At 41.2% G+C, this 144,179-nt stretch overlaps 1 protein-coding gene across 2 annotated transcripts; it reads left to right on the forward strand.

The window, feature by feature from the left end:
* Nucleotides 1-23,234: 23,234 nt before the first annotated feature.
* On the forward strand, nt 23,235-106,062 carry RGS7BP (regulator of G protein signaling 7 binding protein). Of its 2 annotated transcripts, XM_037150811.2 has the most exons (6): nt 23,240-24,120; nt 25,031-25,197; nt 76,973-77,103; nt 91,246-91,393; nt 94,589-94,659; nt 105,032-106,062. In XM_037150811.2, exons 1-6 carry the CDS (start codon nt 23,956-23,958, stop codon nt 105,121-105,123), a joined length of 774 nt encoding a protein of 257 aa, XP_037006706.2. In that variant the 5' UTR covers nt 23,240-23,955; the 3' UTR covers nt 105,124-106,062. The 2 variants fall into 2 exon arrangements, with proteins under 2 accessions (XP_053513385.1, XP_037006706.2); XM_053657410.1 differs by lacking the exon at nt 105,032-106,062 and having other exon boundaries at nt 23,235-24,120; nt 94,591-94,663.
* The last annotated feature ends 38,117 nt before the right edge of the window (nt 106,063-144,179 follow it).

A 144,179-nucleotide genomic window follows, 5' to 3' on the forward strand; every position in this document is an offset into this window, starting at 1 on the left:
AATTCCCTAGTGATTTCAGTACGGGCAAATAATGCCAGACCTTTATCTTGTCACCAAAATCTCACACATTTCATGCATAGTTCAAATACCCTTTTTTTCTTTGCCTGCTAGCTGTTCGTCTTAATAAAACAGCCAAAATGTAATGAATGCTTACTAGTATATGATTCATTTTATGTATTTATCTTGTTTAGTCCTTACAAATATCTTGTGAAGTAGGTACCATTATTTTCCTTGTTTTAACTCTGATAAAACTGAAGCTTTGACAGATTAGTGCTGTTTTTCAAGATCACTTAACTGGGGGACTGTGGAACCAGGAGTCAGATTCAAGTCCAGCTAACTCAAAGTCCACAATCTTAACCACCTCTGAAAATGCTTCTCATTTCAGGCACCAATAAAAATCTTACCACACATGTCCAAACCTAGGTTTGATCAGAATTTTCCAGCTTCCTTGAACAATCCCAATTGTCAGCTCCCAAATGCTCTCTCGGTGCCTAGAAGCTGGTAAAACAGGATCGTTCACCTCCTCTGTTCAGCTCAGCTGGCGCTGTCTTCCTGGGCACTTGTTTCTCCAACCCCATCTTTCATTCTGTGCCTTAGTTTTTCTCTCAGCGTTATGTTGTTTCAGGCTTCCAAATGTTTACTCTTACAGAGGCCATCTGCTAAGAATTCCATTTATACTTCTTCCCCAACTCCTACTCTTCTACTAAAATTTAGCTAAAGGTTTTACTTCTTTTAAAGCAGTAATTCTACCATCACTCCAGGCAATGATTTGATTCCAGATTTGATGTTTCTCGGCCATGCTCACATAATATCAAAGGCATATCTGTCACCTTCCATCACCTTCCATATGTATTATAATTACATGTTGTATTAAAACACCCTCTCCCTCATCCCTCTGTGAACCCCTTAAAGTAACTTTCTTACTCATTTTTGTATCCTACTTTTTAGTATAATAACTGGCTATCGATAAAGGTTTTATGGATCAATAAATTTACTATACTCTCCAAATACCATGATCTCTGCCCTTGTCATTCTCAAATGACCCTTCCCTATGGAAAAAATGAAATAAGTAGAATTCTCCAGTTGTGTATCCATCTTGACCTCATATTTCTTATACTTCTTCCCTGAGCACCTGTCAACAACTCATCTACAGCTAACTCCTTCAACCATGAGCATGATAGGAAAAAAAATAAGAAAAAGTCGAAGATGCAAGTAATTGGAATCCCAAAAAGAAAGAAGAAGATGGATCAGAAACAAGATTTAAACAGATATGACCAATAATTTCCCAAAGATGACTAAAGATATCCACTCACATATCAAGGATCCATAAACCACAAGAAGAATAAATACACACACACACACACACACAAACTTGGCACATCATAGTCAACCTATTGAACATCAAAGATAAAGAAAAATTTAAAGAGAGGTGGGAGTAGTGTGGGAGCAGCAAACATATATGCTGGCATTGCCACACCAGTCCAAGGCTTTCCCCTTAGTAAGCCCTGCCTCTAATGCCCAGACTCCAAAACCGTTGCACTTACTAACTAGGACCTGCAGGGGGCGGCAGCAGAGGCCCAGGGGCTAGGTGGGAGAAGCTCTTAGAGTTATAACCCCCCCATCTCTGCTCAGGGACTGAAAAGTAGCAGCCCACACCTAGAGGCACCTCCTACCAGCTCCTCCAGCCTTGGGTCTACATCATAAACATCCTTGAAAGAAAGATGGTCAAGTCATAGGGCCCAATGTCTCCTGACCTGTCCCCACAGGTCCTCAGAGAGGGCTCAGTCTCCAGCTCTGGGGGCTGAGGGGGCCCCCAGGAAAGTTCCTGGTGCTATTCCCCAGGAAAGCCTCGGGGACGGGCATGGCATGTGACTCCTAGGGCCAGCCATGGGAGTTGCTTCCAGCTGGCCGGTGGTCAGGCCCCCTCCAGGTGCCCCAGGCCAGGCCGGGGCTGCAGTTCCTCAAGGATCTGATGTTAACCCTGGCGCCCCTGGTGTCTAAACTTCTTAGGGAGCAAGCAGACCTCAGACCAGCAGAGCTCATGGTTCAGGGAGTGTAGTCAAAGCTCATTGCTTTTAAATCTTGCTGGGCAAATACTTCAATTTATCCATTAATCCAAAGTTAACATCCCCCCCCCACCCCTAACCCCGCCCACCCCAGCCCCAGACACTTGAACCTGGACCTGGGGATAGAAAGAGCAGGATAACACAGCCCTGGCCCTGAGGGAGACCACAGATGCCTTCCTTTCATCCTGGTCCCGGGCTTTCTGGTCTTCACCTCAATCCCGGGGTCTTTTTTCTGCCTCCGCTGTAATTCTAAGTGTGCCTTTCCTTTTACTTTTATTTAGAATCTAGGCACTTTACTTTTTTTTCTGATTTAGCTGTAGTTCTTCACATGATTCTTCAGTTGTAGTTCGCTGTCATATCTAACATTATGACACTAGTGAAAACAAATGGAAACCTCATTAAAATGGACTGGGGAGGCCAGAAGGGGGCGCTCTCAGACAGTACCACTCCCTGTCAAGGACGGGGAAACACTGTCAATTACAAACCCCAACAAGAGTTGTCAACAGGAAAGAAGAATCATTCACTTGGGCCCCAACAGACACAGGTCCTAAAAAAGCCAACTAGCCCAGTAACTCAGCCAATGAGAAACCATCATCTCCCCGAACTCACCTAATTCCAATGGAGTTTCGCTCTAAACAACCCCTGCCAACTTCCTCCTTTTTCTCCATAAAATAACTTTTCTCTCCTTTGCTTGACTTGCCTATTACTTGCCATAGTTTGTTTCTTCCAAGTTTCAATTCTTTACTGTCCTGGAACAAACCATTTTTGCTGGAGAAATAACGGACTTTTATTTTTAAGTTCAACATGCTGAAGTGCTAAATTCTGTATGGTATGGCCTCTGATACTGCTTGTGAAGACAGAGTAAGGGAGAAACTAATACTAATATACAGTTACATTTTACACTAGTTACTGTGAATTATGGAATGCCAGTTAATCACTAAGGTATCCCATAGTACTGCAACCTCTTGGAATACATCCAATTGGTAATTTGCTCGATTGATCCCAGATTAAATAGATACATTTAAGAGAATACAAAATAACAAATTTGATAAAAGAAAAACAAAACTCAAACAAGTAAGTGAACATTAAAGAAACTGAAACAGTGGCCAAAGATTTCTCCTTCCAAAAAGCTGTAGGCCGAGAATGTTTAGCAGATAAGTTGTACAAAGCTGACCAGCAGCATATTGCATGTGGCTAGAGTGTGGAATCATGATTCCAAAACCACATGATAGCCCTGGCTGGTGTGGCTCAGTGGACTGAGTGCCCGTCTTGGTTGTGGGCCAGGTCCCTGGCTGGAGGCACAAGAGAAGCAACTGATTGATGTGTCTCTCACACATCGATGTTTCTCTCTCTCTTTTCCTCTCCCTTCTCCCTCTCTCTAAAAATAAATAAATCTTTTTTAAAAATCAGATAATAACATTAGAAAAAGAAAAACGTATATACTCATTTTACTTATGAATTTGAGTATAAAACTTTTAAAAATACCTAAATCCAATAGTACATTTCAAAATTACACTTTATAGAGTTTATCCCAAGAATGTAACTATGGTTTAGCTTTTAAAAATCTATCATCAGTTTAAGCCCTGGATGGTGTAGCTAAATGGGTTGAGCACAGGACTGTGAACCAGACGATCACAGTTTGATTCCCAGTCAATGCACATGCCTGGGTTTCAGGCCAGTTCCCAGCAGGGGACACATGAGAGGCAACCATACATTGATGTTTCTCTCCTCCTCTCCTTCCCTTCCCCTCTAAAGATAAATAAATAAAATCTTTTAAAAAATCTATCAGTTTGATTCACCCTATTAATACATTGATATATAAAACTGAGATAATTGTGGTAAATGATGCAAAAAAGTCTTTGAAAAAGATAAATAGTATTTATTTAAAATTCATAAAAGTTTAAGAAATAAAGGGAACTTACATAGCTTGGTGAACCAACAGCATAATTACACATAGGAAACTAACTTTAAATATGTTCCCTCACAAAATTAGAAATAAAGTAAGACTGACCTCTATCACTACCACTGGTTAACAGGTTATCAGAGGTACTGGCAAACTGTTTTTAAAAAGGATGGAGGGAGGAGGGAAGGATGGAAGGAAGGAAGGAAGGAAGGATGGAAGGAAGGACATTATCATGCTTTTTATTATTACCGTGCGCCAGCAATTTTAAACTATGTCATTGGTTAAATACTACTTTCCCTGTCTTGGCATGCCATTGTTGCAGCACATTTTAACTCCCCACTAATTCTCAGTTTTTCATAATAATGTCTGAGATTTGAGATCTAGATTATTATTGTGTGTTATATGTACACTACATAACTTCTTTTTCAAGATAAGTTAATAACCAGATATACTACAATTGCTTACCTCTACATTTGTTTGGGTTGGTTTCAATAATCACCCCCCATTATTTTTAGATCTATACTTCTAAGTTGGTTAACGAAGTCTGAGGTTTGAGGTCTAGATTATTGCTATTATGTTATATTTATAGCATATATTGCCTCTTTCAAGTTTAGTTGGACTTCCAGTCAAGATGGCAGCATATGTAAACATGGCTCTCTCCTCCTCCCACAAACACATCAAAATTACGGCTAAACTACAGAACAGCCATCATTCAGAACTGCCTGAAATCCAGCTGAGTGAAACTCCTACAACTATGGAATTAAAGAAGTTAGTTGCATAACCATATCAATTGTGACGATCGCAGAGCTTTATTTTCTATACTTTCCCATTTTTAAAAAAATTAATGTTATCGATTATGCTATTACAGTTGTCCCAGTTTTTCCCTCTTTGCCCCTCTCTATCTGGTCCCCACCCCATTTCCTCTGGCAATCTCTCCCCTTAGTTCACATCCATGTGTCATGTATGTAAGTTCTTTGGCTACTCTATTTCCTGTACTGTTTTTAAACTCCCCCTGTCTATTCTGTACCTACCAATTTGTGCTTCTCAGTCCCCACACCTTTGCTCCCATTCTTCTGCCCCTTCTCACTCCCCACTGATAACCCTCCAAATGATCTCCAAATCTATGATTCTGTTTCTGTTCTGCTTGTTCGCTTAGTTGTTTTTTAGATTCAGTTGTTGACTATACTTTCCCACTTTTGAGCTCTTAACTCTGCTTCATCTATCAAAAATTGTATCAGGAAAACAATGCTATCACATTATAAAATGTTTTTCTTTTACTCTTCTACAAAAAAAATACAGCTTAGTTCAGTATAAAGTTTGGAAATTAAAATCCTGTCTTATTTATGACTTTACAGATCTTCCTGATTATCCTCTGGTGTTTAATGCTGCAAAAATAATCTCAGGTCAGCCTGATTTTCATTACTTTGTAATCAACCTATTTTCTGACCTTTGTTCTGACAAAAAAAAAAAACAAAACATTATCCTAATATTTGAAATATCTTGCAAGCATGTGTTGGTACAGGTCTCTTGCAATTTATCTTTACCTGGAATGCAGTAAGTTTTCTCAAGCTATATGCAGACAAGAGAGATTTGGGATTGGTTTAAAGTGGTACTAATTAGAAGCTACTAAAATGTAATTGTCGGAATAAGAACTAGAAGGGGAAATTTACTTGGAGGGGAGCTTAAGTTTCCCAAAGGGAATCTGATAATAGGAGAGGAATTCCTATTTTTAATTTTTAAATTTCAGGAAATTTCTACTACTAATTTTGTTCTTGGCACTGCATGGTTATGTGGTGATATCCTTGTTGTATTAGCTCGGTTAGACAATACTACTGATCATAAGTTGAGATAGGAAATTAATGGAGGTGAATCATTGGCCAATGTTTAAGGAAGCCCCAGCTTCCCTGGTTATCATATTGGTTTTGATCATTTCACAAGTTTCAGATAATAACCCTAACAAGAAGGAACAATGGCAGAAAACTGAAGAAGCAACCATAAAAATGTTATAAATAGGAATTTCCTACACAGAAATGCAGATTAAATACAATAATAATCCATTTTTCTTACCATACATCTTACATATCAGGAAGAAAATAAAAATTACCTGAGAGTAGAAAGTAAAAATTAAAACTAGAAAACAATTTACAACAAGTACAGAAAAATGATAATATTCTTACTATAATTTAAAGATGCTTTAACTACCATATATATATATTGGATACTTAAATGTACCAAATATAAATTGAAAAAAGAAGATATAAAATGCTGAAAAATAAAAGTGGATCAGAAACACGAAAAATACTCAACCTCACAAGTAAGCAAGGTAATACCAAATAAAAGAAGACACAAACTTCTATCATGCAGGTTCCATAGCTGTAACAAATGTAGCACTATGGTGGAAAATATTTGGTAACGGGGGAGGCTGTTCATTTGTGGGGACTGAGGGCACATCTGAAATCTATCTCCCTCTCAGTTTTGCTCTATACCTAAAACAGCTTTAAACAATAATGTCCCTTAAAAAATTCCTATTGTCAAAGATACATGATATTCAAATTAAATTCAGATGATAATATCAAATTATTGTTGGGTTTCTTAAGTTGAAAACATACCTGGTATCACTTTAATTAATCTGACACCGTTTGGAAAGCAATTTGGTAATATTTATTAAGGGTCATTGGTACATGTGTGGTCTTAAAGGACCATAAGGGACAAATGTCTTTAGTATATTGTGGTAATCAAAGTAGGCTACATTTTTGAGAATGTTTCATAAGGACATATTGTGAAATGAAGACAAAGGTCTTTACCACAGTTATTGACAATGAAACATTTCGAAATTCCCTAAACATTTGGGAAAAAGATTAAGTAATCATGATCCATATAACAGCATAGTGTAAGTCAATAAAGTGATTTTTACATAAATTTTTAAGCCAAGGAAAAATGCAAGGCTAAAATGAAAAAGATATAAAACTGCATAAATGTAATGCAACATTAAGTATATAAAAAATAAAATATTTGTAATGGCATATATAAAAGATTAAAGGAAAATACACCAAAATGTTGCCTTTGGTTGTTTCTGGGCATTGATTATAGATAATAATTTTCTTTTTCTTTTATGTCATCTATTTTTTCCATATGAGCATGTTTAACTTCTTTTAATTATAACAATTTAACTGTGGATTATTTTAGGTTTTCTATGTAGATGAAATAATTCCTTTCCAACCCTCATTCTTTTCATTTCTTCTTGTATTATCATGTTGGCTATGATCTCTAATTCAATGTTGAATGCAAACAGTGATGGCAGGCACTTTTATAGTTTTTCTGATCTTAAAGAATCTGTTTTCAGGGTTTCAGTAATTTTCCTTTTATCCCCCAGATTGCTTATACACTGCTTATATTCAATAGCTGTCAAATTGTATCAAATAGATTTATCTGTTAAAAAAACATAAGTTTTCTTCTTTAAGCAGATGATATGAAAAATTACATTGACTGGTTTTCTTGACTCAACCTTTCACAGAAGCAACAAACTCAACTTGGTAATAATATAGTAACTTTTTCCTCCATAGTTAGATTTTTTGGAAGGCATTATGTAGGATGTGTTTATTGCATATTCTATAGAGCGACTGACTCATTTGAAAGGATGATAGATACCAAATATTATTGGAAATGTTTCTAATTTTATTTCAAGTAAATTCTTTCCCAATATTATTTTACAGTGGAATACTGACCATAATGGTCATTTGTGTCAGTAACAAAATATGTTGTTTTTCTTAAATAAAAGTGGTGAGCCCTTCACTTCTGTGCCTTTCCCCACATGGTTACTATAAAGAGAAGGTCCTGCATGATTAAATTTTGAGTGCTAATGTTCTAGGGTTTCACATGTATGCTAATAAATGAGATCACCCTACAATTTTCCTTTCTTGTACCATCCTTGTCAAAATTATGCTAGTGTCATAAGTTAAATCAGGAATATTTCCCTCCTTATCTATATTCAGGAATAACTTGCTTACGATTAGAGGTTTTTTTTTTTAATGTTCAATAAAACTTGCTTCAGAGCCATCTGGAGTTGGTATTTTTTCTCTGTGAAAGGATTTTATCTTAGTTTCTTAACATAAGTTTTTCTAAGAATTTTTTTATGTCATCTATTTGGAGTATATTGGCATAAAGTTGTTTCTAATAGCCAAAAGTTTGCTAAAGGTTTGTGAAATGTATTAATCTTTCAAAAATCCAGGTTTAGTCTCATCAATCCTTTCTATTGTCAGTTTGTTTGCCATTTCATTAATTACTATTCTTATCTTTATTATTTTCTTCCTACATTTTCTTTGAGGTTTTTATCTTTGCGATTCTTTCTCTAACATCCTGATTTGGATACTTAGCTCATTGATTTAGCCCTTATGTAAATAATTAAGGCTCAAAATCACCTTCTAGATAATACTTTAGATTTATCAAACAATGTTAGATACAGAATTGCTTTTATATTACCCAATACAAATATTTTAAAATTTACAGTATGAGTTATTTGACACATTGGCAATTAGCAATATGCTTTTATCAATTTCCAAACATGGAATTTTCTAATTACTTGTTGTCTGTGATTTCTAACCATATACTATAATCAAGAAATGGAGTCAGAACATTTGAAAATTGTTGAAACTTGCTTTTTATAGCCCAGCATGGAGTTGATTTTCTAAATTTATGCATTCTATAGTTGTAGAATCCTGGGCAACTTATTATCCTATACCGATCTACATTATTATTAAATTTTTAATAGCTTAATTATTGAGAAAGGTATTTAAAATCTCTCATTATGATTGTGAGTTGTCTGTTTTTTCTTTTCATTAAGTCAATTTTCATTTTATATATTTTGAGTTTATGCTATCAGACAGCTTCACAGTAAATTAAAGGTTTTACTGCCATGGAGGGCCTCTCATCTCACATCAATGCCTCTGACTTTAAAGTCTATTTTCCTGATACTAATAAAACTAAGTTAATTTTGGTTATTATTTGCATGGAGTATGTTTCCTCATCCTTTACTTCCCACTTTTTTGTATCTTTATATTTAAGTGTGTTTCTTATGTATAACTATTTTTAAGCCTTTAATTTTAAAATAATTACAGACTTATAGGAAGTTGAAAAGACATTACAGAGAGGTTTTCTGGACCTTCACCCATCTTCACCCAAGAGCTCCATCTTACATAACCAGAGCACAACATCAAAACCAGGAGACCGACACTGATCCAATGTATGTGTAGCTCTATGTCATTTTATCACATGTGTAGTTTTGTGTCACTACCACTGCCATCAAGATACAGAACAGTTGCATCATCACAAAGATCTAAACAGACAAGTGCACGAGATGACTTAGCCAACTGAAGTCAGGCAGCCTTTGTCAGCACTCTCCCAAGCTCCCCGCAGTGCGGCACAATGGCTTAGACAGGAAGGGGTCGTGTTGGCGACGCACTAGGACTAAGTTCAGGAATGTTTGGTTCTAAGGGTCCAAATGATGTCAGTAGCACTTTGTCTCTGCTCCCCATCATGGTGGCTTCATTGTCAGGTAGGCTTTCTTTATGTGGTAGAAGAGAGGGCTACAGGGAGCTTCTGGTTCCCACCATCTACAGAGAGTCCATTCTAGAGAAAGAGCTAGGCTCTCTTTACCTCAGTCTCCAGACGAAATACTAAAAGGACACTGAGTCCCATCCCTACTTTGAACCAATCACTATATCTAGGGAATGAGAGCTTTGGTTGCCCAGACTGGGTAGCAGGCCAGCCCTCTATGGTATGGAAAGTGGTACCCCATCATTTTAGGTCACTCCCCGTGGCCACCAGAATCCCATGGTCAAGAAGTGAGGCCACTCCACAGCTGCCCCTGCACAGTGGTTTTAACACAGGGCCTGGATGGAGAGTCGCTGTTTTACAGTCTCCTGGAGAAGCAACTGTTCTCGGGGCTTAATGCTTCCCTTCTACCAGGAGGGTTCTCAGACCTACATCTTGAGCACTAATCTCACCACCGAATGTCAGACCTGGCATTCATCACTATCTATTGGACTACTTCCCTGAGAAGTTGCATTATCACCTCGGTTTAACATGTCTAAATCCAAGCTAATCATTTTCCCACCCCACCAGCTTCTCCTCAGGATTTTATTTCAGGCAATGATTCCATCATTTTTCAGCCTCCTAAATATAAAACTCTGGAGACATTCTCAGTTCCTCCTATCGAGTGCCTTCTGCAATGTCTTCCCAACTTGTCCTTTGCTTTCCCACTGCTGCTTCTGATTTCCAGACTCCTACAGTAACGGTCACTCTCGTTCTAACCTCTACCTATCCAACTAACTATACACTGATATCAGATTAATCTTCTTAAAATATTGTTCCACTTGCACTTCCAAAATTAAACACAAAATCAATTTTCTTTATAATTCATAAGATATAGTCCAATACTTAGCCTGGTATTTTAATATCTATTATAATCTGGCTCCAACCCACTTTTCCAATCTACTTGATTATTATTTGCTTATACAAACCCCACCATCCAGCCAAGCTGATGTCCTCAACATTCCCCATAAATACCATGTCCATCTAAACTCTCCTCTTGTGCTTTGTTTATACTGATTTCCTTCCTTGAATGCTTTCCTCATTTCTTTCTCCACAGCGAAGTCCCACCTCTTTTCTTTGTGACCCGCCTCAAATTTCACTTGTCCCTGAACCTTTCTTTACAACCTCGGCAACGTGCTGGCTCCTCCCCTACGGGCAGCCTGGCTACTATTTGTTTAGTAACAAAATGGGAGCCCCTCCCCTCTGTGGTCAAATGAGCCACTGTGTGCCACAGGCCTGCTCAGCAATAATCTCAGATCCCAGGACACCACTCTCCAAGCCAGGTAACACACTAGAAATCTCCAGATCTAAAACCTGTCTTGTTACCAAAAGCCAGATGCATGGTGAGGGCAAGTTTGTGTACCAGCGTGGTCATTGAGTTGCAGCTCTTCTCTGCCCCCAAGAGTGCTAGCACGCTCCATATCGCTGAACTTCTGCTTTGTATTTTTCCTCAGCTCTCCACTTTTTTTGGAAAATGGAGCCCAGCTGTGTACCTCAACCCACTTCTCCATGACCTCAGAATCTTGCTAAGCTCTTGTCTGAGACTCACTCTCAACAGACCTCACTCACAGAGGATACTGCCACCACTTACATAGCTCCCCTTTTCTATTTATGTTATTGCAAGTAACGTAAGGGATTTGCCTTATTTGACTTTGTATCCTCTGCAACTGGCACAAAGTAAGTCTGAGTCATGTTTTTTTTTAACCTTCCCCTCCAAAAAAAAATCTCTAGTTAAATGAGATCTCCATGAACATTTGAGCTAATATGAAACCCTCCCCTTTTGTCCTGTCTCTTTGGACGTGGTAAAACGGACAGTTAATTCCCCATCAAGGAGCAGTTCTCACTGTTTGAGTCTTGCCCAGACTCTTCTTCCTTGTCAGCTTCTACCACTGACTTCCCAGAATGCCTCACAGTCAGGAATGAGTCATGACATTCAGCATTTGCTGTCTCACACTGACATGTGTTTGGATGGGTCTGAGAGTGAAAGTTGTCATCTGATTTCTTGGACTCCTATCGCATGGCCTAGTGCCCTGAAAACACCAGACAGTCAGTAAAGTTTTGTTGTGGGTTTACTGTATAAACCTGAAATGCCCCGTTGTCTTCTAGTCTTGTAGTGATAGATTCCTGACATATCTTCTTATTCCTGACTATGTCCCTGGATTGTACCAGATTCAAATACCTCCTCTAGATGTGGGGAACTCTCAGTGCACTTTCCTAAGAGCTTTACAAAACTTTTTATTGCAATTATAACTGTACACTACCAAGAACGATTGGATTTATAAAAAGAAAATTAATAGTTCTTTTTAATATGCAAAAATAATCAAGTAATAATAAAGGCCTTTCCTTTTGAAATTTCTGGATAAATTAACCTTTATTTCTGTCTTATCTATTTTATATGTCTTTCAGACGTGGTCTAAAAGCCTATTGTTACACCCTTCTCTGACTAATATTATCTTATAAGGTAAGAATTATATTATATCTGTCATTTGGTCCACAGAGTCAACACAGATTATTAAAGCAGTCATTTAATTTTACAAGTAGTAGTTAGAGCCCCAATGAATTATGTAGGTATAATGTGAAAGTATAATAAAGTTGCTCTGACTTTAATCAAGTTATTATTAGAAACCTTATTTTAGAGTTTAGTTTTAATTATCTTGAAATAACAAAAATGATTATGCCTATTTTTGAGGGAAAGATGAAGGGACTAAACTATTTTTTGCCAGAAAAGAAAAAAGAACCTGAAAGGTGACTTGATATGACTCTTCCAGGATGTAAGGGTCACTGTAAAGAGGGCAGTGGCCACATTGTAGCCATGGTCATGCAGTGAACCCATAGAACTGGTGATGGACCCAACACTGGCAGTTTTGAAAAAGCAAGAACTGCGGCTGCATTTGTTGCCAAGTTGGAAGTCAGATGCCCTCTCCTCCTGCCAGACTAACAGAACAGAGACATCATCTAAGTCCTTCCAACTTCCACAGACACAGAGAGGGGGCAGAATGAGGCAGAACGAAGGGGCTGAACTGCATCCTGGTCTGAGGCTGAAACCTCCATTCTGCATCTCCTGCCTTGTTGCCCAGCTGCCTGGAGTTGAGAGACACTCTCCCAACCTAATTCCCTCCCCAGTTCTGTCAGGGTTTAAACATCTTCGATACACGATGATACTGAAAAGCCAGTTTTTATTTTAACTCATCTATCTTACTTTAAGTCTGGCAACAAATGTTATTTATTTCCCATATGCACGAAGGAAATGGGATTAAATTGCTCCAGGGAGATATTTAGAATATCCACAAAGAACAATGTACCGACTGCAAAGTTTGCTGGCTGCTAGGAGAGGTCACTGGGAGGAATTAGACAATCTGTTTCTAGAACCAGGCTGGAGGAAAAAATACAGGCCAGGACCTGAGCTGGCCTCCCTAGTGGGAGGCTGAAGGTCCCTTCCCACCCTCCAATGCATCAAAATTTCCGTAATTAGGTTAAAAACGCAAGAGTTTAAATGCCTAAGTCCCCAAAGTCAGCTAATGGTGCTATTTTGCAGTCTTTTACTTATTCAACAGATTATTTTATTAACATATTCTAAGGACTGAGATACTTTAAACTTGGATTTCATTTTCAGTACTGCACTAAGGTCAACAATCCTGAATTCCTACTGAGAACTCTTGGAAAGATTTTCTAGAGTCTTCTCGTTTGTAAAAAAAAATCAGTAAATTTCCATTCATTTCCATTTTGGACCACATTCTTTCTCCTCTGATGCTTTCTTCCTGCAATTATGTCTTCTTGTTAAAACAACATTTCTCTTTGCTTATTCGCTGCTTCCAACATGTCCTTTAAAAGGCAAACACACACTTCCCAGAACCTGCCATTCTGTAACAACTGTCTTATGTCCGTCCTCGCTCTCATACTTGTCACACATGTGTCTTCCATTTCTTACCCTCATTCATTGTTCAGTTACAATGTAGGCTTTACTCCCTCCATTCAGTAGATGTGCCAACTTAGTAGATGTACTAATCCACAATGATTGCCACTTAGAAAGGTGTTTTCCTAAGTCCTTTTCCTCCTTTAGACCTTGGGTACAAGGTACATCTCACTCCTTGGCAGTGACTCTGCCTTTTGCTCTGTGACATGGCATTCAGTGGATCCTCCGTCCATCTGTCTCTTCTCCATCTCTGTGCTGATCCTTTTCCTCCTCTCACTTCTTAGCTATTGACATGTCTCAGGACTCATCTTCACCCCTCTGCCATTTTTCCTTCACACCCTTAATTCTTCCTAGGAACACACCCACTCTCAAGGCTTAATTGACCCATTTCTGCGTCTGCCTTCCAGGTTTCATCTCCAGCCCTAACCTGTCACCTAGTTTAATATTTTTGGTTGCCCAGTTCTGTCAGGGAAAGCTCCATTTTACAATTTCTCAGAGAAGGAAATTCAAATGTATCTTTCACTCTTTTTCCTAATCTCTACACTACCCCTTGTTCCTAATATTTAGTAATTTGAAAGCCCACTCTTTCAGAGATGGGCTGCACCAACTCAGGGCGACTCACAGAAGCAGGTGTTCTGGGGTCATAAGATGCGAGTGTGGGGAAGGGAGCATTACCAGTCTGTAGAGTATCAGCCTACAGAGATTCATTGCTCAGACTGAGTCATCGGAAGTCTCAGAGGTAAGAATATACATCGAGACAGAAAGTCAAGTTGGCATAGATGGTAGGTAGAAAATAGACAGGGGGAGGGTAAGAATAGTACAGGAAATGTGGAAGCCAAAGAACTTATATGTATGACCCATGGACATGAACTAAAGGGGCGGAATGTGGATGGGAGGGGTTGTGCAGGGTGGAGGGGAGTGAAGGAGGGAAAATGGGACAATTGTAATAGCATAATCAATAAAATATATTAAAATAGAGAAGAAAAAAAGTCGAGTTGGCACAAATTTAAAAGTTTCATGGTATTGAACTGGCCAGTAGCAGGAGAAACAGGTGCTTACTTTGGTAAGTTGCCAGCATGCACATAATTTTACACGCCCACTTTGGAAAGAAATTTTAGAGACTCTCCTACAAATGTAAATGCATGCACTCTAAGACCCAGCATCATTAAGAATTTCATCACAGCATGGTTAATAATATTAAAATATTGGAAAGAATATAGCTGTCCCAATGAGGGAATGCTTTTATAAACTCATATCAATTATTCTAGAACACTGTGCAGAAGCACAGGATTGAGGTACCTGTGCACTAATACAGAAATCTCTCCAAAGACACAGTGGTGGCTGTAAAGAAAAAAGGCTTGCTGCAGAATGACACATGTATCCTTCCTGTAAATTAATTCACATACATAAACAACACTGAAACACTAAATGTCTTTACAGGACTAAGTAAATCCACAATTCTGTAACAAATAGAAAATCTAAATAGCAAACCGATAAGAAGGATTATTTCTGGGGAAGTGGGAGAGGACCGACCGAGGCGGGGAAGGTGGTCGAAGAGGACTTTATCCTTATTGTCAATGTAATTGTTTTTAGAATAAGAAAACTCTTATGTTTGTATTAATTGTGTTATTATTAGAAAGACAGATGAGAGGAGGGGGTGAGAAAAAGAGAGAGAGGGAAAAAAGGGGAGAGAGAGAGAGCACTCAAGGACACGCACCAGCCAGCCAGACACAAGAGGAACCAGAGGATACAGCAAAGGTAGAAAATGGAATGGCCAGAAATGAGCCAGGGAACAGGTGGGTCAAAGGACAGTTAAGGCACTGGTTCTGCAGACATAGCCTGTCCACTGCAGTGTTCCTGCAACATATTTTGCAGCATATTTGGCAGACCCAGAAGTGTCCTTAAAGGAACCAGGTTGTATTGGAAAGAGTGGCCACTGCAGACAGGGTTGGTAGGACCAGCAGAAGGAAATGGGGCCAGCAAAGCAGTGGCTGACTAGTGTCTGGCTCTGGTGCAGTGCAGATAACCTTTAGGTCACAGCCATGGTTAGCTAGAAAGAGGTCTAGTCAATGGGCAGGAGACTTGGTACAACCCACAGACAAGAAAGGCTGTGGTATGGCCAGTGGGTGCATGTTCCCTTGTACAGAAGGAAGGAACTATTCTACAGAGCCAGCATTAGGTGCAAATTTCAGGGATAATAGTTAATGAGTTTTGTTATCTCCGTGGGAGTTTGAAATACCTGTTGCTTTTTACCTTGCTTTTATCTTGGATACTTTAGGTTGTTTGCTAGTCAGTCCTGATATGAGGTAATGCTTTGACCGTAATACCTTCTTACATTTCTCCCTGATTCTTACTGGCAGTCAGGTTCTTCCTCCACTTGGATTATTACAATAGCCTAAAAAATGGCTTCACTATCTCCTCATTGCAATGCATGCTATATATCACTGCCAAATTAATTTTCTTAAAACATCACTTGCCTCTTATTAATTCACTTAAGAAATGGCAGTGGTCCTCTTTCGTCTGCAGCCTACCACAACCTGCATCAGGTTCAAACTCCTCTGTTTCTCTCTAAAAGTGCTAGGTAATATGAGTCTATGAGTCATGCCTTTTTTAGCTAATGCTAACCCCCAGGCTATCCATAACTTGCATCGCCAATTCCTCGAACACTGGAGTTCAGCCTCCAAGTTCATTCCTTCAAAAGTACAGAATGCCTGCGGTAGACATCAGATTGGTCTTTCCATGAATCAGATTCCACGTGTACCCTCAAATCATGTACATTACTGTCATCCGGAGAAAATTGTTAGGTTTTCACTGTTTCTCACCGAATGTCCACTTCCTGTCTGAAACCAAAGGAATCAGGCCATTTATGTTCCTTCCGCAACCTCACCCAAACCACTGTTTCACCCTTCAATTCAGGTCAGGCTCCTTACGCACGCCATTCTTGTGCCTTCGCTCCTACTAGCAGCCAACGTCACAGAAGCTCTCCCCACTCCTCCATCTACCCAGATTCTACATATACCTGCTTCAGGTTGCATTCCTGTCATGTAGCGTTTTCTAATTACTTCAGCCTATGAAAGCTGATTCAGCCGCTAAATTCCTCCAGTATGTACATAAGTCAAAAAATAACACTAGTATATATTTTATTGTTCTTCATGATTTCATGTGCACATGTATTCACCTTCCCAGTGTAAGTACCTTAGAAGGAAAATATCATATCTTTAATTCTATGGTATTTTTTAAGCTTTTTACACAGTGCCTTGTTATAGTCAACACTGAGTACTAGATGATGAACTGACTTGATATATCCTATCTTGTGCACAATTATTACTTATAGACTATATAAACCAGGACTTTATTGGTGGTACATGGTAGTAACCCAAACCAAATTGACTTAATTGAAAAGGAATTTGATGGATGATTGGATAAAACAGTTGTGGTACATATACACAATGGAATATTACTTGGACATAAGAAAGAATGGAGTCTTACCATTATCGACAACATGGATGGACCTAGAGAGTATTATGCCAAGTGAAATAAGTCAGTCATAGAAAGACAAATACCATATGATTTCACTTATATGTAGAATCTAAAAAACAAACTAAATGAACAAGCAAAACAGAAACAGACTCATAGATATGGAGAACAAATTGGTGGTTGCCAGATAGCAAGAGGTTTGGGGGACTAGGTGAAAAAGATGAAGGGATTAAGAAGTACAATTTGGCAATTATAAATGTAGCTACAAGGATGTGAAGTACAGCATAGGAAATATGTCAATAATATTTTAACAACTATGTATGGTGCCAAGAGGGCATTAGACTTATTGGGGGGGTCACTTTGTAAATTACAGAAATGGCTAATCACTATGCTATACACCTGAAACTAAAATAATATTGAATGTCAGCTGTAATTGAAAATGAAAAAAAGAAAAAGAAATAAAATAAAGGGATTTGATTCACTCAACTGAACTTGTAGGTGTAATTTGACTTAAGGCAAAGCTGGGTGTACGTGTTCCAATAATATCATTAAGAATCAATCTCTCTGCAATTGCATTAAAACAATAAAAAAAACCCTAAGGATAAATTTAATCAAGAAGGTGAAAGACCTATACGCTGAAAGCTATAAGACATGGATGAAAGAAATTTTAAAGACACAAATAAATGAGAGCTATTCATGTTCACGTGTTAGAAGAATACTGTTAAAACATCCACACCACCCGAAGCTGTACACAGATTCAGTAAGACCCCTGTCAAACTCCAGTGGCACTTTCTACAAAAATGGAACAAACAATCCTATAATTCCTGTGGTACCACAGAAGATCATGAGCACTCAGAACAATCTTAAGAAGAACAAAGCCAGAGGCATCACATTCTCTAATTTAGAACTATGTTACAATGCTGTATTAATCAAAACACTAAGATATTATCATAAAAATAGTCATATAGATTAATGGAACAGTCTAGAGAGCTCAGAAGTAAACCCACACATATACGGTCAATTAATTTCTGAAAAAGCAGTCTATAACACACAATGAAGAAAGGACAGTCTCTTCAATAAATGGTGCTGGGAAAACTGAACGACTAAACTAAACATGCAAAAAAATGAGACTGGACCACTATCTTAAACCATAAACAAAACATTAACTCAAAATGGATTAAATCCCTGGCTGGGTGGCTCAGCTGGTTGGAGTGTCAGCCTGTGCACCAAGAGGCTGTGGGTTTTATTTCCAACCAGGGTACATACCTACATTGTGGTTTTGTCCCAAGTCAGGACATATACAGGAGGCAAACAATCTATGTCTGTCTGTCTGTCTCTCCCCCACTTTCTCTCTCTCTCAAATCAGTAATCATATCCTTTGGTAAGGATGTTTTTAAAAAATGAATTAAAGACTTGAATATAAGACCTGGAACCATGAACTCCTAGAAAAAAACATAGACACTAAGCTCTTCGACACTGATCTTGATGATGATTTTGTTGAATCTGACACCAAAAGCAAAAAGCAATAAAACAAAAAATAAAAAAGTGGGATGATAAACTAAAAAGCTTCTGTACAGCAAAGGGAACCATCAACAAAATAAAAAGGCAACCTACAGAATAGGAAAAAATACAAGTTGTATATCTAATAAAAGGTAAAAGTTCAAAATATATGAAGAACTCATATGACTCAATAGCAAAAAAAAAAAAACAATCCAATTAAAAATGGACAGAGGATCTGAATAGATATTTTCATAAGAATGAAATCTTGCCATTTGCAACAACATGAATGGAACTTCAGGGCATTATGCAAAGTGAAATAAGTCAGAGAAAGAAACACTGTGTGATCTCATATGTGGACTATAAAAGAAAAAACTAAGTTCATAGATCCAGAAAACAGATTGGTGATTGCTGTAGGAGGGGCAGGGATGAGGGTAGTGTGAAACAGGTGAAGAAAGCCAAAAGGTGCCAACTTTGAGTTATAAAATAAGGAAGTCGTGGGGATGCGATGCACAGCATGACAATGACAGTTAATAATACGGCCTGGCATATTTGTAAGTTGCTAAGAGAATAAATCTTCAGAGTTCTCATCACAAGAAAAAAGATCTGTCACTATGCATGATGACAGATGTTAGACTTAGTGGAGTGATCATTTTGCAATATATACAAATATCAAATCACTATGTTGTGCACCTGAAATTAATATAATGCTGAATGTCAATAAAAATAAAATTTAAAAAATAACCAGTCTTTCTCAATCCCTTCATTCTGATGTCCTGTGGGTTGGCTCTCAGGCAGTCTATTGACAATGAGTAGCAAAGGCAGCTCCCCAAAACTCCAGGCTTTGATTTTATCACTGTAGAAAACTGGAAACTCTTAAGATTAGCCTGGAATATATAAAACTGCATAAGTCAAAAATTGTTGAGTAATGGCAATTTCATATGTTTCAGCCTAATAGTTCCAGAAAAGAAAAGATCCAAGGCCTAAAATTTATTGGTTCAACTTAGATTTTTATAGTATTAAACCAATCACTGTGGCAACTAGAATGTAATAATTTTATCGGCCATGTCTGAGTCATATGTCCACCCATGAGCCATGTGACAGCAGGTAAGAGAAGACTGATTTCTCAAAGGAAATGTAAAGTGCTATCATCAGAAAAGGAAGAATAAAAACAAAGGAGGTAAAACGCCAGATGCCCACAGTGCGTATAATAGACACCAAATACAAGGTAAGAAAGCCTAAAGTTCGGGGAACCCCCCTTGCACAGGCTCCATCTGAGACCATCTGGTACTTTTTTTTAAAGAAGGGGCCCCAAATTATATAAGCTCTAAGACCAACAAACCCCAGAATTGCACTAACAAAAACACTCAAAACTATTTGTAAATTAACAAACAAGTGTTCCTGATGTATTTGTACTTCTGCCTGTTTTTAGCGTAAATAAACCATTTGTTAGATAGTTTATTCACTAAATTCTTCACAATAACTTAATCTCTCTTGACGCTAACAGAAAATAACCTGATTATTCCCTTCCGATCTCCCCAATGTCTCAGAACTCGGCATCTTAATGTATTTTTCTTTGCCTCTATCCCAGACTCACACAGGTTAAGGTCCTTTTTCATTTTTGCCCCTCCTTGAGCTTTACTCCAAGAAAAAACCTCCCTCCCATCTTCTTCTTTCATGAGAGGCCAGTCCAGATTGAGATGGGCATCTCTGGGTCCCACTGTGGCTTCTTACAACACCGATTTGAAAAAACTTACCAAGTTGCTGAGATTCACTCAAAACTAGTGTTTGTTGGCTTAGAATTAATTCCAAACCAAAATGAATTCCCTAAAATTGCCATTAAAAAAAACACAAACCTTACGGTGAATCTTATATTGGAGTGAATTTAGGATGTGACTTGGGTCAAAGCCATAAATATATGGAGGACCCACTAATGGAGCTGTGCAAAAATGTGGTCTGGATAAACCAGAAAACATGCCCTTGCTGGAATTTCCAACTGCATCTATCCTTCTGTCTGGCAGTGAGACAGCCCCAGGAATGTAAATGCATGCTGTTTTGAATGTGGGGGAAGGTGAGGGAACTAAGCCTGCCTGCTGCTATTCTGATTACAGCATTTGTCCCTGGGAGAGACAGCTCTGGGATGAATGCTATATTTCTCCATTCTCAGGAAAATGGCTTGGGTTGCACCTTCAAATGACAGTTTCTGCTTAATCCCCCTGTAGGTTTCCAAATCTGTAGTCCTTCAGATGTGGCACAGAGTTTGACCCATTTTCCTCCTCCCTCCACCTACTGCATGAAATATGACATAGCAACATGGCGGTACAATTGTGTTGCAGGGTTTTTTGTTTTTTCATTTGTTGAAATTGTCTCTAGGCAGAAGTGGCGGGTGGCATGGGGGAAGTAGAAACCAGATGGTTGTAGCTGGAGTAGAAACCTACTACTGAGGTCCTTTGAGATGCTCAAATCTGGTGGCAGTCATATATTCCCCTGCAGGGAAAGGGGATGAAAAAACAGAGTGGTGGCAAAGGATGTGCAGAAGCCTGATCTCCAGTGTTCTGTTTTCTCTATCCTTTGCCCACATACATGCAAAATGCAGCCCCTTTTCCTTCAACTTCCAAAGCAACTCCAACCTTGGGCTGAGCAGACTTTCAAGATTGGGGTGGTGGGTAGATAGTGATAACAAACAAGGTTTATGTTACAGCACTTAAACTATTTACAAATGATTATTATCCCTCCTTCCTTAAAGCCCCTTATCACCCCCCTATACCTTCTTCCTCTGCATCCTAATCACCCACTAAATCCCAGCAAATCCCCCCAAATCATGTAATGTGTTCCTCAAACTTGCCTCTAATCACAGGAATTAAAAAGAAAATTGAGACCAAGAGAAAGAGGAACAGAGTTGACAAAGAGTTAACCTCTGTTATCTCCTTATATTTGGGGAGATCTGGCCTCTGGGCCGTCTAAACACCTGGAGCACAGCAGCAGCCAAGGCCTTGGTGGGTGCCTCTCTCCCCACTTTTTGTTAGGAAACCGACTCTTAATCTTTTGTGAAGTAATGTGCAAAGACATCTGAATACTCATCTTATGTCTACCTATTAGTTTATTTTCCTCCCCAACAAACACAAGGTATCTTTTTCGACACTACTCTAACTCTCCAAAACCAAATGCAAGTCCTACAACTCAACTCAACTCAACTCAACTCAATTCAACTCAACTCAATTCAATTCAATTCAATTCAATTCAATTCAATTCAATTCAATTCAGACACTAACTCTGTCTCCAGGCTCCACAAGTTCAAGGGCTCAGTTCCACAAGACTGCTCACAGTCTTCACAGATGGATCACAAGTATCCAGTCCCCAGGTTACCCACACTTCCATTTGACCTGGCTATAAATTCAGGGATTCCAACACACTCCACCCTTCAGATTCGATCATTTACTAGAATGACTAACCAAACTTGGAAAAGCACTCTCTTTACCTGTTATTATAAAGAATACAACTCAGGAACAGCCAAATGGGAGAGAGGCGTAGGGCAAGGTATGGAAAGAGGGACACAAGTTTCCGTGCCCTGTCTGGGCAAACCTCCCCCGAGACTCCATGTCTTCAACCAGAAGCTCCCCAAACCCCATCAATTAGGGGTTTTTATGAAGATCTCATTGTAGATTTTCACAATTAAATCATCTCCAGCCTCTCTCTTTCCCCAGAAGTTGAGGGGGAGAGGGGTTGGACTTGGTCTTTCTGGTGACAAGAGACTTGCTTACCACCCTTATGATGTATGAAGGCCCAAGGGTTTTAGGAGCCCTGTGTGAGGAACTGGGACAAACACCAAGTATGTTTCTTATTATATCATACCATCCCATTATTTTTACCTGACTTGTAAAAAAAAAAAAATCTAACATCTCCTTAAGGTGATAGCCTTCCTGGCTGTATTTGGCTCTCCCTATCCCTATCAATACTCTTCATATCCCCCTATGAACTTGATCAGGAAGCTCTGTTAGTTCTTCACTAGGCTTCTCAACACATCATTAGTTCCCCTGTGGCAGACTTCTTCATCTGTCCCCTCCAGAGCTGCCCCAGAAACCAGCATTCTCAGAGCATTGGGATTGAATGCTCACTTCATTTCTCTTCCTCCCTGAAGAAACTCAAGCTGCACATGGTAAGGATGGACTTAAATGGTCCAGGAACTCACTCCCACCCTCTTTCATGCAGGCATCCTTTCCACTTTGGGGGCCCACTCCGTAGACCTCTGTGTTACTGATGTCCCACGAAGGAGAAGGGGGTCGTTCTGAGTGGCCAGGGAGGCCTGTTGGCTCTCACTTGTGCATGTCTCTGTAGGGAAACTCTCAGCGCAGGGGGTCTTGAGACTCTAGAATGCAAAACCAAAACTTTACTACTTAAAACGGGATGAGATGAAGTCCAGTTTGACTGATGGTCTCAGTGCACTCTGCCCTGCTGGCTTCCTGTCCCCCTTCTCAAAAACAAAAAGCAAAACACCACCCCAAGAACAAAACCCAGGGAAACACAGGTTTCCTATGATGTTATCAAGACATCTTTCTTTTGAGTAAAAACCCCACCCCTCCTAGGTTTGGGCTTTGATAGCCTGTGGCCCAAGGCCCCTCAGACAGTGAGGCCTCAAGCCCACACTAGTTGATTTGAAATCCCTGTTTAGATCCCAGCATGTGACAATGTGCTCCACTCTGGTGACACTTTTCATTTCTAATAATAGAGCTGATGAAGTAATATTGCCATTGATGTTCCCGGGGATTTGATTGGGTAAGTACATAAACTGTGTAGGGGGAAGAGGGTTGTATGGATGGATCACATTAGTATTCCGGTCCTATCAATGTGCTGGGCCGCGAAGAACGTCAGCGGACCGATTCCCTGCGTCCGCCAGTCCCGCCACAGATTCGTTTGGGATCCTCGAACAGAGGAGCCCATAGAGACAAGGGATCAAGGCAGCAGATTAGAGCCAATTGCCTGCTTCGGGGACTGCCAGCCCTTCCAGGCCTGGCGACAGGGGAGGGAGGGGAAAGACGAGCCCAGCTCCTCTGCGGGAAGACACTGAAGCAAGAGCTACACTCGCCCCCCTCCCCTCGCCCCCCACCTTGCAGCACAAGCTTTGAAAGCTGCTCCCCCATCTGAATGGAAACTCGGAACCGCGGGGAGGCGCGTTCCTTCTCGTCCAGCCTTGCAATCTATGCCGAGGGGAAGGTGGTGCGAGCCAGCGCCAGTGCTCAGCTCCCGGGACAGGGTCGGCAATGCTGCTGAGCAGAACTTGACTGAGCCTCTTCCTCGCTGCTAGTTGAAGCGATGCTGCACCGCACAGCCAGCGCTTCCCTGGCTCTCCTTCAAGCTGAAGGTTATCCACCCGCGCAGCCAGCCCCAACCCTGTGAGTGCCGCGCCTCTGGTTCTCGCTCCGGCTGCTCAGCGGCAGCGAGCAGGGCAACGACTGGGCCGCCCGAGCTGGGGCGCACTGCACCAGTGGCTTCGGCTTCGTGGATGTGTATGCATGAGTTCTGCACCGAATGGGCGCAAAAAGCGCCCCAGCCGGTCCACCCGCTCCTCGATCTTTCAGCTCAGCAAGCCCCAGCTGCAGAGCGGGGAGTGGGAACGCAGGGGCAGTGGCTCCGATTGCGCCCACAAAACACAGCGAACCCTGGACGACTGCAAGATGGTAGGTGAAAACTACGCCTTTTTTTTTTTTTTTTGGAGGGAGAGGAGGTGGGGGAATTGTGTATGTTAATCATTTGTTTGAGTGCCAGCCACTCCCCCACCCTTAGCGCTCCCATGCCGATCACGTGCACAAGCACTATTTTTAAATCTGCAGTCCTCCAGATTGGGGGTGACACCCGTGTGGTGGTAATGGCCCCTCAAAGAAGTGCCACGGGCAAGAATCTTGGGGCCGTGCCTCTAACCCCTCTGAGAATGGTGGATACGGAAGACGCCGTGAACTGGCTTGCTCACCAGGGAGGGAAAGGACAGCGAGGTGGGGGTGCCGCTTTGTGGGGAGACAGTAGAAAACAAACCCAAACAGAGCGTGCGAGGCGATGCGGAGGGAACGAAGGTTCCATCTCAGAAGCTGTGGCAGGTCTTCCCATCAGGCTCTGGAGTCTGAGTAGTTCCGTGGCCCCGCAGAAGGTGAACAGTTTGCCTGCTACAACCCGCCTTTGGCCTTTACCCCCACGCAACTTCCAATTCGTATCCTAGCTGTCAGAGACCGGAGAGTTCCAGGGGAGAGTCCCCAGAATCGCTCCCGGTGACCTGGGAGTGGCAATGGTAACGCTCCGAAGGTGCTTTCCTGGTCTTCAGAAACCGAGTCTGCACGGGTGGCGGCGAGTAGGTCTTGAAACAGAGCTTCCATGGCCGGACTCACCGATGGGAGGGAGAAAAAAACCACTTGCTTATGAAAAAGAGAATTGACCCTCTTTGTGCCTTAATCTTTAAATAATTTGTAGACTTTTAAGCTAGAGGTTGGGCGCGGGGGCAGGGGGGTGCTCCAGTGTCAGTGAAGCCCTTGTTTATGTACCCCCAAATAGGGAATTTTCTGGTGACTGTTTCTTGAAAGAAACTCCCTTCTTTTCCAGCTTGTCCAAGAGTTCAACACGCAAGTGGCCCTGTTCCGAGAGTTGGTGATTTCTATTGGGGACGTCTCAGTCAGCTGCCCCTCACTCCGGACGGAAATGCACAAGACAAGAACCAAAGGCTGTGAAATGGCCCGTCAGGCGCACCAAAAACTTGCAGCCATCTCAGGGTAGGAGACTTTTGGCGTTAGGTGGTTATTCACACGGCATGCGTGCATACTGACAGATATTTTGGTGGCCGAGGCCTCATAGGTGAACTCTGCTAATTCGGGATTTTAACCAATCATCCTGACATCAGGGTTCTCTAAACAAACTATGGGCCAAAGCTACACCAAGGGTAGTATAAATCATCATGCCTTAAGATTATTTTGTCATCTGCTGCTAAACATCTGCACAAAAGCCCTGTTCAGATGAGGGAAAATCTTTCATAAATCCCAGATTTACTAAACGATTTATACCATGAGATAAATTCTGGTGATACCACATAAAATAAAACCCCTAAAATGAAGCCTTGGATCTAATTTACTCTCCAGTTTGCTGTAATATGCAAAAGGGAAGTTTATTCTTGTTTTTGTATTTTTGTGTGTATGTGCCTTTGGGGGAGGGAGAGTGATTGTCACAAGTAATTGACACATAGCATAATATTTAATGCCAGCATTACGCATAGTGACTATTATTGAGATTATAAAGATTAGGAAGCCATAGGTTACCTCTTTTAATAACTAGTTTACATTTGAAAACAGGCATTTTCTATGATAAAAATAGATACACTTTACTAATCTTGAAGTGAGTGAGAAATAAAATATTACAAACCTATTTTATTCAGTAGAAATATTGAGAAGTGTTATCCTTTTCTGTTTTAACTGTTATACTGTACTTAGCAGGAAGTGAGTCTAGAAGGCGGAGGGAAATTGTTTGGGGCACTGAGGGAAGAAAGGCAGCTATAATATATATCAGACAAGAATGGAGAAAAAGTCAGAAACAGAAAGGGGAATAGTGATGGATTAAAATGATTACAGAAACAATGATTTAGAAGGAAAAACAGGTTTAAAACAGATTATTTTATGCTTAGGGCTAAGGAGTAAATTTTGTGCCAATAGTGTCCAATAGGGTTATATCCATGGTCCCTTTAAATTGTCATGCAAATTGAGGACACATCCTAATCAGAGAAAGCAGACTGCCAAAATGAATAAGGTGTTCGATTTATTCTATTTTACCATGTATGTGACCCAGGTTCCTCTAAAGGCTTAGGAAATAAAGATCCTGAAACTAATGGCTAAGAGTTGAGTTTTGAGGATCTGAGGTGGATTTTTTTTACTCAGGGGGTTTGCAGCCCTTTGCTCCCTGCTGGCACACCTGTTACCTGAGGGTTGATGTTATCAGGGGCAGTTTTATAAGAATTAATGGGAAAATATATTGTACTTAGAGCCTCGCAAAGCTAAGGCCAACTTGATAAAATATTCTAGAATAGAATTTGCAATGGTTTCCACCTTAAAATAATAATTAAATACAGTTTAACCTTTCTAAAAAATGACAGCAATGTAACTGGAGGAAATCCCTTTAGCTCTCACCATCTGGGCTCCATTAATGAAGGATTCAGTTCCCTTAGCAGAATTGCTTCCATTCCTGACGCTGCCAGTCATGTGGGCTCTCGTTTCAGACTTGAAATGAAGGCTGGTAGAGAGGCTGTAAGATTCATTTTAAAATTTGAAGCATATTAGGTAAGTAAAGCAAACGTTTTGGGGAATGTATAGAAAGTCTGGATTTTTCGAGAGCCCATTATTTGTGGCATAATCCAACTTAACAATCGGCACAACTTTGCTTCAGCCCTACCTTTGCATGCTCCTGAAATTCATGATCTTTCCTCTACATAATGCTGCCATTCAAAAAAGTGTTATGTAAAAAGGAACGAAGTACTGAGACACACTAACAACTTATGGATGAAACTCACAAAAAAAGCATGCTAAATGAAAGAAGCCACTCACAAAATACCACATATTATAGGATTTATGGGAGATGCTCAGAGGAAGCAAATCTGTAAGAAACAGAAGTAGGTGAGGGGTTGCCTAGGGCTGGGGGTGGGAACAGGAAGTGACTGCAAATGAGCCTGAGCGATATTTTTGGGTATGAAAATGTTCTAAAGTGAAATTATGGTGATGGTTATGCAACACTATATTTACTGAAAACCACTGAACTGTATATTTAAATGTGTGAATTTTAGGGAATGTAAAGTATCCATCAGTTGTTGTTTTTTTTTTAAGGTGTGACCACCATCACCATAATTAACATTTGCCTTCCCTGGGCTCTATTCTTTCCTACATGTGTAACTGTTAGTGAAAGGGAATGAGCTGTAAGGGACGGGAAGAGAAAACTTGGCTTTCCCTGCGTTGCCTACCCGACTGGGCCCATCTGAGCCCTAGTGTTTGCTCTGTGTAGGGTTACAAGTGAGAAAAAAGAGTAAATGACAAGGGCCTGCGAACCAGAGTATCGAGGTTCGATTCCCAGTCAGGGGACATGCCTGGGTTGCAGGCCAGTTCCCAGCAGGGGATGCATGAGAGGCAACCATACATTGATGTTTCTCTCCCACTCTTCCTCCTTCCCTTCCCCTCTCTCAAAAAACAAATAAATAAATAAATATTTTTTAAAAAAAGAGTAAATGAAATCACTCCTCACCAACAAAGACTACTCCTTTCCTATCTACCGCCTGGTTTGGGGCCAGAGGAGAGAGATGGGGTTGAAAGAGGACAGGGGGGAAAAGAAGAGGAGGTGAGATAAAATAGAAAGAGAAAAAAACAATGACTTTGAATCAAACAAATCACTTGTTTGATTCAAGTGATTTGAATCAAACTCCATCCCTTATATTCCTGACCAGCTGAAACCCTCAAGGACTGGTGACCACACAGGAAGAAATGTGTTTCTCACTGACTAGCCATGGGTTGAAGGCCATCTTCACACACACACAATCACAACACTCTCTCAAGTCGTGCCTAGATCAGCAGAAGTTTGGCTATGGCATTGTCTTTCGAGATTTTATTTATTTATTTTTAGAGAGAGGGGAAGGGAGGGAGAAAGAGAGGGAGAAACTCTCCCTACTCTCTCAAAGTAGGGAGACACTTTGGTTCACAGGCCAGCACTTGATCCACTGAGCCACACCAGCCAGGGACCAGCTTGTTCTTTAAGGACGTCTGATGATTTCTGGACTGAGCCACGCAGGTGAATCAGATGTTTCCTCTGACTGGCTTCCTTAACGACGGTCATTGTCCTTTTACAATGCTGATGCTCTCCTAGGTATTAAAGCTAGGAGGGGCCTTGAAGATCACTGGGTAGAGTGTTCACCAAACTTCTTTTAGCAGCAGGATCCCCCCTTTAATCTAAAAGTGGAAAGCCAGAATTATACGGCCAAAGTGGCGTTGCACTGCTGTGTGTGTATGTTGGGGTTGGTGTATGTGGGGGGGGGGACGGGTGAGTGAGAGTGTGTATGTGTGTGCCTTTGGCTCTCTTGGCCCTGTCTTCTTGGACTTCCTTCCCAACATGACTTCTAAGGCACCTTTGAAGAACCCCTAGGGCTCCACTGCAGAGAGAGAACTGACTTAGAACAATTACCTTGTTTTATATTTGAAGAATCTAAGATTTAGAGGATTTAAGTGACTTTACAGGCACATGGTCAAGTATACAGGAAGATTTTGCATTCAGGGAGGCCTAAGCAGAATAACATCTTTTGTGACCTTGATGGAATTAGACTTAACTCTCTGAATCCCAGTTCACTCACCTGTAAACTAAGGGTCCTGCTCACTGGCGCAGTTGAGGGGATTAAGGGAGTCCGTGGCACTGCCAGGCTGAGGCTGCTCTGAGACTGGAGCCCAGCCTCTCACTCCCCAGTCTAGCACCTCTTCCATCAACCACACCACCTCCTGAGAATGAAGAGAGAGGAGCAGAGCGCAGCACACAAGCTAGGGGTGACCTAGAAGAGCCAACACCCTCTAGTGAACCCTGAGAGTTTGTGCTGGGGCCAGTGGGCTGGTGGTTCAGATTCCTTTTCCTGTACTGCTTCTGCAGCATCTACTGCACCAGACTTCCTCCACTGCCTCCTGCTGGTGTCTGCTGATGAAAGTGCAAGTTTAAGTACGGTAAACTGAGAGACAGCATAGTGCAGGATGGGAAAGAGCATGGAGCCTAAATGAGATTAGACCTGGATAAAATTCTGGCTTTACCACTTATTAGGGATGTATGTATATTGATAGGCAAGTTGCTTCACCAGGTGGGAACTGGTAGCCTGGTACAGTGGTTAAGAACGTAGGCTTTGGAGCTAAACTGCCAGTGTTCAAGCTTCAGCTGCACCATTCACAAATAGTGTGATTGTGGACAAAGCTATTGTCTCTCCTTGCCTCAGTTTCCTAATCAGCAAAATGGGATTAGGAAGCAATGGGACCAAGGCATATGGTATTGTGTGGACTGAGTAAATTACCATTCATCAAACATTTAAAAGACAGTAAATGTTATTTATTGTTAGTGTAGCTATCAATAAGATTGAAACTTCAGTTGGTCAAGATACATTTATATAAAAATGTATTTATCCATCAAATGTTTTTCAAATAATTGTTTTAGCTGGAATAAATCCCTTAGCTTCTTACACTATGTTCCGATGAATTTTCCAGGTTGACATTTCCCAGACGGTTATCAAAAGCCCTCTTCTTTAATACCTTTAAAAAATTGTGGAAATGTGAGGGTTCAAAAGTTGTTTAGAAATGTTTTCTTTGTATAAATTGACCTGGATGAATCATATAATATTTATGAAATCTACTCATGTAGCTTTAGTATAATCTGTGTGGCTTCAGCCAAGCCTGTTAAACTCTGAACATCTCAGTGAGAGGACTGAATCTGAGCGGGGCGTCTCGTGCGGCCATCACCCCGTGTGCTCAGTTAACTCACGTAGCAGCAACAGACTTGGTTTACAGAGCAGAGCTATGAAAACAAGCACCACGGAGGAAGTTTGAAGATCAAATTCCAGGAATAATTTGCCAACTTGTGAACATAGTATGATCACAAAAAGAATCTTAACTTCCTAATGGCTTTCTGGAACAATATACTGAATATCTTAGAGATCCAGATCCACAAATTTCAGGGTTTTTTCCTCCAGCAGTTATTTTTCTGACCGACCATGCCCACGTTCCTCTACTTTTCTCCTAACATCTCTCCTCGCATTCTTTCTTCTATTTATTTACTGACTGGAGGGGTCTGTTTTAGTTTTATTGGACTCCTTGTTGACTTTGCTGCTCTGTTTTGGCAGGCCCACTTCTAGCTGGTTCTTCTCTGTTTCCTAGCAAGCTGAGAGGTGGGGGAAGGGAGGAGAGCACCGGGCCCAGTCAGTAACGCCCCCTTTCAACACATGGGCAGAGGCAGCAGCAGTTACGTGGGCCGGTAGAGGACAAAGTGTGTGGTGTCACCTTCCTTTGCTCCACATGCTGGAGGAGCCCTTAGGTGTAGGTAACAGAGGCCTGGTTGGCAGGCATGCCAAGCCACCCACTCTGTCCTTAATTTTCATTCCTAGTACAGGTGTTTTTGCTTTCAAATGTTCAACTCTCGCTGGTCAAACAGTGAAAGGCGAGTTATAGCTGCACCAACAGAATGTGCGTTCCATCGGCCATAATGCTGGGAGAACAATTCCGGCTTGGTTTGCTAGGGCAACAGTAACAAAGTATCACTAACTGGGTGGCTTAAACGGCAGGAATGTCTTGTCCCTCAAGTCCAAAATTAAGGTGTAAGCAGGGCTGGCTCCTTCTGAGGGCTGAGAGGAAGAATCTGCTCCTCTCCTTTAGCTTTTGGTGGTTTGCTGGCACTCCTTGGCTTGTTGAAGCATCTCTGCCTTTAACTCTACATGACCCTCTCCCTATGTGTATATGTCTATGTCCAAATTTTCTCTTTTTATTAGGGCACCAGTGATATATTGCATTAGAGGCCCACCCTACTGGAGTAGGACCTCATGCCAACTTAGCTTATTATACATGTAACAACCTATTTCCAAATAAGGTCACAGTCTGAGGTGCCGGGGGTTAGGATTTCAACATATGAGTTCCAGGAAAGGAGGGCAGACACAATTCAACCCACAGCAAACTCTCTTCAACCATGTTCAATGGGATGCACACTTTGGCTTGTTTTGCTCAATGGGGGTAGAGTTTTGCCCAGAACTATCTGTATACTCTCTCACCAGTTTCGCACAAAAACTTCCCAGTGCTCAATGTTTTATCATTTGCAAGACTGCAGCTCATAGCAGGGGCGGGGGTTGTGACTGTGGAGTAGAATGCTTTCTATATGAAATGGATGTGTGCACAAAGGTACTCAATCCTCAATATAGTTAGCATCTCGCTCTCACCAATTTAATGATTAGCATCCGAAGATGGAACCAAAATCACACTGCAGAAGAGAATCCTGGGGAGGGTAAGGAGAGGCCCCTGACGTGACCGTCCACACAGGGGGCACTCGTATTCTCAGGTGTGCGTGGGAGAACCAAGCAGGTCCTTGTCACCTGGCGGTGTTAATACTGCTGCTTAAGGACCATAAGCACACCTCTAGAACAAGTGACAAAATACTGAGTCATGTCGGATTACAGAAGAGGGTCATTATTGGCAATGAAACTAAATGTGATATGGAATCTAGACAAGTGCTCTCCGGTTGCTTGTTGAAGTTTAGCCCTTTCATGTTTGAACAATCTAATGGCTTTCACCTTGTTAGAGCCCTCTTAATAGATTTTCCAATTAGAGGGAAAATTAGATGCTAAAGCAAACTTTAGGAAAATTCGGCACTTTACTATTCATACTGTGAAGTACATGAGAGCAAGGCTGCGTTCATTCATGTTCCCACCTGAGCCTGGTGAGGATACCCACATCTGGTTTGTTCGTTAAGGTGACTTCGTATTTTAAAATCTGGTCTTAAAACAAACTGCGACTTGACATAGACTTTAGCAAGACTTGAAAAATTAGATGAGCTACATTTTGTGACATTTCTATTATATTTGACTGTATTTTTTTCTGGATTGTAACTGAAATGCCATTATGTTCATTTGTTAAACAAAGGAGGACTTGAGGAGCACATCTAAGGCAGATGCTGGGGTACATAGTTTATTATTACAACAAATCAGGGGGCAGGGAGTGTGTCTTTTAGAATTACTCAAACACAAATTTGGCTAATGGAGGTTATCCGATAGGATATCATCCCAACATCTGTCTGCTTGGTGGCTTTATACCGAGTAGTTATATAACCACTTTCCATTGAGATTACCCTTTAAATCCATTTTAAACTTTTAGCCGTTAAAAGTTTAGCTGTGCCTGATCCAGAAAGATGCGTGCATAAATCCTAGCTCCAGGGTGGTAGCTATACCGTCAGTCTGTTCATTTATTTCCTCTGCTGTACAAGACATGACTTTTAAAAAACCTCATGAAAAACTTTCCATTGCTTGTCGAAATACATATATGTAAACAAATACTCAAATTTGTGAAATAGACCCTCGTTAGGATGAAGTGTCTGAGCCCTTAAATAGAAGAGCTGATTTGGCAAAGAAAGGCTTTCCATACAAGGGGAAGCTCTAGACACCATCAGGTTAGCAAAATCAGCTTAGCGTCTGCAGAGGCGCAGGGACCTAGCTGTCCACAGCAAGCGAACTGAGCCCGGGCAAAGGAGGGAAGTATGTGTTCACCAGGAGAAGCCACACCCCTACTGGAGCCTTCGGCCACTAAGAATAAGTATTTTGAAGTCCATGTCACCCAGACTCTGTCCACTACTAAATCCCGTATTATCTTTTTCAGGGTCTATTGTCTCTCTTTTTTCCACTCTCTTAGTTGAGAATCCTGTCCCCTCAGGCCATCAGCTGTTTAGTGTCTCCTAGTAAGGAGACCCCCTAGTGGGTCTCTTTACTATCAATCTGTCACCTCTTCTTTTCCATGCATTCACTAGATCCAGAGTAATACTAAAACTCTTTTCTGATGTCACTTCTTTACTTTAAAACTTCCAAAGATTCCCCATTGTCGAAAGAGGTGTTTCTTCAACTGTGATTCCGGGATTGCCTGTCTCAGCATCCCCCGGGGCAGCCTCAGGCCTAGAGAAACGACAGCTCTGAGGAGTAAGGCCTGGAAATCCGAATGTCTAGCAAGCACCGCCCCGTCCCCCAGGAGACTCTTGAACACGCTAAAGACAAGGCCTGTCCGCCTGCAGTCATGATTCCCAACCTGGGCTGCGCATTGGAACCACTTGGGAAGCTTTGAAAAATTGCTGGCGCTTGAGTTCCATCCCTTGGGTTTCGGATTTAAATGCTCTGGGAGGCTGCCTGGGTATTGGGGTATTTTTGAAAGCTCTCCTAGTGAGCATCTTTATCAAAATGGATTATATTTGGCTACATTGAACAAAAAATTCAAAGGAGCAGTTGCTTAAAGACACCAGGGTTCATTCTCCCACAGAAAAGCAGCCCTGGAATGAGCGATTCAGAAGTTGTCCTGTGGCTCCGTGAAGTCTTTGTTCTGTCGCCAAGTCCTGGTTTTTTACTTCCCTCAACCTCGCTTTAAGATGCCAGATGCTACAGGAACCCCGCCCTTAGCCCAAGTTCCACACTAGAAGAAAAACGAAGGGCAGGCAAAAGGCCTCACTTCCAAGCTGGGTCAGCCCTCCAGGTGTGGCCCCAAACAAACTGCTTCCAAGCTGCAGGGCAGGGCAGACCTAGCACAGGGGGACTGGGAAATGCAGTCTTTGTCACTGCCCCCTTGAACTGAAGGAGAATCTTGTTACTAAGGGGAAGGGAGAGGCCCTGTCCTATCAGTGTACATCGATGGTCTCTCTATGTAAGGCATACGCTTTAGCCATTAAAAGAACTAATCGACTCTTTTCAATCTCAGGGTCTCAGTCAGCACATGTCATCACAGTCTGCCGTGTTCCTCACACGGAAACCAGAACGGAAGGCAGGGTCTCAAACGAAATAAGACGGTACTGCTTGGAAACAGACTCATGGAAAAGAGAAGTGGTTCAGGAAACCACGGGGGGGGGGGGAGTTAGGCAAGGTGCCTTTCAAAGGCTCAGATGTAATTTTCACAAGACAGGATGTGAAACGGGATAGGGCTTGCAGGGATGTAAGGAGGGACACTCAAGAAATCAATTTTAAAAAAATCTACCTGAGACTTGAATGGCACTCTGTAGCCCCTAATGCCATAAACTATAAACCTATTCAACATCTGTGTATTTCCTGTGGGGATATATGTTCATGTCCAGCTCTGGAAGTCGTCTCCTTCCCTGGGAGACTATTCATAGAGCACTCACCATAGGCCACATGCTTTTAGGTGCTGGAGATACTACAGTTCTTTTTTTTTTAATTTTATTTAGTTATTTTTCAAGTACATTTTTTTTTGTCTATTTTTCCCATCCCAGCCTCCCCCGCCCCATGCTCCCCACCTCCCTCCCATTTCCACCCCCCTTAGTTCTCATCCCTGTGTCCTTCCTATTTGTTCCTCCAAATCCCTCCCCTTTTTCCCCTTAAATTCCCTTCCCTCTCCCCTCTGGTCTTAAGAAAGTAGACAAAGTCCCTATACTGACGGTGGGGATGACTGAGAATTGCTATACGGTTTGCTATATAGTCTGAATATTTTTGTCCCTGCCAAATTTACATGTGAAAAATCCTAATGCTCACTATAATGCAGTATTGGGATGTGGGGTCTTTGGGAGGTGTCTAAACCCCCAAGGGTAACACCCCCATGAATGGTATTAGTGCCCCTATAAAAGAGACGCCCACTCCCTCCCCTATGTGAGGATGCAGCGAGAAGGCACCAGCTATGAAGTATAGGAAGAGGGTCCTCACCAAACACAACCCTGCCGGGGCTTGATCTTAGATTTCTGCGACTCCAGGCTGCAGGTGATATGTTTCTGTTACTTATGAGCCAACCAGTTGGTGGTATTTTGATATAGCACTCAAATGGACTAAGACCAAAACAAACAAGCCAAGGAGAGAATGTTTCAAATGGGGATAAATGCAGTGAAGAAAATTGGATAGGATGATGCTATTAGCGAATGATGGATGCGGTGCAGGAAGTTACTTTCAGAGAGGGCATTCAAAAGGGCCCCTCCGAGAAACTGACACTCTAACTTCAAATCTGACTTTGAGAAGGGATCAGTCGTGTGATGTCCAAGAGGAAAGTGTTTCAGGCAGAGGGAATGGCAAGTGTAAAATGTCCTAAAGTGAACCAGCCCTGGCATGTCTGAGGGAAAAAAAAGACAGGATTATCAATTTGGAATCATCACATTTTCAAGTAACACACACCAGATTTCAGTGACTTAATTAAACACATATGGATTTATTTGCCTCACATAATTAAAAACCCAGCAGTAGGGGATAGCAAGCATCGGTTCATAATCCAAGAACATCAGAGCTGAGGTTTCTGTAGTGTTCTAGGCCTTTTCCTCAAGATCCCAAGATTGCTGCTTCAGCTTCAGAAATTATATCCATGTTCCAGACAAGTAGAAAAGACAGAGAGCAAAAGACAATTAAGTGTGTCCCTTTTTGAAGGATTCTCTCAGGAGCCTCGCACAGAAATTTCCATGAACATCTAGTTGATCAGGACCATGTCAAGTGGCTTTCCAGGCTATAGGTTTTATGGCCTGATTTACATACATCTCTCTCCATACTAGCTGTCTCGTGAGAACAAAAACACTTCAATCTGTATGCCAAAATTATGCTTCTTGAGGTGTCCTTAGCAAGACAGGCAGGGCAGGGTGCTTGGATGGGAGAAGTGAAGGTAAGGGTACCGGAATAAAGAGAAAGAAGTGCAAGAAGGTCCCTGAGCACCTGCTTCTCCTTTCTGCCCATCCCCTTGTTACTTTGTTTGCCTGTTCATCTACGCATTCAACATGGAGCACCTACCACGGGCCAGACACTGTGCTAGGCTTTGGAAGTATAAAGATAAATAAAACCCAGCTCCTGACCTTGAGGATCATATCACCTAGAATCTGTGTAGGGACAGACATATAAATAAATCACTGCAAGACAGTATGATCAGTGCTGTCACAGAAATATGTGGGTGATGTTGTAGAGGTGCAGCGAAGGCAGCACTCAGAATCGGCTGTTCTTGAGAGGGTGTAGCCAGGAAGGACGACTTCATAAAGAACATACTGCCACTCAGACCTGGCTTTGAAGAGCAAGTAGCAGTGTCCTTCCTCCTTTCCTTGTGGGGCTCTTGGTCTCTACAATGAGTAAACCTTAGGGGACACTATTTGTCTATCTTGAGCCAAGGGAAACAAATAGGAGTTCAAATGTGTGGCAAAGCAATTTATGTGCCATACCATTTGAACATATATTACTGCATCATTAAATGAGTTTGTCTGAAATAATATTTACTCGGAAATCCAGGGGGATAATGCCTTTAAAGTTTGATAGGCTTGCTAAGAAATGTGTTTACCTTTGAGAAACAGATTAACCCATGGTGGGTAATTGCAGAGCCCACTCCGTAGGTAGGTAAGAGCTGGGATTATTTCACCGGTTTGAGCATGACAGCACTGTTGTTCTTGTGATTCTTCTGGCTTTTGCCCTGTGGCTCCACCATGGTGATCCCTTCTAAAACCAGTGAGGGTCCAGGGCTGTCTCCGAACTCCAGATGAGATGCCCGGAAGCTTTCCAGAGCACCTGGAATGCTAGATATTTTTTTATATCTCCGTTGTGTAGTGGACTTAGGTTCAGAAAGGTGAAACAGTTGGCCAAGGTGATTGGTGGGCTGGGGTTTGAACACTGGTCTGTCTGGTGCCAGAGTTCCTGTTCTTGACACTACACAGAGCTGTTTTCCCAGCGAGCCCCTCTCTTTGATGAAGTGGCCCCGGGACTGGCCTGTGCGCTTTGCTTCCCTTCCAGTGCTGCGAACTATTATTTCCACCCCGAGTGTCTCTCCGCCTCTGGACACTTCAGGACAAGGACCTCTTTCACTGGCACACAGCTGATCTGAGGGTTTTTAAAGTTTACTCAGCTAGTAAGAAGGGGAAAACAGGAAAGGAGAAAAAAATCACAAAATTCTGGCCTCACTGAAGCGGCCAGCAGATGTGGGCTGATCCCGGCCTCAGCGCTTCTCTCTGGGCCCCGAAGCTCTCAGGCTTTCCTCCTCCTTGCTCAGTCCACTCGGATCGCTCCATCCTCGGGCACCTCCCCCTTGTACTTTTGCCCGAGCTACAACTAGAAATGGCTGTGTTGGATCAGGCTTGGACCCAGGTCTGGGGGGACAGAATTCCTGGTTTCAACAACTGACCTGCTTCTTCCCAGCAGAGGACATTTGAGGAAGAGGAACACACCATCGCCACAGTGACCCTGGCCACCCAGTGCCACTCCAGACATGAGTGGGTACAGGGTGCAAAGAGAAATGGAGGGAAGGGTGAGGAGTGGTACTAAGTGGGGGAGGCGCTCAAAGGAGAGAGAGTTCCCACTGGGGTGATGGGAACACTCAGGAAAGACGCGTGGAGGCTGGGTGAAAAGGTGGGAAGGACTCACAAGGGAAGGAGAATCCTAAGAGATTCCCAGACTGATCTCCAACACCGTTTCTTCCAGCACCTCAAGCCCTTGGCAACAAATCCATAAGGGCTCCTATTCTCCCAGCAAATGGGAGTTTGTGATCATAAAAGGGATCATCTAAGTGGCCCCCTTGGTGGGATTTCCAGTTTTTGGCTACGAGGAAAGCTTGTTAGGGCTTCCGTCTCTGAGTTTTACTCTTATTCCCTTATTGCGTCTAATTTTGAAGTGGTCCAATTTGGCTTAGAATTCTTAATTCCACCCTTATCATCTACTCACTGGGCTGAGGAATTATGTAAAGGTGCTTAATTTTTTCTCTCTCAGTATCAGGAAACAGATAATTTCTGACTGTTCATCTTTCAATACCAATCTATCACTCTGGAAATTCTTATTGTGTTAAAATTAAAGAATAAAACATTCTCCCTCATCTGGCACCAAAATATTTCTGAGGGTGAAATAAGTTTTAAGCTACTGAGTATGTTTAGAATGAGTGTGGCTTTACTTTATTCTCTAATTTTTAGCGTTAGATTATTTTTCAGGCACCAGTCGTAGATGTGATATGCAAATGAACTGAGTATCTATTTAGATGTAATCGTTGCAAAAGAAATGTCATCACAATTCATTCTGGGAAAGTCTCGCCTTATGCCTCAACAATTATGAAGGCATTCTCCAACTTCTGCGAAGGCAGTTCTGTGGGATGTGATGGGGGAAGAGTTCGGAAAGGAGAATGACTCAGCTGGAGAGGAAGAAAGCAATTGGGAAAGGGGGTACCAATTTGTTCTTTAGGGATGATGCTGCTTGAGGAGCCGGTGCTGCACAGATAAAGGAATGAAGCTGAAAGGGAGTTAAAGGGGAATACACGGTCGTAGGGTCAGGGGTTGGAGGCAGTGTGTGATTCAAGGTCTCCAAGCTCAGGTCCATCGGGGCCAGGTCGGCTCTGTGAGAAAGGGCAGAGGCCCAGGTGGGGCGGCAGTGAGCTGAGCACACGCCTGCCGGTGGGAAGCGGGCAGCAACCGCCCAGACTTCACTGCTTGCTGACTCCCACATGGAAATGTGGGCCAAATGTGCCATCTTTTGCTTTTTTTTCTTAAAAGAATCCATGAATTCCTGTCTGTGTGTGAAATATCATGATTTTAAAATGTTGGCTGGCAGAAAATATTTGCCAACCAAAAATGGGCCTCAGCCATTAGTATCTCCCTCTGTAAATAATCACCTGCTTGCTTGCACTGAATGTGTGTAGCCTGTTAGATGTGAACAATGAGAAAAACACCAGGATGTCCTACCATTTGTGTTTGTATTGGTAACTATGGCCTCTATTGCCGTCTTAATTTCTTTGTTGCTTTCAGAATGGCACACAGTAGAGTGTTAACATTTCTCAATACCTGTCACCTCATTTTAAAATAAAAGAAACAAACACCAACCAATATAGCAAAAGAGGGGAAATGTATTCTGGCCTTGAAATGTTAGTTAATTAAAGCCGAACATATTTAAGAAGACTTAATATGCTAAACATTTCTGGAATTAAAACTAAGGACAGAAATTCCTTTCCGGTACTCCCTGTGTCCCCCTCCCGACTCCAGATTACTGTGGGCCAGCGGATCATCCGTTCTCCTCTTGCCCTTGCCCCTGCCTACCCTTCCCTCCCTCAGATAATTAGAACAATAATAGCTGCTGGGGCCCATATTCCTATCTAGGCGGTCACATGAAGACCCTTCAGGCTCTCTACTAACGTGAGGGTTCGTTGAGCTCATAAATTTAGACTTAACGTGGATGCTGTATATAATTCCTTGACTTCTCAAACCTTAGAGGCTCCTGAGAGGTACACGAACCATTTCCTGAGTAAATAGAAACTATCCCTATGCATAACTAGTGCTTTACAGGACGCAAAGTGCTTCCACAGACATTGTGTCATTGAGTCCTTTCTATACCTCTGTGAGCTGGGAATTATCTCCCCTATTTTATACATGGGGGAACTGAAGTGCTGAGAGGTGAAGGGTCTTGCCTTTGGCCACATAGCCTGGGTGGGACAGAGTTGGAATGAGTAGCCAGGTCTGGTGCTTTCTGGTCCGTGGCCCTGACCACTGCCCCAAGACACCACTGTCCCTCATCCCCTGTGATGCGTCTGTAAGGAATTTCTATACAACCAGTGCTGACACCCATGCGGGTTCTTCCATCTCTTGTAAATGGACAGGCATTTCTCCCACTTGTACTCCCTTGTTTACCCTCGGTGCGTGTTCTCATGCAGATCCGAGGACCCCAGATCATAGGGCAGGACAGCAAGGACTTCCCAGGAGCAAAGCCAGCATAAGGAAGGAGGAATCAGCACTTTGCTGCAATTTCTAAGAGAGTGGTGTTCTGGGTTTGGCATGACCCCTAAACTCTTCCCCACCCAGGCCCTTGGATGGAACCTGTGGGTATGAACTGGAAACTGAATCAAACTAAATGCTAGAGCTTTGCAGCCCCATTAACTTTGCTTCCAGAAGCTTCTGCAAATAAATGGAAGGCACAGCAAGCAGGTTTTTTCTAATTCTCAGTCTCTGACCTGAAGGAGTGGTGGGTGGACTCCTCGTTCCCAGCCTCAGGGTACAATTTCCAGCTCCACTGGAGCCAAAAAGAAGAAATGACAGGGATGGCCAAGTTCTAGTTTGATTGGCATCTCTGTGGGACAGGTGGGGCCTGAGGCCCAGGCCAGGTTGTTGTGGCAGTGAGCTGTTTAGACACCTGCCAGTATTTTTAGAAACACAACCCCAGGGTTCTTGGAAATGCCTGGGCAGGCTGCCTGCCACCAAGCAGGTGAGGGCTCAGGGCTGGGAGCTGAGGGTTCATGCTAAAGAGCCGTGTCGTTGTGAGAACAGGGGGCTGAAACGCCCCAAACACAGCTTTTTCTCAAGCTGTAGCTCCTCATTTGCCCCCCAGGCCTTCCCTTGTCCCAGCTCTAAAGCAAACATTCAGAGCTCTCAAACCTGAGCAGTTACCGTTGAGAAGTTACACTTCTTTTTCAACTTTCATGATAAAATACCTCATGAAAATTGACTAAGAAGTCACCAGAGTATCATACGTGGGTGCTGTTCGTGCAAGAAAAAATAATCGTGGGATGCTTCGAGTTCCCCCTTTAATTTGCAGGAGCGAATGCTGATAGGATCCCAGGACACCTTTCCGTGAGGTCGTGATCCCCAAAGGCCCCTGGTGTAGAGCAGGGATCCTAACCCCACTGCACCCCCAGAGGGGCCTTTGGGAACATGGATGCCCGGCCTCACCCCAGATCGGTTCAACCAGAATGTCTGTGGTGAGGCCTAGACATGATATTTTTTTAAATCTCTGTGGGCGACTTAAGAATCGTCCGTAGAGATGGAGAGCCACTGATGGAGAAGAAAGAGGCCCAGACTGGTAATAGTCTAAACTGTTAGCCGGACTTTCAAATGGGTCATTTTGCTCAATTCCCTCGACTCCTCTGGACTGTAGTTTCCATATAATTTCTAAGTTTTCTTTAAGCTGCACAACTCTAAGAACATGACAGCATCACTTACAGCAGTCAAAGCTGAGGAATGATCTAAATATCCAAATGGCAATTAAACAAGTAACAATATACCCAAATGCTTAGAATACTATGCACACATTCAAAATCACTAAGTGAAAAAAAGCAGATTATAAAAACAATTTTACAGTATGACCCCATTTTTCAAACAAAATAAAACCTTATATAGCTAGATATAATTGCAAAGGTGTACACTGAAATCTTTACAGTTTTTCCTTTCTGGGTAAGTGACCTTCATTTTCTTCTCTTTACATTTCTGTTTTCTATATTCTCAGTACTGCTAAGCAGTCTGTACTAAATACTAAGGGGAAAAAATCTACTCACACATGTGAAACCTTGAATATCAATTTTGAATGCAGGTCTAGGAAATTTCAAATATAATCACGCTTATATATGCAGAGTTCTAGCTCTTATATTTCACTGTCTGCAAAAACCTGGCATTTTGCTTGCCCTCTAGGTTACCTTCAAAATGCCCTACCCTCAGCCTTGTTCATCTTCCTGATTTAAACTTACTGATCTCAAATATATATATATGGAAGCATTTCTCCTGCAGTGTTTGTTTGTCCTGGGTCCTGGCGGGGCTGCCCCCATTTCATTGGTGAGATTAATTAGAGAGGAAGCAGAAGTGAGAAAGTCAGGAGGACAGAGAGCCAGGAGAGAAGGCTCTTGATCTGCTTTTCTTCCCTGGAGCATTCTGACTTTGCGTGTGTGTGTTGGTGGTTATGAAGATAAAATGAGACACAGGGAAAAGACTTAGCACACATTTAGGCACGAAATTGCTCGCTAAATTTCAGTTCATTCACGCATTTTCTCTGACTCTGGAAGAAATGACTTCACTACCTTAGAGCACTCTCATTTCTAGCAAGCTTCAGTTTCCACCCGTGAAAAGGGTTGGGCTGATAACATTACAGGGTTAACTTCACTGGGTCGCTGGGAGAATTAAATCAGGTGATGTAGGTAAAGCACTAGGAAAACATCAAACACGTAAGTGCTTATTACATGCCATTATCATTGTTACACCTTAGTCAAGTATTCCTTAACCAAAAAACCCCTCACAATATTGATAAGATTCTTATTGTAATCCAGAAAAAGAGAATTGTACCAGCTTATGGCTTTAACAATTTGGGATAGGAATGACAAAAATAGCTTGGAAGATATTTTGATTAGAAATGTATTTTTTCACCATTTCAGTCCTAAAAAAAAAAAGTATTATTTCAAGCGTTGAATCCTCTGTGATTTTGACACCAAGAATAGAATGTTTCATTTCAGAAAGAATACCTGGGAGAAACAATGGGCCACCGATAAAAGCAGTTATACTAGAAAATGACTTTGAGTTTAAAGCAAGTATTTTTCTGTGGTAAAACTGATTAGAGCTTTAGAAATATTTTCAAAACAACACAGCACATGGATATAACACAATGAACGAATCTTGACTTTTGTTGCCAGGCTCGGGGTTCAAAAGAACCAGGACTAAGGAGAGAAATGGAAGGAAAAGAAACTTTTTCAGTTTACAAGCTTTATGGAAACAGAGTATGAGAACAACATTGGCCCGTGGGCCCCAAATTTGTGATGCCCATTCGAATCACCTGGGGAGCTTCAGCAGGTACTAGTGGCTGGTCCCGCCCTCAGAGACGCTGATTGACATGGCATGGGGCGTGGCCTGGGCTCCAGAATTAATTAAATATCCTCAGGTGGTTCAGATGAAGACAAATTTGAGAACCACTGGAGCAGATGAAGAATCCACCTGAGCAAACAGTCCCCCCAGCCTGCCGCCCCGCCACCCATGTCTCCCTCTCTGTTTGCCCAAGAAGGGGTTCCCAGGGTGTGGCAATGAAGAGTAGCCCCCACATGGGACCCTCATTCCCTCCCCCTTTTTCCTGCCCTCTGCCGGAAGAGTTACACCAGCCGCCCAGCAATAATTTATGTTTCATCATCCAAGACCGACCCCCCAATGTCACGCTGTAGCCCGGGGCGGGGGGGGCAGCCTGACGCCACCTCCCCTTGTTGCCTCTCCACCTCATTTCCCACAACTCTCCTTCAGCTGTGCCTGTGTCACAACGCCAGAAAACTTCCATTTGTGTCCACTTAAGAGCCTCCTTGGGCAGGACTTTAATTTATACTAAATGACGTCGCTAAACCAGGAAAACAGTTTTAACCACTAATTTAGTTGGAAGACGAAGTTCAGATAGTGTCCTCAAAGGAGCTGGTGACCAATGAGCAAACAAGCTGTGGTTGGAACGCTGCTGGTTGTGTGTGTGTCTGTGTCCCGGAGGGGAGCTGGTCAAAGACAAACTTAGGTTTGGGAAGGAGAACAAAAAAGTTATCTACCCATTTTTTCAACATAGCCTGTTTTCCTGTTTGATTAGAATAAGGATTTTTTGATTGTTTTGGTTTTTTAACTAGAATTTGAAGCCTCCTCTCAAGCTAAATCCAAAAATGAGGCCCTGGGTGATGTAGCTCAGTAGATTGAGCAGAGGCTATGAACCAAAGGGTCACTGGTTTGATTCCCAGTCAGGGCACATGCCTGGGTTGTGGACCAGGTCCCCAGTAGGGAGCATGCAAGAGGCAAACACACATTGATGTTTCTCTCCCTCTCTCCTTCCCTTCCCCTCTCTTAAATAAATAAATAAATAAATAAGAAAGTAGGAAATATACCATGGTAGATGGAGATTGTGTGTAAAATGAGATTATACTAGAGAGATTTTGTGGCCTAGGATAATAAAAATAGGTTTACAACTTAAAAGTGCTATCATGACCAGGCTAATCTCACATTGTCCACAGAGCATAGCTGTGTGATATTTTTATTCTAGTGCTATCGGTGAGGAAACAGATGCTCATAGAGTTTAACTGTCTTGCCCACAGTCACAGAGTCAATAAATGGTAGTAGGGTCGGTCCTTGATTCAAAGGCCACTAGATTTGCACTGTGTCATGACTGGAAGAACACAAATAATGTCTTAATATAGCTTAAATTTATTAGATAACTAAATTTATCTTCATTTTATTCATAACTGCCAGGAGTAAGCTTAGCTCTGTTACTGATCAGTAATTGAGATGTATCAATTATGTTTTCCTTGTTTGGTTGTTTTTTTATTTTGGTAAGCAAGAGTAGCCTGCTCTAGATATCTTAAACAGAATTTCGTGAAAGATTATGGGGCAGGGGGAGGATTGTACAATCAAATGCAAAAGCTCGAGAGAAGGCTTAAGAAATCGACACGAACCGAGCAAACCAGAGACTGCAGAGCAGAAACAGGCCTGCCGAGATGTAGCTGCAGCCAGTGCCGCCGCTGCTGCTGGCCAAGCGAGGCCCAAGCGCCCCTTGCTCCTAGGTGCACACCTGCAGCGCCAAGCTCGGGCAGGAAGCACCCTGGCTGCGAGCAGCAGGGCTGAGGCCTTCTTCCTTTCACCTTCTAGAGCGGAAAGCAGGACATTGTGACCCCTTAGTGCCACTGATAATGAGGAGTCTCCCCCACAACAAGAGGGTTGAATATCGAATGGCCGAAGAAATGACAATGTCCCCTAGAGAACAACAATAGTCAAAAATATACATCTTTTCTCCTTGCAGTTTTAGAAACTCTCATAAAAGAGGTTTCTAAGGAAAATTACAAGCTACTGTGAAAACAAGAATATTTTCCTTCATTCTTTTAACTTAAAAAAATCTGTGTTTAATCACTCAAAGGCATTGTAGATATCAGTCAATTTGCACATTGAGAAGAAAACACTCTGCAGCTGGGAGTTTGTTAGGCTTCTGTGGGCACATACTCTCTCCCCTCCGCTTTGTGACAGAGGCCCAGGCACGGAGAAGCCGCCCCACGCAGGAGGGCCGGAGCCGGCAAACATGCTCCGTGGTCATCCGTTCACCTGGCTGACATTTATTCAGTTGGCCCAAAAGTCTGTTCGTTTTTTCCATAAACTAAAAGACACATTTTCATTTCACCAATTACTTTACTGATTTGGATATTTTGAGGATGTTGGCTGTCTCCTGTTATTGGCTTCTGGTGGGTAGAGGCCAAGGGTGCTGCTAAACATCTTCCAATGCATAAGACAGCCCCACAGCAAAGAGTTATTTGGCCAAAATGCCAAGGGTACCAAGAAACTTTGCAAACCACTTTTGACACATTCAATCATCACAGCACCTTCTCTGTACACTGCACAAATCTTTTTTGTGTTTTTACCTTTCTTGAAATAATAAAGCATAATGTGCTGAAAATGTTCCATATTTTCTTCAATTTCAATATTAAAATGGACACACAATTCACCAATCTTACCAAGTTTTTTAAATGCACACTGATATGACAGCTGTCACTATACAATATAACAATATTGTTTTGAATGAAGACAACTAAGTATACAAGAGTCACCATACAGAAAAAAGCTGAGTAAATTTTTTTTACTAACCTAATATTATGCACTTTTTTAAAACTGAAGTTTTTAGTACCTGGTTCTGCAAATACAAAAATTAAAAAAATTCATAGATTAGCCTAAAGAAAACCCTTGTTTGTGCATGTATGTAGTGGGCCTGTCCCTGCATGTATGATTTTGAGTATGTCTATGTTGCACTGCAAGCATTAGAAATAATCTAATTTTTCAAACCACATGGGAGATGTTGGTAATTTACAGAACCTCTTTATCAATAACACTGGTGTACCAGAGAGGCTAATACATTTAGATAGTCTTAAAATTTTTATCATCTTCAAAATTTACTTCTTGCTCAATTTTTTATACCTATTTTGCTACATACATACACACACAACTAAAAAATAAAAATTCCTTCTCAGTAGGTAAGTACTATTTTTAGAGACTGTCTCAGGTCTTAAAAAATTGTTTCACAAATCTTTTTGACATGCTTACTTATTTCAGAAAAATAAAGAGAACTCACCAAAGACACATTTATACTTAAAGCCGGGCTAATTTCAGTGGTAAGAACTGAGCTGGAGCCACACATGGGAAGAGCTAAACAAGGACTTAATGTTGTCATGATTTAAATCTTTTTCTAGACACTGCAAACACCACCACAGTTTGTTGTAATATCCTCTTTCCTGAAGCTGTACCAGTGTTGTATCAGGTTGGTATGTGTTTTCATAAACCAAAACAGAAGGAAACCCAGAACAATGAGGCTTAATCTGCAAAGTTAGAGCAGTGGAATGGGCATTATAAAGAACATTTACTCTTAGGAGAAACTGAATAACGTTTCAAGAGTCAAAATTATAACCTTTTGTTTCTGGAAGTTAAATGTTAGAGTATCAGTGTTTGCTTTTTAAGTGTTCATCGTAGAAGGCCCTTTTCCTTTAAAAACAATACATCTAATGATGACCTTAGTCTGCCATGTCATGGAGAAAGTACGTGAAAGCATCAGCTGCTCAAATATGTCTATGAATAATGAAAGTTTCTCTGAGTTTCTCAGTTCTTAGGGAACCCCTCTTACCTTCAGTCGCCATCTGACAGTTCTCTGGGGAGTGTGGTGTCCTCCTTGCCCCTATTCTGCTCTGGGTGGCAGGGGACTCCGTCCACTGTTGAGTCAGCCCACACTGCAGCCTGAATCCCTGAGGTCACCAGACTACTTTCCCTCAAGGACTGCTCTTGCCTCTTGTGTCTCTGGATCTTTCCTCGCAGCTTCATCCCATGCACAGACTGATTGAAACCTGGCCTACCACCCTTGCGCCTTCATTTCCCAGAGCCCTGCTAACTTAAACTTGCTGTTACCAGTTAATCTCCCCTGCTGACCAATCATCCCCTGGACTCCCTCCCTGAGAACTCTTCCACCCAGTGATATGGTCCAGGTGATAACCATTCCAGCTTTTGCATTGAACCCACATGGAGCCCCTTCGTTTCTGTTCTCTTGAGTAGAACATCACCCCCCACCTACGTGCATTTCTCTTCTCATTACTTCTGAAACATCATCGGCCTTTTCATTGCTTTCTTAGCTTTAAAGAGCCTGACATACTGGGTGATACTGAAATTCAGCCAGGCCTTTTCATCCCCGGGTGTATCAATGAATAAGAAGCTATGGAAACCTCTAATACCAGTTTCTAAAGCAATGGCTCTATTTTCCAGAGTTCATGAACTTTGGAAAACATATTTAATGAGGTCCAAAACTATCCCCTAGAACAGGGGTTCTTGACTATGGCTGGATATTAGAAATACCTGGAAAGCTTTGACAGCTTGCAATGCTCAGGCCATAGGCCACATCAATTGTATCAGCTCCCTGGGAGGGCACCCAGGCTACCTCGGTGACTCCAAAGGCGAGAAGCACTGCCCTTGAAAGCAGCAGGATTAGGAAGTAAACATAAAGATCATCACCTGATATGTTTTTTCCCCTGAATCAATTTAACCACCTACCAGAGACCTGAACTTTAAGAACAATTTCACACACATTCAAAGTCTTATGCCTTTTTGTACTTGAACACATTAAAGTAAAACGATATTACCAGTCAAGTTTGGAAGTTCTCCCAGTCATTTTTCTCATGTTTATTTCTGAGCTACAGTTATTCTTTCCACAAAGATTTGTTGAGCACCTACTATATACCAGGCCTGAGGGTATACCAGAAAATAAAGCAGATGTGATATGCCCTCATGGAATTTATACCTGCTAGAAAACACATATGATAAATAAGAAAAATAAACAAGATAATTACAAAACTGTGTATGTACCAAGACAATAATATGAAAGGATAATGTCACAGCGTGTCCCATCCACACTTGGGTCTAGGGCAGTCTGTACATGTACGTGTCAAGGAAAGTTTTCTCTGAGGGGCTGACATTTGAGATGAGATCTGAATGGAATGACATGTGACAATCTGGGGCAGAGCATTCTAGGCAGAAGGGGGAGCAAGTGCCAAGACCCTGAGGCAGGAACAGAATTGGCAAGTTCCGGAACCTGCCAGACTGGAGTGTGGTGAGAGGGTGGGAGAGCAGGACAAAACAAGGTCAAGCATGGAGCTAGCAACCAGCCCCACACGGACTTGTTAGGTCAGAGGGAAGAGGGGACTTGATTCCAAATGCAACGAAGCCGTTGGAGAATGAGATTTGTGATTTTAAATGTGTGAGGGGAAAGAGAGACATCAGTTACTCGGGTGATAGCAGCTTATTTCAGAGGCATTGTTTGAGAGGTAAGGCCAGAAGGACTTCCAGATGGATTGAGGGTTGGAGGGGGTGGGGTGGAGGGATGAGGGAGAGGGAAGAATCAAAAATGAGTTCTTCGTTTTTGGCCTGAGCAACCAACTGGATGGTAGTGCCACGGAACAGGGAGGGCTGGGGGAGGCACTCTCTGGGGATGAGAAAGCAAAACTCCAAAGCTCTGTTTGGACACCATAACTGTGAGATTCCCTTAGGCATCTATTAATATCCATTAGAAGCTAATGTCCATTAACACAAGTCTGGAGCTGAGAGGAAAGATCAGGGCAGTAAATTTAAATTTGGAAATCATTGGCAGGGAGGTGGTATTTAAAACTTTGGGTCAGGGTGGGTTTACTTGGGGAGATAATACAGGCAGGAAACAGAGGACAGCGAAGGCCTGAGCACTAGGGTAGTACTCTTAAAGTTTAGGGGGGAAACAGATGGGTAAGTAGACGGAGGGGAGGCCAGGGACTTAGGGCTACAGAGCCGTGGAAGTCGAGAGAAAAAGTGTCTCAAGATACAGGGTGCAATAGTTGTGCCAAGTGCTGCTGAAATGTCACATAAGAGGAGGATAGGGAACTGGTGGGTTTTGTGAGAGGGGTATGTGGTGACTTTGACATGAGTAGTGGGGACAGCAGGTCAGACTAGCAATTTAAAGAGGCAATGAGAGGTGAGGAACTGAAAACAGTGGCGACGGACATGAACACGGAGAAGTGTCGCTGCGCCGGGAGCCACATCCTTCCCCCGCATCCTCAGTGAGACCTTCGAACAGACAGACTCATTACAATGTGCATGTTCCTCTTGTCAGGGCACAAGTACGTGTGTGAGAAGCCTGACCGCAGTTTGCACATTTTGTATTCAGAGAATCCCTCTCTTGGAATAATGGCCTCAAGAAACTTGAATCCGTGTTTGGGGTAGAACTGGTTCTGTTCTCAACCTGTGCACTAATGTCTGGAAAGATGTTTCCTCCCAGGCCCACCTCTCCAGCTAATCAGCGTAACAAAAGAGAAAAATATACGGTCAGTTTCAAAAGCTGTAATTAAAAGTTGATTATTAAATGACAGGAAAAGCTACTTAACACAGAGAGCTTTGATTCTAAATAGCATAGAGTAAGACTTCCATACATTCCTATCCATTTCCACTTAAAGCTTGAATAAATTTATACACCTTTTGGGGTGACCTAGATTTTCCCCTTCCTAACATAGCAGTTAGGAGATTAAATAGTCCTGCTAGTACCTTTGAAGCTGTGGCCTCAAGAAGCAACTGAATGTGTTTTGCCAGTTACTGTCAGTGGAACAGCCTAATGTCTGTTTTAAAAAGCAAAAAGCTAGTCTTTTGGGAAAGAGTCTTTGGAATCAAAATGGATAACACAAAAAAAGACTCAGAGACTTAGATGTCTGGGGTATCCACATAGACAAGCCCCTTGGGGTACAGCCACTGCCAATATGAGGTACTGGAAAGGTACCACTTGAAGTCTTCCTGGTACAGAGGAGGATAATGTATAACTCTCAAAGTCAAATAGTCTTGCCCTGTATAGCAGTGCTTTTAGAACCAGAGTCCAGAACTCTCTTCGGGTAGGTAACATCTTCATTAGACATGAAGCAACAGCCAAAAAGTGGCTCATAATCTTGAAGCAGGACCAATTTTTAAGACAAGATTCTTTCTATGGCCATAGTCATAAAAAGCAAATAGTTCTGAGTTCTGTAGGCAAACCTCAGTTGGCAGCAAGAAGGGGTGATTACAATGAGGAAGTAGCGAGGTGCGGGAAGTTCTTAGAGGGGCCATGTGAGGAACTTTGTGGACATCAGATACCCATAGTAGGGCAGCCTGGGGAAAGAGAAATTACATTAACCATATAATTATGTTCCTTCTGGTGTTTGCCATGTACATTCACAACAAAATATCCAAATATGTTTAGTAGTAGCAACAGTAGTAGTGGTAGTAGTTGCTTTAGGATGAAAATCTTGATCCTATTTGCACTTATTTCTGCAACTCATCTTTGCGCAGAGGAGGATTAATTTCTCCTCGAGACAAGGAATACGCATCACACATGTCACTTTTCAAAACAAAATGAAAGCACGCACAGTCTGTCAGTCAATCTGCATTTCAAGTTCTGTAGCTGTTCTTTAACTGACGTCACTTCCTCAAGTCACTGAATTAAGGGAAGCTCTCCATTCTCCCTGGGAGACTTACTAACACCATGTTAGCAAGCATCTTCCAATACCTGCCATGGACTTCTGTCCCACCAGTTGGGTTGCATGCTTACTAAGTCAGTTATGTTGGTTTATGTTTATGCTGTAATTTGGAGTAGGTGATCTGGTAAGACAGGAGGCCCAAAAAGAGAACTGTTAGTATAAAAACTAAGTAGTTGAATACTTTGAAAGTGACCATAAATGTGAGCCTGTAAGAAAATAATTGCCCTCAAATTAGGTGTAGACAAAATAACTGGGAAAGGCTGTGAGCAATAATAATAAAATTCTAGGAGGATTCTGTGCTTGATGTGCATCACTAGTGTCTTTCAGTTCTTGCTGCACCTCAGAGAAGTTGAAACCAGAAACTGGAGGTGATGTGTGATGGGCATGGATTTTGACAAATGGAGAACCCCAGTCAATGGATCCATAATTCAAAGAGCAGTTTCTCCCCAGAAAACTGGTGGATGAGTATGTAATTATCAGATTTAAATAATAGTGTAAGGTAGAGTTATAGCTGACATGAACCACCCAATTACCCATCTCAGTGACAAGAGAGTCTCTACTGTACCTGCTAGTAATGTTAATTTTGGAGTCTCTGAGCTTTACTTCTTAACAGAAACTTGGCTAATACCATTTATATTTCAAGAGAGCTATCCTAGGAATATGTTAGCCATCAGTTTCTCTAAGTTCTATCAGTCAGATCCCCAGAAAGCGACATCACACACCATTTTGCTGCTGATGATGATGGAAATTCCTTCACAGAAATGTGATTTTAGGGTTAGACTCTTTGCTTGTATTGAGGGTCCATAAAAGAGACTATTGTATGAAGAATATCTCTGTCAAACTGCTCTATAAGCTTTCTGGTGTAGTATTGAAAGCCTGGTACTTGAAAGAACCACATGGTAAACTTCACTCCATGTTAAATGCCTCAAGGCAGCCTCATGGGACCAGGGGGAAAGGGAGGAAAGGAAAAGGAGAGAAATCATAGCCTTAGACATAATTGTCTCAGCTAATTAAATATAAAGTTCCTTTTCCCCTTTGTTTTAACAGGTTTTCTTTTGGGTTTGTGCATTTTAAAAGTTGATAGACCTAATAAACATGCATTATTTTAACCACACAAACTAAAACCATATATATAGCTAGTTTCAATTAACATTATGCAAAAATTTTGAATGCACCTATAAAGCTTAGTTTTTTTTTCTGATTCAACCATTAACATTTCCCAAATTTTCCCTCTTAGCCTCCTACTTTGTTTTTTACCTTTTAAAAATTCATTTAACTTACATTTAGTACAGTTTTCTTGTTGTATCCAATTTTGTTGTATACAAGTTTAGACAAATGCACAGAGTATATAAGCCCCAAAGCACCCCTAACATCAAGATGCAGAAGAATTCTATCACCCCAAAACATTCTGTCTGGCTGCCCCTTTGTAGTCAATCCCTCGCCCCCATCACCAGCTCTTGGAAAATGCAGATCTGTTCTTCATCCCTCTAATTTTGTCTTTCTCAAAATGCCCTACAGCATGTAGCCCTTCAACTCTGGTGGCTTCTTTCACTCATTTGAGATTCTCCCATGTTGTTGAATGTTCATTTCTTTTTATTGTCCAGTAGCATTCCATCGTAAGGATAATCCATTGTACAGTTTGTTTATCCACCCACCAAATGAAAGACATTTGTGTTGTTTACAGTTTTGGTGATTATGAGTAAAACTGCTGCAAGCATTCACATATGGGTTTTTATGAAAATATAAATTTTTATTTATTTGGGGGTCAACTCCTAGGTGTGAAATTTCTGGATCATATGGCATTCTATTTAACTTCAAAGGAAATTTCCAAACTGATGTACCATTTTGCATTCCAATGAGCAATGAATAGAATTAAAATTTCTCTGCATCCTTGCCAACATTTAGTATTGTTAACTTTGGTTTGGTAGTTTTAACCATTGTAAAAGAAAATAGAGGTATCTTATTCTGTTTTTAATTTGAATTTGCCTAATGACCAATGATGATGAGCACATTTTACAGTGCTTATTGGCCATTCATATACAGTTTTTGGTGAAGTGTCTATTTAAGTCTTTTGCTTACTTTTTATCGAGTTGTTTGTTTTCTTACTGTTGAATTTTGCAAGTTTTATAAATGCTTTTTAAATGGAGTACAAGTCTTTGTCAGATAGGTGATTTGCAAATATTCCTCTCCATCTGAAGTTTGCATTTTCAATTTTTTAACAGTGTCTTTCACAGAACAATTTAAAATTTTTCGATGGGCTCCAATTTTCAATTATCTTATATAAATCATGTCTTTGGTGTCTTAAGACCTCTTTGCCTAATCCAAAACAAGGAGGATTTTTTTTATTTTTTCCTGTTTTATTTTAAAAGTTGTATACTTTTATGGCTGACATTTGGATAGTTGATTCATTTTGAGCTAATTTTTGGATAAAGTATGATGAATAGTCTGAGTTTCTATTTTTTAATGTAAATACCTATTTGTTCAAGCACCATTTTTAATTGATTTGCATTTTCAAAAATTAGTAAAATGTAATTTAATTGAAGGTTACTTTTAATTTTGGAAAATTTTAAAAATTTAGGAGAATAAAGAATAATATTACCCATAATACTATCACTCCCAAAATAACCACTAATTATATTTTATATTACCCTACTTGTTTTGTAAGTGTCTATGTAGGTATAAGTTAAACAGCATGTATTTTTGCCATAAAATAATGTGTTTATTATAGAAAATTTAGAAATTACAGGAAAAGCACAAAGAAAATTAAAATGCTATATTTGACTATACACTTTTTCTTTTGTGTATGATTATATGTACCATTTATAATTTCTTTTTATTTAAAAGTATAATTAGCTTCCCATATGTTTATAATTGAGACCATCTATACTATTTCATTTTATTGAATATAATATTGGATCCAATCTTTTATCATTACTTTATTTTCACTTTTTATATTTATTTTTTATATTTTAATATATATACTTATTATAAACAACACTCAAATAATTCTATTTGAAATATATCTGTTTATTTTCTCAGTATCAATTTCTAGAAGTGAAATGTGGGTCAAAGAGTATTATCATGGGGTGGGCAAAAGTAGTTCAGAGTTGTGAGTACGTGAAACATCGAGTTTATTCTTTCCTGCGTTATTGTAATCATGACCTGCATGTCTTTCTCTGTATGAACAACTGTAAGCCTACTTTCGCCCACCCCACTCCAGTAGAGTGTCTTCCAGAGAGAGTATACTAATTGCTTTTCTGCAGTTTGGATAAACAGACATTAACATGAAATTAGAAACGAAGGATGAAGGGGAGAGGGAGCAGAAGGAAAGGAGGAAAGGAAGAATGGATAAGCGGAGCCCCGAGTTGCTGTGCAACCCTGAAAAAGCCTCAGCCAGCCAAGGAGGAGCCTGTGAACACTATTGACTCTGAGAGGAGTCCTACATGGGGCAGAGGTGGCCCAGTTCTAGTGACTCTGCCATGCTCGGTATTGGCTGGGAGCCCTGGCGAACAGGGTCTTGCAGTGAACGCGTGGGTGGATCCCAAAGGCAAAGCAGCTTAAGGCGGTGAGCTCAGGGCACAGCTCCCAGCCTGTTCTCTTCTCTGAGGCAGCTGCATCTATTTGCCCCTAACAGCGTCTATGAGAGCAACTGCATTCCGGAACCCTGGTCAACACATTAACATTATTCTTAAAAGTAGTAGACGAAAAAAGAAATCACATCTTATTTTTTCTTGTGAATTTTCTTGATTAGTAATGTAGTTGTTCTTATGTCCACTGACAAAAGTTGATATTTCTGCATTTGACAATTATCACCACCTTCGCCCTTTTCCTCTGGTGATACTAATTTTTTCAGTCATTTTCAAACTCCCAACACACTAAAGCCACTTTTTTATAATGGGGTGCAAATACATTTCTTGAAGTTTTCTTTGTCTATCAATCCTCTCCCTCCTAGTTCATCTTCTTTAATAGTTCATTTTTATTGTATTTATTCCATTACCAGTTATCCCCTACTAGTTCATCTTTTTATTTGTTTATTTTTTGCTCAGCGTTTACCTATGTCAAAATCAGAAATATTGTAATGTTTTTCAATTTTATTCTAGCTTTTTAGGCTCCCCTTTTTATTTTTTGTAATATATAATCTAAGAAAGGGATACACTTATTCCTAAATATTTACCAATTTTTACAGCACTGTTTTTATAAATAAGGTATCCTATTCTGAAACTCCACTTTTATGAGCTTCTTATTATATACAAATCCACTGTGTGTTAACCAAAGAGTTGAGTAGCACCCATCTGATCCAATCACACTGTAATGGTACGAGGATACTGGCAAGAACGCAGCCCAGATGGGCCACTCCCTACACAGAGGTAGCCTGAGGCCGCCGCTTGCAGCCTCCCAAACTCTCCCTTTTCCTGAGTTAGGATATGTTTTTATTTCAGATTAACAGCTGAATTCTTAACAATTTTTGTGAGCCTATTGTTTTTTTTAAGTCATTTTGTTTTGGGGATTTTCAGTTTTATACGCCTTTAGTTAGACAGAAAAGTGCTTACATGACTACTTCCCACTCTCTAGCCAGACATACCCCATAAATCCATAAACTGCAGGTTTATTTACAATACACAGTCTAGACAGACCAGGTCTATGCTGCCAAAAAGTGTTATTTTAGATAAGGACTCTCTGGTATCTTTCCACTAATAAATACCATTAGCATGTTTTTAAAGAGCTCTGGTTAAGGTCACTCATTTTTCCCTGAGTAGGAAGGGAGGGAGTTTTAGGCAGACATTTTTTTACAAAAATTGTTTTATTTATTAGTTAGTGTAGTAAGAGTTGAAAGAAGCAGAAAGAATTAAGCATAATTCAGGAGCGAGAATCAAAGGGGTTAATTGCAGCTGACGACAGACAGAGGGGAATACATTAAGGCTGACCCATTAAATTCTGGCTTGGTCATCTGAGTGAACTGGTGCCATTCGCTGAGATGGGGAATACAAGAGGAGAAGATGTGGGGGCAGGATGATAATATCGATTTGGGGTACCTGTGGGAAATCAGGATGGAGATGAATAATAGGTTGCTGTATAAGTGGATCTGGACTTTCAGTAAAGTGGTCTGGGCTGGAAGTAACTGTTACAAGTATTAATGGAAGTAACGGGAATGGAAAAGATGATGGGCAAGGGAGTAATGGGAGATGAGCAGGGCCGGGCGGAGCCCTGACAGACACCCTCAGGAAGAACAGGGATAGAGCGGCCACACAGGAGACCCAGGGGCAGCTCTCTGGGACACGGAAGTAAAACAAGAAAGGCGGCAGCACGGAAATCTGGGAGGAAGAGAGACTTTTGAAAAGGAAAGAGAGGTCAAGAGTGTGGAATGCTCCGGAAAGGTTATGAAATCATGAAATTGTCCATTCAATTTGATAGCAAGAATATCAGGGACCTTGGGAAGAACTGTTCAGGGAGGGAAGAGGAGAGTGGTTGAAGCAAGATTGAAAGATTAGAAATAAAGACAGCAAATGCATACATCTTTGAAAGAACTTTGGGGAATAAATGGTAATGGGAAAATACAATTAAAAAAGAAAGAACTTTGTCCATAAAATGGAAGGACAGAAATAGGCAGGTATGGGAGGGGACAGAGAGTTAAGGCATTTTTTAAGATGGGAGAAACTTGAATGTATTCAAGCTGACATACAGTTAAAAACTTCAGCAATAGAATGTTTTTCCCGTGTGGAGCAGAACACACACAGAGCACAGTGAGTCCATGCACTAATCTTAAGTGTACAATTCATTTAATCCCTACATATGAGCACACCTGTGTAAAAACCGCCTAGATCAAGATGTAGGATGTTTCTTGTACCCCAAAATGTTCCCTCGTGCCTCTTCCCACTCAGCCTCACCCCAAGAGATAAATAACTGCTATTCTAATTTCTATCACCATAGATTAGTTTTGCCACTTCTTAAACCTCACATAAATGAATTTATGCAGTATATCTATCTGTGAGATTCATCCATGTGATGCATGTAGCAATTTTTAAAGTATAGTACAATTTACCTGTTTTCCTATTGAATGACTTTGAGTTGTTTCCAATTTAAAGCTATTATCAGTAAAGCTGCTATGGATATTCGTGTACATGATCTTTTAGTGGACATAGATGCTCATTTCTCTTGGAGTAAAATGCTGGATCACAGGAGAGGTGAATGTTCATTTTGAGTAAATGAAAACTACATGCTGGGGCAAAAGTAAGTTTAAGTTTTGAGTATGCAAAACTGTGTTAATGTTCTTGTATTATTATTTATTAATTATTATATTATTTTCTATACAAAGAACTGTAAGCCTAACTTTGCCCATCCCTGTATAACCAGAGTTTTCTTTTAAAGGGTAGTACCAATTACACTCCCAATATCAAGGTAGAGAAATCCTTCTCACCAAAGCACCATATTGTCTGTCTTTTTAATTTCAGCTTTCGAAGTAGACATTTTGAAAGCCAGGCTTTCTGAGATTACACAGGCCACAGCTTCTCAGTTAGTATTTATAAATGTTTCAAAGCTTTCTACCTTAAGCATTTTCATTATTGGCTACTGCCCTTCAGTAAGCCAAATCTAATATTAAAAACATGTAAACAGAATTCAGATGTTTCATAAGAAAGAGGTAATTCAATTCACCTTTAAAGTTAGCTAAATTATAACATAATGATCAGGAAAATCCTGTCAGAAAGAATCTCACTCCTAATTATGTAGATGTAAGAAATATTAACATGAATGTCCTAATAAGAGTCGGGTGGCTTATATTATGATGAAAAGTCTCTCTTGTTACATCTATTCCAATTTATATTCTGTGTAACTGGTGAGTTTGGAGGTAATGGCTGTTTCCTCTTCTCGTTTTTATTTTAATGAAATATATTTAAAATCCTCATTAACTACAATCAGAAGTATAGACTCCACTGTTTTGAAGAATGCTCCTGAGTCTTTTGGGAGAAAATAATAAAATAAAATGAACTATTGGCATCAAATGGAATGCTGACTTCTGTAATTTGACTCCCAAGCTTTCTCTCTGATGCAGTTTCCGCTTGATGCAATATCTGAAACCTGGCAAAAAATAAGTATATGGCACTCAAGCAACTTGATTGTAGCTCTTGCTATATTTCTAGTTTAAGTCTATATTGGGGAACATAAAGTACTTTCCCAAATATGAGCTTCCACAAAACCCTCTGAAGGCATTCAAAGTAAGTCTGATATCTTAGTTTTTTAACTGAGCAAAGAGAAGGTCAGAGATGAGCTGGCTCCTTGCCTTCTGTCAGAGGGGAATGGTGGTGAGTAGGGGAACCAGGGCCCTGACTTTTTCCATGGATCCTCAGGAGCTGTTTTTAAGCAATTTTCTGTAAAGTTCACCATGCTAACAAAGCCAATTGTGACAGATCTTGTTATTTTTAGGGTTATTCCATTTACTGAACAGTACCTGAATAAAACCTAAATATTGTTTTTAAGTGTATTTCAAAACAAAATAATTTTTATTAATATTTTTAAATGATTTCATCCTTATAAAAATATATAATTTAAAGAATACCTGCATATCTATTGTAAATATTTTGTTCACTTACTGCAAGTGTTTAACCCTATTTGCTTTACCATTTAATAAATATCATTAACTGTAATTTTCTAAATCATTCAGGGGTACGTTGCATACATCATGGCCCTTTGTGCCTAAATATTTCAGTGTCTATTTCCTAAGTATAGGGATCTTGACTTACATATACATAGGACAGCTTTCAAAATCATAAATGCATACTGAAACAACACTCATCTAGTCTACTGTCCATATTCCATACTTGGCAGTTGACCTAATATTGTCATTCACAGCATTTTTCTGCATTTGAGTGTAGGTTCCACACTAGGTCAGGTATTACAATTAGTTTTCATGTCTCTTTAGATTCAGTTAATCTGGGATATTTCTACAAATTTTTCTTTACCTTTTACGACATTTTTTAAAAAGAATATAGCCTCCCTTTTTAGTAGAATGTCTTAGTTTGCATTGGCTGCCATAACAACATACCATTGAATGGGTGCTGAAACAACGGAAATCTGTGTTCTCGAAGTTCTGGAGGCTGGAAGTCCAAGATTAAGGCCTGCATGGTTGAGTTCTGGTGAGGACTCTTTCGCTGCCTTGCATATGGGTCTATTCTCACTGTGTCCTTACAGAGCAGAGAGACAGACAGAACAAGTTCTCTGGTGACTCTTCCAATAAGGACGCTAACCCCACCGGAGGGCCGGGCCCTCACGACTTCATCTGACCCTAACAGGCTCCCAAAGGCCTCACCTTCCAGTGCTGCCGCCTTGGGGGCTAGGAGTTCAGTGTATGGATTTGCGGGGGTGGACACAAACGTTCAGCTCACAACAGCACATTCCTCATTTTGTAAAGCAAATGCACTTTTAAGTATATTAAAAGGGAAGGGGTCGAAAACTGTGAAATAGTCTTTTCTGACATCATTAAATCAGACTACAATTATAGCAACAATTTCCCAAATTCAGTGCTCACTGAACTGATACTTGATTTTGTTGAAACCCTAGTCATTACCACATAGGCTCCATATTGGGCTTTCCATGTATGTGTCACCCCGGTTCCAGAATGTGCCCCTTCTGCCAGCACAGTCTTAGAATAAAAAAATGTCACTCCATAGAACACACTGTCTTAAGGAGTTTTGTGGGAGTCGGCTTACATCAGAACCATAGCAAGTGCTGCAAGTCATTGTGAGACATCAAGTATTCAGAAAAAGTCTTTCAGATCAGCAGTTGGCTAATGAGACCAAAGGGACTTCTCCTGGCAGCTTCTGGTCTTTTTAAAGTGAGCATAATCCAGTGTGTTTTCGCTGCACTTTCGTGAAGTATTGCACATTTCTATGTGTTAAGCGGTTGTTAATATTGAATTAATTAGTCATTAAATATTAGTATACTACTCTTTAGAGTTCATCTAAAATCTTTTCCCTTTTAAATTTTAAGAAAAAAAATTTTTAAGAGAGAGAGAGAAATATCAATGTGTGGTTGCCTCTCACCCACCCTCTACTTGGGACCTGGCCTGCAACCCAGGCATGTGCCCTGACTGGGAATTGAACCGTGATCTTTTGGTTCGCAGGCCCTCGCTCAATCCACTGAGCCACATCGGCCAGGGCAAGAAAAAAATTTTTATTGTTCCAATTAGGTATCATCTGGCTCACGGTTTCTTTTTTAAAATATATTTGTTAACTGATATGCTCACATTAAGTTTACCAAAGTGCCCATGACAGTACCAGCTCAGTTTGCCAACTCCTTATGAGCCTGACCTTTACTCATTAATTAGAATCTGCATATTTACTTTTGTCAGATAGTTTTGAAAAATTAAACCATCTCTTCATCTCTTATCTCCAGAACTCATTTTCTTTCCTTTCAAAGTATGTACTAAAGCAAATACCTCTGATACTCAATACAGTATGTTCTTTGATGATCGCAAAATGTTGACAGTGTGTTCTAAGGTTAACAGTCTAGAGAAGATTACCCCCTAAATAAGTTTCCAAAATGATACTTTAAAATGTACACATTAGGAAAATTCTTATTTTTCTTAACTTTTTACTCCTTTATCTTCTACCAATTCCAATTATTGCTTCCAAAGTCAATGATATTTTCTAAATAGCTTCCCAAAATTTATCTAATTTTTAGACTATATTAGCTACTTTTCTTGATTATTTGGCCTTTCAAATAGGATATATGTTACTGCATCCTAGGGGTTTCTTTTTCTTCGTTTTTGCTTTTGCCGTAATCTTTCAAAAAAGCAGAATTTTCCTTTGTTTTAAAGCAAAAAACAAAACAAAAAAAGCTCATGGACATGGATAATAGTATGGCGATTGCAAGGCAGGGGGCGGGGGATGTGCAATGAGAATTTGTTCTCTGTTCTACATCAACTCCTAATACCTGGATGTGAATTTAAATTGGAGGTTTTCTGGACCTTTAATTGTTGCTCCCCCCCATCAATGGTGTCCATTGACCAATCTATCTAATTGGAGGTTCTTGATTCTGTTTTAAAGTCACGTAACCATGGTATAGCTGTAAATGCTCAGATAATCTGAAATCAGGATATTTTAATTTATATTGTGAAGAGGAGTCGGAAATCCAAATGATCAGGATTTTCCTTTTTCCTCCCTCAACCATGGCTTCTATGGAAGAATCAATGTCAATATTAATCTACACCTGCAACTGTACTAGTTCATGTAGCTCTATATTAGTAAATCTCTAGGATTATGATTTTTTGCCTATATGTCTTTCTTTTTTGGAATTGTACAGTTAACCTTACTGCTACCCCCCTCCACCCTTCCTACTTTCCTCTCTTCCTCCCTCTCTTCCACCCTCCCTTCCTTCCTTTTGAAAAAGCAGCTACCACAGCATGCCAGCATTCAATGTTTAGTGCAATAGAAAAAGCCTGGACTTCAGAGTCAATGTTCCTATCTCAGCCTCTGCGACCCCTGAGAAAGTAACCCAGACTCCATTTCTTCACCTTTAAAATGTGAATAATATCTTCACCAGAGAGCCTCGTGTCTTCTATTTCTGGCATGACATTGAGTTAGAGAGGTCTAAACATACTAGACAGATACATGGTATAAGATATGACAAACACTTTTTAAAATGTATACTGATGTATAAATGCGATGGTCACAAAAAGCCAAGCCTGTTTTTGCCCTGTAGATCCAGTCTTTGTCCTTCTCCACCCTGTACCACCAGGCCCCATTGTCCTGTAGCTTCCAGTTGAGCTAGGTCAACTGGGGACTCTAGCTGTAGTTTGGAGGGATTGAGAAAAGTGAGGTCAAGGTATTTATTCTTCTGGCTCCCTCCCTATGAGGTTCCTTTGAACTGGTGATGTCCCAGAACCACCAGTCACTGTTGTGTCCAAGGAGGCCTGCACTGTACAATGCTTTCTCTTTTCAGGTCCCAACAGCCTCCCTCTCCACTCATCCTTTAGTGCCGTGAGGCCACACATAGCTTTGCAATCAATCCCTATGTAAATAAATGCTCTTTGACTGTTTCATTTGCGTGCTGTTGGAATTCTTATAAAAATCAAGTCACTAAAAGGACTACATGTTTAGCAAAAAGTGGTCTGCAGAAAATGTACCTCCAGCACAAGGAGATAACTAGAATGTTTACTTGACTCAACCTACTAAGTAATTTTAACTATACTTGACACTGCCATTGTAGTCCAAAAACAATACTTCTCAGGAATTTACAGAGAAAGTCCTGCTGAATGAGATCTCAAGCTTAAATTGTAAGACACTTAGAAAAAAGCCTAGCAAAGGTAAGCATGAACATTCCAAATAAACAACAGGATTTAAGTCTCCAAGAGCTCCAGTTAATAGCATTACCTCATAATGACCTAGCGTGTATTGTAAATTATTAAAGACACAAAAGAATAATTAAAAACATGAGACAATAGAGACTATGTAGAAAGACCAAGTATACTTGGAGGAGAACTCAAAGAAATTGTAGAAATAAAAAAATATAATCACTAAAACAAAAACAATGGCTATATTATAGCTACAATGGCTATATTACAGCTAAAAACAAAAAGTAAACTGGAAGCTAGGTCTAAGGAAAATGCCAAAAATGGAACAGACAAAAGTATAGAAAGTATTTTTAAAAAGGGATAAGAAGACATAAAGACTAGAATGAGAAAGTCCAACATATTTGTAGTAAGAGTTTCGGAGAGAAGAAACAGAGAGAAGTGAATGATACCACAGGACACTAGGGCAACAGGAAGAGCTTAAAAGCAACCGGAAAGACAAGACATTACTTCCAGAGGGACTACGATTGAACTGAAAGCAGGTTTCTCCGTAATGAAAGTCGAGGCCAGATGACAACGGAATAAACAGATAACAGGCACTCAGTGAATGAGTAATAAACTTTCCTCTACCTCTTAATGGGCTGTTTCCTTCTGAACTGAACGAAGTCTTCATATTTGATGTGTTTGTCTGCTTTACTCAGTATAATTCAGCATTTGCATCTTTCTCTTATTTTAGTAGTAGTTTAGGTTTTCCACATTTGTAACTGTTAAGCTTAACTGAAGTTGTTTTAACCTTCATATGAGAAACTTGAAGTAAAAATGAAGAAATATTTTAATGCTTATTGAAAAATAAAATGGAAAAAAATTGTACCAACATTCTAGGAGACACAAATTAGAAAGAAATTGAGTAGTATATACAATTGGTAGTATGTATTGCCAGAAAAAGAAAAGAAAAATATGAGAAGGTACCCCCAAAATAGAACTTATTTATAAAAATATATGTATTTATTCTTACGTTTAAACTTCAGTCATCTTCAAAACACCATTCATTTGATGCAATACACTTATGTATCTTTTTTCTACTGCTTAAAACATTTTTAGAACTCGTCGATTTTGATGCCTTTTAGTGCTTTTGCTGTTTTTTGGTTTCACCTCTTCCAAATCAGCAAAACGTTTACCTCTGAGGCCTATTTTCATCTGGGGAAACAAAAAATGTCACTTGGGGCAAGATTGGGTGAATAGGGAAGTGGGGCACTGGGGTCATTGTGGTTTTGGTCAAAAACTTCTGACCACTCAGCATGGTGTGGGCAGGTGTGCTCGTAAACCGCCCATCATGAAATGGGCAAATGTATTGAAAGAGTCTTTAAAAAAATGCACTGAAGCCAAACACAGCTTCTCACAATACCACCACCTGGCACTGACACAGATGGGTTCCTAGAACACTCACCTAGTGGGGGAAGCCTGCACTCCATGGGATCTACCCTCCAGAAGATAATTCTGGGGGTGGTTTTCAGAGCCCCCTCATATTGCCTGTGATGTATAGCAAAAAAAAAATTTAGCTGAAAATGAACAAAGTATATGGATACACAACTGGAATCAATTAACTTGAGGAAAAACATTCAATTCTGTTAATAGTTGAAAAGCCATATTGGTAAAACAATATATAGTACTTTATACATTGTAAATTAGCAAAATGCCAAAAATGATTACATCAGTCCAGGTAATTCTATGGTAAAATTGGTATACTTATATATTGCTAGAGGCATTGACATTTACATTCACAGAGTTAAAATAAAAAATTCAGTTCCTTGGTTACATTAGCCTATTTCAATTGCTCAAAAGCTCCATGCAGCTGCTGGCCCCCACACTGCTCAGCACAGGGGCTGTCTCCCTCCCGCAGGAGGCTCCAGAGAACAGTGCTGCTCTAGACTAGGGCAGACCCAGGGGCAGGGTCGACGGCGGATGGATATGCACAACTGCCCTTGTCCTCCATGCCTTCCACTGGTCTCCAGTGGTTGAACCCGTTGACCTCCCTGCCAGCACATTGCTCCCAGCTCCTCTTAAACACGTGGCGTTTTCAGACTTTTATTTTTCTAATCCAATACTTATGAAACAATCTGCCTCACTGATCTAAATGTGCATTTTCCCCACTATTAATGAGGTTGAGTATCTTGTCATGTGTTTATTATCCTTTCATGTTTCCTTTTTCGTGAGTTTCCTGTTTGATTTTTTCCCACATTATCATGTTGAAATTATTTCAAATGGGAAACTGTCTATGATAAAGGGATCAGTTTTTTTTTTAAAAAAGGAGGACACAAAATTGGCCTACAATAATTTTAATGGAAAGTAAACATCAAATGATCAAAGCTTGGAAAATTTGTCATAAAAGCTATCTTAGATACATTAAAATGTGGGATTTGGGAGTAATTTGCTTTTCATCTAAAATGATTTTAATATTGACATAATGCTATTGTATCATTTTCAAAGAACAAATATAATATTGCTCGATGTTTGGGAAAATTGCCCTACAACTTCTTACTCTTTGTTTTCTAAGTCTTCCTCTTGGCTCCAAGTTGACTGAGTGATTATTTTTCTTTATCCCTGTTACTATTGTTATTTGACATTATTCCTTTCTGGTAGAACACTGTGTGCTTGACCTAAAAAAAAAAATGTGTGTGTGTGTGTGTGTGTGTGTGTGTGTGTGTGCAAGGACAGAGTGGTGAGAGAAGAAAAACATTTCAAGATTTGTATCTTTAATTACATGACATGTTTAAATTGTAGTGGAAACTGCATTTCATAATTAACAGGAGATGGAAATGAATTTCTGTGCATAATTCTTGGAGACGCCACACATTCATGTTTGGAAATGTACCTTAAGTACGCTCTAGTCTACGTAGTCCACTTAGGAAATGAATGAGATTGTTTCAAATGTGGGACTGACTGGTTTAAAACAAAAACAAAACCAAGACAGAAATGGTCGTGTAAAAATTAAATAGAAATTAATTTCTGTCCACCTAAATCCTTGGGAAGGAAAAAGCTGTCTGCTGTTTCTCTGCAGCCCTAGCAGCCAACACATGTGACCTTCCATGAGTGAAATGCAGTGAAGTTCCCACGCGCACCCAAGCAGATTAGCACCGCCCCCACCCCTCGCCCCATTAGCCCCTTTCCTCTGTCATATTGTCAGCCAGGCTTCTTTCTATTGTTCCCCTTTCCTGCCTGGATCTACTTTTCCAATTTCCCTGTTACACTCTGCTGCACGAGGACCCCTACCCCTGGTGCAAGCACTTTCTGCAGCAGGTCCAGAGAGTACAGCCAGCATCTTTACCCTTAACAAGGACAGACAGGAGCTGTCCTTACAGCTTTTCACTGAGACCGCGGGCCCCAGGGATGCTGCAGCCTTACATCGTTCAGGCGGTTTCGGTCAGCTTTAGTGGGTATCTGCTGGGTATCTCAGGAATTTTAGCACTGTGAGCTGGAACGTGCCTGTGTGCATTCTCTGCCTTTCCCACGTGCTTCCCAGTGAGCACCCCTGTAGATGATTTGTTCACAGCAAAGGCAGAGAGCCTCTGAGTTTATTGTTCTTGCCCTTGCCCAGAACAGCACCGCTTTCCAATCATCTCCCTATGTGGGGCTGTTTGTGAACTCGTGCTACTAATTTGTAAAGTAGGTGTCGCTGCGTTTCCTTTGATGTGCAATGGGATATCAGATCATATGGAGTATTGCAGCATGGGTTCAAGGACAGAAAATGAAAGGAGGCCAGAACGAAGCAAAACTTTTCAAACAAGATGTTTAAAAAATCGGGATGAAACCTTGCCCAGCAAAACCTGGAGTGCAAACCAAATAGGATTTGCAACTTGAATGCACACCCTCCAGGAGGCCTTTCAGAAGAATCTGCCAAGCGATGCTTGGCTTCTGTGTAGTGGGAGGGGGGTGCCTGCCATGCGGGTGCCTTGTCACTGATGTCCTGGGGCCTCCCGTGGTCTCTTCCATCTGCTGAAGTTTGAGCTAAGGTGTGAGCTTTGATCTGTTTACTGAGATTTCCCTGAAGCGTATTCTGAATGTCATCTGAAAACATTTTTTCCTCTCTGTTCCTGGAATGTACTTGAATGTTTACTGAAGCTACTCTTTTGTTTAATGGAATCAGCTCTGTGGCTGTGGGTTGTGATTTGGGGCGCACTCTACAGGGTCGTCTGCTGGAGCTGCCAGCCTTACCACCGGCATGGCTACATCATTGCTTCTTTCCCGTAGACCCTAGATGCCCTCCCTAAGGGGTATGGCTGTAATGGGCTAACCCGCTGCTTCTCAAAGGATGGTTCCTGGATCAGCTGGGAACTTACTAGGAATCAGATGATCAGGCTCCAGCACAGACCCACTGAATTAGAAACTGTAGGGATGGAGCCCAGCACTGTGGCCTTTTAAGTGATTGTAAAGCACGTTCAAGTTTGAGAACCTCCAGACTAAGCCTGTGGGCTTCAAAGTGATGTGTGTGCGAGATGATCTGAAAGAAAATACCATAACTTTCTGTTTTACAGTCTTCTTTTCTAACTTCTCTTTTTGTACATTTTTTAACATACTCAACATGTTAATATTATTGTATAAGAAAAATTTATCAACAAATGCATGTTGCATTTTAAGAGGGCATGTTTAATTTTCTCATTGATAGGGACACATGATAAACAATGCTTGAAACCACTTGTCTAACACTGAAAAATTGTTATGCTCTACATCCAACCGAGCCGTTAGGCACCAACAATGCCATCTTTGCATTAATACAGGGGTGGGCAAGAGGAGGCTTGCTGTTGGTAGTACTCGAAACACAGACTTTTTTCTTGCATTATTATTTAATGATTGTATTACCTTCCCCACAAATTACCATAACCTACTTTTGTCCACCCCTGTATATTTATCTCACTGCTCACTTCTAAAACGCTTTGCAAATAATTTGCAATGCTCGTTTTTCCATCGGTGCAGGGAGCTCTCACATTCTCAGTAAAGTGGTCAAAAAGAGTCCTCTCCATTGCATCCTGGATGCTTTTGCCTCTTGGAGAAGGACACAGTAATTATGTCCCATGAGTGGCATCAATCATACCTTCCCCCTTCCCCTCAGTGCACTTGTTTTTGCGCATAAGAGAAGGAGACAGGGACCTGGAAGGGGACTCTGTGCCCAGTGCTTGCCGTGCCTTTTCCCGTTCCCATTGCTCTGCCTGGCAATTTCCCCCCAGGCCCCCAAAGAGACCAGCCGATGCCTGCCAGGTGCGCCTCCTGTGTTATACGCACACCTACACTCCCTTCGTGTGAGCTAGACAGAAATTATCGTCATACTTTTATTATAAAATGTCATCATACATTTATTACAAAAAAGTGAAGGAACTAAAAGTAGGAACTATAAGGAACTACTTAAAAGCCAACTTTTAAGCCAAAATAATTTATGGGCTTCACAAAGAAAAACTAGAAAAAATAATTATTCAGTAATTATTATTCAATCTGTAAATTAAAGATAAAGACAGTAACTACTTCATGAGAATTAAATGAGATGTAAGTGGCACCTTGTAAACTGCCAGTAAATGTTAGTTCTGCAGTATTTTGCTACTGCTGAATCTGAGGCCCAGAAATGGTAAAGTGGGTTTCTACCCTCGAGCCCTTTGTCAGTAAGTTCATTAACCTTTTTCCCCCTAGCAAAGGACTAACGATCTTACATAATTTATGCTACTTTGAACATCAAAAGTAATGCTTCTATTGGAGAGACTGACCTAAACATTTGTTAATCGTTGTCTCCTCCTGCCCATATGTCCGTCTGCCTGGAAGAGCTATTTCTGTTCTTGAGCTTAACGACTGGCAGAGGTGCCAAGTCCTTTCACTCTGTTTCACTTAATTGTACATTATACTTCATGATTAAGGGAGAAAGAAAAATTATATGTAGCTCTCCACGGTGGAGCCATTTAGTTGAAAAGTCAAAGGCAGTAAAAGGATACCATATCAAAGATGGAATAAATGACTCTGTTTTCTATCACTGTTAAGAAAAATTCATGTGTCTTAAAGGAGACTTTACAATATGTTATCATCAAGTAAAAACACCACAGGATAATAATGGGAGTTTGAGTGAATTCTTACAAAAGAATTCCAGAACAAGTAGCACTTCTTTCTTTTCTTTTCCAAATTCACCCTTTGTGAACAACAGGAAATCAATAAATACTTTGTGAATTAATAGTTAAAGAGGAATAAAGCCTGTAACAAAGGTAGAAGTATGTCTAGACATAATACGCTGAATTGCCTTCCTGGAATACTTTGCCATTCATTAGTGTTTGTTATGACCATATAGCTCCTATATATTATTTCACTTAAATCTTTTCATAATGCTATGAAGTAGCTAATATTATTTTAGTGCAGCATTTGAGGCACTAAATGGTTAAAAAAATTGCCTAAGGTCACATGTCACAAGTCATGAAATCAGAATTTAATTAACCTGGAACTGTTTGACACTAGACCATTTATGCTTCATTGCAGAGACTGGAAGATAGCCCTTACATTAATATTTATTTCTTCTTTGAGAAAATATAAAGCACTGCAGGACAGTGGGCTCTCCTCCGCCTGTAATCAGATTGCTGTTGCTTTTTCACTGACTTGAATACGCTGAGATCACCAGCCTTGCCCCTTTGAGAACAGGGCATCTATCACATGGTCAGCCTTGAACATTGTTTGATTCATTTCAACAAATATGGATTGAGAGACTTCAATGAGCCAGACGCTCTGCTAAGCGCTTGGGAAACAGAAATAATGCATGAAATGTTCCACACTTGGGGATATTAATCTGGAAGGAAATATACCAAAAGCTTAATAATGGATACCTCTAGTATTAGTATGTCATCTTTTCCTCCTTTTACTTTTCCACATAAAGTGTCTGTTAATATGCATTACTTAAAGAAATAAAAGAGGATTACAAGAAAAGAACTCTTAAGAAACCCATCTCTAATGGTAAAATGTAATCCCAGCCTTCCAACTCCTCATATCACATAGGTACTACTTTTTAAAGCCATACTAGGAACCAGTTAATTGAGAACCTACTATGTACCAGACAATCTGTTAAGTGTTGCAGGTTATAAAGATAAACAAGGTAAGCCTGCTGGCCTTAAGGAATCTATGATCAGTGAAAAACTCACAGTGGAATACGATATTTTCCACATGTATGAATACTGGATTGTTCTGTTTGCATAAAAGCTTTTCTCTTTTTGTAGAACATAACTCACATTTATCTAAAAATGCACATCCCCATGTTGGCATGAAGTGTCATCTTTTTAGTTATGCAAAAAACACAGATTTTCATTGCATACCAATAGAAAGACAGAATAACACCACATGATCTATTAGATATAAAATTTAAAGAACCTCTAGTGCTGGGTATAAGCCTGAAGATGAAAAAGTAAACTGCAAAACACTAAAAAAGTTCTAAATCTTCTATAAGTTCTTCATATAAACTAAAGAATGAACCACAGCGCTAAGCCGGAAGCAATGAAGCTCTCTATGTTTGCTATTGTTATTAGCATGATAAACAGAGGCCAATTTTCTACCCTAACCCTAAACCCTCCCCGAAGAGCCTTTCTGCTTAACTACCTCCGTGAGTCTAGAAAATAGAATTTCAGGCCTGTGTTGGCCATTACTTTGTATTCTTCTGGTCTTCTGTCCCTGCTATCAATGAACAGTCTCAAACACGTAAAAGGGGGCCATTGGCAATTCAGCTGTGATGGCTTTGACAATCAGTTATTACATGTAACTACACAATGGATAAGTCATAATTAATTTTTAAAGTGTTGATCAACATTTTGCACCATTACAGTTGAAGAAGAGGAGGAAATTTCCTTTTTTATCAAAAATTCTCTTTTGGGTTAATTGAGTGCATTCAATTTGGTCAGCCCAGTTACCTCGGGTTATTTTAAAACTGTCATCATTTCGGCAATATTGATCAAGCCTATAGCTCTAGCTAAAGAGAAATACAGCATTGCCTAACTTAATGACATAATTAAGAATGAAGGGCTAAATACCATTTAGGTAAACCAACAGTTCAATATATTGAGCCCTAAAATCCCGGTGGATAAAAGCAAGAATGAACTGCATGCTGCAAGTAATGACTCAGACTTTGAATATAATGAAAATAAATGAGTTGAATTCTTTCCAGTGTATCACATGATAATTGAATGATAATTAACCTTTAAAGATCATTGGAATCAGGCACAAATAATAAACATCAGAGGTTGACAATCTTGACCTTAGAATCAAAAAATATTTTCCAGATTAAAACATGGAAACACACATGCTTCTTTAATAGAAATACATACGCACACATATATTTAAACACAGGCTGATCCTGGCTGTAGTCAGTGGGAAAGGGCTCTGCTCCACCCATGCAGCCCATGGTGCTGATTGTCGTTCCAGCCGAGACTGAAGAATCCAAGACTCAGACTCCGTCAGCCACGGGCCTCTGCTCACTGCAAAAATCACAACCCCTGTTAGAGCAGGACCTGATGAACCGTTTGCAAACTCCATATCACTCTTGACAGTAGGCTGGGAAGAGAAAAACATGGATAGAAAGATGAGGAAAAAGGCTAAGACACAATAAGAAAGATATTTTGGAGATTGAAGAAACAGTACCTTATATGTAAATGTTCCTTCTCTCCTGACCAGTAGACATGAGTTGCAAGCACCAAGAAAAAGTATTCCGGTGAGCAGCTCGTTAACTGTCAACCTCTGATGCCCTGAGAAATTCCCAGAAATCTCAGAATTTCTAGAGAAGACACCACCTATTCCCAATTCTCCACAGGAATGCCTTAATCAGTAACCTTTCAGATAAATAAAAGATGATTTACAATTCAATAGTCATATTTTTAGTCTTCACTATAAGTATCATAATGTTAGAAAACTGATGGCTATTGATTCTTTTAAGTGTTTAAATATAGTTTTTACTCTTTAAATGGAAAAAATTAACTAGCTGCTTGGTAGTGCTACACATCATTTATCAACTCTCCCAACTGGGTGAGGGTGTCGTGTCAAAGGTCCTGCTGGAGAGCAAAACAACAGGAACAGGGAGACGAAGGCCGTAAATACTATGGGCCTAGATCGTAAAAGGCGCTGGCCCCTCTGAACCCACTTGCTTGGCATAAAGGTACCCAAGTCACTTCTGGTTTCACTTGGCTGTTAAAAGTCCTTTCGTTTCTGACTGAACCCAAACTGCTCCAGGGCAGAGTTTGGTCCTGCCTGCTGGTCCGTGGGGAGGAAGTCACATGGTCGTATGTTCCCATGAAGGGTGAGCTGTGAAGGCAGGGGATTTACTGCAGTGACTTCTTCGGGGGCCCCTGGGGGAACCAAACTTGCTGTGACTCTCTATGAAGGAGATACAGGAGGTTTCCTCCTGAAACAGAACTTTCATACAAACTCACCAGAAGAAGATTATGAGAAAAGTAGAAACATAGGGAGTCTCAACTATTATACCTACAGGTGCCTTGAAAAATGTCCTATTTCCATTTCTTCTGACTAACTAGACTTCTCTTTTTATTATTGCACTGCTTATTTTGGTATAAAATAGTGTAGTCATTTAGTAGGCATCTGGCTTCTGTTCTGTGGTTATGAACTTGGATAGACCCTATAATTACTTTTAAGAATGTGAAACCTAAAATAGTAACTGGGTCACATACACACACATTTGTGCCCTCCCTGTCCTCTGAGTATCTGTTGGTTACGTACAGTCACGGGGCCACCTTTCAAAGTCTACCTCGGGGAAGGCATGTCAAGGCTCTGGTGCTGGCCCTGAATCTGCCACAGAATCAGGTTTTATACTTGTAAGTGGAAGCCATATGGGAGGAAAACACAGGCGGTGTTAGAAGAGGTAGCCTGGAGATCAAAGTCCCTGGGTAAGTCATTGAATCCCTTTCCTTTTAGCTAAAATAAAGCAAAGGATATCATCCCCTTCACTCATCCCATTTGGATTCCTGAATTTTTCCTTGCCTTTTGGCTTAATAGCCAACAATAGAACTGATAGGGAAAAGAAAAACTTAGCAACATTTGCTGCAACAGGAGTTCTGGTTTTCATCCTGGCTGGTGTGGCTCAGTTGGTTGGAGAATTGAACTGTGGATAAAAGGGTCACGGGTTCAATTCCTATCAGGGCGCATACTTGTATTGTGGACTCGGTCTCCTGTTAGGGTACTGCATGCAAGAGGCAACTGATCAATGTCTCTCTCTCACACTGAGGTTTCTCTCCCTCTCTCTCAAATCAGCATGTCCTCCGGTGAGGATTTAAAAAAAAGCAAAGAGCTCTGGTTTCCATCTCTGCATCTCTGCTAGCTGACAACCCCAGTGTTTATGTCATTGCTAAAGTCTGTGAAAGGCTGAGTGGTTGTCAGTGGGGTCACACCTATTTTTCTCAGCCTAATCGCATGTTTATTCAACCAAAGTCCATATTTGGAAGCAGTGAGCAAATAGAAAAACATTATAGAATAGCAGATAATTTTTTAAACTAAAGACCCTATGCGAGCATAAGGCTAAGTAAACACGACTTAGATGCATTAAAATGGATTGCAGCCAACCTCTAACTGTCCTTCACAATTTTTTCTTGTTCTCCCTCACATGGTCCCATTGGATCATTGCAACAACCTTGAGGAACTTCAGTCTCAAATAGTCGTTATGCCTATTTCACAGCTCAGGAACCTGAGTTCCAGAGAAGTTAAAGTGGTTTTCCCAAAATCACAATTCTAAGCAGTAAACTCTATATTTAGAGCTAAGTTTTTTGACTCCAGAACCCATATTGCTTTTAATATGTCTGGCTGCCTTCAACTAAATGCATAAACCATTACCGTAGGACAGACTTTCAAAACAACAAATATTTTGCTGGTTTTTAAAATACCGTTGGTAGCTGCACAGAGCACCAAAGTCTGGCAAATTTGGCAAAAGAGCAGATGTAGGGCCAATGCATTTCATAACTGAAATCCCCCGGGTGTTCACTCTTGAACTTGACCTCACTAGTCATAAAGCTTCTCAGTTGTTTTGTTCAATTTATGCCATGAACTTATTTTGGGAAATGTAAATTCTTGGACATCAAGAAAATACCCATCACCTAGATTCTACAATTAACATTTTATTACATTTGCTTTACCACATATTTGTTTGTATTTTCCTTCCTGTTCCAACCTGCTGATCCACATTAGTTTTCTGAAGTTGCAGACATCAGTAAACTTAACCCCTAAAGAGGTCAGTGTGCATATCACTAGCTAGGGTTCAATATTTGCTTATGGTTCTTTCTTAAGTAAAATTTGTATATAATCACATGCACAAATCTTCAGTGTACCACTCAATAAGTTTTGCCAAATATGTACACCCATGTAACTCAAAGCTCTCTCTATAGAGTATTGCCCTCAGCCCAGAAAGTTCCCTCCCCTCAGGCCTCTTCCCAGTCAATTCCCTCCTGCTATTTACTACTATGGATTAGTTCTATCTATTCCACGACTTCATATAAATGGTGTCATACCGAATTTACACTTTTTTATTAAGGGTTTTCTTGCTCCTGATCCTGTTTTTGAGATTCATCCATGTTATTTCGTGTATCAGGAGTTCACTCTTTTGAACTGTTCAGCATTACTCTATTGTAGGAAGATACTAATTTCTTTTTCCACTTTCCTCTTGACAGATACCTGGCCTATTTCCAGTTTTGGGTTATTCTAAATAAAACTACTGTGAATACTCCTATAGAGAGCTTTTGGTAAAGGTTTTTATTTCTCTTGGGTAATTACCTAGAAAAGGGATTGCCAGGTCATAGGGCAGGTGTGTGTTTAGTTTTTATAAGAAACTTCCAGAACTATTGTTAAAGAGATTGTACCAATTTAATCCTTGCCAACAACACAGGAGAGTCTTTGTTGCTCCACATAATCCTCAATATTTGGATTTGCAAAATAAGAATATTCAGTATATTTTTTATATTGCCATTCTCAAGGGGTGATTTAGGCGATATTCACACTCCCACCCATCACTGTAGCAGTTCAGACGCCAGATGACTAAGACGTTAAGTCCTAATTCTCATCCTTAAGGAGTTGATTGAAAATTTCAGAATTTGGCAGTTATTTTCAATGTTTTGCATTCAACTTGAACTCTAAATCACTAAACTATTGTTGAAGTTCATTTTTAGAATGTCTTCCTATAATTACTAAGGCTTTCAAAATAATCAAAATGGTCAGTTTAGCTCTTAACTTAAGCTCATAAAAAATAATCAGCCCTGGCTGGTATAGCTCAGTGGATTGAGCAGCGGCTGAGAACTAAAGGGTCACCAGTTCAATTCCCAGTCAGGGCACATGCCTGGGTTGTGAGCCCGGTCACCTGTAGGGGGCATGCGACAGGCAACCACACATTGATATTTCTCTCCCTCTCTTTCTCCTTCTCTTCTCCTCTCTCTAAAAATGAATAAATAAAAAAATTAAAAAATACTCACCACCTAGTCACTAACTCAAAATTTCCTTAAGTGAATCAAGCAAGCATCTCTCACCTCAGAGTGAATCTCACGGACCTAAACTTTAAGAGGAGTGAATCATTGTAGACTAAGCCTGAGGAATACGTGGCAACTCCAAGTTAAGTTACTGCCAGTTCCTGGAGGAAGTCCTAGGCCTAATTTAATTTAACGTAAATGTTACCGTTTTCTGGCTTTTCCTCCGTTGTCCCTGCTCTGACCCTTGCTCTTGTGTGATGAAAATAACCTAAATACTCTTAATGCTTCTCAAAAATGTGTTTCAGTTCACTGCTTGTAACATTAGACATATTCTAACCCATCTGACAATTTGTCTTTTAGTGAATCTTTAGTAATTAGTAATGCAGCTTAGTGCACTAAAATGGGAGAAACAAACTATACAAGTCTTGAGGCTAATGTAACCTGCTTGAGGCCTCCTGAAACACTGACATGAAATATAAATTTTCTTCTGCTCTTTAACTAGCTGCCCTCTTTCTCTATACCTCAGCTTTCCAAGATTGCAAAAGCTAATCTATGAGTGTGGGTATGAAGTTTTTCAAGCAGGAAATTTATAATGCAACTTTAGCATCAATTAATTTGTGTCCGGCAGATTCTATTTCTGGTGGCACCTGTTTACTTCCTTCCCATAATAGTTAGGGTAAAATGATTCCACCGTTTCTGGAATCACCATTGGTTACAGAGGCATTAGGGAGACAGCCCCCGAGGAAATGTTATGAATCCGGCATTGTAATCTCTATTTTGATTTGCCTTTCTACAGAAGCACTTAATCCATTGCTTTATCTCTCTATGTCTAAGTATAAAATAATAAACAAACATACTGGCTCTGAAGATATATTAATACAGACTTTTTAAAAATTATGTAAAATGTCATCTACATATGAGGTTTGCATATTTTTGGAACTAAGCCACTAGGCACATATTTTATACTTATGAAGATAAGAATAGTCCATGCCTTCGAATGATACTGTACTGGCTACTTGTCCCACTGATCAATGTACAATTCAGACAACAAATTTATTATAGGGTTTTTAAAAATTTGCATATGAGCCACCAGGGCCAATGTTATACATAGGTGACAATAGGCAGCTAGAATTGGGATGACGAAGCAGCACAGAAAAGACCTTCCTGCATTAAAATATTTTTCCTCTAACCCGTCTTTGAGAGGAGGCATGACCTTCAATTTTTCTTTGAAAACCAATGTATTAGCAGGTAAGGTGCAGGAGTGACTTTTCATTACACAAAGCATTCATGCCCATTATCCCTTCAGGGCCCAGCAGGGCCGTGAGGGGATGGCACAGAGTCAGAGGCATTTTGAAAGGCTGAGATGATATGAAATAATGAGATGCAGTTCACCTGTGGCGGAGGAATGTGGGGGAACAGCTTGAGGCTGAAAGGCACCTATGGGAGGAAGCTCTGAGAGAAAATCTGGGAACTTTCACCCAAGATACACTTGCTCCCAGTGTTGGCCCAGGGCTGCAGCCATGAGACACAAATGAGAAATAAGGTCGTTTTTTAAATTTTTCAGATAAAGCCACATTCTGCAGTAAGTCCTTTTGAAACACTTTGTTCTTTCTGACACAGGAAAGACGGTGACGGCACGTCACTGGTACTAAAGCAGAGAAGGCTGTGCATTTCTTCGTGTTATATAAGCCATACAGTTTGCACACTCTGGCTCATCTACTAAATAAGTATTGAAAATGCAAACTGTCATTGTGAAGCTCTGCGTAAATACAAATTGTTTTGACTGTGATTCCAGAACTTAATCACTGAAGCCTCCATCTTTCCCCAATAATCACCTCAGACATTTTGCCACTGACCCACTTTACAGAGGCATCAAATATAAACACTGCTCAATTTAATCAGACTTCACTGCACTTTAAATGAATGGGGATAGAACTAGAGATAACACATTCGGTCGACTGACAGAGTTCACTTTGGTTTCTTCCACTTCAAATCTGTCTCTAAACTTTATCCCTTTTGTTTAGTTTGCTTTATTCAGCACGTGCTAATTTACTTGCATGTAACAGTTTCATTGTCAACCCACTTCTCTCTTCTTATCAAAGTACAAAAGTGATCCCTCCCTATTTTATCGTATTTACATTTATATGTTTTATCATAGTTAATAAAGGCTCAAGGACTTTAAAATATGTTTTAAAATATAAGTTGAGGGTTTATTTAGCATTAGATTGTTAGGCATAATTGTAAGTTGTTTTATTACTTTTCTCCTTTTTATAAAAATTTTATGTCTTCATTAAAGACATTTGGCCTCTCATAAATTAACCATAGCAAACAATAAGGGAATATCCTTTAGACTGAGACAAAAGCCCTTGATAAAAATAACTTATATCTTAGCTCTCTCATCATATTATGCAAAGGTCTTAATGTTAAAGAACAATCTCATCACTGACAATCGAATATCTCTTCATTTGTTTCTCTGAAAATAAGAGCTTTTAATCTCTTCTTGCAGTCTAGGATATTTTTATGGTTTAAACATATTTTGGAATTTGTTCCAACAGTGAAATTGAAAATATCTCATATTTTCAATTACTTAAAACATTTATGATTTTAAGCTCCCAGTAGAAATCTGTAGCTGAAAGAGGAAAAAAATAAGAGCTGTTAGTCAGAAAGACACTTATGTAAGAACTATGACATTGGTCATTGGTTTGAAAGCAGGAAGTGCTAAATTTTAGATGCAAAGCTTTAAGGAGGCTTTGTTGAGCATTTTTGCCTCCAAGAGCGAAGGCAAATGGCTAATGAGTGAAATCCTGAGAACAGTCACAGCTTTTCTCTTATTCTCTTGCAGCCCGGAAGATGGTGAGATCCACCCAGAAATCTGCCGGCTTTATATCCAGCTGCAGTGTTGCTTAGAAATGTACACAACAGAGATGCTAAAGTCCATCTGCCTGCTGGGGTCTCTTCAGTTTCACCGGAAAGGTATCTACACTTCATACATCACCCTAAAGCCCGAGGAATGTTCAACAAAAACTTATCTTTTGCAAAGCACCTATGTGCACCATATGTTTATCTACACACAATTAGAATGGATATAAATGTTCCCGAAATGTGTCATATAAATTAATAAGAAGTCAAGACCAATTCTAAGTACATAAGAACACTAATCTCCTTGAACAGAGATTGTGGTAGAAATAGTTCTCAATTTATTATTTTACCACTTTTGAACATGACTTTGGTTAGAATCAGCATAAGCATCAAAAATATATAATGATCTTACTAGGCTAGTAAATGCTATCCAAGGTTGCTGCTACTATCCTAAATGAATTAGGTTGCAAGAAGATGAATTACATATTGTATTCCAATAATTTAAAAATAGGGAAAACTCAACAAACAGTAGGGAGGCATATTAGTACTAGGAAAATCTCATTACCAGGCTTAAACTATAAAGGGATTATATTGGCTGAAATGACTGAAGCCTCCAGCAGTGGCAGTAGCTTCCGAATGGTTTGATCAGACTATTGACCCCCATTCTCAGTGACACGCTGCCCTCCCCGGCTTAACTCTTAGGCTGCCTTTCCTCACATTAGCGAACTGATTGCAATAGTTCCCATTATAACACCTGCGCATCACAGGATCCATAATAAGATAAAACTTTTCCCCACTAGCAAACACCCTAGGCTTCATTCTGATTGGACCAGGTCAGATCATGGGTCTACACTTCAACCAATCACTGTAGCCAGAGAGATGGAAGTATACGGGCTAGTTTAGGCTATCAAGGCCCACTCCTGGGACTAGCAGAAAGTCAGCCCCATCCAACCAGTGGCTATTCATGTGAGAGGGCGGAATGGAGTGAACACTGGGAGGAAGCCAGAAGTTCCAATACTGAAGGATTGAACCTATATTTTCTTCACTAATTCATCCAACTATAATTTATTGGGAATCTTCTGGATGCAAACATTTTGTGCTTGAGCTCAGGAGAATAAAGAGTATGCTGAATGAAATACTTGCCTCTGATTTAACTTTAGAGACAGAAAAGTAAACAAACTAACACTCAGGGAAAACCTTGTAGAAAGGGTGGGACTTCAGCTGGGTGGTGAAGAGAGGGTTCAGGTAGGGAAGGAAAAAGGCATTTCAGGTGAAGAAACAAAGTAGAGATTTGAAGTCAAATAAGCATGCAATTTGAGGGGAACTAAATGACATGATGACATGCTTAATACAATTCAAGTCTCGTGCACACGCACACATGTGCACGCGGCAGGACTGACACAAGGATTACACTTGCTCCGAGGAGAGAACACTTTCTCTATATATGAATATTATTTATTTTCCTCTGCACCCTAAAGGCTGACCTTGTAAGTTTCTATCTTTACTTCTGTTACTAAGACAAGTGAACCTGTTTGGAGAGATTAGCTCTTGGCAGCCCTGAAGCCTGATCAGAAAATGGAGTATCAGACACACTGATAAGCTCCGAACAGGTGGTCCTGGCCCAGTGTCTTTGGTTGTTCTCCCCATTTGTTCCTGTCTCTGTCTGTCTGTCTCTCTCTCTCTGACACATACACATGTGTTCACACGAACACACTGACAGAATACAGAATTCTCATCTTGTTTAAACCTGGGTCTGCTTAGCGGTGCGCGCAGTGCCTCATGCCCATGTGGCCCCTAGAATCTCCCTTGCTGATGACATGACCTCCACACCCAGTTGTCTCCCTCTCACTCCCACCCTACCTTCTCGGTTTGCCACCTGGGAAGTTGCGAGTTGGTCTCCCTCTGCCGTTCGCTCTCACTTGTTGTCTTTTCACATTGACTTTTTAAAAATATTTTTATTTATTTACTTTTAGAGAGAAGGAGAGAAACATGGGTGTGTGAGAGAAACATCGATTGGCTGCCTCTCGCACACCCCTATCTGGGGACCTAGCCCACCCAGGCATGTGCCCTGACCGGGAATCAAACTGGCAACTTCAGTTTGAGGGACGACACCCAACCCACTGAGCCACACCGATCAGGACACCACTGACTTTTGAAAAGAAAACACTTGTCTACTAGCTCTGTTTAAAAGTAAAAGGGTTCCCTCATACAGATTTCTTCCTTAATGTATTTGATCTTGAACACACAAATAAACGCATCGCCTCTCCTCTGGTCAGTTCATTCGGTCTTCAGTGCACTCTGTCTTCATCGTCAGGATCTGACCTGCTTCTTTCCCTTCCTCTTCTTTTATAAACGGTAATCCCTGCTCCCGGTCCCCTGCTCCGGTGCCCAACTTATATACAACTCTATAAAGAATACACTTGATACACTATCATCCCTTGGGCTAGGAAAGGGGCCTGTCTAGATGGCCTCATTAAGTCCTTCAAGAAATCAGTGCACCACCAATCACCCAGTGCCCAAGTCATAAACCTCTCTTTTCTCATTCATTGGTTTAACAGATATATATAGCCAACTGCAATGTAGTATTAGTCATCCTTAAATACTACTGCCTTAAACCCCAAATTTAATCATTTACAATTCATGTTGCTTGTTAGCTTTTCTAAACAACTCTCCAATCTCTCGTCCATGTGTTCTCTTAGGTCACCATCAATGCTAACCTATAATATTACAGGTTTATCCCCTTGCTTTCTATGTTCAGAGACAGAAGGGGAGGAGAGACAGAGGGTGAGAGAGGAAGAGAGAGATGAAAACCAAATAGTTCTTAGAGGTTCAGGGGAATAGTAACAAGTTCTAGCCTGTAACCCTTGAAATTTCTTTCTGCTTAGAATCCTTTTCTGGTATGCTTCTTTTAGTGCTATTATAAAAACTGATGCTTTGGTAACTTTTAGGTTAATTTCTCTTACAAGTTGGTCATTCCTCTCTCCTTCAGTATTTCTTTCCCATCAAGGAAAGAAAAAGAATTGTAATTGAGTCATTAAGCAGAGCTCAATAAGAGTCTCTGATCAATTTTTCTTTGAGATTAAATACTGAAACCAAATTGTTTCACAGTTATTTTTATTTCTAATCGCCTCCCTGGCTGTCACCAGAGGTCCGGCAAACCTTGCATATCACATTTAGTTTTGCTTTCGCACTGAGTAGTGATGAGTTTACCCTTTGGAGGGCACGCAAGGTCACTGTGGATGCAAAGAGCATGGCTTCTTCCTGGAAAATGTAAGCCTCGAATTATTTTAAAGTTTCTGCAGTGAGCATGAATTTAGTAATGAAGATTGTCCTTCTCTCCCAATTAAGAAAATTACAATTATCCTTAGTCCTTAACAATATCTTTAGAGTAGCTGCATACCTTTTTGCATATACAGTGCTCCTGAATTTTTGCTGTCTCATAAGTTTGATGGGTCCAGTCTATTACTTGGAAATCTTTTATACTTAACAACATCATGCTATTGCCAAAAAAAATGAAGAATAGCGGTACTAAAGTGATTTTATTTTTTTAATGGGCAACACAATTAAATTAAATTACTGAAATGTGAGGAAAAATCCACATTTAATAAAGGCTATTGAGTTACCCCCGTACAGACTGCGGTTCTGAAAAACTGTTTGTTTCAAGGAGACAACAGAAGGGAATAATTTTAGATGTTTGGTAGTCTCATATTCTAACGCTTCAAGTTGCAGATTGGACCGCTACTTGACAAAGTCTATTTCCTACGTTTATAGTGAAAAATAGTTGCTCTCACTTTTTCACAGCTAGGTTGGGAGGAAGTCTTTTCCCATAACTTAGTCCATGTTTCACATTGACCATTAATGCCTGTTTCCTGACACCAGATGAAATGAGATTGCAGGTTTCATTCATGCCGTTGGCAGGCAGCGGAACCAGGTTTCTAAGGGAACTGAGTGATCCTGCCCCTGTGGTCATGGCTTTCCTCTTCCTCATGCTCTCTCCATTCAATCAGTTTTAGCATCATTCCCATTCTGAAAGAAGCACAAATGACAAGACACTCCAGAGCAGCTCCCTTCCCTGTGACCTTTCTCTTTCCATCTCTGTTTCATCTCACTTCACCCGTCTGTGGCTGTCTCTCACTCTGCTCTGCCCCTCGGCTGTAGCTCCAGCAAAATTGTCTTTTGGTCCTTGGAGGGTGTATCATTTTTCCATCTTCTCCCCCAAAAGAGGCTATCTCCCTGACATGTGTCACCAGGATAAATACGGAGATAAAAATATGCAAGGGGAAATGTACTTACAAAAGGGAAAGAATAGTAAAGTGTTGGAAGTTGAAAAATCTTAAATCAAAACCCCGTGGGAGCTGAGAGCTCCAGAGGCTCTGAGGAGAAATTAATGAACCGCTCTCCAGCAACAAACAGGATGGACTCAAGACAAGGAGCAGACTGTGCCCGTTAAAGACTCCAGTGCATTCAGCCCGTATTAAGAAAAGGAAATGACCCACACCAATAAAAGAAACAAGCAATGTAAAGACAGAAATGGAATGTGTACACACAAGTGAAGACCTTATTATTTTCCAATGTAATGAGGCAGCTGATACTAAAACAGTAGGTTAGAAGAAATGAAGCAGACTAAATCTTAAAATAGACTGTGATTCAAGTTCTGAGTGGAAACATGCATTCTTCATTCTTTGAACAAATATTTACTGAGCACCTGGCACATGTAAGCCACTGCTGTAGGGCGGTGATCAGCTAAAGAGATGCACGTTCTTGTGGACTGCATGGTCTAGTGCAAAGAAATGGGTTTTAATGTTCAAAAAATCCCAAATATTAATAAGTGCTATGTCAATAATGAAAATAGAATGGGCGATGTAAGAGTCACTGGGTGCTCTGGAAGAGATGGTCAGACTCTCTGAGGAGGTAGCAGTTAATCTGAGGTTTGAGTGACAAGAGGAAACGACCGCATAAACATCGGTATCTAATGCAAAGGACCCAAGACCAGAACACACTCACACTGCTTGAAGATAATAAGCACGACCAACTTCTGAAATCTAAGCATGATATAAAACTATCTATCATTGTTTTATCTCCATGTCTACATATGCCAAACAGTCCAACACCATGGTCACCACCTTTTGTCAAAGTAGATGTCAACTGAGCAGCAGAATCAAAGGAATGATAATAGCTTCCACTGATTACGCACCTTCTACTTGCCAGGTGCTTTACACGTGTTATCTCATTTTATCCCTAAGTATCATTTCCCCCATTTAATAGATGAAGAGCCTGAGGCTGAAAGAGGTGACCGCCCCAAGGTCACACGGCACATCACTCCCATTGCAAAGTTTGTGGTTGTGCCTTTACACCCGTCCATTTCCCACTAAGCCATCTTAGGGAAGGGCAAGAGATTGTATCAAATGAAGAGATGAATACCGATAGTAGCATGGTGATTGAATTGTATCCGCAGATTTGCCTTGCTGATTAGTGTGCACACTTCAAAAATACCATGTTTCATGGATAAAATCCACTGTATTTAACTCCTTACCAAAATAACACAAAGTTCAGGGAGTAACTTTTAAGATGGGAGGGAAGGTTAATTCCATAGATCATTTAATGATTTATAAAATATTTTACTTTGGGTAAAGAAGTTTAATTTTAAGAAGTGATTATATTTAGTAAAGTAAAATAAAATGCACCATTCTTGTGATCCAAAAGGATCATGGCCTTAGACACCCACTATGGGAAAGCTGAAATTAAAGAGTCGTAGAGTAAATCCGTCTTGTCTTAGCATTAGTATCACAGAGTAGGACTCAGGCCGTGGAAGAGAGAGGATGGTTCTGTGTCTCTCCTGAAGTGGCAAAGGTTTATTTCCCAGTTTGGGGCATGAATGGGGCTCTGTGTCTGGTGTAATGACTACTTTCCACTACATATTTCACGACACTGAGAATAACTTCTTGCCACAGTATAAAAAAGCATTTGAAACTATTTCTTCGTATAGGGAAACAACTGAATTAGTGTAACTTATTTCTATTTCAGTGACATGGTTTTTAGAAATGAGAGAGTAAAAGTGGATTACTTAACAAACAGCCTACATTTCCCCAGTTTTTTTCACAGTGCATGGAATTAAAAAGCACCTACCAGTTAGGAGAATGCATGACAGTGAGAATAACAGTCTGGATAAGCTGCCGGGCATCTCCCGTAAGCCGTATTCATTTTGTTGTTCACAGTCAGTATGAAAACTCTACTGAAGGCCTTCCCTGGGCGTAGGATCATAGCAGATAATGTATCAGGAGTACAAAGGACATAGAAAATTTGCCCCTGCCATCAAAGAAATGATAGTGCACAGACACATTATCAGCTCAGAGAAGATTGATTCATTTTGTTTTTATTCCTGCACAAATTTACATAAGTGAATAAAATTGACCTTGCTGGGCACTAGAGGCATACTCCGGGCTCCGAAAGAGACACGTCCTATGACAACACTTCCCATCACCCCTGGCAGGCTGAAGACAGGCAGGAAAGCAACAAAAGAACCGAAGTACCAGAGAAGAAAGAGGACGGGACAAATGAGAGAGCAGGAGAAGGGAAGAGGCCTCTGGAGCAGAGTGTAAAAAAAGACCTGCATTTAAATAACTGACCCCAGCCCAACCTTCCAGGGCCAGCACCTAGGACTGCCAAGGCTGAGGGTGCTCTCTGGTGCTCTGAAGTCTGCCCCAAGGTCAGATGTGTTTTTGTTCCCCTGAAACAACCAACCATTTCTCAGGAATGTAAGAATAACCAGCCTTCCAAACTGGTATGTGCTTCATGAGTGGTTTCCCTTAACATTTCCTCAAACATGCCTATTATATTATCCATAAACAGGCTAAAAATACATGCAAATCCCAGAGGAGCTGGGGGCAGAAAGCTCTGCAAGGCCCCAAGAAAAGTGGCCAGCTGTTTGATGTCCTAGTTCTAAACAGTGTTGAAGGAGGCTCAGTGTGGTTTCAAGGTGCTCCGGAGGCTCCCCCCCTTTGTCACCTACATTCCCTATCTGAGCAAAATATTTGTTCGCTGAGGCCTGAAACTGATTTACAAGGGACACAGTTTTTCATTTCATAATAAGAAGCAAAATAATTTTAAATGCACATTCACTTTCTTGGGTGAAGTAAAACATTAGCTTGAAGATACCATTTGGAAGCAGGTTGACCCCCTTTCCTGTGAGCCCATTCAATATTAGAGAACAAGAGTTCCATCCTAAGAACACCAGGTCAAAGAGGGGAAGCTGTGGAAGGACTCAAACTGGCCAATGGTTTGTGGGGGGCTTCTCTGCTGATTCCTTATTGTAGCTCAGAAGAACCTCGATGAGCTATGACCCTTTATGCTCTTCAGTCCCATCACTCACCAGCATGGCCCCTCGCCTGCCCCTCGCCCCTCACACCATACTCTGCCCAACCACACTCAAGACGGGCCCACCCAGTGACTGTAGCATGTGTTACACCAAGGGACAATTGCCTGGTGTCCTCTCTGTCGTCCTCTGGATTTGATCACCTCCTGTGTATTCGCCATCACATTCTCAGTATTTAGCGCAGGGCCTGGAGCAGAGTAAATTCTTAAATAATGATTATTGAACAAGTAAGTGAGTTACTTTCATTCTGTATCTGTTGTCAAAAGAGGAGTATAATTGGAGTAAAATTTTCCCAGAGATGTTGGACCAATCTTATGCATATAGTATTTTCCTTCCTACGGAGAATCTGTTGAAGTAACAGAAAAAGATATAATGAAAAGAATAAATCCATATCAGTTCTTATGCTTGTCAGGGAGGGCAACTGCTGCATGAACCAACACCAAATACCAATGGACTAGAGCTCTAAGGGTTCCTTATTTGTCCATTGTCAGAGCCCAAGGCCAGAGCTGGGGCGGGGTGGGCAGTCTCGCTCCTTCTGTTCTCCACATCCGCTCAGCGGTCAGTTGAGAAAAGAAAGCATAGGGGAGGATTTTTAGGAGCCAGTCTGGGAAAGACACACATCACTGCTGCTTAGAACTCGCTGGCTGCAACTCCGCCACGTGACCCCTCTGATTTGTGAGAGGCACAGAAAGTAGAGGTTGGCAAACACAGAACCAGCCACCTCCCATGCCTCTGAAGAACAAGCCAAGTAAAGGATGACTTTAACTAAGTGAACTTCTGAGAAATTTCTCAAAGCTAGAAAGTAATTGAGATCAGATTGGAAGATAAAAATAAACAGAGGGAACCATAGCTGCAAAAGTAACTCAGGAAGAAACAGATGAAATTCATGCCGGGGGAAATTACTGCAAAAATGAAATCAGTTTCAGCTATACTTCAGACTTGGAATACACAAATGCAAATCGCAGGCAATGGGAACTGCTGTCAGGGAAATTAAAGTCTGAAGTTGTTTGGGGGCCAGGGGGGAGAAGCTAGGCTGCCCCAAGCTGAGCAAAAAAGGGCGGCATTACTCGCGCAGGAAGACTCCTGGTGTGAGTGCGAGGACGGGGCAGCCTAGCAGGGCAGAGTGTGCAGTGGCTCGGAGCCTCCGTCAGGACGGCTGTGGAGGAAGAGGAAAGGGAGGGCGTGACTCGAGCGTTTTTCCCAGGACAGGTTGCTCAGTATGTCTCACTGGAGCAGGAGTTTTAAAGAGGAAACTCAGCAGGCACGGGGCCCCCAAGACAGGCTGATGAGAGAAGCACCCGGAGAAAGGCAATACCATATGCTTTCACTTATATATGGAATCTAAAGAACAAAAGTAATAAACAAAATTGAAACAGACCTATAGACACAGAGAACAGACTGATGGTTGCTGGAGGGCAGGGGTGCTGGGAGGCTGAGTGAATGGATTAAAAAGAACAAACTGGTAGTTCCAAAATAGTCGTTGGGCTGTAATAACTATGTATGGAGTCATGTGGGTGCCAGGAATGTCGGGTGGCACTTTGTAAAATGTATGATTGTCTAACCACTATGCTGTGGTTAGACACCTGAACCTAATATAAAGTAATATTGAAGGCAAACTAGATATCCAACAATGACTTGATTTGTAAGAAAAAACAACACCCTGAAAGGGAAATGCCAAGTGCAATGAATAAGCAACTGATACTCGAAGAAGAAATTTTATTTATTTTTTTAAAGATTTTATTTATTCATTTTTAGAGGGGAAGGGAAGGAGAGAGGGAGAGAAACATCAATGTATGGTTGCCTGTCGTGTGTCCCCTGCTGGGAACTGGCCTGCAACCCAGGCATGTGCCCTGACTGGGAATCAAACCGTGGTTGTTTGGTTCCCAGGCCCACGCTCAGTCCACTGAGCTACACCAGCCAGGGCTCGAAGAAGAAATTTTAAAGTGGAAACAGATGAAGAATTTAAAATATACATAATCAATGTTCTCCGAGAGATTTAGTAGTCTGTCACACCCATAAAACAATGATTGTCTGCAACAAGAAGGAAGCAGCCAGATTCATTGGAAATAAAAATAGTGCTAATGAATAAAACTTAGTAGCTGGGTTAATTATTTTTGGAAGACAATTCTTCTCCTTTAGTCTCTTGTGTTTCTGCCATCTTGCAAGGTGAGGCACTGGCACCCCTTGTTTGACACCGTCTTTTCAAGGATGCTTATTTACTGAATGTCTTGGAAAATAGAGACAGTGTCTCCCTCCAGAGCCAGGCATGCTTACTACTCGGTGTCGTGAAAGTGTTTCCCTCCAGAGCAAAGGGTGGGCGTGCTCTAAACCTCAGAACTGCGAAGCTCAGGCTTCCTCTTCTGTCACACAGCCCCCTCTGTGCCGATAAGATCTGGCCTATGTTGATGCCCCTGTGGGAATTAGGATTCAAGAACCAACATAAATGCTGATACTTTGGCTACTGTCATTGTGTGAGTAATAAAGTCTCTTTGTCTCTGACCCAGGAGTCTCATGTCCTCAGCTCAATATCCATCGAAACTATGAACAGAGGGAAATCTCAGGCCCTTCACAGTTCTTAATTTTTATAATAGAAATATTGAGAACCTAAAATAGTTAACTGAAAGACCAAATCAAGGTATCCTCCCAGAATTTAGCCCCCAAATAACTATGAACTAGGGGGGATAGTTAAGAAACTGCCCAGAGACTCCAATATGAAGCAAGAATCTGAAAGAACAGAGAGAACAGAAAGTAGATAACCAAGAAAAGTAGAAAAAAAAATTATCAAACCTAAAGAAAGGTTTAACTTGAAAAGGCTATAGCATATCAATGAATTTCTCCATAGATTGCTTAATTAAAACAAGAAAAGGGGCTCTGGCTTGTGTAGCTCAGTGGATTGAGCATGGGCCTACAAACCAAAGGTTTGCCAGTTCAATTCCCAGTCAGGGCACATGCCTGGGTTGCGGGCCAGGTCCCCAGATGGAGGCCATGTGAGAGGCAGCCACACATTGGTGTTTCTCTCTTTCTCCTTCCCTTCTCCTCTCTCTAAAAATAAATAAATAAAATATTTAAAAAGAGAGAGAGAGAAGGGTGCACCTACAATGGTAGAAGCTGGTAGAAACCCCCTTTTCCGAGCAATCCCTAATACTTAACTAACATCGTTAACAATGGGACAAGCTGATGCATGTGCTGTCTGACACAAGGCACTAAGGACAAACTGTCACTCCTATAATATTCTTGCCAGAAGATTTACTCTTAATCTAGACATGTGGAAACCGGACAAATCCAGTTTGAAAGACATTCTATAAAACAACTGGCCTGGACTCTTCCTTCAAAAACATTGATGATATGAAAGACAAAAAAAGACAAGGCTGTTCTAAATAAAAGGGAAATAAAGAAAGAGAACAATTAGACATAGTCCATTGTTTTTAACTGGATACCTTGAGTGAAAAAGACCCTGTAACTCTGGCTGGTGTGGCTCAGTGGACTGAGCACTGGCCTGCGGACTGACAGGTTGCTGGTTCTAGTCCAGTTAAGGGCACGGGCCTGGGTTGCAGGCTGGTCCCTGGTTGGGGGCAAATGGAACAATGATTCTCTCCCTCTCTTTCTTCCACCCTTCTCCTCTCTCTAAAAAATAAATAACTAAAATATTTTTTAAAAATAAAAAATATATAAAGGATATTCTTGGAACACGTGAAAATTTTAATATAGACCATTAAATATTTATATTATATTGAATCATATTTAATTAAAGATTTTTGACACAATAATTATTTACAGGTTATGTAAAAAATATTTTTCCTTAGGAAATAATATTGAAGTAATGAGGATAAAGTGTCATTAATGTCTGCGACTTACCCTTAAAGGGTTGATAAAAATTATATATAATATATAATTTCACATTAAAATTATATATGATAAATATAATATATTGATAAAATATATATGAACAATATAATATATATGAAACCTGTATACAATACATACACACATATCTGAGACTGAATGATAAAAGAAAATACAGCTAAACATTCATAATTGGTGAAACTAGAACACCTGAGTGTCTACTGTATCATTCTTGCAAGTTTGCTGTAGGTTTGCTAATTTTCAAAATAAAAAATTGGGAAAAAATAGATTGCAAATGCCAATCAAATGCCAAAAATGATTACCATAAAAAGAACCTATCCCTAGACATATTTAGGAGTCATTTCATAACTCAGAAATTTAAAGATCATATTCTAAAAATTTTAGAGGGTTTGTGAGCTGACACAGGTACTAAACTGCAAGTCTAACATCTGGGGTTTTCATTCTTGTTCATCCACATCCATAGACCTAGGTCGAGAAAAGGGGGAAGGGAGGATATTCCTTGCCATTACAAGCTCATAGGCTTGTTTCAAGAATACATGAATTGTCATTTTACTTTGAAAAAGCTATACAAATAGCTTATATAAATGACTTCTATAAATAGAATTATTACAGGTAGTAACTGTAAACAAAGTGCTTATGGACTGTATTCTATTGATGCCTTTGTCGTAAAAGGTGCATACTTGAGGAAGATAAAGAGGGGACTCCAAGAAAGAACAGTACACTGTGTCCTCCCCCCGCTTCGGAAAAAAAACCTTTGGGCTCTGTAGTCCTGACCACAGGACAGGGGCCGTTGTGACCCCAAAGCCAGGCAAAGCCCACAGAGCAGAGAATTCCATCTGTGTGTATCTTCTTTGCTGTCCAAACCCTCCTCCATTCTCCAAGGCATTTTGACCCCACAGGAGTATAACAGGAGCTGTGTGTGCTTTCAGATGGCCCGATTCTTCACAGTTTTGAAAAGCAGAGGGTGCTTTGGGGGACCCCGGCTTTTGTCCCTGTCTCAGACCTCAGGAGCCCTTGCTCAGATTCTCATCCCACTGAAGCCGATGCTGCCCAGAGGTGGGTGGCAAGCAAACTGCATTAGCTGCACCCTCCCAGGAAGCACAATGCCAATGCTTTTAAGAGGTCAATGACCTCCAACTGTGAAGTGGTAATATGCTAAATTATGTGCTTAATTAATTTCCACCCAAGAGCACGCCATAAAATTGGAAAAGCAATTCCATTACCTGGGATCAATGTGCATAAAGTACGCGCAATATGATCAAAACTTCTCATCAGTGAATTTGTGTTTGTGCTCCAGCTGAATATTCAGAGGTTCATTTCTCCTGTAGGCTGATGAATGGTGTGCAGTTAATTACCACTTAATTGCTTGTCTCTTTCTGCTTGTGTTGCTACCACATGGTTTTCAAATTATGGAGGTGAGATTTTTGCTAGTTACCTTCAGATCAAGAATGGAAAGGAAAAGCTTCCTGTTAGATTTTACAGTGAACAGCCATCCTCTGCACAAGTTTGTTTTATTTTCTGTCTATTTGTTTTGCTTTTTTAAAAACATGCAAAAACAATCCCACCAGGATTAGGGAAACTAACCTGGTCTAGCTGCTATCTCATGAATAGTTAGTGATATGGGCTGTAACAATTTTCTAAATAGTCTAGAGCTGTATCTACATAATGCAAACAAAATTGGATGAAAGAGTAAAAAAATATGTACCTACCCCTTTTTGCAGACCACACAATATTATACAACAGCTTTGTGATTATTTGTGTAAATTTTAATATTGTCTATCTCCAGCACTTTAACCATAAGACAAAGACTGTGTCTTTCACCCTGTCTGGGTGGCTCAGTTTGTTGGAGCCTCATCCTGTACACCAAAGGCTTGCAGGTTTGATTCCCAGCCAGGGCACACACCTAGGTTGTGGATTTGGTCCCCGGGGCATGGACTAGAGGCAACTGAAGTTTCTCTCTCACATCAGTGTTCCTCCCCCTTCCTCACTCTCTCAAATCAATAAACAGATCCTCAGGTGAGGATTAAAAGGGAAAAAAAGGTATGTCTTTCACTTTTATATCTCTAACATCAAGACCAACACCTGATATTTAGCTGACACTCAAAAAGATTTGCAAGTGAATGACTGAATGAGTGAGTGAGTGAATGAATGAATAACAAAGGCAGGTTCAAAACCCAGTTCTCCAGCCACACAGGCCATCCCAATGGTCAAGATATCCACCTTTGAGTATGTAAATGTTCAAGGCAGAAATAGACATTAACAGAGGATACCTGGTCCCCAGAATATAATTTCTACTTACTTTCATGTAAATTACGGCTGAACCAACTTGGAGATTTGATTCCACAGAGTTGATTTATTCACTTAAGATCAGTCACAGTAAGTCTTAGTGGATTGACAGTATGGTACTGTGAACGGCTCCCCAGTACAGGGCCCCTTAGTTGATGGGGCTTTATGGTCTTAGCAGAATGAGCCTGGCTCTTGATGCTGGGCTCACTCCTCATAGAAGGAGACACCTCAGGAGGTTGGAGAGCCAAGGAAATGGAAGGCAGGTCCATGATCTCTGCCACTTCCCACAGGCAAAAAGAGCTAGTGAGTGAGACTGACAGGAGCTCCCTTTCTTCCTGCTGGGTGTCACGAGTGCCTGGGCCTCTTACCTGCCCCTGAATCTGCGGACCAAAAAGCAGCCTGATTCCACAGGCTGAGTCCCCCCTCCGAAGCTAACCCGTTCTAACTCACGAAGCACCAACACTCCATCAAAGACAGGACCTTTGCTTTTATCTTAATCTTCAAATTGCATCCACCACAAACTGTCTTTCCCAGAATGTTGTGAAAGCATACCACACACACACTTATTTTTATATATTAATTATTTTAGTATTCAGAAACTTGTGTTAATGGAGCACTTGCTTCAAAGCATAGCCAAGCTTTGTAATGACATCTTAGGTGTACAACTGCATTATCATTTCTTATCTTCTCTTTACCAATATCCCCACCCCCATCCCCACCTCCCTGCCCCTTAGGAAAGGAGGCTGGTGGGGGAACCAAGAGTCCGGATTGCAGAATTGAGGAGAGTGCTGAAGCGCCTGCTCTGGAGGACTCCTCATCTTCCCCCGTAGATATTCAGCAACAATCCTGGCAGGTTTCCACAGACATTGAGAATACTGAAAGGTAAGTGGGAAGTCGCCCTAAATAGACTACCTTACTCCTCCTCCACTTCATACTCCTCGGGACCACATAGAGTCTAGATGTTCCCTTTCAGAGTCAGAAACAGAGCTCTTAGAACACTGACTCAAGGGAAGGGAAGGGGTCCAAATCCTGCAATGGAACGGTGGCAGAAACTCGGGTGGAGGCAGGCTCCAGGCCAGGGCTCATCCCACTCCACCGCATTGCATTTCCATGGAAGCGAAGTGCTCTGCACACATCACAGTCCACTGCGTGGGCTGGGTCCCCGAATCGCGCCAAGATGTCTCCCAAAGATTCTTGGATTTTAGATGTATGGACTGGCCTGCTTGGCTGCCAGTCAGGGGCTGAGCATTCAATTCAGTCTAGTTCATGAACAGCTTTCTGCAAGACTCCGTTCTCTTATTCTCGCGGAATGTAGCTGCCTGCCCTCTAGTGGTCAGATTAAGTGAATGCATTTGCCTTAGCAAGCAGTCGCTCTGCTGCTGCTTTCTTCCCCGGGAGAAGAGATTCTACAGTGATTCTGGTTCACTTGAGGAGAGGGTGCAATGATAATATAACAGTAAGTGCTGTGTTTCATCTGGATGCTAAAAATTCCACTCTTTAAGGCAGAAAGGCAAGGTCCTTGTTTATTGGTCTTCGCACTGATGATATCTTGTCCTTTGCTACTAATGTCCCCAGCGCCGGCACAAAGCAGATGAATGAATGCCGGGCAATGCCACTGAGTGCTCTGTGAGTGGGGTTTGAGTCACTGACAAGATAATGAACATTTTATTTTTTTATTTTTAGAAAAGTAACACACGAGGGCATTTATAGCCATCGTGGTTCTACTTTCAGATTGTAATATAATTCTAAAGCTAATTACCGAATTTCTGTGTTTATAGAAAATTGAAGCATGTGGTAATTATGTGCTATTAATAAAACTTGGATTTTGTATAAGCGTGGAAATCCAACATTCAAACAATAAAGCTGTTTGGCGCAGTTTGATAGAACTATAGACAAATGATGAGGGAGTGATTTATCTCAATTTATAAAATGGAAAGTGCTTTGCTCTATTCCCAGGAAGAAACATCTGCTGGAGTACCATGGTCAGGGCATAATCCATCAGCAAAGCCTTTTTTCCTTTTCAGAAGCCTTGCAGAGATGCTATATCCAAGCCCTGTGAGCTTGCAGAAAGCAAGCTATGGCTGGCAATAAGAACGGGAGAGCATAGCCCATGGTACTGGCAGTGTCTCCGTTCTGCTCGAAAGCCTGCTGGATTCAGGCTGTTGGAGGTGGAATGACTGGGAGAAGCAGACACACAGACCTGTCTGGGAGGGTGGCTTCCTCGGTTGCCCTGTTTCACCGCCCTAAGAGACCAGTGGCTCTCAAACTGGGCTTTTCATCAAAATCACCAGGAGGACTTTTTAAAAACGTTGATGACTGAGCCCCACCATAAACCAGCCAAATCAGGCTTTCGTGGCGTAGGGCTCGGCATCAGGTGGTTCTCTGGTGCAGCAGCCGGGGCTGAGAACTGGTGCTCTCCGAGGAGACCAGGCCTCGCTCTCACATACAGCATGACGAGCCCCTTCCCGCTGTGCGCCTGCCCACCACCCACCCACTCCATCTACTCTTGGGGATTTTACAGGAAAACAGAAGGTGCCTGGACGTAGGGCCCTGTCCTCCGTCTCCCTCTCCCCCACTTCTCTTTCTAGAAATACCCTTTGGGGCTGATCAGCACGCAGTAGCACATGGACACACCCTTACACCTATGGAAAGTGTTCTGCATTTTTTACAGATATGTTTATACAGATCCACAAGGCTGCTGTCCCCTGCACGTCACATACTAGTCACTACTTGACGAGCGGACCCCAGGGGGATTCGGCCTCCCTAAGACAAGTGGTCCTCAAACTGTGCTCAACAAAACAGTTGTGTTTTATGAAACGGACTGAGTGATTTCAGACCTAAAATTATATGATATCTCTGTTTCCTCAAATGGCAGAAGGAAAATAGATAGAATATTCTCAGTTTTATGATTATCTACCCTGCCCCCAAATTTTCTTAAACCCTGGGTGCCTGATATTTCTTGACTATTCTAGAGTTAACTAAAAGATATATCTGATTTTTGCTTTTTTTAAAAGATTTTATTTATTTATCTTTAGGGGGGAAGGGAAGGAGAGAGGAAGAGAAACATCAATGTATGGTTGCCTTTTGTATGTCCCCTGCTGGGAACTGGCCTGCAGGGAACTGGCCTACAACCCAGGCATGTGCCCTGACTGGGAATCGAACCTCGATTGTCTGGTTCGCAGACCCGAGCTCAATCCACTGAGCTACACCAGCCAGGGCCTAGTTTTTCTTTTTCAAATGAAATCTACCACCATATCTTGGGATTCCAAGAGTGCTGACTCCCCTGGATAACCACTGTTGAACATTTGGGGAACCCCTGTCGCAAAGACTTGAAAAGTCCAGTTGCCTCCTGCTACTGAGTTGATGGCCTCCCACTCTTCGACTCAGGGGCTTCGTGACCAGATGTGCTCTGGGATGAGGGTGGGTGCGGTGTCAGACGTGCCTGCGGGGTCTAGAGGAAGACCCGGCTGCACCCTGCCCCCAGGCTCTCTCTTTCTCTGTTCCACCCACTGTGAAAAGCTCTTCTCTGACAGTTGTAGAATTTGTCACACTCTCCCATCATTCCAAATCGGTTTGATAAGTGTTGGCCCTCAGGAATTCTTAACATTGGTGTCACACAGAACTTCCATCGTGATAAAGAGAGACAACAGCGAGTGGACCTGTACAACCACAACGGCCGTCTGACCGTCACCCGGCCTCAGCCTTGCCCAGGGTAACCCCACCATTCTAGTTGTGTGTCCTTCACCTCCCCTTGGAAATCTGAAGTCCTGCCCTCAGGACTGGAGGCTCTTCTCCGATCTCTGCCGGGCCCAACTGACGGCAGCGAGGAGGGCGCCTCCCCCAGAACGCCCCGTGGAAACGCCTGCCAGGGTAGTGCTCTCTCCTCCCAGAGCCAGCCCGTCTCAGATTTCTTTCCATTATAACAGTAAAGTAGATGCCGTTTTTGCCTGCTGCAAATCAGGGCTAGTACTATGAAGCACAGACTCTTGTCCTTCAGTTGTCTCATGGAACAGACTGTACGAGATGGCGTTTCAGAAATTTACAGCTGACGATTTTTCCTTTTGATCAATTTCACAGAGACATGAGAGAAATGAAAAACCTTTTAAGCAAACTCAGGGAAACTATGCCTTTACCACTGAAAAATCAAGGTGAGTCATGTCATTTCTTTTTGAGGCAAATGATGTTCTTTCTTAACATAAAAACCCTGGGACTTGTTTCTAGAGAAATTAAAGCAAGTTTTGGGCTTTTGCACAAACAACAGAAAGCACCGAGTATACATTTGTCTTTCCTAAAAAAAAAAAAATATATATATATATATATATATATATATATATATATATATATATATATATGACCATGAGAATGGAATCTCTCAGGTGAACACAGTTTTGCCTGAGGATAGCCCAGGTGTACCCTGACCTCAAAACAGACACTTTCTCCTCTGGCCCTGTCAGTCAAGAGCATCTACTCACGGCCCGAGCTGTGCCAAGTATGGCAAACACGAAAGGTCTGAAGGCTTGCCCCTTGCCTTTAAGAAGTTTACATCCAAGTGGGGGAGACTCAAGAATACTTGCAAAGGAAGATCTCTGCTTTCTAGACATTTAATTAGCTAAAGAAGTAATCATAATAATGAACATGTATTGAGAACTCACAGTGCCGCTATGATTCCACACCCACCTGTGATGTGGTCTCCATACCACCAAACAACTCTCGCGTGCCAGCTGAGTGTCCTACAATTCAACCCAACTCCGATACCACCTGATATAAAATCAGATCCCACAAGTTAAGGGCTCTGTCCCAAAGACTGCCCCTCCCCCCACATGCTTTGGAGGACAGTGGTAATTTCACGGTTGTCTCCTGTGCTTCTGATCAGCAGACTATAGATTGGAGGTTCCAATGACTCCCTTCATGGGTTTGATTAGATTGCTAGAATGACTCACAGAACTCAGAGAAAACTTTCACTAGCAAGATCCCTGGTTTATTATAAAAAGATACAACTCAGGAAATAGCCAGATAGACAAGATACACAAGACAAGGGGTGGGGAATGGGCCTGGAGCTTCCATCTCTCCCCAAATCTCCCCATGTTCACCAACCTGGAAGTTCTTGGAGCCCTGTCCTTTTGGGTTTTTATGGAGGCTTTATTACAGGCATGATTAAGTAAGTCATTGGTCATCAGTTTATTGAAATCAATCTCCATCCTTTCTTCTCTCTCAGGAGGTCATGGGTTGGGACGCAAGGTTCCAACCAGCCCCCATTCTTAGGTGCTTTCCAAAAGTCACCTCATATCATAACGAGATGCCTTTATAGCTCTCAGCACTTAGGCAGTGCTGAGGGTTTTAGGAGAAAGATCCAATATATATTTATTATAAATCACAGTATCACAGCTACTATCCTAAATACTGTAGATTATTAACTCTTTTAACTTATTTAATTCTAATAACACATTTGAGAGAAATGCTATTAATATTTCCCAGTTTACAGAAAACCAAAGCAGAGAGAGGTTAAGTAACTGGATCAAGGCCACACAGACTATAAGTGGAAAGGCTGGGAGGTGATTCCAGGCTGTCCTTCCCCAGAACTGTCCTGCAGGGGAATGCACTCTAACATGGAAAGGGAAGGGCTGTGAGAGGTGGCTCTAAGCTCCTACTACTTATCCTTCTATTAATGACCATCTCTCCAGGACCCAGAGCACTGCCTGGGGCATAGTAGAGCAACACTGGCCATAAACATTGTTAAATCTGCATCCAACTTTGCAGCCCCAGGGTCTGAAGCTATGTACAAAGGACAATAATAACCGCTCTCACTAAGCACACACACATGGCCAGAACAACCTTAAGTGCAGCATCTGCTTCAGAGAGTGGTAACTAGAGGGCAGGGAAAGGATTTTTAAAGGTAAAAAAAAAACCTCCTGTGTTTTCACTGAGCAAAGCCTGGGTGGGAGGGTACACAGGGTACGGCCTGCCTCTGAGCTAGGAGGGAGAGGATTTGGCATCGGAGATGCAGTGCCTGTTGGCTCAGGGAGCAGCATGGCAGCAGGTGGGGAGGTGGAAGTGAGAACACCAGGCGTAGAGACCGAGGAGCAGTGTGGCTTGAGCCAGTTGGGATGGATGTGGTGTCAGAAAATAAGAGGCAGGTGAGGCAATGTATCAGGTAACTCAAAGAGAGTTGTTATGAGGGTTAAATGATGGAATGCATGCCATATATCTATTAGCGACCTTACGGAAAGCAAACGTTCAACAAATGCTTTACTATATTGTTGCTGCAGTTATGATTGTTACTATTATTTACTGGCTGGCCCACCCAACCCAGCTCAGGAATATGCCAAACCATCATGGAAAAGAACAATCCCTTCTGCCACTGACTATGTATGTAGTGTCCTGCCATTTAGAACATGGACCCCCAAGACTCTGGGTCTGGGGTCATGTCTGAAGCTGTCCTCAGCTTCCTAAAGTGTTTGGCAAGCTTACTGCCATCGACAGCACATGGGCCTCTGGCCGTACGTCATGTTCAGCTGCCCCGGAGGGTGACAGCCCCGGGTGCCCCAGTCTGACTTTCCTGCATGCCGTGGAGCCCCTCTTCTAAATCAGCGCATCCCACTAGTCCCTCTACTTTCAGTGAAAAGTCCTCCGGCAGTTTTTAAACAATGCATTAATGGGAAAAATTTTTCATTTTACTTAGGACATTGTTTATAATCATAAAAAGTATAAGAAATTTTGTAACTATATTGTTTTTATAAACAAAAATAATTTTATTTTATTTTTTAAGATTTTATTTATTTTTAGAGAGGGGAAGGAGGGAGAAAGAGAGGGAGGGAAACATCAATGCATAGTTGCCTCTCGTGCACCCTCCACTGGGGACCTGGCCCGCAACCCAGACATGTGCCTCACTAGGAATTGAACCGGTGACCCTTTCCTTTGCAGCTGGGCACTCAATCTGCTGAGCCACACCAGCCAGGGCTGATTTTAAATATAATAGTAGTAATTAAGTGATACCCAGGACATGAACCCTGAATCTATTTGGGGAAGTAAAAGGCAAAAGCCATGAGAGGCAGGGACTTCTTTAGGAGTCAGTGACGCAGTAGGATTTTAAAATAATAATAAAAAGAAATCGAGGTGAAGTCTTGTGGGTAAGTCAGGTTTCTTCATTTGTGGGAGAAATGGGACCCCTTAGCATGTGAAGATGCATCTCTGTTCTCTGCGTGTGTGGTGAACACTCACAGCATCGCGTCACTGTGAGCTGACCGGTGGAGAAGAGGGGTGTGAGTCTGGACAAGGGTCCGAGAAGGCCAGAGGGGAGGAGAGCAGGTCTCCAGAGCTGGGAACACTTTTTAGCAATCGCATATGGTGCCACGTCAATGAACAAATCGGCCAGATTCCTGTCCCTGGCTGCTTGTACTGAGCTAAACCACAGGGACTTCCCCATGACCTTCCTGGAATTCTGTCCAGGTGGTTTGTGTCTTATGCAGGTCCAGGTTAACACGTGCTGGAGGTGGTCTGGGGTGCCATGTAGAAAAACGTATTCCAGTTCTTCTCCATAGGGCCTTAGGGTGAAAACAATACTAACTGGATAAAACCATTACAGAAAGACATCTGTTTTCTTTCTGTCTTTTTATTTTCTTTCTCTCATGTCATTTATGTGTGTGTGTGAAGCAGAGAGAAAGAAGGGAAAAGATACTGCTTCTTGTCCCGTTTTTTCTTCCTCAGGTGTGGTCACGTGAAAATTCCGTGGGGCAGGTGCTGGGAAGCCGCCCCTAAAACCTGGGGCCCTCAGTTCTCTGGGCTCTACCCCCCCCCAGTCAGGAACTGCCCCGCAGCTGTCTCTGCTTTTAGAGATTTAATCAGATCTCCTCCCCTTCCTACCACAACCAAAAGTTGACTTAACAGGTGACTTCAAATTGATTTCAGTGGCAAATAAAGGAAAGTGGGCAAGAGCAGGAATTTCAATGATTAGTGGCTGAGGCCTTCATTTCAGACAGGGCCTTCCTTTACCACCATTCTGGTTAAAAAGCGGAGGCAAGGAGGTGCATAAAGAACAGCGAGCCACCCTCATCCTCCAGACAGTGTCCAGACCTCCTGGCGCCCAGCCCACTGTTCTCTCCGTGGCTTCAGCGGCTCCTCTGTTCTACATTCTGGGTCAGTGACAGTGCTGTCGGGAGCTTCATTAATTATGATAGTCTGGCTGTGTCAAATGGATTACAAATGGAAATACCTGTGGAGAGCCCACAAGGTTACTGACAAAGGCTAAAAGGAGAATGGAGAATGGAAAGTGCAGGACAAGTATCTTCTAAGTGCACGTTGTAATCAGACAAAACAAATTGGTAGAAATAAATTGAGCCTGAAAGACAGTTTCGCCTTTTCTAAAATTCTGACTTAATGAATGCTCTGCATGTGTTGGTACATTCACTCTTGCCTAGAATTTTGTTGTTAATACCGAGCATTACAGTAAGTCAGAAATGGGTCAGTCAGGAATTCGATGTGTTCCAGAATGGGTCCCCTTCTATGGACAGCCCTACTCCAGACTAAACTGGGTCTAGGAGCACTTTCCCAGACGCATAGCCCCGATCCACTCCCATCTGGACCTCCAGATCCAGAACCAGCCTAACTCTATCAGACAGAAGAGTTTGATATCTGGCTGAAGAACACTGGGACGCTATGCCACCTACAAGCTTGGAGATGACCTGGGAGGTCCTTCCCCTGGGGCCCCATATAAAAACTTTGTGCTTCAAGTTGGTGCCTGAACATTGCTCGGGGCAGTTTTACTGATAGCCCCATATCCTTAGTAATTTCTGCAATCTTTTGTCCAGGATTCACGACATATGTAATCCCTCTCTCCTCCAGTCTGATGCACACATCACTGATCACACAGGAGTCTCTTAATGCATTACTCTGATTACACTCAGAGCGATGTTGAGCTCCAACTCAACACTAAATGCCTGCTCATTGTCTACTGAAGGAGGAACAAGCTTCTTGCCCTAGTATCCAATGTCCCCACATCATCCAACGTGTGACAGGTACCTGTGAGGTGTCCAGTGCTGTGCTGGGTGACAGGGATGTCTCTCCCCTTAGATGCTCTCCAGCTCAACAGAACAGATTGGATGAGGGAACACCTGAGAAGTTTTTTTCAAATGACGTATGCCTCCTGTCACAGAAATTGTGATGGAGTCTTCAGGGTAGAGCATGTGAATTGTGGAAGAACTGACACACACACAATTGGAAAGACAAAGAAACTAGTGCTTATAATACAACTATGACATAGACACCGATTGCTGTGAGTGCATATCGTATTCTCACGTAGCCAGATTTGGGGGAAGTGGAAATATTGAGAATTACTTTTTGGAAAGTATCTGGCTGAGATCTCTTAGGATGAATCAGTGTTAGCCGAAGAAAAAGATGGAAAAAATACAGTCTAGGCAGAAGATCCTGGATATGTGAAGGCATCTGGGGAGATAAAAGGGTGGGGCATTTTGATGAACCAGGTTCGTGTGCTGGGAACGTGGTTAGAAAAGAGCCTTGGGACGTGGGTGGGCCTATATCATTAAGGTCCTTGTTAGCCATGCTAAAAGGTTTGGACTTTATCCCGGGTCCAAACCCAAAACCACTGCAGGGAGTTATGGAAGAGAAAAGGGATGCAACCAATTAGATGGGCAGAACCAAGGGTGAAACCCAAGTTCAGACTTGGAAAGCACAGTGAGTGATAGAGTCATTCACTAAATTAGAGGGAACAGAAGAGGAGCAGCAGAGACAGACGAAAATCGAAGTTTTGGACATGGGGAGACTCCAAGAACAATTGCCCGTGGTTAAGAGTGGATGTACAAGTCTTCTGTGAGTTGAGACAAGTACACTGGGAGCACTGGGAATACAGATTTAAACATCATCAGCACGATGGTAACCGAAGCCCTAGAATGGTTGAGGCCCCCCCAAGGAGAATGTGCATAGAGAAGAGTCCTCGAAGGCCAAAACTGAAGGTCTTAAGGGAAAGGAGCAGTTTACAAAAGGGACCGAGAAGGAAACCTGGAGCGCCCTATGAAATACATAAAGGAAGTTGCGGGGTAGCTCGGCTAAGTGAGAACTGAGTGTCTGCAGGATTTAGCAACACGATAATCACTGGTGATGCTGGCAGAAGCAGCTGACTTGGAATTTTGGGCCCAGAAGCCTAGTTAAGGGGGGTTGAGAGGTGAGTGGGAAATGAGGAGCTGGGGCAGAAAGGGTAAACTGATGAAGAATTGTATGAAGAGGTGCTTATAGGGTGGGGGGAAGACAGGTTGGAAGCAGAGGTTTTGGCAAGGGCTGGGACGTTTGGAAGCGTGAAGGAATGCAGAAGCACGAAGCAATCAGAAAAGACTGTGCAGGGGAAATGCTTAAGCTGATCTTAAGGAAGGGGTTGGCATTTCCTTGGAAAAAGAACTGGTGTCTGTAAAGGCAGGGAGGCAGGGGCAGGTGCGGCCATATTCACGGAATTCTTAGTAGTTCTGTTTTATTGTGCTACCTCTTCCTTCATCTACCCTTCATTCCAGCCAGGCCGTACCGTTGATCTGGACCCACATTCAGTCTGCCTTTGCTTGCCCTGCTCTCTCCACCTACAACGCCTAACCCCCTACTTCACCAAATGTCCAAGTCTCCCTCACCCCAGCAGCCCACCACGAATACCAAGACCTCCGTGGATTCACAAATGTCTTCTTCCTTCTCCTCCACTTGGGAGAGGAGAAGAACTCCCCTCGGAATTCTCCTAGCATTGTGCTTGTATCTCTCTGGCAGCATTACTACTGAAGTCTCAAACATCTGCAATAAAAATCAAAGATGTCTCAACAAGGTCAGGTGAAGTAGCCCAGAAAGTTTAGAATAAGTGGGAAACAGTCCATTTTGCTCACATTATTTTGGCAACCCATCACTTCAGACAGACAGGATTTTAATCAATGTGGAAACACATCTTTCCTTGGACATAAGTTACTTCAGACCATCCAGGCATGCTTACTGCTCCGTGAATGTCAGCACTTATGCAGGTGTCAGCTTCCTGTGGTGGGGAAAGCTGCCCTGAATGTCTGCCAAGAACTTGAGAGCTTTTGTGTCACCTCAGCCCTGGGTGATAATCAGACAAGCTCCGGGCTAGGCAAAGGAGCCACCAAAGTGCTCAGCAAAGACGCCCCACACCGGCAGTCATCCTTAACAGGAGCCTGCCCTTTGCTTAACACCCCAGCACTTCCTCATCAGTCCTAACACCTCCTATTCACTTGTGAGTGCTCTGTACACTTGTGGGTGTGCATACAGCACTCACGAGTAAGAATATATAGGAAAAGAAGACAGAGTGAAGAGAGTTGCAGTAGCAAAAAGGTTTCTGATCACTGTAATGAGTGCACAGACATGAGGGTCAGTCTTTTTCGTTTTTCAATTATAGTTTACATTCAGTATATTTCTATATTAGTGTCAGAGGTACAGCAAAGCAGCTGGACAATCATGTACTTCACGGAGTGGTCCCCTCACTGCCTTAAATACACACACCTGGCCTGATACATATTTATCACAATACTATTGAGTATATTCCTCTGCTATACTCTACATCTGTGTGACTGTTTGTAACTACCAGTTTTTACTGCTTAATCCCCTCACCTTTCTCACCCAGTCCCCAAACCCTTCACCCCTGACAACTGTCAGTCTTGATACAAATCTCTTAATATCTGTGTATAATGCCTACATGCTTTCAATACATAAAAAGAGAACAGGAACAAATGCACCACCACAGCATACACATACCACAGCAACCGCATGTACACTCTCTTTGTAAACACAGCATTGTAGGAGACATTTCCTCTTGTAGTGTGAACCATACACATCAGAACTGCATTTTAGAATATGTACAAATACCAGTTAGATCATTCCCCAAACCTCTTTAACGTTTGGAGAAAAGGAAGGATATATACAAATTCAGGGATTTTGAATTTGTATATAGACTTTCCAAATAGATTTGAAAAAAATAGATTTTCCAAGCCTTAAAGAAATAGAAATACAAAGATTTTCACTTATATATATATATACATATATATGTGAAATATATATGAAATATATATGAAATATATATATGATATATATATATATATAGTTTTAGTATTTCTGTTCCAAGGAAGCATTCAATTTTGGATGAACTTGAGTTTCAGGAAATGTAGCCAGTATCCAAAGACATATTGAAAGGTAAAATTATTTACCCTTCAGAGTCTGCTATATCTTTGCCATATCCAATTAGGTTAAGTTCATTGCTCACTTGGTGGTTAAAAAAGTAAAAGTCTGTAGAACAGTGAGAAAGTGAGTTATCTTTCTGTTCCAAAGCATACTGTGATTCATCACTAAGATAGTAACCTGAGAAATCAGGCTCATATACTATCTGACACAGTTTTCAATGTCTTAACTTTTGGGGGCAAGTTTATTTATTTACTTTTAGGATTTTTTTACTTTTTTATTGAACTTATTGGGATTACATGGGTTGATAAAATTATATAGGTTTCAGGTATACAATTCTACAATACATCATCTGTATACTGTATTGTGTGCTCACCACTCCACATCAAGTATCCTTCCATCACCATTTACCCGCCCTTTAGCCTCTTCTACATTCCTAAGACAACTTTAATTATAAAATAGAGATGCCCTGTTTTTAGCTCTCAAAGTGTTGACACCCAGAGCATAGTGAATTATTTTTCACTAAGAAAAGAATGAAGAGAATTCTTTTCTCCTCCATGTTAGCAGAATGTGAGGATTCTTTTTTTTTTTAAGATTTTACTTCTTTATTTTTAGACAGAGGGGGAGGGGGGCAGAAAGAGAAGGAGAGAAACGTCAATGTGTGGTTGCCTCTTGCATGCCCCCTACTGGGGACCTGGCCTGCAACCCAGGCCTCAAAGCTTTGGTTCGCAGGCTGGCACTCAATCTACTGAGCCATGCCATCCAGGGCAGAATGTGAGTTTTAAGAGAGGATTTTAATCTGTGGAGACTGGAAGTATGGACTGCGTTTGATTAATTTGATGTGCTCCGCTAAGGCACCTCTTTTCATCCCTGGCTCCAACTTCCTATTGTAGTTCCATCTAAATGTATAACATAGTGTATACCGCTTCAAGGAACACTGTCAACTTGGTGGGTGATGCCAGTTCACTTCAAAGTATGACACATGAGAACCTTTGGAGGAGAGGAGGAAAGGCCTAGGCATTTGGACGACACATTTACATAAGAGGACCAGAAAGCCAGGATTTGTTTTTGTTCTTGACAGTTTCCAGAGTGTCTAGGCTCAGTAATCAACAAAAACCAACCCTCATCTACAAACCATTTTCTCCAGGTGGGGCACATTCTTCACTTTTTTCATCACTTCATCAAACTCCTGATTCTGAGCTCTTTCCCAACATCCCCTCTGGTCCAGGTTAGGATGGAGAAAGGAGGGAGCCCCTGAGCTCTGCTCTGGGAGGGTGGGGCCACCCATCCTGGAAGACTGTAGGTCCACAGCAGTTGTCAAAACCAACCAGCCAAGGGGTTGCCCCTGGCTCCAGTCTGACCATGCTCTAGCCCTGTGCCAGTTGGCAATGACAAAACTTATGTCTTTGTGGTCCTTCTCAAGCCTCTGGGACTCACACTGGTTAGTTCTGCTCAACAGGATATTTCTATCCACTCTGCCTATGGACTACACTATTTCCTAAAAACCCAGGCCATTAAACTAGATTTGGTTTAAGGACTTATTTATTCCTCTACTCATCACCATGCTAAAAATTTCAAACCAAACTTTATGAATTCAACAGCTGATCATCTTCTCTTACCCTTGTTACAAATATCTACAGACAGTGCCAGGGACAGACTGAACAAGGAATAACTGAAACTTCTTCCTAAGGCATGAAGGAGGTAAATGGAGGCAAGGAAATGGTCCTGTATAAAGGAAATAATTAGTAATAGCTCTATTTACTAAGTGTTTCCTCTCCACTAGGCACCAAGGTATCTACCCAAGCTAAATGTTTTTCATTTAATCCTCACCTAAGTAATATTAAACCCTATTTTACAGATGGACTGACTAAAGCTTGGTGAGTTTAAGTTGCATGTTCAAAGTCACAGAGCTAGTAAATAGCTGAGGCAAGTTTATGAAAGAAGCCAAACTTACTCCAAAGCATGGGCTCTTTCTAAGAATCTATGCTTCTCCCAACTGAACGATGAGATCTAAACAGTTGGAATTTAATTCTAAGCAGTGATTCTCAGCTGTGGGCTGTTTGCCCCTCCCCTGGGAAATATTTGGCCATATCTGGGGATATTTTTGGTTACCACAGCTGGTGGGGGAGCTGCTTTTGGCATCTAGTGAGTAGAGGCCGATGCTGCTGCTCAATATCCTACAAATGCCCGGGACAGCCCCCAACAGCAAAGAACTACCTGGTCCAAAATGTCGGTAGTGATTAAAGTTAAGAAACCTTGATTCAAAGGATGGGGTGGGGGAGGAGGTTAAAGCCAATTTATAAAAGAAGGTTGTGTCTGTACCTCACTCATATGTGCTTTGTCCTGTCACAGATGACAGCAGCCTTCTAAATCTAACTTCCTACCCCCTGGTGAGAAGACGGAAGAGAAGGTTCTTTGGGTTATGTTGTCTCGTCTCCAGCTAGACAATGCCTCCTGGAAACCCACCCCAGGGCAGGCCGGAAAAAAATCACAGAAGCCGAGGACCTCCAGACAGCTGAACCACAGTTATTGGTTTTTGACTATGTTTTCTATGCTTCATTATTACTTTTATCTGCCACTCTCTGTCCTTGTAAATGATTTTACATTTGAAAGAAGCTGCTGTCAAGCGGGAAAAAAACCAGATTCAAAAAGTAGGCTGTTTTTAAAAGGATTTTTAAAGCCAACATTGTGCATGTCTGCTCCAAAGCATACCATGACAGATGCAAGAATTATGATTTTTAAATTATTTAAAGGTTTTTAAAAATGTATCATACAGAGAAAAATTATTTCCTGTATAATAGTATATCTATAGCTCTCACATCTTATGTTAACAATTTATCATATATGGAAGAAGTCCTTTGACATAGAAATCTGTTTCAAACTACAAAACTGTGTTCAAAATCCAGTCTATCAATATCATTAGAAATAATATTATAAGCAAACATACCACCTCACCTATTGCTTTCTTTGCTTTCATTTACATTTAGTCTTCCATTCTGTCAGAATCTAAGAGCTTCAACTGAAAAATATCTTAATTTATAATGCAAGAAAAACCATATATGAAAAGTATTTAAATTTTGTAAATACACAATAATCCTAATACCTTCGTTCAATGCATATGGGCAACTAATTTCCTTTTGATCCAATGGTGTCTTTTTCAGCTTCTTGGAGAATGAAGTAATCCAGTTAGGAAATGGTGTAGTAACATATACAACTGCCCTCAAATGTAAAATTTGAATATTATCACATTTTGTTCTAATTGAAATCTGAAGCATGAAGTCTGCACATCAGCATAGTGTTAACTCTTTTAGGGCATGCTGGAATTAGCTCAGATCGTACAAATATTTAACATTTTACATTGTTAATAAAATCTTTTTAGTTCAGCTAAGCTTGTCTCATTTTAGGTGACTATACAGATGTGACTTTTCCAATGTGTACTTTGTGTCTTACCTTATGAGTCAGATTCTTGAAAGCAGGACACATGAAGCAATACTATTATTTTAGAAAGGAGGAAGCCAGGCGCCATGTCTTTCTGCTCACAGCTGTGTTGTGACCTTCCTCCTCTAAACTAGTCACAAGGTACAAGTTTTGTTAGATTTCTCCTGGCTCTTCCTTTGGCCCATTTCCCAGACAGAATTTCCCATGGGTTGACAGATCAGGCCTTTGGACTTCTTTTCTTTTTTCATAGTCTGAAAAGTCCTGAAGTCAGACAAGAGGCATCCGTGTCTAGTATAATAAAAGGGTGAGCCAGATGCCTACAAGTTATTTATTCAAAAATCATCTTTCATCCCAACCCTATAATTTCTTTCTACTTATGTGCATGGGCTTTTACATGTCCACCAATATTTTGACCTGAAAATGAAGTATATTAAAGCTTTTATCTTTAATGAAGATAAAGACAGGTGCAGACAAGTTACTAGACTAATTATTGTATTAGGTTGAATTATCTGAAATTGCTGGTATTTGACTGTTTTGACCTAAGAAATAGCAATTCCATATAGTTCAACCTAATATCTAATGTTGTGGAAATTACCCTTGGAATTGTCTTCTAGCTGCTTTTGATTGAAAGTGAAGTGAAAAAACTTAAAGAGTTGGAAGAGATCTCAAAAGGCTATGTAGGTCTCTATTTAGGTCATACCAGTCTGTTTTCATCCTCATTCTTAGAGCCCCGAGTTGTGTTCCAAGGAAGGGTAATTGATGCATGATTATAGGTATGCCTGACTTAATATGAAGAAGTACCCTTAAAAATTACATGAGAAAATCATCATGTTTTAAATCAAATACTTGCAAAAACAGTTGTGGTAATATGCTATTGAAAAGAGTCCTCAGGTGAAAGTCCCTTGCAGAGCAGGCAACCGTTCCCAAATTTACCTGGTCTGTAAACCCCGACTTTCATAAATCGAGTTTGGTTAATACGTAATATCTTTTCCTGAATGTGGTTTATTTTTATCCCCTGAGATAAATTAACCTCAGGTCCACTGTTTTAGAGATTCCAAAGTAGCCCAGTTTGGCACATTCTCACTCCTGTCTCTCCCCACTCCCACCTTTCTACTGTATAAAACCCTTAGCTTCATTCTAGTTCCTACTAATTCATGCAAAGTTATTAGCTGGTAAGTCCAACCTTGGTGTTCAGCACGTCCTTCTAAATGCTTGGCCTGAATCACTTCTGCTCAGTTAATTTGTGTTCACTCTAGCCTTAGTCTCAGCGTAAAAGTAACACTTAGCTTCTGTGCAACTGTCCTTTGTACAACTGAAGACTGTTAATCAATTCAGGTCTCACCTCCATGTTTGGGAGGATCACAGTAGCATTTCAAGGAGATAGGAATTTGTCTAATTCCCTAGCTAGGCTTTCTGTATGCAAGGTAAACAAATTCAGCCACTTTATCTTTTATTCATAGTGCCTGTTTCCCAGCCTTTGATCAGTTTTGTAGTTCCCTTAGACACACTCCAAGATTTATAGATCTTTTTTCAGTAGCAGGTCCTAAGATTAAATTTAGTGCTCAAAGACCTGATAACCTACACTGGTGAGTGGTTGCAGCAGGTAATCCACCTGCTAGATATGCCAGTGCATCTCTTGACTGCACTCTCCCCTCCCTACCAAAGGACTTTCTCAGGTGTAGCTCCATGAGACAGAGTTCTACTGTCTCAGCTTCCTGCCGGTAACGTGCTATAAGATTAGCAATAATACTTAGCTGATCTCTAAGGGTAAGGAGAGAGCACTGAACCAAGTTTGTTGCATGTACTCACATACTTGAAAAACAAAAGGATGTGAACCTTTTCTGGCACACAACCATCCATTCTACCACCATATTTTCAATACCCCATGTTGACTTTTTTTTTGAGATTACAGAGGCAATTCATGTTCTTTGTAGGAGATCTGGAAAATACCACTAAGTATAAAGAAAAGAAAAATCACCAAAATGCCACCACAATCACATTATTTAAAACTACATTTTTAGGCTTTGTATTAGTTAGTGGTGGGGTCCAAAGGCACTTTTGGATGAGGTTTGGACAGAAATGCCCATAGGGCCAAGGTGTCACTTTGCACACATCTAGGAACAGATTCACTGCACAATTCTGGCTGTAACCTCATTCTAGAGTACAGAGAAGACATCAGAAGGAGCACAGCCCAGACGCCTCCTCTAATGAAAGCTCTGGGGAGACTCTGAAATCCTGCCAGGTCATTTTGTTCCTCGGTGCTCCTTGCAGCACGGGATGCTTACCTGTTCGGCAATACTGCCACCTACTGAAAGCTGAGCTTTCTAGTGAGGGGAAAACAAACACCAAGCAGAAAAGGATGGAATTAATTTGAGGAAGCAAAACAATGGGCCAGATTAACAATGATCCCATAGGAATTTCAGGCTATGGAACTCTGAGAGTTGAAAGGACTTGGGAGATCATCCACATTCACTTCCCACCCCACACAGATACCTAAGCAATGTCTAGCCTTTCTTTGCATACTAGGATGTCAGTAACTTTCAGGTAACTATACACAGGATGAAATAGAGCAGTAATGCTATTGGTTCAAAATAAATCATTAGAATTAAATATAAAGTCCAGAAATAAACCAAAGGACATAGAAGAATTGAGTACCCTATAAACATGACATTTCAAATCCGTGAGAAAATGTGGGATTGTTAAGTAACTTATATTGTGATATCTGGTTAGCCATTTGGGGGGAGAAATATTATATCTGTGCCTCATAACTTTCATCAAAATAAGTTGTAGGTGCAGTAAAGATTTGAATGTTAAAACACGTAAAAAACCATATAAAAGGACAAGCAGACAATACTAATGAATATTTATGTAATTTTTGTGTGGATGAAAAAGCCTTTCTAAGCATGACAATAAAGAAAGAAACCACAAGGGAAAAGATGGATGGATTTCACAAATTAAAAATGCAAAACTGCTATATGATAAAAACTAAACCAGATTTTTAAAAAAACAAAATTTGAACTATATGTAACAAAAAGTGTAGACCTCTAATACATGTCAAGAGCTTAAACCCTACTACTCTGGGAAGTTTCCACACTCTGCAACCCCCTGCCCAGCCAAATGTTCCCATCTCACCCTCTTCTTACCCCACTTTTGTTCATCATTGCTTATTTCATTGCCTTTATCCACTAAACTGGAAGCTCAAGGAGGCAGCAACCATGTCTACTTTGCCTACTGTTATCTCTTCAACACCTAACACAGTGATAGACACAAAGCAAACCCTAAAAACATATTTATTGAATGAATGAATTTCTGAAAAAAGGACATTTATGACTCAAAAAAAATCAAACTTTCCAGCAGAAAACTGAGACAAGGACACAAACTGGCAATGTACCATAAATTTAAATAATGCACTAATAATAATATGAAACAATTTGAATATACTAGTAATCAAAAATGCAAATTATAATATATTCCTTTTTGTGTATCTGAAAGGCAAATCATATAAAGAATTAAAGTGCCCAGGGACAGAAAGAAGTGTAGAAATGAATATTCTCTTACAGAGTCAACAAGACTAAACTGAGTCAACCTTTCTGGAAAACATTTTGGCAATATATTTTATGTGTATGCCAAGTAATTCCACTTTAGGGATTTTCTCCTCAAAAAGGTCAGAAAATAGGAACTAAGGCACATTCATTCATTATTCAAGAAATATATGCAAGAAAGGATGTTTAATGCAGCCATATTTGGAGGAAGGTAAATATAAATAAGCCTACAGTATAGGGTGGTTAAATGTGGTCTATCCTTTCGATAGATACCAGGCACCAATTAAGAATAAGCACCCTATGTATATGTATGGAAATGAATAAGCTATATTGTTAAGTGAAAAAAGAGTTATGGAAGAAGTCTATAGTGTTATTTCATTTTTAAAATATACATATTCAGGTGTGCATTAGAGTCTAAATGGATATTTGCTAAAATGTTAACATCATTTATCTCTGGGAGGTGAGATTTGGAGCACTTACCTTTTCTTTTGGCATATCTGTAATTTTTGAATTTTCCACAATGAGCATGTAGTATCTGTATAATTTTTCAGGGAATAAACAGCAATGTTCACAATATATATTAAATAAAAACACATGTTATAAAACAGTATGTATAGTATGATACAATATTTGTAAAAAGAAAATTATATATAAATATATCTATGTATGTATATATATATGCATAAGAAAGCTAGAAGGACATACATTAAATGTTAATAGTAGTTATTTATGGGTAGTGGGATTATGGGTGATTATTTTTTCTTTTTGCTTTTCTGTGTTTTCTAATTTTTCTACAATGAATATGTATTACTTGTGTAATAAAAACTATTAATAAAAGTTTTAAAAAAGAATGAAAAAGTGAAAGACATTTTCATGAGCCACTTGCCCTCTTTCCCTCATCCTGCCCATTCCAGGACAGGGAGAGAGAAGCAGAGAGGCGCGGGAGGGGAGGGGAGAAGGACAGAGACGTAAGGAAAGAGAGAGGAAAAAGGAGAAAATGAGAGGAAAGGAGGGAAAAAGGCAAGAGACAAAGAAAGAAGTAAAAGTAAAGCCAGTGGAGGCAGGATTAAAACAAGTTTTGGAAACTTTTTCACTCACAGTAACACTGTTCTCTAAATTTAGTTCAGTCTTCCTGATAGCTACAACAAAATGCATTGAGTTAAATAATTTTATTTTCCAATAAAAGAAAATTATATACACATGTGGAGAGACGTCTAGGAATTAAACTCAGACAAAAGTGCATCCCAGGGAGTTTTTCAGAAGTCCAACTCTGAAATCAAGTTAGTTGTCGAGGGCTGTGCGGTACAGCTAGGAGTTAGCAGACTTTTGTCTGAATCGTGGATATTCTGCAGCTAAGTCCACAGCTCTGGCTAGCAGTTCCAGTATCCACTCTCTCCCTTTTTCCCTTTAGTAACAGAGACCCTGAATTTCAGTGAGACACTGACCACCTGAAGTAAAGACTCCATTTCCCAGGCTCTCTTGGTTGTGGGTATAGCTATATGTCTGAATTTTGGCCAATAGGTTATGAGTGGAATTGTGCAATTTCCAGGTTACGTTCCTAAAATAAGGGGCACGTATTTCCATGCTCTTCCTCCCCTCCCACTAGGCTACAATGACGGCATAAGGATGGAGCTGAAACGGTTGTCTTGGGGTCAGAAATGACACCGCATGAAGATGACAGAAGTGCCTTAGCAGACCTGAATCACCTGTCTCCATCCTGTTATCTGCTAAATAAATTAACTTCTGTCTTATTTAAGGCATTCATAATGTGAACCTCTGTACAGAAGAAACTGTTCACTAAATGAATTAATATCTGTGAGCGTCAGTTTCCTCAGAGTAAAACCAAGGTAATATCAATATCACAAAATCCTAATAATGCTCTTGTTTAGCACCAAAGCTCTTTTATGAGAAAAATGCAACAAAGGAAACATGGCATGATACTGTGCGCAGAACACTGGACAAAGGGAAACCTTTTAATTAAGTAGTGGTTCAAAGTCAAATGGTCAACTGGTTTGCATATGGAACAAATTAAACTTCTCTCTTGCCTCATTCCAAGTTGATTATTGACCTTAATTAATGTAAATGATAACAAAGCAATAAAGCTTCCTGAGGCTAACACAGGAGAATGTCTCTATACCCCATAGAGCTGTGAAATAGTTCCTAACAGAGCACAAACCCCTTCAGAAAACTTTACCACCACCGTTGGAGAATGTATGTGCACCACGTGATCCAATAGTTTCACCCTCAGGTAGAGACCCAACAGAATGATATGCGTGTGTGAACTCAAAGACAAGTGAAAAGAACACCCATAGAGGCATTATTTGTAATAGCCAAACCCGTAAACAACTCGAAGATCTGCCAACAGAAGAATGGAAAAGTAAATCGTGTTATATTGATATAATTGAACACTATAGAACAGTGAAGAGAAATGAACTCCATTACAGTTATATATAGCCAGATAAAACAATCAGACCATAACAGTGTCGAGTGCAAGAAAGTGAGATGTAAAAGAATACACATGGCCATTAGCAGCCAACCTTCATAGCAGCCGAGAGATGGATGCCATGGCTCAGCCGAACAAGCCTGAGCACCTACTGCAGGTCACCCCCAGCTCTGCCCTGGTCCACTAGTTTCTCACATTAACTTATTCTGTCTATGTATAGATTCTGGATTCTGTGGTCACAATTCACATACACAAAAAGAGGGATACTGGGACAAACCACAATCCCCACTTTGCAGTTGGTCCCAAGACTATATAGTTGATCACATCCCTTTCTAATAGCCCATTCTGGATCCCCTTCATCCTACACTGGCACTTGTGAGTCTCGGTGTCTGAGTGGCCTGAGACCCTGGTTACCATGCCTCTAGTAGATTGTGGCTGCTGCACTTGCCCATTTGCAGTTAAACTTGGGCATGAGCAGACCAAGAGGTAGCCTGATGGGTCATCTGAGTGCTAAATGTACTCCTCTGTGCCTTCATTATGTTGCGTAACTCTCCCTCCTCATGATGATCAGGACTCATAACCTCTGTCACTTGGTAACTTTTATGTGCCTACTAGGTTTTTTGGCATAAGGAACCCAAAGTGACCAGGTAGCAGGGGTAGCTTCAAGTTTAGTGGGATTCTTATTTCCTTTGCTGTTGGACATAGGACACACAGATTCTAGGCCCCCAGATAAGAAGCACAGATTCCTGCTCTGACTGGTATGGCTCAGGGGACTGAGTGCTGGCCTGTGCACCAAAGAGTTGCTGGTTCCATTCTCAGTCAGAACACATGCCTGGGTTGTAGGCCAGGTCTCTGGTTGGGGGCATGTGAGAGGCAACCACGCATTGGTGTTTTTCTCCCTCTCTTTCTCCCTCCATTTCCCTCTCTCTCAAAATAAATATATACAATCTTTTTTAAAAAGCACAGATTCCTCAGTAGATCACTGGGATCATTCCTACTTACCCCTTGATTTTTGAACCCACATGTCTGTATGTTAGTGACCCAGAACCATTGATTGGAACCATTGACTGATTTAAGGAGTATAATGAATTCTGAAGGTTAGCACGCAATGTGGCAAAGTGTCCTCTCCTTTAAGAGGCCACACCACCATTCTCTTGGGATGGCAGCTTCCGCTTGGTGGAGTATGTGTGGGAACAGCGGATCCCAGAATCGTGTTTTCACTAATGCACCTCCCTTGCTGTAAAGTGGGGCCCTTGGTCTTAGTGTGATGTGGATTCCATGTCTGTAGATCAGACGCTCTATGAGTCCGTGGATACTGGTGCTGCCTGGAGCTCTGCAGGTGGCTGGTAGTGGCAAACCCATATCCAGGAAGCAGGTGAATCCTGGCCAGGCTGGAAACAGTCGACTTGTCACCAAGAAGCAGCTTGTTCTCCCCAAGCAACAGTGTTGCATTAAGGGCGCAGCATCAATCTCTGTTGCCAATGAAACGGGCGTTTAGCAGTGGCTGTAAATAAATTCATCTTGGTGAGAAAAGTCTGCTTAGTTTCTTATTGCTGCTGCTGTTATTGGCTTAAAACAACACAAATTAATCACTTACATTTCTAGAGGTTAAAAATCAGTTTCAGAAGCTGGCCTAAAATCAAGGGGTCAGCAGGCCTGCATTGTTTCTGGATGCTCTGGAGGAGCATCTAGGGGGAGAATCTATTTCCTTTCTTTTTCTGGCCTCAGAGGCTTCCCGCATTCCTTCACTCAGGACACCTTTATCTTCCAGCCAGCAACACCTGCGGGTTTGCCTCTCCTGCCTCTGTCTGTTTCTGTCTCGGCCACTCCCCCACCACCCTATCCCTCTCTCCCTCGCTTCCTGTGTCTCTGACTCCTACTTCCCTCATCACATATCCTTCCTGGACCCTGGCTTCTCTGCCTCTCTCCAGGATAATTTTCCTATCTCAAGATCCTCGATATAATCAGATCTGCAAATTTCCTTTTGCCAAGTACAATAACATTTACAGATTCTAGGAATTTTGGGTGGGAACATCTTTAGGGGGGCATTATTCCCAAAGCCAATGCTGTTGGACCCATTCAGAGTCCCCATCTCTGCCAGGAGCAGCTTTTCAAATGGAATATTACCCTCTGCTTCAGATGGCATGGCCTTGCTTCAGAATTCTAAGGGTCCGCTCCATGACTCCCTTATTGGGCTTTGCCAGAGTCTCCACTGCATCCTTTTATGCCCAGACACTGCTAGTAACATGGGCACTGCCAGAAGATAAAGCCCAAGTAACAGGGCTGTTTATGCTGAAGCCTAGAACTGCTGCAGAGCCTATTTATTGCTCTGGGACCCACATAAAACTAGCACTCCTACTGACTCAATAAAGAAAGCAGAGCTCTACCCCACCTGTGAAATATGCTGCCTCCAAAACCTGGAGGCTAACCAAGTGGGAGGGGATGCCAGGGGCAGTACCTGGCTCTTCCTTTGGAAGGGATGACCCAGCATCCCCCAGACCACTGGACTACTAAACTTCACTGATATATCAGGACGTTTTTTTAAAAGGAAAAGAAATTTTATTTATTTTTGAGAGAGAAGGGAAGGGAGGGAGAAAGAGAGAAACGCCAGTGTGTGAGAGAACCAAGGATCGGTTGCCTCCCGCAGACACCCGACTGGCGACCTGGCCTGCAACCCAAACATGTGCCCCAACTGGAAATTGAACCAATGTCCCTCCCTCTGAGCCACATCAGAGCCATTGCAGGTCTTTAGATCTTTGTAAGGCTTACTTCCCACCCTCTTCAGTCCGCGTGTCTCACCAGGGCACGTGGAATACGCACCACTTCATGTTAGCCAGGTCCAAGGAACACAATATCATTAACGTACTGGACAAAATGTGAGGTCCTCTGAATGCTCAGATCAATAGGATCTGGCTATTCTGCTGTGAGGTATGGTGAGTTCTTCTAGGAAGAGAGAAGCCTAGTTCCAAAAGGTCTTCTAAGGACATGGAGTTATGCTAAATGTCAGGTACCCAACTGCTCAATGATTAAAATAAACATTATACGGTGAGAACATAAAGTGCTATAGACATGCGAGGTCTCCTGGTGGTAGAGAATACTGTGTCTAAAAGGTCATCAGAGGACATGGAGTTGGGCTAGAACCCAGGTACATAGCTGCTAATAATAATATTGTACAGTGAGTAAGTAAAGTTCTGTTCTCTATGTTCTCATTGTTAGATAAAAGCCCATAACAATCTGGCATAATTTGTAATACAGCCCATGCACTTGCTGGTTGATAAAAACTCATTCTGGATTTGGAGGGATTCCTCTCCACCCGCCCCCAGTGAAACCTCTGCTGGCGGCCCTTAAGGATAGTGAATTTGTTGCAGGGAAGCTAAAAATAGCAACTCTTATCACAGACCCACAGCATCTCTAAATCCTGATCCTTTTTGGACTTCTAGTATGGTTTCCTGTCTAATAAAGCACAATTAGTAGAGACCTTTGGAGCTGTATGAAAGTCTTATGAGACACACCTGAGGCTATATTAGTCAGTTCTAGTAAAGACACCACATTCTCGGGTAAAGCTTGTTGCAGTGTGCTTCACCTGCCATGATCCATCCAGTATTGAAGGAGCCAAACTGGTGAATTAAATGAGGGATATGATGAAAACCACCACCAGCGAATATCTCTCATTAGCCTTAACTTGTCATAAGACTCTCTATTAACTGTCTTGGTGAAGATGGCAGAAAGTCGTGGGAACTTTCACTTAACCTTTCCTACAGCAGCTCTTCCCCTAAATATCAAGAAATCAATGTGCTAGTATTGCCAACTGCTAAGTGGGCCTGTAAAACTATATGTTTTGGAACTATAGAAATGCTTACCTGGTAGGTTAATGGACACAGCTGACCACTGCGAGAAAGATCTGGGGTAGGACGCCATCTGTGACCTTACCTCCATTTGTTCTCCCCTAATATACGTTGGGTCCCTGGGTATCGGTGTCAGCTCACACCCTATACCTGAATCCCTTGAAAGATCTGGCTATTCTCCTCTGTTCATTATTTGTTACGTAGATAAATGGCTATAGGGCTCTTTGGGAAAGGACTAAAAGAATCACTGCTGTATAAACTTTGTAATCTTGCCACCATCTTAATGTCCATGCAGCCTCCCTTCAGTAGACAGGCTCAGGTCTGGATAATTGTCTCAGATCTGGAAACTGGATAAGAGATTGTCACTTTCCTTTGGGGAAGCAGATGTCAGCCTCCTGCTCATCTACTTTTGATCTCTTCAAATTGTATACATTAAGTAATACCCTACCTACTTGCCTTATCCCTAGGAATACCATTATTAGCCACCTCCAAAGATACCTGCAGGTTTGCCTCTCCTGCTCCCATTCTGATCTTTCTGCCCATTATAGGAATTATGCCCGCCATTCTTGTGATGGTTAGGGACTCTCAGCTGGCCTTCACAAATCCAGGATCCCATCATCCCCATTGCTACCAGGAGCCCAGTTCAATAACTGCATCTATTCAATACAATCAGCCCTGGCCTATAAAGTTTGACACCACCCAGCTCTGTATTGATGCTGCTGTTCTCATTAGTGCATTCCTCACTGCCTTGGAAAATAAAGTGTTCCCTGAATCCTCCAAGGAAAAGAATTAGCTGGTCGGTTTTCCAGTCTCATAGCAGATCCATTCCAGCAAATCCTTCCTTCTACACTCTGCTAATTTTTCCAATAAAGTATATCAATTTTATTTAATGTGACCCATCATCTTTTCCAAACTTCCAAGTATATATTAAAACCATCCTACAGACCTCTTACCAGCGTGTTAAATACTGTGTCATGGGAAAGTGTCTTTATTTGTGTTTTCTACATTCTGTCTCCCCCGGACCCCACAGCCTTCCTCCCCACTCCTGGGCATGCCCTCCTAGTTTCGGCTGGTACACGGGAGTCAGCTCCTTTGTGTACAATCCATCACCTCCCTTCCTAAGCAGAGCACTCGCTCATTGCACATCTGACCCTAGTTATTGATTTGAAGCCGGACAAGAAAATTGAGGCAGACCTTGAGGAAGACTGGCATCATCTCATTTGAGGTATCTGCATCATCTTTAAAGAGGGATGGTGGGGACTCTATTCTCCACAGAGTGGGTGTCTGTCTTAAGGACCAAAGGATTCAGGACAATCTGGGGAATTAATATGCTCACATGAAAGCACTCAGATGTTCCCTTTCAGATCTCTGGTACTGAGAATTCAGCCTGTTCTGAAGCTCTGCCACTCTTACAAGTAAGTCCAATGCCTGGTTTTCAGATATGTCTGCCTCCAGCTAGGGAAGATGAGTATCTCTCTAAGTTCTTCCCAAAAAGCCCACTGGGGCTCACATTTTGCTTTAAATTGCCCACTGAGTGCCCTGGGCCTGTCGTTTTCTTTCGTCAGAGACCATGTAGTTCCACAGCCCTCCTAATTGCTAGTTCTCCCACTCCAGAGATATCCCACGAGCCAGTGCATCCTGTTCAAACGACATACCATCTGAATTCACCGGAGGGGACTGTCTTAGCAACTGCACTGCTACAACATGCCAGGGCTCGGGGCTCCACCTACCAACAGGGAGGGCTAGAAACCTCTCTGCCATCTGTCTGCGGAGTAATCCCATCCTTAGAATCAGCTTCTTGGGATTACTTTTAGTGTCCAGTGTCTTAGGGTAGGTTTCATAGAAGCAAATCCTACAAAAAGCGTTTGTGTGCATGTAATATGTTTTTTTAAGGATTGCTTTTTGGGAAAAACGTGCAAGAGAAGGAAGCAGGATAGGGGAAAATGGAAGGGGCGGAACAAGGATGTTATCTCAGGTAAAATCTAGGCCATCGGGTGTAAGAGAGAGAGGGCCTGGAGTATGAACCAAACTGCCTAATTGTGCCCCCTTGAAGCAAGGAGACCAGCTTCTTGACCTAGTATTCATCAGCCACCTGGGAAGAGGCAGAGTAGCCTCTTAAAGATGAGTGACCAAAACATAGTGACCAAGGGTTACATAGTATGACACAGGTTGCTCACAGCCAAGGGTGTTCACTCTAGACCATCAGTGGCAACTGGAGGGAGGTGCACTGGCCCCAAAAAAGGTGATACCAATAGCATCCCAGATGGTCACCCTCCACTGAAGTCTCACATGATCATTCTAATTAAAACAGGAGGCTTAGCCCTCCCCAGCTCCCTTCCTTGATTTATTTTCTTCTGGAGAGCTTATCAGATTCTAACATATGACCAAATTTACATATTTTTACTTATGTCCCCCTACAATAGAACATAAGCTCCATGTGGGCAGTTTTACTGCCTGTTTTTGATCACTGATATTCCCCCAGAGCCCAGAACAGTGTTTGGTACAGTCATCCCTAAATAACTATTTTGAATGAATACCCCATTAATATTACTTTATGGTCATTTGGTGTGTCAAACACATGGGTATCTTTTTAATCAACAAAACAATGATATCTCTACCCCTGCCTTTCCTCATAGCATTTAACTGCTTAATTGGCAATTATTGTCTTCCCAGCAACAGTGAGGCTGAGACTGCCTTAGAGGTTTAACTACATTCTAAGTTCTTTAAGCTCTATCTTCATCAATATGCATTAGGTGGAAATAATCCAAAAGCAATGAATTAATACAGATGTCAAAAATATCATTATAGAGCTACAGTTTTATGGTGCTTGGGCCTCCACTGTTAGATATCCACTCTGCAAAAGGAACTTCTATCTGAGTAAATTGTCACACAAGTTCACAGGATGAACGTTCCCATTATATTACACAATGTAGGACACTAACAAAGGGGAGAGTGCTCTGAATCTGGCTTCACCAGACATGGGCTTTATTTTTAGCTCTTGCATGACTACAGATGTCTGCTTACTTCTCGTTCTGTGCAACCCTGGATCACTGTGTTTCTAGTCACCTCACCAGGAAGGTGGAATAATGTGCCTAAGGAAAAACTATCACAAATCCAGTAGCTGCAGTAGATGTCTGAGAGGGAAGAGAGGAAATAAAGAATTAGCTACAGCATGTGGGATAGCTTTCAATGGAGAATTTATTCAAATCCAATTCCATGTTTTAAAAATCCCCGACTCTCCTAACAGAGTGCACTGTATATCTCTGAGGGTTCCATTTTGTTCCTTATCTGTATCAGAACTGATCCTCCATGGGCATGAGGAGAGGAGTATCCACTCCAAGGTAGGGAGTAGGTGGAGTCAAGCATTCATTTTGCCCCAAATGTTCAGAACCCTGATTGTGACACCTGACTGACCAGGCCTGCCCCTTTCACCTCCTCCAGCAGCCCACTATAGTTATACTAGGGTTGGCCAAAAGTTCGCTTAGTTTTTTCCATACAATAAAAGACACATTTGTCATTTTCATCAATAACTTTAGTGATTTGGATATTTTGAGTATGCCAGCTATGTCCTGCATAGTATAACATTGATTTTTTTCTCAATTAATGTCTCGATTTGATCGCTATCAATGTCAACTGGTCTACCTGACCATGGAGCATTGTCCAGCAAGACATCTCCAGCACAAAACTTCGTTAACCACTTTTGATACATTCAATCAGTCATAGCACCTTCTCCATACACTGCACAAATTTGTGGCATTTCAGTTCCATTTTTACCTTTCTTGAAATAATAGAGCATAATATGCTGAAAATGCTGCATATTATCTCCATTTTCAATATTTAAAATGGCTACACAAAAAGTCACCAATTCTGGTAAGTTTTTTTAATGGACCCTGATATGACAGCTGTCTTGTTTCAAATGAAGTTGAAACAATCTTGTTTCAAATGAAGTTGAAAATAACTCAGCACTACTAGAGCCATTATACAGAAAAATAAAACCCAACAGACTTTATGGCCAACCCAATAGTTTCCCTACTACTCACTCAACTCAGAAATCACCTCCCCTGTATATTATTTTTCCACAAATTTGAAAGAGATTTATACATACCCTTGAGTTTCTAGATCAGTGGTGCAACTGCACACCTCTCCAAATTTTGACCAAGGTGAAACTTTAATTTTGCTGCATATTGCTATGACGAGTCTGCCACCGAGCTAAGAAGGTTGTATGACTTGTTAAACAGAGGGGAACCATCTTTAAGTAAGAGGTAAGGGGCATAGAAAATATCAAACTGGATTCAGTGACAGACTGGATGCTTATTGACCCTAAAGTAGCTTTGCTTCATGAAAATGTAACAGTTCTACTGGTTATGAAAATGAAGAGCTCTACTAAAAATTGGCACAGTGATGAAGGGCAACCACATAAATAGTTCAAAGGCAATTATGCCACAAAATTCTAAAGACAGAGCCTGTGCTGTGTGCCTCATGTATTTACCACTGTAGAATGAAGCCATTAGTCAACAACTACCACACACAGTCAGCCTAACTGCTCACTCTTAACCATAAACAGATGAACAAGGCTCGGCAGACACTGAGGATTGTTTACAACAGAAAAACTATCATCAAACAAATGATTCAGAAACCCACACTGGAGAAAACAGAGATTGTTCTAAAATATGCAAAGAAAATTAAAACTCAAATGTAAATCTATACTATAAAACTATAAAATCTAAAACTATAAACCTTCTAGAAAAAAATAGGTGAAAATATTTATGGGTTAGGGTTAGGCAAAGATTTTTTAGTTATGACATGAAAAGCACAAACCCCGGAAGAAACACTGATGCATTGAAACCCATCAACTTTAATAACTCCTGCTCTTTGAAAACAAAAGTAACAGACTGAGAGAAAGTGTTTCTAAAATGCATATCTGATGAAAGATTGAAATTCAAAATATATAAAGAACTCTTTAAGTTTAAAAAGAAAATGAAAACCCAATAAAAACAGATAAAAGATTCAACAACCATTTCCTTCAAAAAGATACAGAGACAGCTACTAAACATGTAAAAAATGCTCAACATAATTAGTCATTGGGAAAATGCAAAATAAAACCACAGTGGAATAACTTTACACACCTGTTAGAAGTGGGGGGGATTTTGTCCATGTGTCCTTTATACTTGTTCCTGTGAATTCTTCCCCTTTTCCCCTGAAATTCCCTCCCCTCTCCTCTCTGGTCCCTGTCTGCCTGTTCTCTATTTCAGTGTCTTTGGTTATATTTTTCTTGCTTGCTTGTTTTGTTGTTTAGGTTCCTGTTAAAGATGAGACAATATGGTATTTGTCTTTCACTGCCTGGCTTATTTCACTCAGCATAATGCTTTCCAGTTCCATCCATGCTGTTGCAAAGGGTAGGAGCTCCTTCTTTCTTTCTGCTGCATAGAATTCCATTGTGTAAATGTACCATAGTTTTTGGATCCATTCATTTACTGATGGGCACCTAGGTTGCTTCCAAATTTTGCCTATTGTAAGTTGTGCTGCTATGAACATTGGGATGCATAGGTTCTTTTGGATTGGTGTTTCAGGGTTTTTAGGATATAATCCTAACAGGGGTGGAAATGGGCGGGGGTGGGGAGCACTGGGGGGTGGGCTGGGATGGGAGTAAAAGACAGAAAACTGTACTTGAACAATAATTAAATAAAAAAATATTTTAAAAAAAAGAAGTGGGGGGGGGGACACAACCATGGCAACACACAGTGCTTTCAAGGACTGGAACACCTGGAACTCCACGCCACTCTGGGAATAGTGTGGCAGTTTCTTATCAAGTTAAATGACACACTTACCATCCCATCAATCGCATTCCAAATTATTTACCCAGGAGAAGTGAAAACATGTCAATTCGAGAGTTTGTATGTGAGTGCTTATAATATTGTCCCTATTCTCTAAGGGCCAAAAGCTGAAAATGAGTGTCCATCCACTGGTGAGTAAACAAATCATCACACATCTGTACAGTGAATATTTCTCATAATAAAAAGGGAAAATGATACATGCAGCAATACAGATGAGTCTCAAATACATCTAAGTGAAAGAAGCCAGACTTAAATGGCTATGTACTAAGTGATCCTATTTGTATGACATTCTGAAAAAGGCAAAAGTATAGAGACAAAACGATTTCAGTGTTTTGGGGGAAAGGGAGGCAGCAGGCTTATGAAAGGGCATGAGGGGACTTTTGGGGTGAAGGAAGTGTTCTATTTCCTGATTGTGACGGTTATAAGATTATGTGTGATCTGTAACTTCACAGGCAACTTCAGAAAGTCTTCCTCATTTCCTTGCTGAATTGAACTCTACCTGGGGTTCCAGGTCTCCGTGTTATAACTTCAAAACCCGATCTATCAGCAGAGTCTCTGGAGAATCACACTAACAGACTGAGAATCACATTAAGTTCGCAAAAACTGATGCATACACCAGAATGCCAATTGATTAATTTGTAATGAGAAACGCAATTGCCAATGTTAATAGATATTTATGTTTTCTGGTCAAGTTGTTTTCTTCCTGCAATAATGCTTTGTGGAAAACAAAATTACGGTCAGATAGTTGTGCTGTGATAATACAGTCCGAGCTCAGGAAGCTAGCTGTAACTTGAATATCCAAGACCATCAGGGTGAAACAACCTGATCGACCCACATCCAAAAAAAGAAGTATTTCAGCCCCCGGAGCAGGTTCAGGCAAGTCTTTCTCCAGGACAGTGTGGCTGGGCTCTGCTAATACTTGGCTTCTGCATCTCATTTTCTTAAGCATGGGATGACCGACCTCATCTCTGACTGACACATCCTCCTTTATAAATGGTAATACCTTCAATTAAATCATAATTGGGTCTGGCAGACCTGGAAACAACTCTGCCTCATTAAGCTGATACTGCATTCTGTGCTGCAATTTATTATGAGCTAATACAATAATTCTTAGAGGGCAACTTCAATTTCAAGTCCTTAGGGGAGTTTTTGTTTTCACTTCCTTGTACCATCTACAAAGTGGGAGTGGGTTAACATGCAATCATTACCTAAATTATTTCTGGACTAGAATCTTGAAGATGTGGCGCACACAGAAAAGACCCCATAGGAAGGCAGCACGTGATCGTGGAGAGCACTCGACTGTAGGTCAAAGGTTCCGGTTTTCAAACTCAGCTCCACCTGCTACGTAGTACCAACAAGTTGCTGACATCTGTCCACACATTACCAGCCCTGTAGAGATAATGATATCTGTCCTGCTGATCTCCAAACCTATTATGAAAGTTCTCTACATTGTAAAATTCTATACCAATTTAGCAGGCCACAAATAGGAGAACATCAAGCACTTGAAGAAAGTAGCACCATTCTAGAAGATATTTTGATAACTTCACCACATACGCTGGGCAAACCACCCCTGGCTGACCACTGCCTGCTTTCAAGCATCTCACTGTGCAAGAAGCAAACAAACCTTTAGAAGAAGACTATATTGTAAGCAATAAGCAAGTATTTAAATAATTAGAATCTGCCCGTCTAATGTGGGGACAGAGCAACTTTGCAACCTCGGACCCTAGGCATGAGTGTTGATAGAGTGATGGATATTCTCCTGTCAAGTCTCCAGATCTATCTCCGGTCCTCTCCGATCTACTCTGTGCCCCAGGGCTCATGTGAATTCCATCAGGGGGCCCCTTTAGCCTTTGGCTTCCAAATGTGTTTTGTCAAAAAAGAGCCCTGGCAGGACTTAGGGGAGAAGAAAAAGGAGAATGAAGTCAGGGTATGTATCACCCTGATTCTGTCCCTCCAAGGTCACAGTGGGCTGGCTGCATTCCTTGACTGAATGTCTCAGCTCCAGGTAGATGGCCCTGTCCACATCTTCTCTTGGGTTCTACTCTGTCAAGGGGATAAATGGCACCCACTGTTACCAGCCAGGGGTGCCATACCATCTCTGGTAGTTTTCCTTTGCCCCCCATCCATACTTTATAAGTACTTTTATTAAATTCCCATCAAATTAACCATATGTATACTACAAATACACAGTTACCTTGTATCTTATATCCTACAGTTAATACAGACACATGGAGGATCTCATGCTTAAAGGCAGCACAAAGCATTTATTCCTTTAACAAATATGCACCAAGAGCTTCCTTTGTCAGGTCTTAGGGAATACAGGAGAGAACAACATACATCAGTCCCCTCCCTCTAACCTCAGACAGCTGATTAGGGAAGCCTTCCTAAAGAGAATGACAATAACACAGAGTTCTGGACAATGTGGAAAGATCTTTGCAAGCCAGGCATGCAAAGATCTTTAGGAAGAACTTTCCAGACAGAGGGACAAACAGGAGTCATGACTAATCCAGAAACAAGATTGGCCTTTTGAGAAATAGATGCAAATCCATGTGACTGCGGCAGAATGAATGACAGGGAGAGAACAGTAAGAAGTGAGAGACTTTGTAGATCATGTTAAGAAGTGTGGATTTGACCCCATGTGTTAAAGGAAGTCCTGGGGGTGGGGGTAGGGATGGTTGAGTTTAGGAGTAAAATGATCTCAGTTACATTTTAAATATTCACTGGCTGCTGTGTGGGAACCAGCTGTCAGGTAGGAGCGGCAGCAGAGCCCAATTGTGAGAGTAGTCAAATAGCCGCGGTTAGAGATAATGGTGCACAGATCAGGCCTGTGACAACAGGAGGTAGGAATAAGCGGTACTACTCAGAACGGATCTAAGTTTGCTTATGAGTTGGAAGGTATGAGGGGGAAAAAGGACTAGAGGATGCTGCTAAAATATTTTGCCATTCACTGAGGTGTACAAGCCTGGGTTTTCACAGCTTAGATGGTTGTGGGGATGTAAGAATTTGTGGATCTCTCTGATACCCAAAATTGAGGTGTTGAGAAGGCAATTGAGTATAGTCTGGCTCTTAGAAAAGAGATGGGAGTTCAAGACACATATGTGTGAGCCAACCACATATGCGACTGGATGAGATTATCCTGGGAAACAGGGGGACTGAAGAAGATGAGGCACAGGCACAGCCAGGAAGAGCAGCTGGGAAAAGAGGAGCTAGCAAAGAAGTCTGAGAAAATCACCAACCAGTAAGAAAGAAGGAGGATGACAGTGGTGGGGGCTCGGGGACCCACGTAAGGCTGGGAGCTCTCCCACCTGATGAAAGGGTATCCAGGTAAAATCAATCTTGCCAAACGTTGCTGAAAAGTAGCCAAAGGCAAAGCGAAAATTTAATCATTTGGCTTGACAATATGTATGACACAGATTATTTCAATGTTGAATGATAAAGACAAAAGAGGTTAATGAAAAAGTTGGAAGTTATAGAATGGAGAGACGGCCTACTGAGTTTGTTGTAAGGGAGGCAGCAAGAGGGGAAGGTGGAGTCAAGTAGGGGCCATGCCTAAGACAGAAGTTACCAGAGTGTGTTTGTATACTGATGGAAATTATCCAGCAGAGAGAGAAAAATTGACCATGCAGGGAAATATGGAGATAAGTGAAGGAACAAGGTTTTCAGCAGTGGAGAGGGAGTAAGGTCCACTCTATAAGCAGAGGAATTGCCTGCTTCTAGGAGCTCAGACATCCTGAATTCTTGGTTCTAAATTATACTCACATATTAGAATCCCGTGAGAATTTAGAAAAAATGTCCCCTACCAAATCAAACAATTCAGAATCTCTAGGAGTGGCATTTGGGCACCAGGAGTTTTTAAATTCTGCATGTAACATCCGTCGATTACCACTGATGCACTAAGGCAGGAACACAGGGCTGGAGTACAAGTGCTGGTCATCTGATGGACTGTGCGGCCAGAAGACTAGGCAGTGTTCCTCCGATTGCCTCTATTTTCTTTCTCTTTTTTTTGAAAAAATTTTATTTTAATTGTTGTTCAAGTACAGTTTTCTGTCTTTTACTCCCATCCCAGCCCACCCTCCTTCCCCCCCCCCCCCCCCCCCCCGTATGAAACAAGGTCTGAGCTGAGAGGCTCTGGATGGTTTGAAGAGAGAAAGGGTTAGGTATGAAATAATCTTAGGAAGTAGGAATGCAAATCTACTCACGCAATATAATAGGATTGCAAGGATCTGCAGAGAACCGACTTGAGATTTGTGGTGTTAAATGTAATTTGAGACTAAATTAGCACAGCTGTGTTTTTTCTCCAGCTCCATTCATCCGTAGGCAAGGAGTAGGTGGGGATGTTCTTTGTGACATTTGAAACAGTTGCCACTACTTGAGTCCTGAGTAAAGTTACAGAGTGGAGGCAGGTCATCTTGGGATACTTCCTACCTCCTTCCTGAAACTGTAAAAATGATCTAAGCCCTACCATTACCCCACCAGAATTGTGTAAAAGAGGAGCTAGGAAACCCAAATGGAATTCTAACTGGTGGAAAGGTTGAAGGAGAGGAAAGGAGATTTTTAACAGCATCTTATTCAGCCTCAAGTCCCATGAAGTAAAAACGTACAAGCCTTATGTGTACTGCTTGACAACTTTGCCTATTTAGATGCACCAATATGGGATCACCACTAGATCAAGATTTTTAAAAATTCCCATCACCCCCACAAAGGTCCCCTTCTGCTAGCACTCATCTTCCTAGGATGAGAGGCTCTAAGCCTGATTCTCTGATTTCCACCCTCAACCCAGAGCAACGGTCTGAATGGATAGGCCCTGCCACCACGGTTTCATCATTCATTCATTCACTTGCATAAAGATACATAAATGATACATACATGAACAGCCTGGATGTCTGCTATCTCTCCCTTGTGCCAGAGATTGACTCTTCCTGGGCGCCTCCCAGAGCTGAAGTCTAACACTCTTCCTGTTGCTAAATCCAAGTTGAGTTCAGGGGCAGCAGACAGGAAGCCATCTGCAAGGACTGATTTCTAATGTTCCTTCCAGCTTCAACAGCTAATCATTCCAGGGGACCGGCCTCATCCATATTCATATCTCCGTGACAGGTCTTAGTCATTGTTGACTCAATTCCTTATGATTGATTTAGTAGCTAAAAAGCCTTCAGGCTGTACACCAGTGACCATAATCACTGTTGCTGCTACATTTAAAACAACTACATTGCTTAAAAAAAAACAATTTATTTAAACTACACAAGCATGTAGTTCAAGATGTGTCCCAAAGATGGCAGTACAATGATACTTTGTGCACTGCTCTCTCTTCAAACATTTTTAACTGGTAAATTACACAACATGCTGAAGGGAAAACTTCATCATGAGAGATTGGAAAAAACATAGAATTTTTCATTATTCTATTATTGCCACAGTAACATGACTACAAATAAGCAATATTACACTTCTGCACAGTACTTTAAAATATGCAAAACAATCACACGCATGATTTCACTTAATCTTCACACCAAAACTTTATGATGGTTATTTTCATTTATATCATGAAGTTCAGAGATTAATTATGATGAAGATCACTCAGCTAGTAAAGCAGCAGAACCAGTTTTCCAAAGATAAGAACTCCAGCACACCTCTGCTTATAAATATAGGTTCATAAATTACTTAAAATATCAGCAGGTATTATTATTTTTTAACTTTACATTTTTTAATTATAGTTTCAGTTGTACAGCAATGTAGTTAGACAATTATATACTTTACAAAGTGTTCCACCTGACATTTCTAGTACCCACCTGGAATCATATATAGTGATTACAATTTATTGACTACATCTCTTATGTTGTACTTCACATTCCCACGAATATTTTGTTAACTACCAATCTGTACTTCTTAATCCACTCACCTTTTTCACTCAGTCCTCCAAACCGCCTCCCCTCTGCCAAGCATCAATCTGTTCTCTGTATCTACAAATCTGTTTATGTTTTCTTTGTCCCTTTATATTTTCACTAAATTCTACATGTAAGTGAAATCCTATGTTATTTCTCTTCGTCTGATGACTTATTTTATTTAACATGATACACCTTGGGTCTATCCCAGATTTCACCAAAAAATTCATTTTTTAATGGCTATTTATTATTTACATATTTTTCTTCTTCTTCTTAAAGAAGCTCCTTTAACATTTCTTGTAATACTGGTTTGGTGATGAACTCCTTTAGCTTTTTCTTGTCTGGGAAGTTTTGCTGGGTAGAGTAACCTTGGTTGTAGGTCCCTGCTTTTCATCACTTTGAGTATTTCATGCCAATCTCTCTGGCCTACAAACTTTCTATTGTTAAATCAACTGACAATCTAATGGGACCTTGCTTTGTAGTAACTGCTTTTTTCTTGCTGCTTTTAAGATTCTCTCTTTGTGTTTAACTTTTGGCATTTTAGTTATGATGTGTCCTGGTGTGGGCCTCTTTGGGTTCATCTCATTTAGGACTCTCTGTGCTTCCTGGTCTTATATGTTTATTTCCTCCACCAGGTTAAGGAAACCTTTCCATCATTACTTTTTCAAATAGGTTTTCCATTTCATGTTCACTCTATTCCCTTCCAGGACCCCCATGACATAAATGGTGCTTTGCTTGAAGTCATCCCAGAGGCTGCTTACACTATTCTCATTGAGGGGCAGATTTTTTTGTTTTTACTATTATGATTGGGTATTTTCTGCTTCCTTAAAATTGCAAATTGCTGATTTGATTCTCCACTTCATCTACTCTACTGTGGATTCCCTATAATTTATTCTTCATTTCAGTTAGTTTTTTCTTCATTTCAGTTAGTGTATCCTTCATTTCTGATTGGTTCTTTTTTATGGTTTCCTTGTCATCTTTCATGCTGTTGAAGTTCTCACTAAATTCCTTGAGCATCCTTATAACCACTGTTTTGAACTCAGTACCTGATAGTTCATTTACCTCCAGTTCATTTAGTTCTTTTTCTGGAGATTTCTCCTGTTCTTTCATTTGGGACCTGTTTCTTTGCCTCATTTTGGCTACTTCCCTGCGTTTATTTCTATTTTTTAAGTAGAGCACCTATATCTCCCACACTTGGTGGAGTGGCCTTATGTAGTAGGTGTCCCATAGGGCCCAGTGGTGAGGCTCCCCAGTCACTAGAGCTGGATGCTCCAGGTGTACGCCCTGTGCGGGCTGTGTGCACTGTCTCATTGTAGTTGAGCCTTGATTGCTGTTGGCATGTCACTGGGAGTGGCTGACCCCCAGGCCTATTGACTGCGTGGACTGGCTGCAGTGAAGGAGGAACTACTGTGTAGGAGCCCACCTAGGAAGGACTTGCTTCAGTGGGGCTTTGGTGCTCACCGAGTCTGCCCCTCAAGAGTGTCACTCATGGAGGTGGTACAGTTGTAACCCAGTGTGGTCTACAGCTGTCCACTGGGTGCCTGGCTCTGGGGCCTCTGAGGAGGTACCAGGTCAGCTACTGCCTGTGCTCTGTCTGGGGCCGCCCAGCGCAACTACAGAGATGTGCAGATGACTGCTACTTGTTCTGGCGTGGGGGTGTTCGGGAGAGGCCAAGCTGCCAGCAAGACCAGCTGCCATTAGTGCCAGGCCCGGGGCCCTGTAGTGAGAGGTATGGGGCCTGCAGAGGTCGGTTCTTGTTTCCTTGAGAGATTTTAGTCAAGTCCAAAGCCTGAGGCAAGAAAGCCCATTTGTATGGAAAAGCCACTAGAAATGGCTTGGGTAGACTCACAAGCTGGCATGGGTTGGGGTCTCAGGGAATCCTCAGGGTGGGGCTAACAGTACCAGTGAGAGTAATGGAGACTCAGAACCTGGTGGAGGCTCAGCTTGGAAAATGCTCAGAAAAGGAACGATGACCTTCACCCACACGCCTGTCCCTCCAGCATTTTCCTGAAACCAGACAATTCAGGTGCCCCAGTGCTGGAGCTCAGAGTGAATAAGTTCAAGTGTGGGGGGGGTCCTTTAAGAGAAACACCTGGTACTTCAGAAGCTCTCCATATCGCTCAGTCACAATCCCTGCTGGTTTTCACAGGCACAAGTTACAGGGACTTCTCGTCCTGGCCCCAGAAACTTGGGCTGGAGTCTCTGACGTAGATAGAGCTGGGACAAGGGGGACCTTGGCAGCGAAGATCTCCCCCCTGATTTTCATCCACCATACATGGCTGTGGGACAAGCCCATTCCAGCCTCTGCCTCTCCTATCAGTCTCGAAGTAGCTTCTTCTTTATATCCCTATTTGTAGGGCTTCTGCTCAGCTAAATTCCAGGTGGTTATGGATGACAGTTGCTCTGTAATTCAGTTGTCATTTTGATGTGGTTGTGGGAAGTTCTGAAAACTGCCTTTATCTGTGCCACCGTCTTGACTAGAACTTTCAGGGACTATTATAATTCAGCTGAAGTTTGGGATTAAAATCATAGAATTTGGAGCTGAGTTTCTCTAAGTAGGGAGATCAAATCATCCTGGTTTACTTGGGAGTTTAGCAGTTTTAGCACTGAGAGCCCCACATCCTGGAACGCCCCCGAATTCCAAGCACACCAGGACAGTGGGTAATGAGCACTCTGAATCACCTTGTCTTCCAGTTACCTGACGGCACTCCAGCAGTTCTGTGGAAGCCCTGCCTCGTGCTGTCCAGCACACTGCCTTACCCTTAATACTATTCAATAAACATTTATAAAATTTAATACAGTGTTGTTTTATTTGGGGACAAAGTATTTTCTGCCATTTCCTAGATAGGACATAATCTTTGGAGTTACTCTTTTTGATTCCAGATTCACCATTTCAACCCATTCGGCATCGTTATCCACTGTGATGGATATCCACTCGGTTTGGTTTGAATTTCCTGGAAGTTTTAATACGCCATGCAGAGGCAGCTATTTGAGAGAGGGCAGCAAAGTATAGGAGCTGAAAGATAGTCTGAGTGAAAAAGAGCATTTCTCTACTTGCCTCTACTCTAACACGACATAAAGCAAAACCGAGCTCTTCCATATTTCACATACTTACACACTTCATCGGTGTTAAATGTGTGATACACAAATGGTCTGTCTTTCGTTATCCTTTAAATTATGGACATGTGAAAATTAACGTGCCCCTGGGAACACAGAGACAATGTTGAGTCTCTCAGAGGTTAAAGTTTTCTTTCTTCTCCCCAGTAAATTAAATCCTCAGGCAGGAAGCTATACTGTCATTATAGCCCAAAGAAGGGAGGAGGGGAGTGAGAAACCCCCTCCCTAGGAAGAAGGATATGACAGAAGGGAAGGGACGGCAGTTGGGACCCTTTCAGGCTCTAAGAGATTATGGGGAAGAGAAAAGGACAGAAGTAGTGAGAAAGCAAGACTTGAGATGTTTGCTGTCTAATTTCTGATCTAGGCTGATGTCCCAGAGAAGATAGGCTGAAAGGAAAGATGCAGATTTCGTAGAGGTACCCAAGGACCTTTGCATCGCTCAGTGCCAAAAGGTGCAACTACATGGGCAGCCCTTTAAAAACTCAAGACAGCTGCTTTAGGGTAGAACTGGAAGGGTTAGAAATTGCATGGTGTTGGGGGGGCTGCCTAGTCTTCCTCAGTTTCTGGTGATATGGAAAGTTACTAGTAGCTCCCATGTGGCCTCTGGTTGACACACAGGAGTTGATATTGCTAGCTGATAAGCTATTTGAGGTCATCCTACAGTGAGAGCCTTGTCTCCAGGACCATGACCCAGGGCAAAACCCAAATAGGATTCACAGCCAGATCTTAGTGGGGATACACAGCAGCACCAACAGCCCAGTGGGTCTGAGCTAACAGACTAGAGTCCTCCAAAAGAGATTCAACTACAAGTTCAGCAATGTGAGTCAGCAGAGAGGTTAGGGACAAGATGGACAGGTAACATTTTTTCCACAGAAGCACAAGAATCCACTCACAGATCAGAGCACTCTCCTCCCTGGCCCCACCACTGCCACGAGAACACATAAGGCCACAGTCCCAGAAGCCATCTTTGCTGGGGACAAGGCGGAGAGTGAAGAACTGAGCAAGAATAATTATTTAGTGAAAAGGCAAAGACTGAAAGGAAACATTTGAAATCAGAATATAGTGATAAATCCTTAGTTTAAGTGCCCTTGGCCCACACTAACAAATAGAGTAGCAGTTTGGGGGCAGTTCATAAGGAAGATGGAATGAATTGTTGGAAAATAAAATAGCCACAGTTCTGTTGCACTTTTGTGAATAGAATGAGTAAATATGCCACTCTGCTATAGTAGTCAATGGAATGAAGTTTTTAGTGTATTGATAATTCGGCAAATAAGTCTTTTGATGAAGCGATCAATCAGCTAATTGGTAGTCCATAAATCATGATTTGGTAAACTGGCACTCAGCAAAATGGTTTTTCAGCAAACTGATCTTTTTGATAAACTGCTGTTTAGTGAATCGATCTGTTTCAGCCTCCTGGTAAGAAAACACAAAAAACCCCCACTTCCATGGTGTTTATTTTGATTCTATATTGTCTTAGCAACACAAATTTTGCACTAGTTAAAAATACTGCACTTTAAGATGTATTTCTATTGCTTCCATAATGGCACCTGAAGATTCACCATTTTGGCATAAACACAAAATCTAATGAACTATGCATGACTAGTGACAAATCTGGTGGGGGTGGCTCTCCAAATACAGCTCTAGCCTTTCCAGAACCCCTCCAGGTATGATCAGAATGCAAAAAAGGAAAAGGGGAGAAAACGGGATGAGGGAGGAAGGTAGGGAGGTGGAATGATACAAGTAACCCTGAAAGAGCTGGCACTAATGCTGTGAAAACGTGTATCTTGCACTCACTTTGAGGTAATCTTCCCCCACTTCAAACCACTTTGTGGTTCCAAACCACAGAGAATTCTTTCTCATGGCACAGCTTCGTTGGTGCATGGTACGCAACATTTTTTCTAAGGTCTACTTTGCCTAAGTTGAGACTTGAGTGTCCCCATCACATCTCTAGCAAGACCTGCTTACGATAAAAATCATCCCAACATCGTATTCCACAATGTTGAAAGACAGCCCTTCCTACCTAAACGGTTCCATTCTACCTCCCTCCGCTCCAACTTAATGCGAACAAGTCAGTGCTTTCACCGTCTCCCAGATATCACACCTCACTTCTGCCAAAGTCCTGTCTCTTGTTCTCCACTGCCCTGCCCACGACCCGCTCCATCTTTAAGGTTCTCTGATCCCAATAACCACACAAAACCTTCCATCAACTACCCCAGCCCACACTGATCTTTCCACTGCTTGCCTGTTCATCTGGCTCTCAAAGTCCATACATTTCTCTCCTATGTATGTAAAAAAAACCTAAAATTGTACTTCTTTTATGTACCCGTTGCTCCAAACACTGTAAACTTGAATTCAGGTGCTGTATCTCATACTTTAGCAGCAGTCCTGTGAAGAGGACATCTACATCCACTCTAATAAATGCTTACAGAGTTGAATGAACTTTCAGCTGCAACTTAAACTCTTTGCTATGATTTAGAAATAATTCTGCTTGCTCATAGGCTCAAAATAGACACCATATCAAATTGTTTAGTAGGAAGAATGCTTTCAGAAAGATTTTTATAATGATGGGAAATTATGGTATTCAAAAATGGTACTGAATTGGTTCTTTGAAAAACAACTTTGGAACATAATAGTCTTCCTACAATTTTGCTGAACAAAGCATACACATCTACCATATACAGATATTTCTGGGGGGAAATAAATTTAGGGTCCAAATGAGATAATAGAGACAGAGACTGAATATCACAATTAATAGAGTAAAACCTTACAGAATGAAAGACAAGAAAATAGAGAAAGAAATTATCTTCATGTCAAAATAGGTCATAAATTGAATACAAGGATATTTTTAGAGTAAATAGGACATCAGGTAGAATGAATAAGGCATATAATACTAATGAACAGGAAACAAGAAACAAAATAATTTTTGAAAAATGGCTCACATACAAATATACCTTTAAATAGTAAGTTTCTTAAGTTTCCTGAAATAAACTTGAAATCAATTTGTTAATATAGTTTATGCATATCTCAAGACTATATCTAGTAAATACTTGTGAGCATAAATATACCTTTTTTAATGTCTTATTGCAATTGGTTAATCTCTATAGTATTGAATTTTCACCCAGGAATGTCATCCAGAGGTATGGAGAAATTGGAATTAAAAAGCAAATGAAATAAAGGCTTTTTTAAAAAGCAAAGGTTAAAGATTTTTAAAGCACAATGCTGTCTATACAACTACTATGAATATTTCTTATGTATACATAAGTTAAAATGTAATCCTTATATATTTAGAAATATAGAGATAAATACCAGAAAAACAGCTAAGAGATTTGAAAATAGTACTTTTGTGGAGAGAAAAATGAAGATAGAATAGGATAGGGAACAGGGTCTATTTTTTTTTTTACTTTAAGTGTTGTAATACTAACAGATTTTTAATTTGTTCATATATTGCCATTCATATATTACTTTGAAACAAACTAAACCTAAATTTTTTAAAAGCGTGAGAGGCAGAGGTGCTGATCAGAGACTCTGCAGAAATGGGTGGAGTTTCACAGCTGGTGACCTTCACTCTGGGTGACTGGGCAGGCAGACCATGGGGACCAGGGGTTTGTGGCTGTAATTTAATGGAGGTCTTTTCTCTGGGGCTATTTTCCTGAGGTAAGTTAATGGTGTCTATGATTGATCAAGCAAAATTTCAATATAAGTGTGTTTTTAGAGATATGAAGATTACAACCAGAATTAAACAAACTTTTCCTCTAAGAAATACAAGTGATAGTGAGGAGAGGAAAAGATCTAATTGCCACTTTCCATTTCAAGCCTACTGGGAACACCTAAAACATTCAAAGCTTGGTGTGCGCCACGAAGGGAGGGAGGAAGGGAACAGGAGGGCGGGAGTCCCTGCCCCGGTCCCCGTGCCCCCTTGGCGTCTCTGGTGTGACTGACTCCAACCCCCACTGCACCTGTCCACTTTTCAACGAGTAAAAGCTTTTTTAATGCAACCTATTACAAATCACTTTTAAAATGTAAATAACAACTTTTTATAGGAGTTGTGCTGTTTCTATATTCGTTTATTTCACATCACTGAGCCCCCGTGATTTATACCTACTAAGCAATCAACAGGCGTTGAATGAATCAGTGAACCTCGCTCCATAGTCTGCTGCATATTCTCCGTGTCTGTGGGCTTTCAGTTGGCTCAGCTATTGGAGGGCCCTTCCAGGAGGTCTGATTATAGGAAGAGGAAGAAGTCCGGGTATTTGCTCCATCAACTGTTTCTCTTTCCCTCTCTCTCTGCTAAGTCACAGTGTGGCAGTGGTTGTGCGCCCCTATTTCGCCCCAACACCCAAGTTCACAGCCCTTGCTAGGCAGCCTTTCTTCTACAGCTTCAGCTCTTGCCAGATTCCAGCAGCCACTCCCCCTCTTTGTCCCTTCACTTCCCCAAGGAGGTGACAGCTTCCTGCTATTTCTAGCCCCTACATGCTTCACCACCTTTCCTTAACCCACACCTTTGTAAACAGTCCTTTCTTTAAATTTCTTCCATTTCTCTCCTGATTCTTTGTCTTCTTGATTTCTCTCCTATTTCCTGTTCAAACCTTACCAGATGCAACACATACATAATACACTTAGTCCAATCCAATGAGTCTTTAGGGAACAAGGCACTATGCAAGGTAATATAGGGGACACAAAGATTTGGTCTTGCCTTTTAGTTTTTCAATCCAGTAAGGATAATGAGAAGACATACAAATAATTACACAGTCAGAATACAGATCAGTTCTATCCATCATAGGCAAATATTAAAATACACTAATTGGTAAACTCACAGAGGGCAGACAACTTTCCAATTTGCTCAATTTCCTATTTACTGATAAAGAAGGTTCTTCAAGGGACAGTGACTGAGTGGGCATATACCTGCCTTACTCTATGTCATAAATAGGCTACAATGATTACCTTGAGGACCTGGGATTCTCTCCAGTACCTGACAAATGTTTATGACCTTTGAATGGTGATGTGGGGCAGCAACACATACAGCAAAGGCCAAGACCCTTTAGTATTTGTGAATGCAAAATTTCTTTGATAAAAGGGAAGAACACCAAGAGCTCAAGGATTTACAGAACCAGAGGCTACCCAGGACTAAGGGAAGAAAATATGTTTTCCTGATCTCATTTTGTCTACCCTTCTGAGTTTTTCCATGTGAGTTCTTAAGGTGTTTTGTTGGGAGAAAAATAGAATTTGCACACCAGGATTTAAAAATATATACAATAGGCAGTATGGCTTGCCAGTTCAGGGCAGGTGGCTCGGGTTCAATCCTGGCTTTGCTGTTTCCTTTGAGAGGCTATCTAGCATCTCTGCTTTTCAGTTATCTCACCTGTAAAGTGAGAATAAGAGCAGTGCTGATCCCATAGGATCACAATGAAGATTAGATAAGTTAATATGAATGAAGAATTTGCGCACAGTACATGCTATATAAGTATTATACACACACACATATATATATGAGTATAATATATATATTCCTATTTGTATATTTTTGGAGCTCATGAAGTCATTCTAAATCCGACCTCCGAATTAGGCTGGGCATGTCACAATGGATTGACTTCCTTGATGTGAAGAATTCCACGTGGCCCCTAAAACTCTTCAAATTCTGCGGAGTAAACATTTTGTAAGAACTCCTCAAACTGTACGTTTCAGCAGGCTCAGAGCAGGAAGAAGTGGTTGCTGACTAAGAACAGGTCAGGAGACACTGGACAAAGGTGGGCATTTAAGACTGAACACAGATAACCAGTAGGACATAGAAGAGGAGGAAAGAAAAGGTACTCTTTCTTCTTATGAAGCTATTTTTAGTGCCCGGGTTGTGTTTGTCCTTTGTTTATCCCAGGGCACACTCTCTAAAAGCACTTACTCTTCCCAAGGACAGCATTAATAGTCTCTGATGTTGTCTATTCTGGGGGACAGGAGAGAAAGATAAGTAAAGTTTATGTAACCATGCCACAGATTTAAATACTCATGCTCCACTTTGCCAGAATTTCATGAAAAGCCACAAGTTTACAATAGTTAGGAGATGTGTGCGTGTGTGTGTACATGCAATCCAGATTCCAGCCTTCTCTCCTTGCTCGTGTTTTTCTCATTTTTTCAGGGGAAAGGAGGACTTGTCTCATAGCTGTCTTGCATCTGTTTCATGCCACAGCTGCTTCCCTCTGTCTCGCTCAGTGTCCCCAGAGCCATTATTCACTTTACTGCTACTTGCTGCCCGGACACTTAGCCTATTGCCCCCTTGAAAGCATGTTATTACTCATTATAGGTGTCAACAAAGGGTGGGAGTTTTTACTGCCCTGACCTTTTATTTACCTAATCACCAGCCCACAAGGTTGTTCTGGCAAATTAAATTTACACTGAAGATTTATATAGGAGGTTTACTTCCTAACAACACAACTTGTAACTGAATGTTAGGTGTCCTTAGTCTTAAATGTCTTTCAGCTACCCCACTATAGGGAATTTTCTTCCTTCTCCTGTCTTATTGGCAAATCTCTTTTTCTTCTCTGAATCCTCTATCCTTCTAAATTACCCCAGTATAAAATGTCTTTATTCTTATGTAGATTAATGTATCCATCTTTTAGTTTTATCATCCTCTTTAAATGAAAGCCTTCAGGGTCTCTCCTTCCATCCTCAAACAATTCATTACAGCACTTTCCTAAACAAACACATTAATAGAACTCTGGAGAGAGTTCTGGCACCAGGTGCTAACTGGTAAGCATATATGATGAGATGGAGAGGAATTCTCACAGAGGAAATTGCACAGTCATACCTCCACGATACTGTGGGTCCCAGACCTTGGAGTAAAGCGAGTGCTGAAATACTGCAGGTCAGAGTCATTTTGTAGGTGGAGGATCTTGCCTTCAATTCATAAAAAGCTCAACATCTGTGAAGTGCAATAAAGCAAAGTATGAGAATGTGAAGTGTCTCTGTAATTGAATATGAAAGGATGAGTCTGGGGACTTCCGCCAAGATGGATGCATAGGTGGATATGCCGTGCCTTCTCACACAACCAAGTTTAGAGACAACTAAATATTAGTAATAGAAAACACAGCCAGAACACAGAAAATTGAACTTTTCGGAAGTCTGTTAACAACAAATTCTTCAGCTTGACCGGTAAGGGGCAAAACCAGCAGCTGGTGGAGCGGGGTTGCACAGGAAAACTCGGTAGGACGGACTCAGGCGCGCGGAATCCAGGCGCGAGGTGGGGGGGGGGGGGGACAGCGAGGGAGCAAGGCTGCGGGTTGACTGTGGTCGCACATTTGTGCGTGGATAGACAAGCCAGGGAGTGGGCGCCAGAACCCAGCGGGTCCCCACAGCAAGCGGCAGGGAGAGCGCCGCCATTTCCCTGCTCTGACCCCACCTCCACATACAGCGTCATAACCCAGTGACTCTGAGTGGCCCAGCCCTGGTGAACCGCCTAAGGCTCTGCTTCTCACCCAGGTGCAAGAAACAGCAGAGGAGGTCGCCATTTCCCCGCTCTGACCACGCCCCCACATACAGCGTCACAACCCAGCGACCTGGGAGTCCAAGGCTCCGTTCCTCACACTTAAAGGGCACGAACAGACAAAAAATGGCGCAAGAAGATCTCAAAGCCCCAAAGCCTATAAATCTAAGCGATGAAGAAATAGCAAAACTCTCAGACGCACAGTTTAAAACACTGGTCATCAGGATCCTCACAGAGCTGGTTGATTATAGCCACAAATTAGACTAACATATGAAGGCAAAACTAATTGAAATGAATGGAATTGTACAGGACAACAATAGCAATGAAAAGGAAACTGGGACTCAAATCAATGGAGTGGACCAGAAGAAAGCAAATAATGGCCAAACAGAAAAGAGTCAAGAAGCAAGAATTCAAAGAAATGAGGAGAGTCTTAGGAACCTCCAGGACATCTTTAAATGCTCCAACATCCGAATTATAGGGGTACCAGAAGGGGGAAAGGCACAGCCACTAGTGGAAAACTTATTTGAACAAATAATAAAGGAGAATTTCCCCAATCTGGCAAAGGAAATAGACTTCCAGGAAATCCAGGAAGCTCAGAGAGTACCAAAGAAGTTGGACCCAAGAAGGAACACACCAAGGCACAACATAATTACATTAGCCAAAATTAAAATGAAGGAGAGAATCCTAGAAGCAGCAAGAGCTAAGGGGACAGTCACCTACAAAGGAATCCCCATCAGACTGTCAGCTGATTTCTCAAAAGAGACCTTACAGGCAAGAAGGGGCTGGAAAGAGGTATTCCAAGTCATGAAATCTAAAGACCTACAACCAAGATTGCTCTATCCAGCAAAACTTTCATTTAGAATGGAAGGACAGATAAAGTGCTTCTCAGATAAGATCAAATTCAAGGAGTTCATCATCACCAAGCCCTTATTATATGAAATGTTAAAGGGACTTATCTAAGAAAAAGAAGTTAAAGAAACATGAACAGTGAAAGGACAGCAAACTCACAGTTATTAACAACCACACCTAAAACAAAAGCAAATTAAAAGGACAGCCAGATCAGGAGTGGAAACATAGAAATGAAGATCTCAAGGAGGGTTAGCAACAGGGGAGTGGGAGGAGGAGAAGGGGGAGAAGGTACAGAAAATAAGTAGCATAGACAGTAGATAGAAAATAGATGGGGGGGCAAGAATAGCATGGGAAATATAGAATCTAAAGGACTTGAGACACACGGTCATAAACTAAAGGGGGGTAATGGTGGGGACGGGGGGGTAGGGTGGAGGGGAATGAAGGAGGGGAATAGAACAACTGTAACAGCATAATCAATAAAAAATTTTTAAAAAAAAGAAAGGATGAGTCTGAATAGTTATTCATCCGCTGATGTTCTAGCAAATCCATGGAGAGTAGCAAAGTGGAGACCATCTTTGCTCAATCAGGTTAAATGTTAGATGACTGTCTTAGGTTGGATTCCCTAGAAACAGAACTGAGGTGGAAATTACCGTGCAGATGTTTCATTGAGAAAATGCCCACAGAAGAAACCTGTAGAAAAATGGGGAATGCAGGATGGGGTCAGAGAAAAAGCCCAGTAAGAGTGTGTGTTCAGTTCACACCCAACCCTTGCCTGATGCTGCAGGGAGCGCTGGAGTAAGAATAACACCACAGGGTCATCCTGACTCAAGACGAGGGGGCCAGGCTGTCCCACCCACATACCAGTCATTGACCGCAGGCCATCTGTGAGGGGAGGATGTAAAATCCCAAGCATTTCCAGGTGAGATGACTCTTGTTGGCCAAGGGCTGTTCTCAGAAGAAGGGTACGCCTGTGACCTATATTACCAACCAACATGTACAGCAGTCGGGTGTTCGCACTAGCCTGATGAGGAAACCGGGGGCAGCCATAATGAGAGCATCTACTACAACCAGCAACACCTCGGAGCAGAACTTACTGTCCTAGTGCCTGGGCCTGGACCAACATGGGCAGCTCTCCTGGCCAGACCCAGGAGATCAAACATATACCGATCTGCATTCTGCCAGTCGCTTTCTGTTATGTGGCTGGAGCAAGAAAGTATTAAACTAGGAAATTAAATTGGGCATGAGAGTTTAAGGTAGAAAATTAAATTGGGTATGACTGATCAACTGGTATTTATGCTACATAGAATTCACACAGACCACACATGTTCACATTCAGTAAGTAGGTATTCCACAATCTCCTGTTAAGGCCAGAGGAAAGTTTATTCTGGTATAGTCTAAGGCCTGGAGACTAATAAAGCCTTAAACAAATAAGCCTGTTACTCAATTCACCTTAAAATACACTGAATTCTGTGGGTGGAGAAAATGAGGAAATGAAGAATACATCTGGAAGAAGTTTTAGCTTGGACGATGTTTGTCTATTCAATGAGCCAGACAAAGTAGAAATGTCAAGGGGAAAAAGCCCTTAAGTTTTCCTAAAGTGATTTCGGTTTTATGGCCCTGAGGTTAAAACTAAGATGGCGGATTCTGCTGTAACCAATACTTCTCAGTCTCATTCAGCCTTCTGAAGCTCCAGAAAGGTGTCCGGCTCACAGGACAGCCTTGTGCATTTGAGAAACGATGTTACATACAGTGTTAAACATGGTGTGATTAGAGACCCCTTCAGAAAAGCGTGACTACTCCAAAAGGTCCCTTGCAAAAAAAAAGAAGCAATGCCTGAAATTTCATCATTAAAGATACATCTACACCCAGATGAGTTTCAAAATACCATTTCCCACTAACAGGAATAGAACATCTTAAAGAAAGTCTAATCCAGGGCAGAGAAAGTTCAAGGTGAGCCTCACACATCTTATCTCACAAACAAAAGTGCTCCAAAACTAATTGGGTGAAATCAAAAGGGGTATAGGAATTGACTTATAGGGACTTTTACTGGTTGAATTTGAAACAATTTGAGCATTAAAAAAGAATAATGATGACAATTGATTATAACCTCCAAAAAGTCCACAGTTAAAAGAAAGGAGGACAGCTCTTCTTTTTTAAAGGAAATGTAGATAAATGTAGATAAAATGAGAAAAGAAAGAAATCCATGTTTTGCAACTCTTGATATAGCGGTAGACTGAAATAAGGATCCCTAGTACTGAAATAAGGATCCCTAGTGGATTCTTCAATGATTACTATTGTTGGTGATTTAGGATCCTGGAACCCATACCTCTCTCTCACTTCTGTAGTTACATCAGAGTTGCTTTTGAGGGTGGTAGTCTGAAGCCCAGGCTGGTCTGTCACTTTGGCAGAAAGCAGAAACTTAGACATCTTTATAAAATTTTGGACCCAACATTGGGTCCAAAAATTTTGAAGCAGTTCGTACAGCTAGTATTTCATACCTTCACAAGCAATGTGTACAATTATGTATTTTTCTACTTCAGTGGGGAAAAAGTATTGATTTTCATTTCTTTGCTCACTAATGAACTCGAATTTATTTTCAATATATTTATTGAGTCCATGAATTTCTTCTTGTGAGAATTTGACTATTCATGGCATTTGCTCACTTCCTTTTTTAAGGCTTAGTGTTCTTTTTCCATCTATTCAATCTTCTATGATTTATTTTGACTGATATTGAGGATTTTTAAAGTGTATTATAAAAGGTCTTTATGTTATAGTAAAAGCAATAATAGAAAATCTGATAATACCATGGAGATGGATTCATTCTTCTTGAAGAGCACTTTAAAGAAACACTGTAATTCCTTCTTGTTTTTTATGTGCAAATGTTGTTTGTATGCACTCGAATCTGTCAATATTTTCTTTATTATTTTATCTATTGTTTCTAAGCTTAGAATTATAAAAATATCCCTTCACAATCTTCAAAGCTATTAAATTATATTCTATACTGACTTCTAAACATTCTACTTTATTAGTCTAACTTCTAAATACATCTGAAATGGATTTTGAGGATGAGGGAAAATAGTTTAAAATGCAAAAATGACAAAGTGACTTTCAAAATGGACTTGCTCGTTACCTTTTATCCAGCTAAATTATCACTGCAGTGGATGGCAAACGACCATGAATACAGGCATTGCAAAGAAGATAAATACGCTTGTCAGAAAAAGATTGCTCAGCCAAAAGAGAATAATGATAGAGAAGAACCTCATAAAATGTTCTTACTGAGAGACTGTTTTGGTTTTATTTTGTTGTTCTGATAGCTTGACTGTTGGTGGAAGGGCTGCAAAGAGAAATGGGAAAAGCTAGCTGTGTTTAACTCTTTATGTCACTGCAAAACAATACAGGAGCAAGCTTCAGTTGTTCCAGCTGGTGTGGCCCAGCCTGGACCACCTCATTCCAGGGATCAGCTGAGCCACGACTATCACACTTTGCTACATGGATAATCCTTTTATTTCCTGAATTAACCCAGTAATTACAATCTACTTCATTTTATTCTGTTTTCCATTGATTAAAATATTAATGAATTTATAAGGCATACGATCATGTTCTTTAATGACCACATTGTTTACAGACTACACTCAACTCCTTTCACTTTACTGAGACCCAGTGTTCACCCCAGATGCTGATGTTTGGCCTCCAGGCAGTTTTTGTAAACCAAGGAAAAATCACGTGGTCACTTTTTGCTAATTGTCTAGAAAAATAGGATACCCAGATGACAGAAATGTTCTCCATACCCTTTCTGTGTGCTCTCTCCCCGTGGAAATAATTCCATTTATTGAATTTACACCACTCTTCAAGCTGGTAGAAGGTATTTATCAGCTGCTTTCAGACTTCACACCTGGATAATTCTGTTGCTTGAGCTCATTTTCACATTGGTTGTCAAATAACTTGAACTAAGCCCAGTTCCTTCTTTGTACCGTAATGCTTTCATTCCCAATAGCATGCAGCTCCTATCTATTGAGGATTCAATTATTCAAAATATATTTGTATAAATGTTTGAGGCTCATAATTAAATGGTATTTCATAACTGCAAAGATGTTAGAAAAGGAACAAGGAAACTCACAATAGCTTTAGCCTGCAACAGTGGCTGCTAATTCTTAAACTGGTATTATCTGGCCTTTGCTTTAAATACATGTTTTAGTGTGTTTGTTTTAAAACACAGTGTCTAACATATGTAGCGACCCCTTAAGTAAATGAATGAATGAAATCCAGCAATTTAAGTTCTATACTCCGGAATTAACTAAAGACTATATGGCAGCCTAAAACCAAGCCATTACAGTCACAAGTTTGAAGAGAACATGTCAAATCATTAGACAGATGGGTCCATACCTCATTTGAAAAAATTTAATTGTCTTTTACAACTTTGAAAGCTAATATCATGAGAAGGTAATTTGGTCTGTTTTCCTACTCTATTAGAAACAGCTGATTAATATTCTTGTTAGATTATTCTTGTGTGTAATTCAGATTAAATAAGGAAAAAAAACTATGCTTTTGTATTTGAAGTTATTTTTCTTCTATTGTGAAATCTGCCTTCCATTGGCCTTTATTCCTAGCATTAGAATAGATTTCTTAGGTGGATTTGACCCATTAAAAGCCCTTATGAAATGCTAGATTCCCAGTCTGGAGTTCTCTTATTAGAATAGCCATCTTGTTTTCACCACCCTCCATGGCTTTCCTGAGAAAACAAGTTCTATGTGGGTAAACTGTCAAGCAGGCGAGGGGTGAAGGGACGCTGAGAAAAGCTGGGCAGTTAGAAAGTTGTGGGATGACCCCGGGCATGGGTCTGGATGGGAGTGAGCAAGGGAAGGAAGAATTATAAAGGACACAGGAATAAAAAAGGATATGCGGTACAAGTAATAAGGAGAGTTTCATTTTTAATATTCATTCAGCCTATCAGTCAGCCAACAGACATTTACTGAGTGCCTGCTGCATGCGGGCACTGTGCCAGGTTCCGTGGCACTGTGCAGTTGTCAAAGACATAGCTTCTTCCTGTCTTCACATTTGTAGTCTAGGAGTGGAGGCAAGACAAAG

The sequence above is a fragment of the Artibeus jamaicensis genome, unplaced genomic scaffold (assembly GCF_021234435.1).
Source record: "Artibeus jamaicensis isolate MK-2021 breed Jamaican fruit bat unplaced genomic scaffold, CSHL_Jam_final scaffold_369, whole genome shotgun sequence".
NCBI lineage: Eukaryota > Metazoa > Chordata > Mammalia > Chiroptera > Phyllostomidae > Artibeus > Artibeus jamaicensis.

What these genes read in the sequence shown, in the direction of transcription:
- RGS7BP (XM_037150811.2), top strand. Translation starts at nt 23,956, where the DNA reads ATGAGTTCTGCACCGAATGGGCGCAAAAAGCGCCCCAGCCGGTCCACC. An exon ending in CCCTGGACGACTGCAAGATG is followed by an intron (nt 24,121 to 25,030) that starts GTAGGTGAAAAC and finishes CTTCTTTTCCAG; the next exon opens with CTTGTCCAAGAGTTCAACAC. An exon ending in AAACTTGCAGCCATCTCAGG is followed by an intron (nt 25,198 to 76,972) that starts GTAGGAGACTTT and finishes ATTCTCTTGCAG; the next exon opens with CCCGGAAGATGGTGAGATCC.